The 144,179-nt window shown below is 33.3% G+C and overlaps 1 protein-coding gene across 1 annotated transcript; it reads left to right on the top strand.

Annotated features, from left to right (window-relative positions):
• The first annotated feature begins 26,828 nt into the window (after positions 1 to 26,828).
• LOC129234416 (protein lin-28 homolog) lies at positions 26,829 to 140,371 on the top strand. The gene is made up of 4 exons (XM_054868414.1): positions 26,829 to 27,017; positions 104,679 to 104,800; positions 137,646 to 137,818; positions 139,685 to 140,371. The coding sequence occupies exons 1-4, from the start codon at positions 26,882 to 26,884 to the stop codon at positions 139,920 to 139,922; spliced, it is 669 nt and encodes a 222-aa protein (XP_054724389.1). The 5' UTR covers positions 26,829 to 26,881; the 3' UTR covers positions 139,923 to 140,371.
• The last annotated feature ends 3,808 nt before the right edge of the window (positions 140,372 to 144,179 follow it).

Here is a 144,179-nt window from a genome sequence, read left to right as displayed (position 1 = left end):
AGTCTCCTCCCACTCCATCATCGACTCTTTCTCGACCACTCTATCCCCCCCCCCCCCACTCCCTCTTCGACGTACATCGCTATTTCGTGTCATTACTTTTTCAACTGGCGCTAACACGCGTCCCGGAGGAAATGAGGTTCTGCACCCCCCCCCCTCCCCCTTTCCGAAGATTCATGGAGAGAAATAATTGAAGAGATACAGTTAGTTAGCTGAAAGTTGAAAATTTCCACCAAATGGAGGATTTTTCATATTAGGTTCTTGAACTTCAAAATAAAAAGTGATTTTTGTATTAGTTCAAAACCTATATTTATTTATTATCAATTTTTACAAACACTTGAAAAACCCGCTTTGCTCTACCAGGGAGCCCAAAGCGGGTAAGTTTCACTAACTGTGGTTTGATACATTTCCCAATTAAATATGACGTTATAAATGATTGAAATAGTTGACTAGCTACCTGCCATTATGTAAAAAAATATAAAACAGCTGTACTTTTCCAATTTAAATTCAGCACATTTTTTTTATAAAGCATAAAGAAATAACTGATTAAACTTATAGACCAATTAATTGCCATCATAAAAAAAAACCTTTTTAAAGTTATACTTATCCTATTGAAATAGAAAGTCCAAGTCAGCACACGAGTCAAGAAATTATAAATAAATATGATTAAATCCTATAGACGCTTTGCCCGAATCTCTTTGCCTAAATGCACGTTTTTTATTTCAATAATTATAACCTTAAATTTAAAAAAAAAAAAAAAACGAAATGGCTATCGTAGTTTGTAGGTGGATAGTGTTAGAATAACGTAATATTATTGACAATCAAAAAAATAAACTGGTCTTCGACTAGTCCCAAGTTACAAAACTCATTTATATTTTAGAAATTTATCCCTTTTTTATTTTAAGCCTGGTTGGGCCTTGTCGCTTCACTGCTGCTTCGCTGGGACTGATAAAAACTTGGGAGTGTTCATGTAAACAAGACATACGTACGCATCGCCGCTTCACACCATGGGGAGGGGGGGGGGCATACGAAGGCCTTCCCGCTTTGGCCCACACTCCCCTATGTTACAACATCAAACTCTGTAACGAAACAAAGACAGTTCTATGGACGGAAATGGTTTGAAACGGGCTTGAAGCAATTAAAAATAATGAGTTTTCTAGAAATATAGCTCTAGTTGATGAAGTAACATACTAGAGAGCTTCATAGCTAAACAATAAAAGAAATTTAAAATATATATCATTTATTAATTATATTTTAACAGTCTAGGAGAGTGTACGGATAAGAGCATACAATTTAAATTCAACTAGTCATTTGAATTTTTAGAACTTTACTTTTCCAAAATGAAACTAGCTTACGCTACCAATTCGCATTAAGAAAAATTTGCAATCCAAAAAAAAAAAAAAAAAGGAAACAAAACAAAGTCAAGTGTTTTTTTTAAATCCGTAGGCATTTAAATAGCATGCATCGGTTTCGATAATTGTTTTCATAGGATATTTTAAAAGTCTGGTACACGCCTTTAAAGAACATTTTATCTGTAGTTTAAATGCATGAAAATAGTTATTGGCAGGGCTGTGGGATACAAATCGAACTGATTTGTGGTAAAGGAATCGGAATCGGGAGTCGGAGGCTCAACAATTCAAGAATTGGAGGTGGCGTTAGTCACTTTCACTTTGAGTCCGCAGATCTGTCAGGGCGATTAAGTCTGAGTCGAATCAATTTTGGGGTTAAGGAGTTGGAGACGGAGGCTTTAAAATTTTAGGATCTGGAGCCGTTCGTTTTCCCTCCGACTCGTAACCTTGGGTACTGGGATTTATTTGAATTTCTTTCATGAAATTCTTATTTTGAGAGAATTTTCCAGATGTTAACTAGATGGTTAACCGATTTAAAACCAACTTCATCCTCTCACATACCGCTGCGCACGCTGCGCTCCATTGCACGTTGAACTAACGCTCTCATATAAACTGAAAATGCACTCAAATTAAAAAATCATAGGGAAAGAAATGTGTGTTTAGGAAGGAAATCTCTTCTAACGCACTTGACTACATGTATCATTTTACATTAATTTTGTAGAATGTCCAGTCGTTCTCGCACATCGCTGTGCTTTACCATTTCGAAACCTGAAGCAAAATAAAAGAGTAGAAAGTAGGGAAACTTATAAGTATCGCCAGTGCAGCCGCAATGCTGAGTCAGCAGTTGTTTACCAAACAGTGAGAGGGCACGAGCGTGACCGTCGCTTTGAGTGGTGAGGAGCGCACGCGACTTCAGGTGTTCATAGCGGGGGTGGCCGGCAGGGAACCCCAGAAGGAGGAGGGAGATTTGTTAGACGGGCCTGTCATCTCAGAGGTAAACACATAACGCGCTGTCAAATGTTCTTCTTGATCGTGCTACAATTAGGCAGCCATTTTTGTTTTGGCTGAGGACTTGGTTACCGAAAGCGTAGTTTGAAAACTGAAACACGTACTTCAAGTTGTTTTTGAATGTTTATGACTTTGTGATGGAAAACATTTTGATTCATTCTATTTATTGATCTGATTAGCTCTCCGTCAAGCCATTTCTTAATAAGCTAATATCTGTCTTAAGATATGGAGACCAAAACGAAACAGCATATTCAAAATGAGGTCTTATCAAACTTCTATATGGAGGTAGAAATTTTTCCTTAGAATTATGTGAAATGATCTCGTGATAAAACCCAGCATTTTGTTGATTACTTGCTACGTTACTTTGTGTAGTGAGTAAAGTAACTTTGTGTATAAAGCTAAACTTAAAGTTCTCACGTGGTAAAATTAAATATCCTATATAGCACACCCTGATCAACAACTATTTCTTACTCGCTATGATGGTACATAATAGCTTGTATGCTTATTTAAGTTACTTGAATAAAGTACCAGACATTTTCCAACATTGAACGACTTACACCATCTAACTACTGAGTTAGAAATCTAATCAAAACTTCTTGATTATTTTCCACTGGTTCTTCATGGTCAACAATCCTTGTAACTTGGACATCATCAGAAAAAATATTGACCTTCCAAGAAAACTTTCTACTAATACTTTAGACAAAAATAATAAACAAGAATGGCCCTAAAACGGAACCCTGTAGAACACCGTAGAATGGCCCTAGTTCAGATAGGCAAACTTTCGGATAGTTGGGGAAACAACTTCAGGGATGCTTCTGACTCAATGAAAATGGTTAGAATGCACGCTTTCAATGTAGAAAAATATTTCAATGAGATCTTATAGTGTACAGAAATATTAAAGAAAATACAGAATGCGAAATTTTCCTTCGTACTTTACACAAGCTAGGTTTAGGCTGTTATAATTATATCATCTTGATCTCGATACCCCTCCTCTCAAACGTATATATTGGGGGAATGCTTTTGATTTTACCTGCTGAGTTGTGTAAATTATGAAGAATATTTTGTTCAAATAATTAGACATTTCAGTTAATTGAAATTCTCATTATCAACGTTCTGGTGTACTGAGGAAAGAGAAGAAGAAAACAGTATAGATTTAGCTATGTTGAAAAGGTTATAAAAAAACTTCAGAAGTCAAAAAATTTTCCGGTTTTAAAAGGCCTCTCAAGAAACGAACGATTAGTGGGTGATTGTGAAGTCTTAATTCTTGCAAAAATGTTATGCCAAAATGAAAACAATTTGATATATGCTTGCTGTTACTACTTTAGTTGGGTGAGAAAATAATTCTTAAATAAAGTTTTGAATTGCTGTAATAAAAATCTTAATGATGTTCGATTGATTCATATTTTTACTCTTACAAATATACAGCAGCATTGTAAAACAAAAATGAACTTGATATTGAACTTTTTTTATGCTTAAAATAACTAGAATCAAAGTGAACATTTAAGTGAACAAATTTATGCATTATTTAGATGCCGGCAGCTAAGTTGCGACACTATGGTGACAAGATCAACCAATCACAGAGCCTAACAACGTAAACAGGTTTCGTCTGGTAAGGTATTGCCACAAAATAGGCAATTAACACGCAAATAGGCAAAAGTCAATCAATGCGCTGCTATACAGTTTGCAACATAAAATTACTATACGTTGTAAAGTTACGATTTTTTAAAAAATTGCTTTTGACGGTATATTTCTATGAAAGTCCCCTTGGCAGCTCCGGAACGTCAAGGTAGTAGTTATTCCAATTCTCGCAAAAATACTGTTCAATATTTTATCTAATCATACCGATATTGTTCGAGATCATTTCTTCTTCTCTAGATTTCTACTTTGCAACACAAGAACTGAGAGTTTGCAACACGTTGAATAAATAACAGAACTTCAATCCAGGATCATACTAGATGTTGGGTCCATTGAAAATATAAAAACAAAAAATTAAAATAATTATTATTATGCATCAACTTTCTTCTCAATTCTTTTAAGTCATGCAGGTGGTGTCGGTAATATTTTGGCTGCTTTGAAGAGAATTCAACACATTAATATTTTTTCACGACTTTTGGAGAAGGGGAAGACTTGATTAATTGATACTTTACATTTATTTGTTGTTTGTTACTGTGCGCGCTGTTCATTAACCTTTTAATAACGATGAGGCAACTACAGCGATATACTCAATGGATTCTTCCAATGTCGTTAGAAACGAACTTAACACTAAGATATCATTATTTTCGTCTATTACATTCAATATCCTTCTCTGACGTCTCTTTTGCCATTTTACCTAACATCCAACATTGCAACATTCCTGCTCACCAAAACACCGAGGCTTATGATTTCGGACAATTATTCTAGCAGGGTGCCTGATCCAAATGGAATAAATCTTCGGAAGACTCCAAAGAAATCAGCTCCCTAGCACTCGTCCCCCCCCCACCCCCCAATGCGGGGCGTCAGAGAGTGAATCGTGTCCACACCTTTTGAATGCGTAGGCGTCCTGCTTATCCCTTGTTAGTTGTGTTTAGACTCTTTTAAATCGAGGCCTCTGCCATTCTTTTGTCACGGTTGTTTGCTTAAGAAGCTTTCTCGGTGACCTACAATTTTTTGTGTTTATTTGCCCGCCTCTTTCTTGACAATGTAACGGTATAACGCCCACGCGTCACCCCCCACAGTTATGAAAAGGTGTTATTCCGCAGTTCGGGCTCATTGTGCTAGCCGGGTCACCATTGTAATTATGTTTTTCCAACGAGTGTTGTTTTTTGAGGGATGGCAGGCAATCGGAAGTGATCCGTCTTGGGAGAAAAGTAATAGCTGAAAGTTATTTTGATGCATCGCTTGGGATTATTGCACGGATTCATGTTAGGACATCGAGCTGACTGATTTGTTTACAGCTTCATCGGTTAGCTAACGCCTTCATGAAAAATAATAAAACTTTTGAATCGACTTTTACTTGCTAGATCATTACTTGCCAGAAAATAAAAACTTCTTTTACCATTAGTTGCATCAACCAATGCCAGATTAGGGCAGCTTGGGGCCAGGGACTGACATTTTCATTTGAAACATTATGCATTATTTTTATAACTCGAAAAAAAAAAATGGAACCATTACAAGATTAAATTATGATCATTTTCTGTAAATATCTAGGCAGAAATATCACACTTTGAAGTAGTAAAGCAGTCTTCATTTATTTATTTAATGACTAGGACACATTTTTTTCTTCTTTTTTTTGTCTATCACTAACTTTTAAAACAATGTTGGCTAAAAAAAAAAATATTTCTGTGATGAACACATTCACTGTAAACAAAATCCGAAACGTCACTGATTACTTCTGGTTAGCGTTAAGAAATTCCAAGGGGACATACCAGCTTCCTAGCTTCCTATAGAAAAAAACATTTTTTTTCTGAAAAAGTTTCCTAAATTGCTAGAAGTTTCATGAATGCAGATTTTTCACTGGTGAAAGAAATTTTTAACTACTTGTGTAGAAAATATTTTAGGCTTCTTAATTAAACGTTTCATCTTCAGCTTAATTTCGACCCCTCCAGTTGGATTGAGCCCTAATCAAGGACGAAATGCAGTCTCCTGATACAGTGAAACCTCTCTGAGCGCCCCCCTCCCCGTTCCGTAAAATGTCGGCCGTTCAGAGGGTGGCCGCTTTAAAGGGCTTTCGTTACAATTGCCATATAATTTTTATAAAACAATAAATAAGCAAGTCTAACACATAAAATGAAGTGTGAGACCTTTCTAAAGGAGAAATAGTATAATTTTTAATAATTGTAAAAATCTTTCGAAGAAAAGATACAATTTGTGACTTAAGTTTATAGTTTTTTGCTCCTACAGTTGTTTTCAAATTTATTTTTCAATTCAAGTTTATATCTCTAGGCAATTTATTTGCCATTGCATCTGAATTTTCGATGACTTTATCGATTATCCCCTAAATCACTTTAGTCTGAAAGTTGAGTTTGTTGACGATTACAAAACGTATCAGTAAATTGATCGTCAAAGGCCGCACTAGGTCCTGAAAGGCATAAAAATGTTTTTGCTCAAAAAGTTTCGATAATGCATATAGCGAATTGATGAGTCAATTTAAACCCCCCAATCCCAAATTTCTATTTTGTTTGAATAAAAATGCTTATTTTTGCTGACTCGTTGAGCAGAAGACCTTTTTCTCAGTCAGCACTGTAATCAAAGCATTCTATTGCTGTTCCGCGCTGATAAGAATTCGAAACCGTACTCTCTATTAATTCCCTCGCAGATTTTCCGTGCTCGTATTACTCAGAATTTCAATGCGTTGTTCCAGATTCATAAAAACGATCTTCGGCAATGTTTTTTGCAACTCAGATTACACATACAACTGACCAACTAATAAACTTAGCATGAGTGAGATTTTTACTCCGAAATCATCAGAATTCGTTTCCAGCCAATACGACTTGAACTGAAGGCCTTATTTGCTGTAAGCCTCCTTAAACTGAATGGCTGTAGATAATAAACAGAAAGTGAATTAATTTTCCTGAAAAATTGGGATGGACGCATCTGCTCGAGGGCCATTTAGAAAGGTTGGGTGGCCATTGCTAGGGGCGTCTTTAACATTATGTATACGGGCTAAAAAATCCGTGCTACAAAAATTTGGCCGTTAAGAAGGGTGGCTACTTAAGACAGGTTTCCGCTCAGAGAGGTTTCACTACTGTAGCCTTAAAGGAACTAACTTGCGATACCTTCGTCACTACAGCCATGTTAGGTTTAGGAGCTTTAATGCTAAATCAGAAAGGTGCCAAGCTATTACTATGCGCATGTTTAAGTTTTCACTGAAAGTTCCTGAGTTATTCCAGTTGCATGACTGGCTTGGATCGGGAAAGTTTTTGAATGTTTTAGAAAGATTCCAGATCAATTTCAGAAAGATTACCAATTTTTCGAGAGAAACTTTCCTGGTTTGTTCCAGATATGTTGTTGGCAGAAATTAGACATATTAGATGCCCATTATTTTCCAGGAACAGTTCGGATTTTCTTCAATGTTATAAGGTTCTACAATTTTCTTGATTGTTTCGTAACTAATCATCTAATAAGGCCTACCTAAACCTAATATGGTTGTAGTTATAAAGGTATCGCAAGTAGATTATTATTAAAAAAAAAAAAATCTCTTCCCTATTTGACAGAGGGCTCTGGGCCTCACTTTCCCTTGCAGTAATCAAGCCCTTAAATAGAAGGAAAACAATTCAATGCTTGTTGAAGTTGCTAAAGTTGTGAAAATCTCTATCATTAGCATAACAACATGCGAATTGGTTCCATGAAATGAAATTTACTAAAACTCTCCTTCACCAGTAGCAATCGAGTTTATATTTAAAGAACAGATAATTTGTACCATTCTAAAATTTCTCGCTTTTCCACCATGAGCAAAAAAAAGGGGGAAAAAAAAACCTGCTTTATCTTTGGAAAGCTGATTTTTTTTTTTTTTTCAATTATTCCTGTCACTAGTTGCAATAAGTACAACGATTCAACATTTGGAGCACTGAAATTTGTAAGAGTTTTCTACTTCAACTCTAGTAGGAATAATATGTGTAAAAGGGCTCCATCTTTGGAGAACTGAAATTTGCTAAGATTGTCTCCATCACCAGAAGCAAAAAACACACGGGAAATTGAAATTTTTTCTGAAATATTCCACTTTTCTACTTGAAGTATGTGTGTGTGTTTATTCAGTCTATGCCTTAAGATTCGAACTTAGCTAAAGCTATCCAGTTCTACTCTAATTTTGAAAGGGCCTGAAGTCTTTGAGCAGTCGATGCAGTTATAAGTCATAACAAGTGCGTTGTTTCAATTATTCAGAAAAGTTCTTCGAGTAATTTTTATGCTTCCAGAATAATCTCTAACCACCATTTCGAAGACTGAAATCACTCAATTGAGATCAATTATCACTAGTTCTTACTACAAAGTACTTCTTTTTGCGAGAAATTTCAATTGATACTTTTTTTTTCTAAATGAAAATATAAAATTAAATTAAAAAAAATAGTTTTCTTAATATGTATCAATGTATTTTGACCTGAGAAAAAGTTATTTTTCCAAATAGCGGTATATGATGAAGCAGCTATTTGTATTGGCTAATCAAAATGTTTTGTCCCCATCTTCGGATGCAAGCTACAAGATATATCTAAAGTTCGGATTGCTATTCATCAAATTCTCAAGGCTTCCTTAAATGTATGAGATAAAATGCTCACGCTAAAGGTCACAATATATTTCATGCAATCCTAGCGCTAAGATAAATATATTATTCCGATTTCATGTAACAAATTTTGTGAGTTATCTAAATTTTCTGGTTCACGCAATAATTTTTAAAATAAGCAAAAAGAACTAGAAATTTCGTTTCATTGCTTATTAAATTACCAAATTCAGGACAATAAGCATCAATGAATAATTTGGATGATACCAATCCAAATCTTTAACGCTATATTTCAAGTATTCATGCTAAACGCTAAACCATGCATCAAAAATTCTAAATTGGCAACATTGGTCAATGCTGTTGATAGAGAACTAAACCCTTGCTTTAGTTCTACTAGTTAATGTAACTCTTTGGCTATGTTATATTGACATTGATAGAGAACTGAAAATTCTAGACAATATCAAATTTGTAATCATGGTACCTTTTTACATGTGTTGTTGCTTTTCGGGAGAACTTGATTTGAATTTTAGCAGGTTTCAATTTTATTCATGGAGTTGTTATCCTGCTTTAATGCTGCTGATGGAGAAGTAAACAGTTTTAACAAGCTTCATTCTAAATCCATAGTGCTGCTGGTGGAGAACTGGGAAAATTCTAGAAAATTTTGACTCTCCGATCCTGAAACCGTCTAACATGTGTTGTTCCTTCTGATGGAGAAGAGGACAATTATAGCAAGCAGCTATTCTATTTACATGAAGTTGTCTGCTAAAGTTATTAGTTGAGAAGGAAATATTATTTTTAGCAAGTGGTGACTGCAAATCGTTTCATCTGTTTGGAAAAAAATGCTTTTAGTTTCAGAAGATTCAAGAGATGTACCATTACAACGTACAAGCCAGTGATAAAGCATGATAATAATGAAACATATCATATTATAGTAGTAAAATTTATAGCCTTTTCCGTTACAACTACGTTAGTTGAATTCAACCAAGTGAGGATTTAACACTTACATATTTCATAACAAAAGTTTATTTTGTTCCTAAAATTGCAACTGGACAACCTCGTATAGTCAATAACCCACGAACTAAGGGTCGAATGACACCTGTTTAGAACCACTGCGTAATGAGCACAACTTATTTCAAAGCGTTGCTGATTACTTCCCCTCAACACCTTCCAAATTAATTCTGACGGTGCAGATGTCTGTTCAAATCGTTCGAAGTGCCTTTATTTATTTCCTAAGCATTATTTATAAACAAGTTCGACACAAAACAAAAGAGAGCGGCAAGACTCAGAGACGTACATAAGGAAGCGATTCATCACGTCAGGAAACGCAACTATTTTCAATTAGCCATTGGCGCATTTCCCCGTTCTGGCGACAGAAGAGGAAATAAATGCGTTGTTTACGAAACGGAGAAACCGAATCGCAAAGGTCCAGTAACGACGGTTGTGTTTACAGGATGTTCTCGACTGTAGTGGTCACTGGAGCCTGCAAAATAAGTCAATCATTTAGGGAAGGGGAGATTGAGGGGTCAGACCTACTACAGCTTCTGTTCCGAATATGACTTAAATGATGGTTGAGCCACTGCGTGGAACGACCTTTGCAATGTTTCATGTATAAGGGGCTATTCTTTAATAATGTCACTTTTTTCCAACATTTTTAATCACCTCTTCCCTTTGTCACAAAGTGTCACACTTTACCCTTCCCTTTGCCACAAGTCACATAATTTTTCACAACCATATTCTTATTGAAAAAATTCGAAACTTCACTCTTTGTTACCTTGTCCCTCTCCCTTGTTACAAACTGTCACAACTTCGCGACCCCCCCCCCCCTTTCAAAGGGTGACAGCATTTGTGGGCAGTAGTATTCTTATTAAAAAAAATCGAAATTTCTTTCTTTGTTACCTTGTCCCTCTCCCTTGTTACAAACTGTCACAACTTCACGACCCCCCCCCCTTCAAAGGGTGACAGCATTTGTGGGCAGTAGTTAAGGTTAGAGACGTACCGAGTAGCACTTTGGCCGAGTAGCCGAGTACCGAGTACTCGGCCTTTTACTACTCGGCCGAGTACCGAGTTACCGAGTAACTCGGCCTTTCACTACTCGGCCGAGTTTCCCAGTAGCAATTATGCTGAAAGAAGGACCACCGACACACACCGATGAATTTTGAACTTATTGAAATAGTAGTATAGACCTCCTTGTCCATATAATAGTTTTTAAACTAAATTCCTGCTGAAATTTAACTACAAATTTTTGCAAAAATAATGTTTTTTAAATTAAAAATGAATAAATAAAAGGTATGACTTATCAAGTTGGAATTAAAACAAATTATGCAAATTTATTCATTATAGGTCTAGTTCGCTAAACATAAATAATTTTTAAAAGCAAAAAAACCAATGCGCAGGAACATTGCAGACACGTTTTTCTGTGTTACAAGGATTGTCTTTTCAGTGCATAACATGTGAACTAAAGACTAAAGGCATACGACAAAAAATTGGACTTTTGCTGGATGCCTTTAAATCAACGAGCTCACATTTTGTGCATTGAAAAAGAAATTCCTCGTAACGCCAAAACACGTGTCTGCAGTGATCCTGCACTGTGCTTCTAACGTTGTTTTATTTCCTTTTATTTTTAAAGCTAAGGTATTTTTATATATCTTATAACTAATTTTAGTTTGTAGCAAAAATTCCATATTTGCACAATTTTCAACAAAAAAGTTTTATTAACTTTCGAGACATTCGAACCAAGATTTATTTCATTGAAGTATTTCAAACTTCATTATTCTCAAAATTTAAATTTGAATTGTAAATGGTTGCAGAAAATTATATATGCTTGAGCTTTTTTGTAAATTGTAATGTATTCAATTTTTTGCAACTACTCGGTATTGGCCGAGTATCTGATCAAAATTTGGCCGAGTACCGAGTACTCGGCATATTGGCCGAATAGGCCGAGTACCGAGTAGTTACCGAGTACTCGGTACGTCTCTAGTTAAGGTGTTTGTTATCCGCAATTAAGCATTTTTATCAGATGACAAAATTGATGAGTTCCTTCCTTTACTAAATTTGAACTTCAGATAAGGTTTTCTATTCCTTTTCCACGATCCATTTAGACGATACTGTTTCAGTATTAGCGCATGGAATTTTCTTGGGTGGATTGGAGAGATGGGTTATAAACCAACTACCAGATTAGAATAGACAATACCTGTTAAAAGGAAAAGCTCAGGGGGGATGTTTGACCCCCAAAATCCCTTCTTGCTGCTCCTCTGAGTTTCAGCGATCCATATTGATGAGAAATTTTGGACGATTATTTTTACCATACATAGGGTAATCTATTTTGACATTACGTTTTCCATAATCATTTTCTACCCATTTTGACGTCACAGTTTGGACACTTTTGAGGATACTCGTATTTTGCACAATCAAATTTTTATTTTTTATTTTTAATAATTTCGTTTCTATTGTGGGAATATGGAGGTAATTTCCCCCTTTCGAGTGACATCAACCAAAAACATTCGTATTCACCCAAAACCTGTCAATCACTCCAAATGATGCAGCTTATGGTTCCAAGATCGTGAAACGTGCTCTTTTATTTTATTTAGTTCATTTTATTAAATTGTCAAATTGATATCAACATATATTTGTTGAGCTAAAACGTATTAGTTTTGAAACTCATAAAATATACTTTCAAGTCAATAAATGTTTGGCGCCAACAGCACACGCGGAAATAAAACTTACATGCAGCTTCGGTTGCCAATAAATGCGTACCATGCCACCAAATATTGCTTCTTGCCAACTGCATTCAGGGAAATAAAACTGAAACTTTTTTTACGATTCCGATTGAATATTTTTTTTCTCATGAAAACTGATCGGCGCTAATGGCAGTCTCCAAAACACATCTTTCATATTCACATTTCACCTAATATTTTCATAAATATTTTTTCTCCAGCAATTATGTTCTTAAAGGAAAAATTAAAATAACAAGCATGATTCACAAGCATATTTGTAAAAGCGAACTTGAGTTGTATGCGGGCGAATGTGCAGGACAATTTTGGATAAGTCTGACGTTTGTAAAAGCAGTTAGCTTGAGCAAACTTGCAATGAATTAGCTCTAGTTTGCTTGAGAGTTTATGTCACCTTTACTTTGTGTGAGCTCAGTTCAAACCATGGAGTTAGGAGTTCAAACCATGGATGTCCTACATCCATGGTTCAAACGTGTTTGGGATTTAAACTAGAATTCGCGCTTTCTTAACTTGGCAGGTTAAACCACGGAGTTAATGCTTGCGTTCGATTTTTTTGTAACTAATTTATTTGTGTAGTTATGGAGCTGGATCAATATCATCTGGGTTGATATTAATGTAACAACAACACCTTGGATGATATTGGATTTGATTTGATTGATATCTATCTTGGATGATTGTAACAACAACATCTCGGTTGATATTAATGTTAGCGCCGTAGTGTTCTTTAAAATACTACTTAATTCTTTTTTTTTTTTTTGCTTTGGTCAGTTTCCAGTATCACTTTATTCATTTAATGTAGAGGGATAGGTTTTTCTCTCATATTATTGTAAAACGTACATAGAGCTGATTTCTTTTTTCAATACTATCATTGACAGACAAGGCCGAGTAAATTTTCTAGGGAGATGAGAAAATCCGAATATACAATTTTTTTGTTACATGCCTTTTCCGTTTTACATACCTCTTCCGTTAAATCCTTTGTACGAATTAAGCAAAACAAAATGAATAACTGTTTTGTTGGTACTATAGTCCAAAACATATATATCGTAAATTTATATCGAAGCATTGATGCTGTTCTGTCATACATTTTACTTTTAAATCTCGTTACCCTCCGGACAAAAGGAAGTAAAACTAGCTGATCTTTGAATTGAAGAGATGAAATCTCCAGCAAAATTAGCAAGAGTGATATGTTACCGTTCTTTGATATTGCCGCCAAAAATGAAGCCGAGATAACTTGATTTAAAGAGAAATTCATCAACGAGTGGAAAGCTATTCTGTTACCGCTCGAAAAGATGTTAAGTAAGGAGTGGGTTGCCTTGTTAAATTAACTTAGCTGCTTATGATTAAAAATTGTAAAAGGTACGTAATGTATTATGAACCTTAATGATGTTTTTAGGAATCAATAGCACGTTAATGTCGATTCTATCCAATATTGATTTCAATAGTAATGCATGAAATCAAGACAAAGATGAAAGTATCGCATGAAATCACGTCTTAATATTTCAAGTATTGAGACATAATACCTACCAGTTTGGAATTAAAGTCATTTCGATATAGTAACTATATCGGATATATGCAACAATAATTAACTGTTCTTTATTGTTCTCCCTTACAACAATACATGCGTCCCTCGTATAACACGGTACTACTACAACACGGTTTCTATATTGCACAGTATCAAATTTGCGATCATTATAACACGATTTCGATATTTCACGGTACAAAACTTGATTTAAATACTACACGGTTTTGATAAAACACGAAATTTAAAAGATGGAATTTTATTTTTGTTTAATACACTGTTAAAAATTGTATGATAATAACATTTACAAGTTCTACTTTGTTTTTATGAAGCTTTTGCAAAAAGTTGTGTCTTTGGTTCGAAAGTTTTGTTTCCCTGTATAAGACTAACTTTTAACTACTTTATTTTTGTTATCAATGTTCAAAACACAAAAAGATGAAAATTATTTTGTTTAAATAGCATTGTCAGAAAATAACATTAGGATTAAACAGAAGCTAAATTTGGCAAATAATAAATTAAATGTTAGCAAAAACTCGATTTTGTTTTATAAATTGTTTAGCTGCTGTTGCTCAGACGAACTTTATTGCTATAAAAAAGCTTAGATGTTTTTTCTGATAGAATGTTTTTGATTCTTAAGAGATGCGTTTGATTCTAGTTGGTAAAGGTTTTTCTTGCGGTGCATAACAGTTTTAATTTGAGGTATGTAAAATAATTAAGTTGTATCGTTTATAGCAACTATTAATTTCAGATCAGTGGGCCGTTATGTTGTCGTAGCCAATTTTTGGTTGTATGTTCTATTAAGTCGAAATCTCAACTACATTATTAAAGGGGCAGACCTTTAGACTTAGTTTCGATGTAAGACGGTACTTTGATTCACATTATTTCAAAGTCTCGTATAACAAGGTTTCGATACAACACGAAACATATTGACAAGTGATCAATTAATTCAAAAAATAGAAAAAAACCTATTTATAAAAAAAGTATCGTATAACACGGTTTCAATACTACACGGAACGAATTAACAGTGTTATACAAGGGATACCCCTGTATACATTTTCAATAAAAGAACTTACACCAGTTAAATATTCACCTACAGCAATTTTCTTTTACAGTTGAATGAACACAGTGTAATTAATTTAATTATTTAACCAATCCCGTTACCTTACTTTTCTTGTTAAAAATACAAATTAAGTGTTTCTTTGACTTGAATGTAATTCAATAGTTAACTTATAAGGACTAATGATGATATATTTCTGTTACTGTCAAATTCGTTACCAATCAAGTTCGTTACCACGTTTCTGGTAACGGATTTGACAGTTTTACAAATTAAGTTGCTTTTATTCAAATCGATTTCGAATTCAAACGATCATCTAGTTTTAAACGATTGCATTTTTTTTAACTAAAGCAACGCAATTTTGAACTTAATCTAAATGTTTAAAAACTTCCTATTTTTATTTCATCGAATAGTATGTATTTGCCATTTGATTCAGTCACATCATTGATAAAAATTATCCCTGAAGAAATATAAGTAGCAAAACAGTGCGCAATCGCCAAAAGAAACTTCTAGTCAATCAGTCGAATGCAGAATTTTGTTATCATTGTGTGTCTAAATAGTCATCTGATCGTACTGCGGTGCTCCTCCTCGTACATCAGTTTCAATTGGCGAAAAAAGTATACATAATAAGTGTACATAGTAACAGTCAATACTAAGAGTAGATATTGAAAGAACAGTATAGATTGAATTCGAAATTTATAAATAAACTAGCAAAAATACCCAGCGTTGCCTGGGTCAGTAATAATTATGAGAAACAATTGTTACTTGCATTTGTTTTCTGTTTTAAGTGGAAGAATTAAAGACACACATTTTTGACGTCATTAAAAATGTAGCTTCTTCCTTACTCATAAAACTAAAATAGCAATAAGTATAAAGAACAAAATGGTATTCATTTAGAAACGAAAGCACAGCAGTTAAGTACGTACAAATTTGAAGAATTCCAAAAATATGAAATTCAACATCACATGTTTAAAAAGATTTATCTGTTAATACTTTTTCTTTCTTTCTTTTTTTTTTAACATAAAGTCTAAAACTTTCTTTGTACAGCTATTAAAGTGCAAACCGTTTAAAAAAATTGTAGCCGCCCGTAATCCCCTTATACTTGCTTTAATTATTTTGGAAAATTTCAATTAGTGTGGGTTCTTGGTACGATTTAAAATGTTACCAAATTTGCGGCAATCGTTATGGGATACCTTCGATAATGTTCCCCCTCCTTACTTTGTAAAGCGGTATGTTACTAATTTTCGTTAAAGATATATTGTCGCCAGATGTTGAGATATTTTTGGTCACCACAAAATGGCGCTAAACAGTTTCATCCGAAATGCTTCCAAAATAAGTAGTAAAATTTGGCGATTGTTTGAAATTGTTTAAAAAGAAAAATTGAAGGAAGTTTTTGAGCTGTTAATGGATTTGACTAATTTACTCGTAGTTGGCGGATTACTATGCGTATTAAAAAAAGTTTGAAAGATTCTTTTAATGGCGATATTTAGTTTACATGATGAAAGCTGAGAAACATTATTACGTAGTCTTTGACTTCCAAAACAGCAACAGTTGAAAAAACTGCCAAATGCATCAGCTACTGAAATCTTACTGCAGAAATTTTGGTGGGGTTTTTGCTGGTAGATTGGATAATGATTAAGTGTCCAATCAGCACAAATAATTTTAAAAAGCCAATTAATTGCATTAAAGTTTAGTTTAAATCGGAGAGTAAAGAAATTACACCGAGAGGCTCCGCTATATTAAGAAGTTGAATCCGGAAGTTGCACCGCTGTATCCTAAGATACTTAGCTTCCTGCTAAACATCTTGAGACAGTGGCGGATCCAGCCGATTGTTTTGGGAGGGGCCATCCGAAATTTTTGAACAAACTCCCCAGAGCCGAATTTAGCTCCATGCCGCCCCTAGGCAAATTTGAAATCTGCCACCCCTCCCCCCCCTAAAAGAAGCAAAATATCCTTGACTCAAAAAAAGGTAAAAAAGTGTTCCCCAGATTCAAACTATCAAACTTATGAAAGAAATGATGACGTTTCACATTCTGAGGCGCCCCGATGAAATGATCACAGTGATCTCCCAAAAAAATTTTTATTCGGCAAATTTTGCTGACGATTCAGCAAAGACCATGATTGCAAAACATTTGACTTTCATAAGATGTGTGAAAGTAATCATTATTAAATTACAAGAAAAAAAATGTATCTGTAGAAAATGAAATGAATGTAGAGAATGCTAATATTTTACTTTCAAGAATAACAATTTAATTCAAAAAAATGTGTTTTATAATAGCAAATTTGCCACCCCTGAAAAGTGTGCCGCCCTAGGCAGCTGCCTACTCTGCCTATTGGGAAATTGGGCCCTGATAACTCCCCAGAAATTTTATTAAAATGAAGTTTTAAAAACTCAATTTTCGGGGTATCGAGACATTAGGTGACGGGATGAATTTTGGAATCTCCCTCAAAAATGTTTCAAAATTCAAATTTCCCAGTAATTTTTGAAAATTAGGAAACTAAAAACGCATTTTATCTATTTTTGATGATGTACGGAGAAAGATCAGGTTTCGGGCGCTGGCCTCAAAATATTTTTTAAAAATAATGCTTAGAAACCAAAATATTCTTTCATTATACATTGAGAAGTTAGAAGAGGAGGGGTGCTCTTCTAGCTCATCATCTGTATAGCCTAAAAATGCACCTCTAGTTAATGTTTGCTTACATTAAAGGAAGTGTAAAGGTGCTTAGAATCCTTCCTTCCTGGAAATATTTTGCCTTTGAGGCTCTAAAAATTAGATTTTTAACTATATTTATACATATTTTAGAAAGGATGGAAGATTCGTGAGCTCCTCCAAAAAACCTCCTTTTAAAGCTATCATTACGATATAAACTAGGGAGGGAGGGGGTCCTATCAAAACTCGTTTGTAATTGAAGACCCCAAAAAATTCATTTAAGTTGCTTTTAAGCAAGTTAAGTGATAAGGACTGGATAAGCTAGTTTCCGTTGACATTTTTTCCCAATAAAAGACTTAAAATGCAATTTTTTGCTACATATCAAGGCATTTGTGAAAGGACATGGGGAAAGGGGGTTCTCCTCCTAGTTTCGAAATTAAAGCCATAAAAATGAAAAGTTAGGCTCTCTTTGGTCTTGTAAACAATAGGTATACTCTGAGAACCGCAGCATTTCGAGATCGTCCAAGTGTCTGTAGTTGGAATCAACAAATGATGTAAAAGATGGAGAAAAATTTTGAAAATAAAAGTTTTGTTTTGAGGATAGGGATATAATTTATCTCCCAATTAAGGCCTATTCATCTTTTTCAGTAAAATACGTGTTAAATTTTGTTATCTTCTCATAATATTTTTTTCTTTTTTTTCCTTAAAAAAATTCCTACAATCACAAGGCTTTGGGAGGGGCCATGGCCCCTATGGCCCCCCTCTAGATCCGCCCCTGTCTTGAGATACATTTTGATTCAAAACATTCCATTACTGAAAACTCAATTGGTTATTAATTTAAACTTAGATATTGTTTCAAGTTTATGAAGCACGTTTTAGAAACTGCATTAAAACCTGAATCAAAATACAAACCACTCCACCAGCTACTGTATTCGGTCTCTTTGCGAGATTGGTGAAAACTATCCTTGCAAAGCGGTCATGTTATCATAACCCCGCTCATTATTGCACCACTGTATCCCGTAATTCCGGCTTTAACGTCATCTCCTTTTAACCATAGACGGAGCCTCTCTATGTAAATTTCTTTACTGTATGGTTTAAATGGAAAATAATCAGCCAAATCCAGTTATTATTTGCCAAATATGTGGGAAAACGTTACTTTAAGATTTGACTTGAGAAAAGCCTCAAACAGTCACACGAAACGCAAAAATATTGAACAGTACAACAATTCTAGCTATCAACTGAGAGTTGAGATGATACACTAAATAATGAATTGAGTTGATGAGAGCCTTCGAACATGTAACTAAAAAGCTCATAATTCGTTTTTTATACAACTTAGAACTTTCTAACAGATGTCATCTTCAGCAGAAAAATTAGCGCTTTCGATGGACACAATGTTAATATGTGCACGTTTTTTTCACCCCCATATTGGGGCATTTATGCGAAAATTGGGACTAAAATTGGAATAAAAAAGGAACTATCAATCGGATATTTTTCGAAAAGGTCTATAAACCTTCCCAGTACCAAAATGAACAAACGGTGAAAGTTTCAGCCAAATCTGCCAGGTAGTTTCTGAGATCTTAGGGAACAAATTTACCAAACTCCATTTTTATATATATAATAGATAATCAACCAAATCTATAGTTATTAGCCAATCTTGGGGGGGGGGGGAAACGTTACTTTAAGATTTGACTTGAGAAAAGCCTCAAACAGTCAGACGAAACACAAAAACATTCAACAATTCTAACTATGGACTGGGAGTTGAGATGATACACTAAATAATGAATCGGGTTGAGGAAAGCCTTCGAACATGGAACAAAAAAAGCCCATAACTCGTTTTTCATACAACTTAGAACTTTCTAGCAGATGCCATCTTCAGCAGAAAAATAAGCGCTTTCGATGGACACATAATTTTATATGTGCACGTATTTTTTAACCGTCATATTGGGGCATTTATGCGAAAATTTGGACAAATTGGAATAAAAAAGGAACTATCAATCGGATTTTTATCGAACTGGTCTACAAACCTCCCCAGTACCAAAAAGAACAAACGGTGAAAGTTTCAGCCAAATCTGCCGGGTAGTTTCTGAGATCTTAGGGAACAAATTTACCAAAGTCCATTTTTATATATATAGATAATCAACCAAATCTATAGTTATTAGCCAATCTTGGGGGGAAAAACGTTACTTTAAGATTTGACTTGAGAAAAGCCTCAAACAGTCAGACGAAACACAAAAACATTCAACAATTCTAACTATGAACTGGGAGTTGAGATGATACACTAAATAATGAATCGGGTTGAGGAAAGCCTTCGAACATGGAACAAAAAAAGCCCATAACTCGTTTTTCATACAACTTAGAACTTTCTAGCAGATGCCATCTTCAGCAGAAAAATAAGCGCTTTCGATGGACACATAATTTTAATATGTGCACGTATTTTTTAACCGTCATATTGGGGCATTTATGCGAAAATTTGGACAAATTAGAATAAAAAAGGAACTATCAATCGGATTTTTATCGAACTGGTCTACAAACCTCTCCAGTACCAAAAAGAACAAACGGTGAAAGTTTCAGCCAAATCTGCCGGGTAGTTTCTGAGATCTAAGGAACAAATTTACCAAAGTTCATTTTTATAAATATATAGATTGAACAATAAAAAAAAAAAGGAAGAAAAAAAAGAAACAAAATTTAAACGAAATAAAGTTTAAAAGATCTGAAATGCACTTCTTTTTATTTGTTTATTTAAATATGCTGTCAAGTTTCGATTTCGCACTCATCCGACAAAGAGCCCATTTCATTTAACAATTAAATATTGAACTAACATTGAGAATATATTTCCCACATAGTGCAAAAATGCAGCATCAATTTCATATCTCGCCGTCGTGAACATGTCAATTCGTGAGTTTCCTTAAGGCATTTTCAGTATAATTTTTGGGAAAAGGTTTGAAATTCTTCCGTAGACGTTAATGTCAGATTTTTGAATTGTTGAAAAATTCTCCTTAAAATAGCCATAATAATAATAATAATGTACACAAAATAAAAAAATAAATAGAATCTTTACTTCCTTTTCCAAAAAAGGAAGTATTGTATTCGCGAAAAAATTTTCACTCAAAATTCGGCCTTAATTTCCATTTTGCTCACCCCCGAATTAATGTTGAGTTTTTTTTTTTCGACCCTACCACACGTGGATATATGCCTAGAAACGTAGAGACACCCGAAATACCCATTTTGACGATCCCCGAGTTAATTGCAACGAATTTTCTCGTGACGTCCGTATGTACGTATGTATGTGCGTATGTGTGTATGTGTGTATGTATCTCGCATAACTCAAAAACGGTATGTCCTAGAAAGTTGAAATTTGGCACGTAGACTCCTAGTGGGGTCTAGTTGTGCACCTTCTCTTTTGGTTGCATTAGGATGTTCCTAAGGGAGTCTTTTGCCCCATTTTATGGGGAAATCATTGTTAATTTCGATGTAAACTCAAGTGGTGTTAAAATTTGTCGGACAATTGGCGATATATCGCCAGTCTTTTGGTCGCCAAGTTTTGTCGCCAACTTGGCGACAAATTTGGCGATTTTTTTTAAAATTTGGTTTCACTTTGAACCTGTTGGTGATATTTAGAGAGTAAACAATTGAATCACATTAAAATTGCCAAAAATGTGGAAATGACATTAAATTGGAGTAAAAGGAAGTCATGTGATGCACACATCAGCTCGTTTTTACACATGTTCTTCAAGATATCTTTCCAACAGAGCTAATTGAAGTGAATCCGACTTTCAGTTCCGAGATTTATTTTTTCTTTACTTTACTCATTGGGCGAAAATGTTGAGATTTTTCATCTTTCCAGTATTGATCGAAAACTTTTCCAATCAAAAAACGAAATTGAGATTTCATGGTTGAGATCTCTTGAAAACAAAAGAATATTCGATGCGGAGTATTCCCTCCAATGTCATGAGGGGGAAAGACAGACATATCGATATACGGACGGATAGACACACATTTTTGAAAAACCATACTTTCAGTAAATTTTTGAATATTTATTTATACATAGCTTTTTTTGAGCTGACCCATATTTTCCTGATAAAGCCTTTTTTCGTGATTTCATCACCCCCCCCCCCCTTTTTTCCCCCTTTTAAGGGAAAGTATTCTTAAAAGCAGAGCCAAATGCGCATGGTAATTAATCCCATGCAGTCAGGCTTAATGCCAGACCTGACATCTACAGAACTGGTCATATTATTCTAGTGGGTTAAGTCAAAAACTCGAACCGTATTTTTACCAAAGAGCATATTCTAAAATACCGATCGGATAGCGGGCACTCCTATTTTTTTAAAGATGAGTTAATGGTTGGACAATGTAACAATATGTACCTGTGAAAGATATTGTTAATATGCTTCTATAAACAAATCGATTAATAAACAATGCATAGAAAATCCACAAAGGATTTAAAAAAAAAAATACTAATCAAAATACATCTGAAAGTCAATAGGATTTTTGTCATTACATTGGCCATCGCTGGGGTAATTGGGAGGTATGATGGCATTTCTGCTAGCAAAGTAGCATTTCTAATGGAGTTCACTGAAAAGGAGAGGTACTTTTGGCATAAATTTAAATTGTGATACTTCCATAATGCACTGTGAAGGTAACTTAACTCATCGCAGGACCAATAACCCATCCCCCTTTTAATGAACTTCCGAAGAAGAAAAACGTTTCAAGCTCAGGCTTCATCTTTCACAACTGAAGTAGAAAGAAAGTTAGGGTAATTGAGGTTTGGCACGATAGGAAAAAGAGATCGGTCGTAGTCGGGCACAATGGTGCCCGCAGTAATAGGGATAGGAACCCCTGAGTTAAGTTATTGTCCAAAACTTGGATCAGTATACAGTGGCCGCTGCTTATATGAATCACATTTGTTCTAAGCAGTTTTGATTCCATAAATCGGCTAATTCAGTAAAGCTGGATTTTATTCTGTTATTGGCAATTCGATTCATTAAAGCGGCTGATTCAATTAACCACTGGTTATTGTCCAAAACTTGGATCAGTATACAGTGGCCGCCGCTTATATGAATCACATTTGTTCTAAGCAATTTTGATTCCATAAATCGACTAATTCAATAAAGCTGGATTTTATTCTGTTATCGACAATTTGATTCATTAAAGCGGCTGATTCAATTAACCACTGGTTATTGTCCAAAACTTGGATCAGTATACAGTGGCCGCCGTTTATATGAATCACATTTGTTCTAGGCAATTTTGATTCCATAAATCGGCTAATTCAGTAAAGCTGGATTTTATTCTGTTATTGACAATTTGATTCATTAAAGCGGCTGATTCAATTAACCACTGATTCAATTAACCGGCCTTCACTGTACCAGAAAAATCTTGTTGTCAGCGTAATTTGCAACCAGTCATTATACGGTGCTTGTGCTTTTTTTAAGTTATGAGTCCAAATACAGCACAGTTTACATTGTTTACTAGAATTTAAGAGATGTTCAAACCACTAGTCCAACCATCGAAACTATCCTACTTTCATAAATATGACCGTGCACCCTTCTCTACCCTGGAACATGACATGGTGCTGTCCTCTCTTTTCAAGCTTCCCCTTCCATGTGGCCTGTTTGAGTTTTGGAAAGGGGAATGAAACGAGAAGTTTTCTTCCCATGAAAATCCCCCTCGCGTGGTCAGCTGCATTGAATGTAATGGTCGATGGTCAACAGTAGCGTTTATGGAGTTCCCCTTTTGATACAGTCATACAGTCATACAGACAGTCAAGCTACTTCAGTGTTTATTTATATAACCGTCCTTTTAATTTCACTCGAGAACGATAGATACTTTTTTTATTTTTTCTTTCTTAGATGCAATCGTGTTAATATGCAAATAAATATATTTTAAAGGAAAATTCGCAAGTTTATATGGAAAAAAATCATATGACTCGAATGAAATTCAAAGATAGTGTAATTTGGTGAAAACTAGTTGTAATGTACCTTTAATAAAAGGTTCCGTCGCTTTTGACGTTCTCAGAGGTTATCTCCCCCCCCCCCCCCCCTTGAAATTCTGTGTAATGTAATGATTTACCAGGGTAACTGAACACCCCAAATACTTCAAAGTTGCTCTCTAGACGAGACCCCCAAATTAAAAAAAGACCCTTAAAAACAACCAATCAAATATTTTAATGGCACACTCTTTGCCAAGATCCCCCTTGGTGAGCACTCCTAACTTACAGTATATGCAAGCATTTTCATCACAGATTCCGACTGCGTCTTTGCAGATGAAACTGTATCTTGACCTAGACGGTTTTTTATTTTACGGTATTTGAATTTCGCGATTGCTCGAGCTCTTTTTCGAAGGGGAGGATTTAAGGAAAAGGGAACCAACCTTGAACTCTATTTCTTTATTTTCCTGTTATGTGAGCAAAAATCAGACATAATATATTTCTTTCCGTAACAATTAATGATTTTTAAGCGCTTTTGAGTAAAAAGAGCACAACACTGAGGACCACTGAAGCACGTTTTATATTAAATGATTGGATTTTTTAAGCTCTTTTGAGGACTAAGAGAAAAACACTGAGGACAAATGAAGCTTTTTTCATACACAGTGGAACTCCAGATATGAATCAATTGGGACCGGACCCCATTCGGATAATTAAAAAATCGGAAAATTGAATTTCTTCCTGCAAAAAGGGTGTATTTTTGTTTAATTACTGCATACAGGCTACATTAAAATGGGAGAGAAAAAAACTAAAAAAGAAGTTATAATTAATTACATGAAAGGCAACATTTTTACATGTTAAGCGTACTTACAAGAGTTGTAATTTAGAAGCAAATAATAGTACTGCCCTATGAAATGGTGACTCAAAGGACAAAGGACGAGTGAACAAAATCATTTTTCTGCGAATCTCAGAACGTTTTTGTCTTTTCCACCATCCCCCAGAAATTCTGAACGTGATTCGGATAATCAGCGATTCGAGCAGTCGGAGTTCGGATAATTGGAGTTCTACTGTAAAATGATAGTCGAGAAATTGATACTTTTGTTCGAAAGGGAAGATTTGCAAAAATTATACGATATTAATCAAATCGTCAGTTTTATGATGAGACAAGTTGAACGTATACACACTCCCATTCCATTGAAACTAAAGAAATACGAATGCAAAGAGCGGTTTCAGAAACTTAGAGTAATTTTTTTAATTTGTTTTGAATCACTATAATCTATAATCTTTTGCAATTAAACTTCTTTAACAAACATTTTGAGCATTAGTTTATTTGGACCACTTAGCATTGCAAAATATATTTTTCTCCTGTTATATGACAATTCAGTACATTCCACACAAATGTTATGGTTTCAAACCATTGAAATAATGCAATATACCGATACATTGAAACAATTTTCAAATAGAAACTATAAACTCATTAAATGAAATGTTAAAGGAATCTTTATTTTTCTTATTCATTCATTTTTTTACAATTAGTGATAATGTTAATGAATAACAGAGGGAGGGGGGATGGGCTAAATGCTTTACAACGGAAAAAACAAAACAAATTTGTATATGAATAAGTGCTACGTTTAAAATAATCACAACCGTGATAAAAAGATCAAATAACTCCAAAGGATCAACAGCAATTAAAGAATGAATAGAAAGTGTCAAGGGAAACCCTTTTTTGTCCTCCCTTATTTAACTATTCTTTACAATCATCCGTAATATTAATATAAATAAATGATTGACGAGAAAGAAATTAAGAAACTTAAATAGTCGTCCCCGCTTATAGCGAAGCTGTATATAGTGAAAGTATGACTCTAACGTAATAGCGTCAATTCTCCCTCAAGTTTTACTGAAAATTTTAACGTTACAATAAAAACAATTTAATATGTGCCTGAATAAACGTCCATTTAAAACAGTCCCAACTGTGATGAAAATATCACGCAATTCAAAAGGATCAAAACCAATTTTGAGACTAATTAAAGTACTTTATCTAGTAAAAGTAAATTAAACATTGCTATAATAGCAGACATTGTGCTTAAGGTGTTACAAAAGAAACCCTTTTCAACCTTTTTTTTCTTTTTTTTTTTAAAGAAGTGAACTATGATGTATGAGAACTGTATTGAGTAAAGCAAACTGTATGTAAACGTACTATAGTGAAATTGTTTTGTTGACTGTATTGAAATTGTTTAATCTTTTAAATTCAAATAAATACTAAGCTAATAAGTTTAAACTAAATTCAAAACTACTTGATAATGAAGTATCAACATATACTTAAAAAATATATTAGAAGTACCAAAGAGAGAGAGAGAGAGAGAGAGAGAGAGAGAGAGAGAGAGAGAGAGAGAGAGAGAGAGAGAGAGAGAGAGATTAAAATAAGGTGAAATTAGCTTATATAAAAATACGTGTTAGAAAGCTGAAAATAATTGGAACGTAAAACTTTTAGTTATACAATTTGACTAAAAGCAAACCGCGATATTTTCAGTCTTTATACAGCTGTTAAATTGAAGTAATTAATGGATTTAGTTAAAGTTCACAAATGAATATGACAGTTCAACTGATTCGTTAACCTGATTTGTTACATTAATGGAATTCATTTCATGCAATATAAAATTTAAAACAAAAGCGAAGAGCAATCTTGCGCCATTTTTCTTCGGTTTACCCATAGCTGTCGTCTTGTTTAACCTGTTACCAGAGCAATCTCCCAGGAAAAGGAAAAAAAAATCCCTTCTCTCTGCTCGATGAAAAAAGAAGCAGAAAAGAGGGATTGGGGAGAAAATAACGGGTCGTAGAATAAAAAAAGAGCGCTTCGAAATATAAAAAGAAAAACTTCAGCTAGTGGAATTTTTCACTTTCCCTATTTCAACCCGCCCGACAGCTGCTAACCAATCACAACCGAGCGGCACATCCACCACTCACAGGACCCTCGCTCCAATGACCTATAGGAAACGATCACCCCCCTACCCTTCAGGCCAATAGCGTCGCGACATCAATCCCCCCCTCTGCCGCTCGTATTTGCTCGTTGAATGTAGATATTTCGTTCTGGGGGACACTTCAAAACTGATCAAAAAAATCTCTTCCAGACTCCGTTTCTGGAACTCGGCCATTTGATTGAAGTTTAAACTCATCCTTGAAGTTGTTTATCGCGCGGAGCTAAAAAGCCCTCGGGGGCAGTCGGATATCGAGGAACGGCCTTGGACCCCCCAGACCCAGGCGAGGTCTGGAACACTCCAAAGGGGCAAAAGGCGCTTTATTTTATATCGAAATTGTTTGGTTCTTGTCTTTTTCTAGCTTTTAACTGGTTCAGTAGTTGGTTAGATGAAATTTTAAGTGTCTGGTGTGATCAACTCCGAAGTTTAAAAAAAAAAAAAAAAAAAAAAAATTAACTGACTGAATGGATTTTTAAAAAAATTTTAAGTCATGACTCGTATCACGGAAACTTCAAGTCCAGTTCATCTCAACGGTTGCGATGCTATCAAAGAAGCCGACATTCCAACGACAAATGGTAAGATCTTCAATGACACTGTTAAAGAAGAAGACATACGAACGACAAATGGTAAGCTTTTAAACAAATTTCTTAGGTCAAGGGCTCTTTAAAACCGTTTGAATTTGGTATTACAAATGTTCCGTCATATCAAAAGAATCAATTTGAAAAATTTTATCTCACTTTCAGTAACGATAACACATTCAAGGGGGGGGGGACAGTTGTTGGAAATTAAATTGATTTTTTTAATATCACGTATGGGAAAAGCTACGAGGATGGGTAGAGGAGACTGGGATACTTGATCCTCACTTCAGTTTTCAATTTTTTTATCTGCTGCAAATTATCAGTTTTCTTTTTTAAAAAAAGTCATTGAACAAAGGTAATTTTTTTCTTTTTTTTTTTTTTTTGAAATGAAACAAATAGTTCTGTTAAAAATTTTTTTTCAATAATTTTATAAAGGGATCCTGTATCCCCACATCAAGAGATACATGATCCCTTCATGAGGACATTTGATCCTACTAAGAAAATTACGGACTTTTCATGAGAGCAGAAATTTATTTATGGATTTTAGTTTTCTGTATAATGTTTCTAAAAAATAACAATATTTCTAATTTTCATTACTGGATTATAATAATGTGAACAAAAAATAACATTGTTTTAAATTCCACTAGGATATTTGTAAAAAAAATGTACTGAACTTTAATGAACTTATGATGCTTTTGATCAGTTACTTATTCTCCAATACAGTTATGAATAATATATTTTATAAAGAAAACTAACAATTTTTTAAAAATAGCGTAATGAAGCTAAAATTACAGCAAATAATAAAAAAATAGGATGACAAGCGCAAAACTCAACTAATTTGCTTCTTGTCTTATAATAATAAAATTAAGAGTTTATCGATTGAATTAATTTTAAAAAAAGAGGGGAAAAAGTGTTAGTTCAGTATACTAATTAAAATAAAAAGCCTAGCATATATTTTCAAAACCTAAAAAGTCAAAGACAAACAATTCGTTTGTTGTATAATTCTTAAAGTTAATCTCAATCCAACTGGATGTGTGCAACTTAACACATTCATTCTCATTTACTACACGTTTTGTCGATTTTTCAGAAAAAAAACTTGATTAAGCATATTATCTTTTCGCTTTAGGAAACTTTTTTCTAACTCTAGAAATCCAGTTTTGCATTCTATCCGCTAATGTGTCTACATACTGGGCAGCTCACTTTTTTGTTGTAAATCTAACTATAACAAAGTCATTTTTTTTTCATTCAAGCAAGGATTTGACATCTATTTTAACTTGTTCAAGCTTATTTAGCTGATCAGAACATATTTCATCAGTAGAGTTAGTTTATGTTTAGATGTTTGAGGTGTTATGTGGGTTATAAGTGCGAATTGATATTTTAATTATTTAGCATAGTTACTGCAGTGATTGTTTAAATCTATCACTTATACTATGATAAATTTTATCATTTTAACCTGGTTTTGAATGTTTAAAGTTAATGTCAACTAAGTAAACAACAGTTACATTGTTTTCATTGTGTTTATATTGTCACATGGATACTTGATCCCTGGGATCATGTATCCCTCAAAACGAAGGGATCAAATATTCCTAATATGCAATTTTTACACACATCCTTTTTCTATCAGTAAGTGTGCCAGCGTAGTAACAATCAGGGCTTTGGAGTCGGACTGATTTTGGGGTAAAGGATTCGGAGTCGTTCAAAAACATTCCGACTCCGACCTCGGGATTCTTTTTTCCTTTAATTTTCAGACTCTCCCTGCATTTTTTTTAAAAACTGACTACCAATTAATTTGATTACATCTATAAAGGCTTACTAATAAGAAAATAATCATTGTGGCAACCCGCTGGCTTGATTGTTTATCAAACTTTCTGTAACAGCTACCTACGCCATATCCTAGTTTGCTTATTTTTTTTTTTTTTTTTGAACTTTATTTAACTGATAGCAACTGTCAGCAAACAGTTATGTTGCCTAACATTTTCAAAGTAATCATTTACGAATAAAAATATTAACATATTTTTTTACCTCGATCTCAGTCATGAAATAGTAAAATGAATGTATGTATTGCTTGAGCAAGTCAGGAAACTTCTGAGGGTGCTTGATAAATTCAAATAAGTGCTGGCACGAAAGCACGAATCCAAAAGATCTGATAAAGTAAAAATGTATTTTTTTTTTAAATCTAAAGACTTTATCTAAGAAAGCTTGGTTATCCCTAAAAAGTACAAAATAAAATCAGTACATGATTTATAGGTTACAACACTCAATAATTGTAGATAATCCTAAAATCGTCATATTAAAGTTAATTCTAAAGCTTCTAATAAAACTACAATTAAAAATTGAGTCAAGAAATCTAGTTATAGTAAAAGTTATTCGTACAAAGCTGTATACCGTCGCATCTTGTGTAAAATTTGCTCCAGACGTACATGTACCCGACCTCTCCCCGCAATATAAAGCAATATTTTCGTTGAAATTTTAAGATGAAATTTAAGATTTATTATTGGGGATTTTTTTCAGAATTAAATCATTTCAATTTTTATTAACTCTGAGATTAAGTTGAGGTGGTACCCACCAGATGGCCAGATGGGTGTCTCCCAGGAGGGGGGAGGACCACCCCCTGTCAAGAAAAGTTTTTTGACCATAAACAAAAAACCCTCAAGTTACAGTTTTTAAAAATTGAAAGCACAGGATTTGATCAACATCTGTTAGTTAAGCATAAAAGGGTAGCAAATTAATCATTTTCACTTTCTTTTAAAAATGGGATTTTTAAGTAATCTCACTTTAGAAATCGCAACTATTGGATAATTTGATTTTCAAATTGAATTTCTAACGTTGTATGCATCTTAGGTTTACAATAAAATACAACGCGAAAATTTCATAAAAAGAAATTAATATTTCAATCTTTGTTTAGGGTTTTCCCCCCTTCCCATGAGGGGAGGGAGATTTGAAAAAAAAAGTAAATAAGCCGGAGTCGGAGTCGGACGTTTCAAAATCCAGGAGTTGGACTCGGAGTCGGTAATTTTTCCTCCGACTCCGCAGCCCTGGTAACAATCGGTGGCAATTTACTAAAAGTATGTTTCAATTATTAAAAACTGTCTATACTTTAACGTTACACTTCAGTATTTTTTAAAAGTTGTATTTAACAGATAATGTAAATTTCAAAATGCTTTCCTAAAATAAAGTTTCCCTTAACACATTCAGACAATCATTTCTTGAGCTAAAACAAAATGGCTGAAAAAAACAAAGTGTTGCCAGTTTTTATTTACATGTATAACTTTAACATAATTGTCAGCTTTCAAATCTCTACTTAATGATTTTGGTACTTTTTTGGCTGTGGGATCAGGTGTCCCCAGGGATCAAGTATCCCTAATCTCCCATTCTTTCAATCCAATCATTGATCCAATATTTAAAGGAAATAAAGCTAATGCATTAAAGTGACAGCATTTCAATTCTACTTCTTAATTTTTATTATTATTGTTTCTTCTCAGAACTAACAAAAATAAGTGAAACAGTGAAGAAGAAAATGTTGCTTTTCGTCTGCAATAGAGAGAAAAAGTATGCACAAGAAGAAGAAAAAATTAAAAAAAAAAAGAAAAACGTTTTTAATAATTCTTTTAATTTTCTCTAGAAAAATAATTGCTTCTAAAAATAGCAGTACTGATCTTTTTTTTTTTTTTTTTTTTTTTTGCATAAACCGAAATATTTCTTTCGCTGACACTGCATTTATATTTTATATTACCTCAAATTTTCCATTAAAATTAACTACTACAGTTACTAAGCGTTTCAGCTTCGTGATGTTTCACAAGGATAGATATCGTCTTTTTATTTTTAAAACTGCATGTAAAACGAAATAATGGATTTATTATAAAAAAATAAAAATGTTCACTGAATGTCATTGAAAAAAGCGCAAAAGAGGATCAATTTAAATCATTATAAAGTTTCGTCACCTGGGGCATGACATACTCTTAAATCGAGACCCCAGTAAAATACCTTAAATATTGCCCCACGAAAAATTTACCTAAAAACAGCTTTGAAAAGTACGAGTATAAACGTGTTCCTTAAAGATTTCATTCGTTAAAATAAGTTTAAAGTTCTTTAATTTCTCAATTAGTTTAACTATTAACTAAGCAATTCAAGCGCACTTAATCTTCTATGCGGTTTGGGGTTTAGGTTTTACAATCGTGAATTTCATGATTACGTTTCATGGATGTCAAAATGCTCCCAAGAGAAATACGTGGTTTAGGTGATTGCACTAGTCTGTGAATTTAAACTTTTTGTTTGTTGTCTTAAGTAAAATATATGATTGTATGTAAGGTCGATGTGCCGAATCTGAATTTTTAATCCATTCACACGAAATCACTTTACGTGCATTATATAATTACGTGAATTCATCATAAACACTTTCAAAATACTTTTTTATTTTTAAGAAAAGACAATATTTGATGCCTACAACTTGCTGAGCTTAGTTATGTAATTATTCTTTGGACAAACGGAAATTACGCTGTAAGGAAAATGAATTAAATTAAAGGTATCAGCAAAGTTAATTCGATACAAAAAAAGCGTACTTTTTTTAATTGGTTTTGACGCTACAATTAATATTTATTTATTTATATAGAAAAGTTTTGTTAAAGTAACATTTAAAAAATATTCTGTGAAATTTTCATTAATTTTTGGGAAGAAATAAACCATTGACAGTGTTTTTCCGCGGACGCCTCAAGGCAAAAAACCAATTGCTTCCTTGCAATGCCCCTCATAACTAATCATTGTAACATCTGAAATCAAGAAACTGAGTTAATTTTATTGGTTAATAAGTTAAGTTTCTGCAAGTCGGTGACGTCTATTACTATTATTTTTTTAAATTTAAAGTAACTTGAAAGTTTAGTTTTTTGATGAGAAACTGGTGTCTTGATTAATAAGTGCCGTGAAAAATTGGAAAATCAATTTAAAAAAAACAACAACAAATTCGACGTTGTTACTTGTAGAAACTTATTAACTGCTAAAATCATTATGGTTTCATAATTTCAGATAATCTAGTCATGAGTTATGATGAAGGACACCGCTTTTTTCTTTGAAACGTCTACGGAGAGTCGCAGTCAATGGCTCATTATAAAAACGAACGAAAAATTTAAAGAATATTCTTCATATGTTGCCTTATCATGAATCAATTACAGAAATATATATTTATTTACTGCTTTGTCTAAATAATTATTAAAAATGTGTGTTTTTTTTTTTTTTTTTTTTTTTTTTTTTTTTTTTTTTTTGTAGCGAAGTCACATTTCTCTCTCCTTTAAAAAAATAAACGGTACGTGTTTGGAATTTTCTAATTTCGAATTTGATTCCAGCACGTTAAAAATACCCTCAAAACAGTCAAGCTTCGGAGTTAACAATTTCATCGCAGACTAGTGAAAATCTTTGGTTTTCCCTTATGCTTACATTACAGACACATTTAATTTCCAAAACCTCATTTGATTGATACGTAAACGTACGAACAACGAACTCATTGTAAGCAGCGCAAAAGATAATTTGACGTAAAATCGATTAATTTTTTTCAGAAATACAATATGCATTTTCAATGTACCTAATGATGAAACAACTTTCAAAACTGGAAATAAAAATAATTTATACCAACCTACAAAGATAATTCAATTTTTTATTTTTGATAGCAAGTACTTAAAAATATTGTTCTGCTTACAGCTGAGTCAGTTGCGAATTAATAGCATCTTTATGTATTTTCTGCACATTTCTTAAAACAATTTTATAAAAAAATCGAAAAAGAAAAAAAGTAATTTTAAGCTAGGAGAAAAACAGTTTAGGGGTTAGGTTATTAGGATCGACAAAATGTAATTCGAGGTCGATTTGATCTAGGGGATCACTGAATACTAATGTTATCCAATCCCTAATTTATTGATAGCAAAAAAAAAAAAAAAAATAATAATAAATAAATAAAATAAATAATAATACGATTCTTAGTTTGAAAGCGTTTTTAGTTTTGTGCTCAAGAGCATAAGAGAATTGAATTTCAAATGATTTAACTATGATTAAAATTTGGAAGAAACTAAATATTGCGCAATAAAATCTAAGACCTTGTAATGCGATTTCTCCCTTTTTAAATGAACTCATTTCCAAGCTCGTAAGTAGTTGACTTTGACGTGAGTCGCGTAAATTCCATTTTGACAAAGCGGAGCAATAAATTGAACATAAATCTCCGACTTGACTTAGGACCGGAACTAACAAATTTCGAAACATACACTGTTTCAACAGTCATATCCTTCCTATTAATTTGTGTACTTAAAAAAAAAAAAAAAACAACAAAACATATAAGACAGGGTTTTTCCCTGGGGGTGGGGGAGGTAGGGGTTCGGTAAGAGAATTGACAAAATTTCTCGGAATCCATGATCAAGAAAATTTAACGTAGGCCGTCATCTCTCAAGTATTACTATTGCTCAGGAAAAAAATATGATAAAGAAAAATGCAGAATTGCAAAGAAAATTAAGCCTCACTTTTTGGGGTTATAAAGAATATCTTAGTCAGCTACTGTGTGCGTATGAGAAAAAAGGGGTTAGGGCAGCGGTAGGCAACCCGTCGATTGCGATCGACCGGTCGATCTCGAGTCCATTATGAGTCGATCGCGGCAATATTTTGAGTCCTGCTTTTCCTCAGACTAGAGTTTTTAACGTTAATTTCTGGGGAAAAAAATCGGTTTAACGTCTAAATTAAAAGTTATTTGAAAAATTTCCGAACTTTTTATAGTCATTGGAATTCTTTCAGTCACAATTTTATCAATTTTAAATAAAATATTATACTTGTTTCTGAAAATATTCTTATATCGGTTAACAAAACATTATTTTTGCAACTAAAAACAACTACTTAATAAGTATCAAAGTTTTTCTTTCTTTCTTTCTTTTTTTTTAAAATAAGAGTTGACCTACAATTTGGAGCCAGCATAGTCTCAACTTAACCCTGTATGCAAAACATCCGTTTTAGTCTCAAGTGTATGCATCACGCCCCCCTCTCACAAGTCGATCTTGTGCTCACATTAAACTTGGGAAAATAGATCTTCAGTCAATTTAGGTTGCCGATTGCTGGGTTCGAGTTTTCTTGGAAACGTCTTCCCTGGCAATCAGGGCTTAATTTGCAAGGTAGCTTGTTAGAGTTAAGCTCTTGCGTTTCTTTCCAATTTTAAGTGGATTTTTACAAATTAACTAGCATTTAGATTCGTGAGATATGAAATAGAGACCTTATGTATGAAATTAATCCTCGCTGCCATAGTAGTTTTTTTTACAACAATGAATGTTTTTACTGTAGTTATTTTACATCAATGAAGCCTTTTCTTGCAGTTTTTTTAACATAATGAATTTTTTTTTTTTTTGTGTTTTTTTTTTTTTTTTGCAACACTGAATTTTTTTAATGTATATATTTTTTAAAAACAATAAATTTTTTCTTTGTATTATTTTAAAGCAATGAATCGTTTTGTGTAAAAGACTGCATGAAGAATAAATTCACACTAAACTCTCATAACCCTTCTGTTAAAAATATAAAGAATAGCTGTGTGTGTTAAAGCAAAATACTGCCTGATTAAAATTAACAAAAGTTAACAGATACATACTGAAATTTTGTTATTTGATGCATATAATTTAGTTTTTCATAATTAAAATCTATATATTTTAGTTGTATTGTATATTTTAATTGTTAGATCTTCTAAATGTTCATCGTTAAGAACTTAAGGTGCGGCTAAGTCACATTAAAAACTTTGTGAGAGGAAATCCTGCAAACATTTTTGGAAAAACATCAAATCAAACAAAAAAATCATTATTTAAAAAAAAAATAATCGATTAAAACTAAAGAACTCAGTTGGACGTTCGAGCAAATTTTTGAAACACATAATTATACAATGCAAACTGCATAGACAGGGTGATTCCTAATGTTACGAAATAGTGGTAAAAGTCAAAGTATAACAGGGCAAAAGGGCTCTATATTTAGTATTGTAGAATCAACTAACTAAGCGTTGCAAAAGTATTGTTACTGGAATCATATTTCATTGTAATAAAAACCCATTTAAATATGGCAATGAGATTTTCAAAAATAAACATGAAATAAATATAGTTTGATTTTGCAGAGTCATGTGAACAGTAAAGAATACTTGCATTAAATCTTTCCCTTCTAAAATTGGATTGAAATGAAAAAACTAACGTAAATGAAGCACAAATTATCAAGAAAATGCAGCATATAGCTGTTTCAAGGCTCCAATGTGTTTCTTTTGATCATTTTTCTTCTAACTTCCAAAATGTGTTTCTTGAAATCTGGTGAATCATGTTGCCGTTGCCCTGTACACTATTGAATTAGTAAAAATAACCTGTTTGTCAATCAAATAGGGCACAATTCAACCTTTGAAAAAAAAAAAGTAAAAAGACACCACGTAGTTTTGTATTAGGCATCGCATTCGGAAAACCTCTTAACTTTCCAATCAAGTAGGGCCGAAATCAAAATTGGAATTGAAAAAAAGACTAAAAAATATCGTTATTAGGCAATTTTTACTTTTTTATGATTCAAGAACTTTCCAGTTTTGTCAATAAAATAAGGCAGCATTTAACTTTCGACAATACCGGAGACTAATAAAATTGTATTTGGCATCGCAGTTGCATAATAAGCCTGCAAACGTTTAAACGATGTGATGCACTTATCTTTGCTTAGATGTAGTTAATAATAAGCATACATAAAATATTTTCAAGAACAGTATATTGCATTGAGAATTCGCTACTATCTTCTATGAAAAAAAAAATCTTTGACAAGAATTAAATTTCGTAGTGATTCAGATAATTGACTTATAATCAAAAACGTTTTGACGCACAAAATTAGCAGATTACTGCATACACGTGTTTCAAGGTTTCAGGGAACCTCTTTTTCAATGCATATAGTGAGATTTTTTGGATGAAAAGACTTCCTGTCAAAATTCATCCAAACGTTCACTATTTGCATTGAAAAAGAGATTCTTTGAAACCTCGAAACACGTGTCAGCAGCAATCTGCTACTTTGTGCGTCAAAACGTTGTTGATTACCAGTTACATTTGCAAGCAAAGGTATTTGTTTATTTCTTAGATAATCGTCAGAAACAATGATACAATTAAATTGTTTTCAATGCATATTAATAATTTAAATTATTGTGATACGATGCAGTTATAGCGGTGCAGTAGAACAATAGTTTTGGAACCGAAGTGATTACCTTTACCCTAGTTAAATACATCGACAAATTCAACGCTGTGGGACCAAAATTGAGAATTGAATTGTAAATGCGTGTTTGGCATTTATAAAAAACCATTCTTGCGAGGATTTTCTTAAAACCGTCAAGTTTCGTTTTTTGCCCGACACTTCTGAAAGTTATGCGATCAATTTTCATTGGAAAATTGAGCCTAACAACTCTGATTTTGTCGATGAATTAACTTTGAGTTTTGATTGATAACAAATCATTTGACTTCCATAAAACTCATTAATTCTATCTTTAAATTTCCAAGATATTTGAGAAATGAGTATTTAATGTAGTCATTTAGTTTCACTCTTTCGTAAGGATAGGGTTTATAATTTAAGTAGCAGTATCCGCACGGCGATGCCCGTGCTAAGTGAAAGGAAGTCCGCTGAACAAAAAAAAATTCACGCCTCCCGCCTCCATTCTGCTGGGAAATGATCTTTTTCTTCAACTAAAATGCGTAAATACCTTTTCAAAAGACCTATTAAAGTCTTCGGAATTCAAAACTATTCGCCAAAACACATAAAAATATTAACAGCAGCTTTAAAACTGAAATAATTGCCAAGCAACCACGCTACCGTAATCTTGCCCTTTAGCAAGTGAAGCGGCCTATTAGTCATAGCGTGATGTTATGTAAGCTATAGCCTTCCTCAATGAATGGACTATTCAACACAAAGAGAATGTTTCAATTCAAACCAGCAGTTCCTGAGATTAGCACGTTCAAACAAAAAATCTACAGCTTTATATTATTAGTATAGATATATTTTTACAAACCATTTTTAGCATAGTAGGATTTTTCTCTGAAAAGTACCTTCAAGATTTGCCTCATAGCTGACCTACACTTACTGGATGGCGAAGCCCGCACTTTCAGGTCTAGCCACCGTGGGTATACGCATATTCTGCGTTCCAAGCATTTTATATTATAATATAAATTTTCCCGTTTTCTTACCATTTTTTATTGCTATTCCACTCCTATTAGTCATAGCATGATGTTATGTAGCTCATAGCCTTCCTCAATGAATGGAATATTCGTCGCAAAAGGAATGTTTCAATTCGAACCAGTAGTTCCTGATATTAGCACGTTCGAACAAACAAACTCTTCAGCTTTATAATATTAGCATAGATAACAAGAAATAAGTGGGACCTCGATTTTACATTGTCCGTTTCATACGTCATCCAGCTTCCGACGTCATTTTCTGCTATACCGATATATCTTTGAAATATTTCGGATTTTACGTTCAATATTTTCAACAAATCCGATCAATCCTACATATTTTTTAGAACGGATCAAAATCGTATTTCCTCTACAAGACTGACAAACATCCATTCTGGGTCTTTTCTCAAGATAAATTTGTTTCTTAGCTGCATGAAGTCATTATGGAGTTATTTCTGCTCCATCTTTCTGTCTTTACTGTAAAATCATAAAATATGTAACACTATTTAAAATGTCAGTAATCCAACGTTATTAAGCACAAAACTTGCAAATGATTGCAGACACGTGTTTCGGTGTTACAAGGAACACCTTTTTCAATGCAAAGAAGTGTGAGCTTTTGGATGAAAAGTCATCCGAGAAAAGCAACACGGTGGAACAGGAGGTAGTATAAATATCAAAAAATAGAAATTAAACAAAAACAAAAAAGATAAAATGACACACGGAGACAAATGGACTTTTTGCATTGTTTATGGGTTTTCTTTTAAAATTTATTACTTAACGGTTTTTTCCTGGTGGAATTATATAATAAATTTTGTCTCCGTGTGTCATTTTATCTTTTTTGTTTTTGTTTAATTTCTATTTTTTGATATTTATACTACCTCCTGTTCCACCGTGTTGCTTTTCTCGGATGACTTTTCATCCAAAAGCTCACACTTCTTTGCATTGAAAAAGGTGTTCCTTGTAACACCGAAACACCTGTCTGCAATCATTTGCAAGTTTTGTGCTTAATAACGTTGGATTACTGACATTTTAAATTTTTCAGCACAAAGGTATTTATTCTTTATTATGTAACACTATTTTTATTTGCAAATGCAGAATAAGAAGAAAATTTGTTTAAAAAAATGCGATAATAGAACGTGTCGTAAATGAAATTGCACATAAAAAGAAAATTAAAAAAAGAAAAAAAAAATGAATTCAGACTTCTTGGATTCAAATTATGTTTTTGCAATCACGAATGGCGATAGGACCTTACTCGATGAGTTTTTTGTTTCTTAAAATGGAATGGAACTGGTCAAGAATTGAGCGCCCTCATATTATGACTGGTGATTTTCTAGAACAGGTAATACGAGGCATATCCATTAAAAAAAAAAAATGGTGATTAGAACGCGGCAGTAAAGATAAAGATTTTGTGGCCGATATCCACCAGTATATATATTTATCATAAATATTATTTACCACGTATAACGTTCAGTATTTTTATTTCCTATCAATCTTAAATGGTGTGAGTTAGTAATCTGTTATTTTTGTATTTGGATGAAATTCTGCTGCTCTATTTCCTCCATATAGATGTTTTTTTCCTGAAAAAAAAAAAAGTAATTTTGCACAAAAAACATTTCCTTTAACGTTGAGTGTGCTTGAGTTAAGCCTCGAAAAAATATGAATAAAATTAAACCACAGACGATTTGTAACTGTGACGACTAAAATTTTGCTTTCTAAATAAATATTAAAGATAATTTGTGATGGTAATCTGAAAAATCAGAGCAATATCAACTTTGGTCAAGTGAGGATAAATAAACAATTCGTGATTGCTCAAAAAAAAAAAAAAAAAAAAAAAAAAAGATTACAGATTTCTTCCACAAGGCTATTAGAAAAGTATCAATTTTTCAATACTATTCCTAAATGTATATATATCCCCATCTCCAATTTTTACATTTTTCCCGCTTGTTGCGTTTTTTATCACTACACTGTAAAAACGATTCAGAAACGTTCCTGGAAAATAATAGGCAGCTGATGTGCCCAATTTCAACCAGTAACATTTCTTACAAAAACCAGGAACGTTTTCCGATACAAGTGAGTAACCTTCCTGAAATGCTGGGAAATATCCCCTGTTAAAGCCAATCGTGAACCTTCTACAAAAATTAAATAGGTTTAATGTATTTGATTAGAACCTTCCTGGTTTACCAAGAAAGGTCCAGAAGCATTACCGCGACCATGGCCAAAGCTGCGCGAATAATTGCAAGCAAGAACCAACCATATTTCTTGCCTGCAATTCCTGCCTCGCAAGGCTGTAGCTAGCCAGTGACTTATTTGCTCCCATTAGGAGTTCAGTCGATCTGGACGGGCCGTGATCAATTTGAAGCCGATACACCTTATAAACATTCTCAGTCATTCTTTAAACTGGTAGCAAAAAATATCTTTCACACCAGTGAAATGTCTGCATTCGTGCATCTTTCAGCAAATTCAGGAAACTTTTTTGCGAAGATACTTGATTTTGCGGGGAAATAGGTGAAAACTTCTGAAATCCCGAAACGTTCCACGGAGATAACCAGTAACGTTTCGGAATTTTTTTACAGTGTAGATCGACGGAATACGTAAAATCGGAGTTCCACTGTCATCTAACGCTCACGCGTTTTCTATTTATTTACATTAGTTAGGCTGCAACGAAATGATTTCAATAATAAAACGTTTGTTTCCCCGAAATGTGTTCAGTAAAATTTAACCGTACCAACAACTTCGATACGAGATACAACAAAATCATAAAGAAATAAATTCCAAAGGGGTTTTGAACCTCTCGCTATTCAGAACTATTACACCACAGAAATACTTATTGTTTTCCATCTTCATGCACCACTGTAAAATTTAAAAAGCATGAACTTAGTTTTCAAAAAATATTTTGAGCAACTTACTAAGTTTTTTCAAAAAGATGAATATTTTATTCGACGCTCCACTAAATAAATATCCAGGAATTTTAAATTGACCTTCCCCTCTCCTCTACCAAAAAGAGAAAGCAAAAGAAGAAAGACTGAACAGTTGACAAAAGAATGTTTTGGTTAATGGGCTTATAAAGGGTGTCCCAAAATCAACGCAAGATTTGAATTTGCCGCCATTTTTGCAGTAAATTGTTGGCAACCCAGAAAAAAGAACAATTTGGCAGCTGAAAGTTTAGGGTTATTAAAAATGGAGCGTTATACGATGCAATAACGCGTTTTCATTATTGAACAATTATTTCAGAAATAATGAAAGTTGAGGCTGGTCAAGCAGTTACTTATTTGCGCTCGATATCGCAGCACGATAATGCATGGGTGGTTGTGGGCTGATTATATAGACCTTTGACTTCAAATAACCCCATAAGAAGAAATATATTGTTAAATCCCACGATCTAAAATGCCAATTCTGATCACCGAAACGAGAGATTCCATGACCAGGAAATGTCTCATGCAGTAACTGAATTGTTTCACTATCTGTTAGCATAACACACTCCCTGTTTAGTAACCCTAAACTTTCAGCTGTCAAATTTTTCTTTTTTCATGGCTGCTAACAATTAACGACAAAAATGGTGGAAAATTCAAATCTTGTTTTAATCTTGCACTGTAAAAAAACTCCGAGACGTTACTGGGTATTTCGTGTTACGTTTCAGGATTTTAACGGTCTTTATCCACTTTCTTCAAAAAAACCAAGTATCAGTGTAAAAAGGTTTCCTGAATTGCTACACGTTGCATGAATGCAGACTTTTCTCTGCGGTAAAAAATATTTTTAGCTCCCAGTTTAAAGTTTAACTGTGCGTGTTTATAAAGCGTATCGGCTTCAGTTCACTTACGGCTCGTTTATGCTAATTAAGCTCCCCAAAAAAGCGAATAAGTGTGAACTACGTTGCTTTGCAAGATTTGCAGGCGAGTAAAATTCTCGTTACTTGCCAGCAATTCTGGCTTAGTGTTGGCCATGAATGTAATTGGAACTTCCTTGGAAAATCAGGAAGATGCCAAGCTTTTATATGATACCTTTCTAAGTTTACTCTAACTTTCCAGACACTCAACTGGGCTTTAACGGGTAGATTTTTGAATTTTTCAGGAGGCTTCCAGGATAGTATCAGGAAGGTTACTAATTTTTTATAGGAAAACGTTCCTGGATTTTGCACGATACGTTACTGGCTGAAATTGGTCACGTCAGCTGCCCATTATTTTCCTGGAACGTTTCTGAATCGTTTTTACAGTGTGTAAAAACGATAATGCATGGGTGGTTAAGGGCTGTTTATGTAGACCTTTGACTTCAAACTCCATAAAGAAGAAATATATTGTTAAATCTCACGACCTAAAATGCCAATTCTGATCACCAAAAAGAGAGATTTCATGACCAGGAAATGTCAATGTCAGCCCTTTCAAAAATTAATTAGTTTGTGCTATCTGAGACAGATGAGAAACTGCAGTTTTAGCATACAGAATTTTAAAAAGAAAGTTCATGGAACCATTAGATTTCAACACTTTATCATGAGTATCGGAACTTCTAAACACCTTACAGCAAGATACTTCCTGGTAAGGAGAAAGGAATGAGGATCTCTCCCTCCCTTTTTTTCTCCCCTGAAAGGGAAAGTTACATTAGGGACGGGTCAATGCCCAGTGCCAATTCTGAACTAGCAAGGAATCGAAAGTGGTCGAGAGTCAGCCCACTCACCAGCTGCTCTGTACTGTGCACTGCTCCAAGCTAAATTCCACAACTGCAGATGCTATTCCTCTTGTAAGTCGCACATTTGAAATAGATTTAAGATATTCTGCAGCATCTCTACATAGTATAAAATGAAGTCTCCAAAAAGCGTCTGTGTGTTTGAACTCGCAAAACTCGAGAACTACCCGGCCCATTTGAGCTGAAATTTTCACAGTTTGTTCCTTTAAGTCCTGAGAAGGTTTGCAGACCAGTTCGAAAACAATTCGATGAATAGTTCTTTTTCTATTCCAATTTAGGTCCAATTTTCACATAAATTCCCGAATATGGGGGTGAAAAATTACTCGCAAATATCAATATTATATATCGTTGGAAAGGGAAGAATTTTCCGCGTTCTACGCAATTTGTTCCAATGCTCTAACTTAATTGCGGCGGGAGTTTTTTACGTTTTTAGCTCGAATTTTTTTAGGCTTAGCTGAAATTTAGGCACTACTTTCTTTATTAAATCCATCAATAAAAAGTGAAGTCAGGGCCGTATCCAGAGGGGGGGGGCCTGACGGGCTCGCCCCTCCCCCCCGAAACCCGAAATGTTTTGCACCGTAAAAGTTTTTTTTTTTTAAATTCCTAATGTCAGAAAAGGAAAGTAACAATGTTTTTTTTTTAATTCTTAATTTTGCTACTATTCAAAATTTATAATATTTTGAAGAAGTACAGAAAAAGCAGTTCTAGTTCTCATTAGCTGCAAGGCACACTTGAAATTTAGACCTTTAATTAGGACTTCCTGCTCTCTTTCAAATTCAATTCAGGGCAGTCCAGGGTTAAGGTCGGCCATTTGTCAGTTCGGTAGATTTTTCAAGTCTATCAAACTGACTTCTATGCACTTCCTCCTCCAGGGGCGTGCACAGAAATTTTGGGGCTGTCACAAATGCTTCTTTTGGGCCCCCGCCATATTGCTTACCTATATTTTCAACCCCAGGTTTAAAAATATTGGGCCCCATTTAAGCTCGAGCCCGGGCCAACAGGTGTCCCTTCTCCCCTCTGTGCACGACCCTGCCCTCCTCTTCCTAAAACTCTTATAAAACTTACACTGTACTGATTTCGAGCCGGGGACTCCCCAAAGGCTGGGCCCCTAGTTTCCGATTAGGCGAGTATCTTGTTACTAAGATGTGATAAATTCAGCTCCTTGATACATCCTGAGTAAAAAATGCAAAAATCACGATTCTCGCGTTTTTGTAGCAAAACTTTCAAGATCATTTTTGTGACTGATATGTTTCTTGTCTTGCATTTATTTAATGCCGAATTCAGTATCATGGAAGTTCTTTTGTTATTGCTTGTTTTTTTTTCTTACTTCTACTGCATATACTGTTAATATCTTTAGTATGAGAAAAAAAAAAAAACCCTTACACTACTTTCTTTTTCTGCACTACTTGTGATTGAAAAAAAAAAGTTTGTTTCGAGAAATATTTTGTTGCACTTATTTTTAACTTAAAACGGGTGTGTCTTACAAAGTTATAATCATTTTGTAAGACTGCAATCAACTTCTGAAAAGTGTAAATAAAGAGCTTCAAATAATTTCAACTGTTCGAGAGTCTGAAAATTATTTAAGTTTTTGAAATTCCTTGAAAAGTTCTTCAATTTTGTATCTTATCAAGAAAATAAAGTATAAATTGTCTAAATGGCCAGAATATTACTCTTCCGTTCTTATTTTCTGAATGTCTACACCATTTTTTTAAACTATTTTGTACAATTTTCATACTATAGGGCATTTAATGAAAAAAAGGGGGGGGGGGTAGGAGGAGTGATCAAAAACAAACTTCACTAAAAGCCGATATGAGCAGATGACGAAGTGCTTCTCTTTTCTCCTCTCTCGTTTTTCCCCTTTGTCCATTAAGTTCCATGATTTGTCGAGCAAGCAGTTTTTATTTTGTTTGATTTTGATTTGCAAAAGAATGTATAACTTTTAAAAAACTTTGATTGCCTATTTTTTTTTCATATTTTTGTATTCACAATTATCTAATATAAGGCCTCAAAATACAGCTTTTTTTTCCGAAAATTTCTCGGGGGAAAACCCCCGACCCCCTGAAATTATGGATGTTCTATATCCGACTTAAAGGGACACTCTCCTGTTATCCTTACCAGTACAAGGTGAATAAGAAAAATAATAAGAAATTAAAATAACAACAGTTCAAACAGTGGAATCACTAAAAATCGAGACAAAAAGTCTTCTATGTTAACATTTTTATGCGTTTGGTGTGTCTATATATACTATGTGTGTGTGTTAGGGGAGGGCAATGTGCTAATCCGGGCCCCTCCCGAAAAAAATTTCTGGATACGGCCTTGGAAGGAATTGTCCCACAGTTTTCTTTTTGAGAGCATTGGAAAGAGCTGCTTCTTTTAAAGATCTAACTCGACCTAAGGTCGAAAGTTTAGCCCTCTATCTCCATTAGAAAAAAAGTTACAAGCGAAATAAATGAAGTTCAAAAATCTGTTCTCTATTCAAGTTTTTAACCATTTTATTTTGCGTGTCCACGGTAACGCTTTTTGAATCCATTGTGTATTTCCATCTTTCTCATTTTCAATTCTTAAACTTATTTTATTTTGTGTTTCCATGGTTACGCCTTTTAAATCCATCTTTCTCATTTTATTTTAATTTCTTAAAAGTATTTTAGTATCTGTCGTCATTGTTTGGCGAGAAAATTTTGCATGATGGTTTTTTTTTTCTTTCATTTAATCCTGGTTATTGAAGATACTTCACTTGACGCAATGTTTTTTTTTTTTTTTTTGTTTTTTTTTCAAAGTAAACCGGGCAAAGCCGGGCAACGCAGCTAGTTACTAAAATAAAGTGTTGCTGTTAACCTTGGAATTTTCCAATCGTCGACACGGGACGGAGCGTTCTCTTAATTTAGGATTCCGTAATTAATGTAATGTACTACAGACAAATGCCCATACTTGGGACAAGTACCCTAACTTGGGACATTTTGCCGAATTTAGTTTCAAGGGCTGGTACACCTGTCAGTATTTTACCAGTAGGAAATAAATGGTGTTACAAAATAAATGAATAGTTATCTTTTGAGGATATGTGAGCTAAGCTTTGATGTTTTAGCTTTATAGGTTAGTTTAATAATTTTGAAAATTTCGAAAAAATATGCGATTTTTAAGAATGGAAGTAATTTTGGTTCCCTACGCTAACTGAGCAGCATTAGTTTGAATTTGTTTCCCACTTCATCTCGGCTATGTTCCTGTGCCTTATTTAGGTAAATTCATTTCCACTTAACAAATTCAATTCAACTAATTTATTCATAAATTTGAGAAAATGCAAATGGGCTCCAAACTTGGGACACTGTTCCAAGCTAGGTACTAAGGTGTAAAAAGCGTGTGTAAGGAATATTGAGGAAATAAAGTGCATAATTGTATTAGGAAAAAAGTATAGATACAAAATTTTAAAAAATGATGGCTATTCTGATGACGACAAATGCGTCATACCGTAACAGGTCAGTAAAGTAGTCATTGTTAAAAAAATCGGAATCGGTTAATGAGCAAAGACGTTTTGTCAAAACATTGCACAATAGTTCTACTAATGACTTTCAAAGTATAGATGCGACTAATTTATTTGTTGTGAATTTCACTTATTATGAAGGAATCAAAATGAATGTGAAAAGATGTGAAATGAGGAACAGGTAGAGCTAAAATTCAGCTGCTTTAAGAATTATTTGGGTTCACCAATTATTTTCATTGTTCCAAATATAGAGGGGAACGTGGAAACGTTACATTCAAAAGAATTGAGAAGGTTGGGGAGACATTCAATACTTTCAGCAGCGGGTACACATTCTGCAATCTTTGAACATTTTCAAGATGATATTATTTCTATCTAATGATAATTTTTTCTTTATTGAGTTATAAAATTAACTTTTTTTTAAAATGATAGTTGGTGTCCCGAACTATTGTCTATTGCTGAATACATAAAAGAAAGATCAAAATGTTAAGTGTCCCAATTTCGGGAGGGGGTCCTTAACTTGGAACAAGGAACATTTTTTTTTAAAGGCTACATATCTATACCTTGTCCTTGGCCTATACCTGGGTGAAGTACTATGGCACATCCTAAAAATTAGAATACTTCGGTCAAATAGGAAACATATGATTATTATGGCTACTAAAGAAAAAAGTCAAATCTGTCCCAGCAAGTACGAGCACTTGATTGTACTCTGTTTTTTCCTGGCGTTGTACCTGACACGTTTGTCTGCGGTGTTTTACATGTGACTTGACACAGATAAGCTAAAGAATTTTCCTTCAATAAACTCTGTATATCTTAACAACATCTGAACGCAAAATTATAAGCATATAAATAAAAAAGTTTGAAAAAACTTCAATGTTAAATCGATATATTATTGAAACAATATCATGGACGTAGGAGCTTGGGAGGGAAGGGGGGGGGGCGGCGGTTGGACCCCCTCAACAATTTAGAATCGCTCCCATACAGTATTTGAGAAGATAATATCCATTATTTTGGTCTGAACTTAATACTGCTTAAGTTCCAATATCTTTTAATTTTTTATGTATTCAAAATATCTAAATCAAGAGCTTTCAGGTGACACTAAATTCGTGTTTCGATGTAGATTAAATGTAACTGAATTTAAATATTAATAGGCAGGAATGTATTGAAATATACAACGCGATTTTCTCCATACGTCCGTTTAAAAAAATCATATTCCTTTTTTCCAAAAAACTACTTTACATATAACTTTCAAACTTTAACCACATTTTATTTATATGTTCATAATTTTACTGAAGTGGAATTTTTTGCTTTTAGATTCGCACTTTTTCCTAAACTGTTACTTCTGTGTTCAAAAACGATCTTCTTTCTGATTAAAAAAAATAACTATCGGTGAAAATTTAATAAATTATGAAATAAGCAGAATTGCCTTAAAGTTTCACTTCAGTAGACTCATTGACATCTCTTGCCATGTATAATATTAGCAAAAAAAAATCAATTTAAAATTTGATTTAGTTTCACTAATTATACATTTATTATATTTAAATACAAATGTAATTCCTGATATATTTACACTGCTAAATGTATGTATTTCTATAACATGGTATGTATTTTACTGTGCATATGCAAATTTATATATTTATACTTTTCCTGTGGCAACGCCTCTGAGATTGCAGTTTCATACTGCGGTCTCTGGGACGAGAGCGAGAAACTGTAAGACTGCGGTGGCGTAATGTATACAATATAATTATTCTTCAATAAACCCAGCCTAACTGAAATTGTGTCAGCCTCAGCTATTTCTCAAAATAAGTTATACAGTCCACTAACCAGCGATCAACATGGTGTAAACATATAGTAGCAGTAACCATAGATGAATAAGTATTCGGTTTTTGCTTATCTGTTTACAGCTGTCTGTGTGATTGAACTTGTCTTAAGTAACGTGTTGGACAACATGCCTTCGTGCCAAACTTTCATTAATTGCAACGAATTTCAAGCTAATATCACGTCTTTCAGGTATAGAAAAACACGCTCCTGCAATAGGAAATGTAGGAAGAGTTTTTTAATTAGCGCTGATGATTTTTGTATTCAAACATCTGCCTAAACATGCGAAACCAATTTTGTTATGTGTTTTAGGGGGCATTTTTTTCGATTTCGAACACGCTTCTCAATTTGCTCGAAAGAAAGATATCAAAGCAATTAATTTCATTAAGCATTAGATAGCATATTCCATTAATGTGCACTTCCGGTTCGTCGACATATTTGCTCGTTTGAAAAAAAAAAAAAAAAGTTTACAATTAAATTGCAAAGAGAGCAGGTTTTAGATTTTGCAACTTTTTCTTTAACGTTTGTAGTTGACTACTATTTTTCTAGAAAATCACCCGTCATGGCATGACGAGTGCAATTGTTTCTTTATTTGTGACTGGTGGTACCCGCACGGCTTTGCCCGTAGTAGAATATTAAAAGGTCATTTGATTCGCCTGTATTGTTTGATTCGCCTGTATATACAGTTAACGTCTACTATTATTTTCAAGATCCCTTTATATTTTTGGCAGCTTTGAAAACTTAGCATTCAGCTTAGCAGAAACCAGCAGAAGCCTTAGACATATTTTAAAAGAGGAAGAAAGTTTCCCTTCCCTGTTTAAAACTCAAAATACCACATTTTTTCAAAATTAAACACTATAGAAAGAACGTTGTAATAGCAATATTTTAATAACTTACTGAAAATAATTCCATAAAAACTAAAAATATAAAAGGAGACGAATTTTTCTTAACAGTTAAAATATTTGAATTTAAACCTTTTTCAATAAAAGCAAAGAATTTTGATAACAAAAATAACTACGTTTTTAAAAATGTTTTAAAACAAAATTCCAAAAAAAAAAAAAAAAAATAATAATAATAATGAACCAATTAAAGCGAATAAAAGACGTAACCATGTTAACATTCGCAACTCCAGTAAATTATAGGGGGCGTTGCAGTCACTGTCTAATGGTGGATGAAAAAGGTAAAACAAACAAATGCCGTAACTTATAACTTGCTTTGACGCTTAGTGAATGACAGTAATTTTTCATTATGTTTGTAGGAAGCTTTCTTTTCCATTCTTCTGAAATTACATTACACCACAAACTGTCTGAAGCCTGTAATTTACCCAAAAGAAAACACGTGGAATGGAATGTTTTACCTTTTTTTTTAGTATTGTTAATCACCACAAGGTAGCGTATTCGAGCTCTGGAATTGCAAATACAAAAGTTAATTTCCGTTTCCAAAATAATTTCCATTTATTTTTATTATTTTATTTTTTTCACTATCTTAACCAATTAGAATCGATTGGCTTGCTGAAGGTAAGCCTTGAACTTTGGTTTTCTTTAAACGATTCCTACAGCTCTTCTAATGCTCGTAGAAACTTTGAACAAACTTCTTCCTATGCAAAAAAATTCCAAGCTTTTGATTTTGGACATTACTAACGAATAAAAATGTCATAATAATAAGGTAAGGACTAAATGTAATTATTATATTAGGTGTAAGGATGCAAATTGGCCATAATAGCCCTATCTTTATTATCGCATAAACCAATTTTTTGAGCTGAAATTCTACACATTTCATCTAAAGAGTCGAAAAAAATCGCCCCTTTACATTATATGTTATTAGAAAAAGCTTCATTTTCTGCACGAAAAGAAGTTTGTTGCATTTCTCTCAGGTAGTACAGAAGATATAAGCGCTTTTAATTTAGCCAACATTCTTTGAATATCAAACTACAACTTAAACGAAACCCCGAACCTGATTGCCGACCTCATTACTAAGATGAGCCTTGTGGATCGGACCGCATATAAGATTTAAATACGTTCCAATTCTTCTAGATGACATGATAAACACATAGAAGGAAAAATAATCAAATAATCACAACTATTAACATTTGCTAGTGGCTAATAAAAGGGAAAATTGAAAATCCTTTCCTACATACGAACATGAATTTTAAGTATTTTACTTGATGACAAATAGAAATTGGCATCAGGTAACGACTTTGCCTCCTTCTGTTTTCTTTCCTTGTCAAGCAACAATGAAATAGTTACCAATCGCGAGAATACAGTCTTAAATGTGTACTTAAAATCTGCTAAAATAGGCTTTCACTCGAGTTCCATGTAACTTGATGGAAGTTCCAAATAAATTCCATCAGATGAAGAAAAAATCTCTCTTTCGATTGGTCTTGATATTTTTATGTACGAGTGTATGTTTTCACTACCAAAATTGGAAAGAATAATATTTTTCGTGATTTTTCTTTGTTTCGCGTCGGATGTTAAAATTATTGGTGGGGATTTAAAAATGGAGGAAATGAGGATTGAAGTAATTCTGAATGACTGGATTGAAGCTCTCATCTACTTCGAATTTATCGTCGTTGTACTTTTTATTTTGATTAATTTCGTCCCTTTACTTTTGGCAGCGTGCCTGTGTCAAATTGTGAAGCCTACGAATGATTATACTGGTGTGAAAATGGTTACTACGAATGATTCATTCGTTTATTCGACCCTCGTTTATCCGAATCGAATATGTTGCCTTTAATAAATTTTATGTTCACTTCGATATTTTGAAATTATGACAGCAATAACATAACTATAAGTACATGGATGGGGTTTTGAATCGTGCAGGATTTCGGGATTGTAAGGAGCAAATCCCGTGGGGTTCTTCAAAAAGTTCGATTTTAATGTCAAATTCAAAAAAGTTGTGCCTTTTAACAGGCACAACTTTATTAATTATTTTTTTTATATTTAATTAATTATTTATTTTTCTCAAATTCCGAACACAAGTTGCTGAATGCTACAAAGTCTCTTCCCAATTAGAAATCTATCGCTTGAAATGCAAAAGTATGTCTTCAAGAAACCCAATGCGTTCTAACAAACCATCGCTCGTATTGGATTAGAAGCGATTTTTGCGTAAAAACAGTGCGCTTGATGAAAACGCGAGCTGTGGTTCCATGCAATTGGCATTACTGAGCGTAAACACATGTGAAAATTTAGCAAAGTATCTCCAAAATCTTTACAACCTTCTAAAACACAATTTTCTTCTATTTTGAAAATTTGGATTTTGCTCAAGGACTGCAAGTTTCGGACTAAAACTGTCTAGTTGATTTGTGAAATCTAATGTCTAACTTAAGTTGCATTGAGAATTCCCTTGTTGCTTCATCAACGTTATCCCATTGTATCAATGCATTTGATCAGTGCAGTACTGCAGGTGACGAGGGTGGATGCTGATGGTTCCATCAAGTTAAGTTTTTGGATACTTCCCTAATTTTGCCTCTTACTCAAAAGAAACTTGAATAGTTAAAAGTACCGCATTTGTCATGCGAGCAGGGCCCAATTAACCTTTGAAATTAGGGGAAGCTCGGCCTCATTTTGGGGCCCTCCACTTTTTGTTTGGGGAAATGTTTCTAAACATTCTATGCACATTGACTAATGCTAAGTAACCCAGCTGAATTCAAACTTAAGTTTATTACACCTTACGCTGTTAAAACTACAGGTTGCATTTGGCACCTTTCAAGAGTGAAAAGTTTGTTGACCAGCGGCACCCTATACGGTGCTGAAATTGCACCCTTAATATGGGTGAAAAACTGGCACCCTCAACCTAGCGTGTACCGCGGTGGAACCTTATGGCAGAACATTGGCACCCTTTCTGTTTCCTGTTGTTGACCCCCTCCCCCCCCCCGCCGGTGTTGAATGCATTTTTGGATACAATTGTGTACATTATTATTTATTGTTTTGAGTAAATGATTAAAACTTGTTCTTTGAGGCATTTGATCACATTTCAACTTTCGAACATAGTTTAGAAGTTTTCGTGATTTTAATTTGTCTGTTCGTGCACTAATTTTCGCACATCCACCTGGATTGCTCAGTAATTTTAATATGTTATTGACATTTACTGCAGCACGATTGTACGGAAAAGGAAGAGCGTATGTACTATTTGCAAATCATTTACACGAACAATAAATGCTCAATTATATTGCAATCATAAAAAAAAAATAATAAAGTAAAATCGTTTCATAAACGTTCAAAATTTTAATCAAGAGCAACATATTAATACGTACGTATATATGCTTCGACATTTCAATATCCGTATGGACTATAAATAAGCACTTTTTTTCAATGTGAAGTCTTTCGACAAATTAAAAGCCGAAACAAATTCTAACGATCCATTCATTCTTACTATTACTACAGTGACGAAAAAAGCTCAGTCATTAGCTTCAAGCAATAACGCTGATATGAGATAATAAATAAAAAAAATAGAGACAGAGAAGGAATTTCTTTTTCAAACCGGTTTTTTTTTTTGCTCTACTATTTTATTTATACGCAGCAGCGTTAGAATTTCCGCTCACTTACTGATAGCATCACATTGTTAACAATATATCTCTTTGTTAAAAATCCACAAGATCCCTGGCAGTACAAGCAAGTTAAACCACATATTCAAAATTAATAGTTGAATTAACTTTTCAAATATCATCTAATTTAATCGTTTCTTATTAAATGTTACTAATACAGTGCTGATAGCTATTTTTAGGTAAAATCTATGCATGACAGAAATAGCAAATGTACATATCGGCAAACTGAAGAATCAAATTTCAAACACTTTTAAATATGTTCGGAAGCTTTCAAAGCTGCACTATGATCAAATGCCTGTACTTACGCGAAATTTGGAAGAGTAAATTGCAGAAACCTTTAGTTTTAATACAATTTCGTACTTCATTTAATGTGGAAGTGCATCTATGTTCCGTTGTTACTTTGTTCATCCGCCATCGATTATGGTTGAACGATGTCAGAGCGCATGCGCTAACGTGTCACCCCTTAACGTGATTTAGGAGGTCCGTCTTCACATTTATTAGCGTCATTCACCTTGTTCACAATTCCTAGTCTACATTGCACCCTGAGGCACCGTGTTTTCGTCCCAGGGAGCCAAATAGCTTATCAGAGGCACCCGTAGTTTTGACAGTGTACCGACTGACAGAAGTTTTGTTTATTACATATGTTACACCTAAACTTTCAGTTAGTTTGGGCAATAACATTTTGAATCATATTTGACACTTCACAAAGGAAATTATATGCCATAAAAGTACAATGTAATAGTTGAATCAAATCCCACATTTAAAAACCAAGCTTGTAGCTAAATTTTATCAAATGTGTCCCCACTTCCAATAATTTAATTTTTTCAAACATTTTTGTCAAACAAAGTTACAATGTTTGTAATCTCTTTAAAAAACAGTGAAAAGTAGAAACTGGAATTGTTAAGCAGTATTACAGTTATATTTGGGCCCCCTAAAAATTCTGAGGGGAAGCTCAAGTTTCCCGAGCTTTTGAGTAATCAGGTCGAATATTGCATATCGCTCAGCTAATTTATCAAACATAATATTCAAGGTACCGACGTTACGGTGACCAAGACATCGGCAGGGATTTTCTACAACTTAGAGAACATAGGTTTTTCATTGATTTCTTCTTCGGCGAAAAATATTGTGCACTTTTAGTAATTTAAATCTTTCAAGTGCATTCCTTAAACTTACAGAAGCGTTCTAACAGTACGTTTAGGCTACTACTCCAGTTTGTTTTGCAACCTATAGTATACTTTCTCAATTTTTTCTAACGCGCAATTTTTTGAGTTTCAAATTTTAGTGATGGTTTTCGAAAACGTTTATAATTTTAACACATTTCTTCAATTAATGAAAATATGAAAACTGAAACCTCGAATGAGAATATGAATTCATTCTCAGAAAAATATACTGCACTTATATTGTGTTCCTAAATGGTAAATAAGGGAGAGTGGGGCACAGTGGGACAGTTTTCTTTTCATTTGTTGCAATTTCTCTAATGGGGTGGTTTCCTTCAGTCAAAAGTACTAGTTTCAGTCATTGAAATGGATAGAATGAGCAAAATAATAATAATAATAATAATAATAAAATGGACACAGAAAAATATTTTCATTTCCTCAACAGTTTTTTTAAAAATAATTTTTTAAAATGTACGATTTTTCAAACAAGGCGTGGTCTTGATGACGTCACAAATGATGCACTTTGCCGCATCTTTCTACTACGTTTCCACGTTATGATAATCAAGCAGCGAATTAAAATTGCGCTCTACGCTTGCTATCAACCGTATCGTTGCCAATACACGTGAGTAAAGATGCGAATTAAATATTTTGTTCTGTGAATAGCAACATGGAATAGCATTTCATCATTTGTGATGTCACACGACAGAAGTATAAGTATAAACGATGAAAGTGCACCGATTTAAGTATTTTTTTTAAATGTTAAACTTAAATAAATTATTTAAAAAATTGACAGATCCTATGTTTTAAGCATGCTCTTTCAGAAAAGAAATACTTTTAAAATTTTGGAAATGACCCTATTCTAGTTTTAAAAAAAAATAATTGCAGGACATGATTGCATAACTCTTCAGCTTTCACTGATTTTTTTCATAATTTATCCTCATTATTTTCTATTTGAAAAAATAAAATTGCGCTCTACGCTTGCTATCAACCGTATCGTTGCCAATACACGTGAGTAAAGATGCGAATTAAATATTTTGTTCTGTGAATGGCAACATGGAATGGCATTTCATCATTTGTGATGTCCCACGACAGAAGTCTAAGTATAAACAATGAAAGTGCACCGATTTAAGTTTTTTTTTTTTTAAAATGTTAAACTTAAATGAATTTTTTAAAAAATTGACAGATCCTATGTTTTAAGCATGTTTTTTCAGAAAAAAATACTTTTAAAGTTTTGGAAATGACCCTATTCTAGTTTTAAAAAAAATTTAATTCCAGGACATGATTGCATAACTCTTTAGCTTTCACTGATTTTTTTCATAATTTATCCTCATTATTTTCTATTTGAAAAAATAAAATTACGAAATGCTGTCAAAATGTCCCCCTGTGTCCCATGTGGGGGCACAATGGTAACGTTATGTATTTTTATTTTTTTAATAATCTTAAATGATGGGAAGTGGTAATCTAGTATTTATGTATTTAGATGAAGTTTTGCTGTTTAAGTTCCTTATATAGTTTTACGTTTTTCCTGAAAAAACGTAATTTTACATAAGAACACCTTTTTTTTCCTTTAATGTAAAGGCTGCTTAAGTTAGACCTAAAAAATACGAATAAAATCAAACCACAGACGATTTGTAACTATGACAACTAAAATTTTGCTCTCTTTGAAAAATAAAAGCAACATCAACTTTGGTTAAGTGAGTATAGTAAACAATTCGTGATTGCTCAAAAAAATATGCATAAAGCTATAAGCAGACGAGTTTACATACACCTCATTAAGATTCCGTGAAGACCTTATTTTTAAATATTTTATGCAGCAAGACATTATTTAAAGATTCTTTTCGTGGGAAAAATGCCTAAAACTAAGTTAAAATATTGTTTTAATCAGTAGTGTAACGTCAGTAATTTCATATTTAAATGTTTGTTTACAGCCAGGGGCGGATACAGAAAAATCTTTTGGAGGGGGCACGGGAAATCGAATCCCCCTCCCCGCCCTTCGATGTTTCATAACAAAGTTTTAACGACTTTATTTTTAAATGTGTTTTTTTTTAAAGGATTCCTTAAGGTTAATGAATCTACTTCTAAGTACATGAATATTATGCACTAATATACTTTGAATGTGGACGGAATACATCCTTAACGTTTCAAGCCATTTAAATACTAAACCCAATATAATGTCACCAAGATGCTAGACAATGAGCGGCTTTACCTAGGAACATTGTCATAATGATTATAACACGAGGGCAAGGTTATTAAATAAACCCATACCTCTCTTGAGTTTTTTAAAATTAATTTAATCATGACTTCATAACATATATAAGTTTCACTGAAGAATTCAGAAACTATTTCTGTGTGAATTTCAAAACAATTGCTGATTTGTTCTTAAAGCCATGATACAGTTGAGATAACATATTGATACTACATGCCGTTTCTATTGAAAATCATGGTTTTTCTATAAGAAACTACCACATGATTTTTTTCATTTTGCATCTTTTATTAGCTGAAAAAGAAATCTATTATTTCGCAAATAGATTCCTAGATCAAAATGACTCTTTTAGGTGCGCCTACACATTAAAAAAAATGTTAGTAATTGATTCCATCATTCCATCAAAGAAGAATTAATGGACGAATCGCGATAATGCGGTCTCTTGAATTTGAAGCCAAGGAGTTAAATGTATTCTGCAACTCTGGGCCTCTGACTCCAGTAATACTTCTTTAGTAAACAAAAATGCTTTTATTCAAAATATGCTGCGTGTGTGTGTGTGTGTGTGTTTTGAGTTCTTTTTAATTTGCTACGTAAAAAAAGTGCAAAGGAAAGGTCAGTTAAAAAGTAATAATTAAAATAGTGAAATTAATTAATCCTTTTGGGGGGCACGTGCCCCCTGTGCCCCCCCCCCCCTAAAATCCGCTACTGTTTACAGCATTTTCTCTTACGAAATTAGTCGCATAAAGATAAAGGATTTCAGTCATCTCTGCATCCCGGAAGTTGAAAATTAAAAAGAATTGGAAAGAAGCAGGTAAAATAGTATTGCCATCTAGCGACAAAAAGCGAAGTCAAACCACAATTTTTAGTTGCTGATGAAGCTAATACGTAAATAAATAAACTAAATTAAATACATGAAAATAAATAAATAAATAAATAAAAGTACGGACATATGAAGGGTGTTCATTTTAATGTTGTGGAATACCATCCGTCTTTTAAGGACTTACATATTGAAATGCGACATGACTTTTGTTCGGTTCTATTGTTTTTTATTGAACATGAGTTACAATACGCTAACTGTGGCAAACGAGTTATAAAACGGTGAAATGGTGAAAACTCAGCTTTTGATTTTAAGGATTTAGTTCTATTGATGGAAGTTTGAGGACTATTTTTTCCTTTTACAGAAATAATAATTTACATTTAACATTCATACACTGTATGCTTCAAAGAAAAAAAAAGAAAGATCATTTATATATTTTAATATATTATTTGAATAAGCCAAATTCAATGCAGTTTTTAATGAGTGAATTGGAAGTAGCTTAAGGAATTGTTAGCTCATGTTAAACCAAAACTTCTTTCATATAAGCACATTACACATACAATTTATATCTATATATTCATCTAAAAGACAATGAGTAGTAAACTGCCTGGTCGTCAGAGAGTAAGAGGCTGTGGCTATATATTTTAAGTCTTCTAAAGAGGTCAGCTGCAGACAAGTCAGAAAAATTTATTTAAAAAATTGAACTATTAATGAAACAACCTGCATACAAATACCAATGTAAATATTTGATCGAGTTTTATAAGGTAAGTACAGGAATATGCGTACAAAACAGGTTGTCGTCATCCTATGTGCATAATTTACTAAACTAGTTTTAAGTACCATTTAAACTTGTCAATATGCGCAAAGAATGCATAAACAATGAAAAAAAATGCTGACTGATATAAAAGTTTGTTTTTATTGTTTCTTAAAACAACCTCCCTAAAATTTCCAAAGCGCAGTATGCTATGACTCTTTTTGTGGACAACTTTATTTTTAGTGATTCAGGGGGAATTTTCCCCATTTAGTTACATCTCACTGGTTTAGTGAAAAAGTTTTATAAAATTTTAGAGGTTCAAAATAATTTTCGTAGCAATTTATAGTGACAGATGGCGCCACAGACAATTACTTTCCGCAATGAAATCTATTTTTAGTACAGTAAAATTAGGCCAAAAAATGGCCAAACCCAAACATCCAAAAAAAAAGAAAAAAAAAAAAAAATGAAACCTGTTGCAAATTACTTCTTACCCTTCCAGCAAGAAGGGGTAAAAAGTCCCAGAACTTTGCGCGTCGGGTTTTGGGGGGAAGGGGGGGGGGCCGAAATAATCCTCTATTTAAATAAAAATAATTTCTATTACTTAAAAAAATACTCAAAAGTCGCAGAAATCACACTCTATAATAGTAAAATAATAAACTCTCCCGTTAAAAAATTCTAATTAACAGAGGGGTGCACAAGCGGGGGGGGGGGGGGGGGCTCATGGATCAGCTTTGCGTCATTGAAATTTTTAAGGCAGTTTTTTCAAGGGGTATTTCTTTCTTTTTTGAGGGCTTTTATTCTGGATGGATACTCCGTCACAATTAAGGGGTGCGCCATCGCTTTTTTTTTGGGAGGGGACCCTGAATTTAAATTCTAAAATGAACTGTTGCAGTGAAGTTCACGAAAAAATTTCCCCGATTCAAATTTTTCAGAAGTACAAAATGCCACACAATGATATGGTAATGTCAGAATAATAATTCTAAAAGATCTAAGCGAGCTCAGTAACCAAATTATTTGTGATTGGAGTTATTAAACTGTTTAGAGCGCTGGAAAACAAAATTCCTGTGCAGCTTAAAAAAAGTCCAAATTGACCAATGTTTCCCTACTTCTTGATTAACTTACTTCAACTTTTCTACAATCTTTTGCCATCACCGTAAGGGGGGACAAATCAAAATTGCCAATAGTGAGACGGGCAATGTTGCAATTCTGCACCCTCTAAGTCGGTGGGGGTTCTCATTGACAAACACCGAGCTACCTCTCTTTTACGCAGCTGGTTATGTGAATTATGCTAAATATGCAGACATATACTTGCAACACTATCTTAAACTTTAGAGTACATTATGCGATAAAAAAAAAAAAATTTGATCACATCAAACATCAGCTAAAACATCAGCTATCCAACGATCTAACGCTTTGACAAATTCAGGTGGTCTAGAACCTGTAGTGATTCAACGATAGAACAAGTCTTGATGAGAGCAATGAGCAATACAACAATAGAATGCTAAATATTTACACCTTTTTGTCTCTCATTTTGGAAATCACAATCCGTTTCAAAAGCCCCCAGAAGTTTCTTCCCTCTCAAGTTGGTAGTGGTATTGCTCGCTGATGATAAGATGAGTTGCGATGAGACCTTTAACGTACGGGTACAAAGGATATTGAAGGCAAACAATTTTGTGGCATTTCTTTGCAAAGGAGGTAAACAGTTATGTCTTTAGCTTCTGTTGCGAGAGTAGTTACTATCTGTAAAGATGTGTAAGCCCAAACCATTTTTTACACCGAATGGTATGAACAATAAAGATGGAATAACAAATTGCTAAAAACTTCTGGTACGAGTTATGCGCTGATCCTCCATCAGTATTCGATGAATCTGGTTTCAGAAGGAAAGAAATCTTCTATTGTTAAAGTGCTATTATCTGAAGCAAAAGGTTCATCCACCATCACAGAACGAACAGCTGGTGTCATGTATGAGGCAGTGAGAAGCAAAGGGATGCAAGTGGACATTTTCAAGTTTTGAATAAAACTCGTTTAAAGATAACATCCTTGGTAGGCTTTCACTGATTTTCTTTTCTAAATCATGCTGTATAGAAGCAATTACCAGGTCTACTAGTACCATCTCTTGCCTCAAGATAGAGGAGAGGTTCACCAACCATTTGTACTGGTTATCTCCAAATTTTTAATTTTGCCACTTACATCCCTTTGCTTCTCACTGTCTCATATGTAATAAATGGAAGATATCTGCTTGGTCATATTTTTGGTAATGATCTGTAAACTTCAAGGAAATATTCCAGCAATGCAATGTATAGGTAACTTGTAAGTATGAGAAAGCTTGTGTCAGTTTTGATGGGTGCAAAGAAAGCAACACAGAAATATAATCTGCGTCCTGTTACAACAGTCAAGCCTTCTGCTCTAGAAGACTTTCTGCGTCTCAAATCTTGTGCTTGCTCTGAAGGGTTCATTGGATATAGTGAATGTTTGAAAAGTCTGAAAATGGACTGAAATGCTCAATTATATGCTCAAACTGTGTTAGACATAGCTGCAACAATAACGATTTTGCTGAGGATTTAGATTCCAAAAAACATCTTGACTTTTTGTTACAAGATTAGGAGAAATCATTTGAAAGCAAAAAACAGGTCAGCGTAATTTTCTGGTTATTTAATCGAATGTGCACCATCAGAGAGGGGGGGGGGAGGATAATATTTTAGTATATAATTTTGTTTTGGGAGATGAGCTATGTTCTTATGGGGTGGACAGTCCTGATTTAATGCATTTTAGATTTGCATGGAATAATACTTCTACTTGAAATAAAAGGGGGGGGGTGAGGATTTATTTTATTTGACGGAGGGGGGGGGGTGCTGTAGCTTTGAGGTGCACCATCGATCTTGGAGGATGGACGCACTCGATTTCTAACTTTAACTTAGCATAAAATAATGTTTCCATATGAAATGTATGGAGGGGGGTTCGGGGGTACTGCTTCGTTTTACGGGGATAGGGGGGCTCTGTAGCATTGGTGGGTTATGTCATCCCTCTTGGGGGTCAAACACCTTTAATTTCATGCTTTTAAATTTAGTATAACATAATATTCTCACTTTAAATTTACTCTAAAAATTCTGGAAAAATACCCAAAACGGCAATTTTTAGATGCCCCCCATTCAAAAACCCGACGCACAATGGGGTGGGACTTTTTACCTGTTCTTATTGGGAGGGTAATAAACAATTTGCACCAGGTTTAGCTTTTTTTTTTGGATGTTTGGGTCCGACCCCTATTTTTACTGTACTATTTGGGTTTTCTTTTGGTTTTTCTTACATGACGCAGGAGATGTGGCGAAAAGAGGCGAAGCAAAATAAGTGAGATAAAAAGCATTTTCCAAAATGAACAAATTGAAAATTGATGTTGAAAATCACGCTACAAAAAGATAAATGTTGCATTTATTGTAGAACTTGTTTGGATTGTTATTTATCATTTTTGGGATTACGCTAGCCTTGGGATTAAGTTACTGCCTTGAAAAAAAAGTGCAAAATGATCACTTTCCCTCATCGTCATACATGACACATAGGCAAATGAAAAAAAAAGCAAAAATACCGGATGAAAATTTTTTTATTAAAAAAATATCTTTAATTAAAAAAATATTTTTCTTTGAATGAACAGATAAACGAACGATTAAATTAATGAAAAATGAAGTGCATGAAATAGTTAAGGAATGAATAAATACGTAATAAAATTATTAATTAATAAATAACCCAACGAATATGAGATTGAATTAACAACTAACCCCACGTGTATTTGACAAACTGCACTTGTTAAAAATCGAAATATGTCTAATATTAGAGAAGTATATACTTCACTGAACACCAGTCGGTCCCAATTAATATTTGAAATAATAATAAAAACTTTATCATTTTATGATAACAAAAATTTATTTTTGATATACCATAATACAAAATGATCAGAATGATGCGAGCATCAACGTTTGGTAATGGCTTATAATATCAATTCCTTGATCTTTAAAGGAGCTATTTTCTGACTGGAATCGACTACGCGTTTGTTGTTGTTGTCGATTCCAAAGAAGTGCAGAGTGCGAAAGGTTTAAATGGCTCCAAAAGTCTTAAAAACAAGATCCGCTAATTCTGTAGCCCGATGACTGTAAAGGATTTCATGTGGTGGTGCTCCAAGTTGGAGGAGGGAGCGAATAATGGCCTGGCAATTAAAGACATGGTCCGGGGTTAGTTGTGAAAAGGGACAGTGCTTGCAGATGGGATAGGATTTAATATTATTTGGTAATATCTTCATGATCTTGAAATGTCCAGTGCGTACACTGCAAAAAATAAACTGTTGTTTTTACAGTATAATACAGGTTCGGAACCCGTCTTCAGCAATTTTCCGATATTGAAATTCCAGAAACGCAATTTTAGATGACTAGCTGACCCGCGCGAAGCTTTCGCGCTTAAAGGGAGGATTTTCTGATTCCAATGCAACCTCGAGATGATATAAACTAAAGCAATGCGTAGTAAAGCAGCAAAATAAATTGAAATTTATGCTTCTACAAAGTTAAACTGAGATTTATACTGTTAAAATCAGTATTTTGTTTTTGAATTTTAACAGCAACTTATATACAGCTTAGAATTCTGCTATGAGTATAGTTTTGCATATTAATGGAAAATTCTGCTGAAAAAAAAACACCATTAAACCAATATTTTTCAGCTCAGATTTAAACTCCCATTAAAACTATATTTTTTCAAATGCTTTACATGGTCTGGAAACTGTAAAAACATATCTCTGTAAATGGCACAGTATTTTCTTCTCTCCATGAAGTCCAAAGAGAACTATTTCGAGTCAAGTATCAAGGAAATTGCCAAAAATCTATAACCCAGGAGCTTAAGATTTTAATTAACTAGTGGATTAGTCGCGGATTGCTGAATAAACGAGCTGATGTGCGCATCACATGACTTCCTTTTACTCCAATTTCCCCATCATTGGCAATTTTGATGTGATTCAATTGTTTGCTCTCTAAATATCACCAACAGTGGACAAATAGAAACCAAATTTAAATTTAAGAAGAAATCGCCAAATTTGTCGCCAAGTTGGCGACAAAGCTTGGCGACGTAAAGACTGGCGATATACCGCCAAGTGTCCGACAAATTATAACAGCACTTGAGTTTACATCGAAATTAACAATGATTTCCCCCCAAAAAGGAGAAAAAGATCTCCTTAGAAGTATCCGAATGCAACCAAAATTGAAGGTGCACAACTAGGTCTACGTACCAAATTTCAACTTTCTAGGACATACCGTTTTTGAGTTATGCGAGATACATACACACATACGCACATACATACGTACATACGGACGTCACGAGAAAATTCGTTGTAATTAACTCGGGAGTCGTCAAAATGGATATTTTGGGTGTCTTTGGGTTCCTAGGCATATATCCACGTGTGGTCGGGTCGAAAAATCAAATAAAACTCAACATTCATTTGGGGGTGAGAAAAATGGAAATGAAGGACGATTTTTGAGTGAAAATTTTTTCGCGAATACAAAACTTCCTTTTTTGTAAAAGTAAGTAAAAATGTGCACTTTCTAACTATGGATATTTTTGCGCAGTTGCCAACTAAGGGTTTTAAGTCAGGTAAGTATTTTTTTTTTTTAACTTTCACACCCCAATTTCACGAATAAACCTGATTTAACGTATATAAAATTTTTGGTCCTGGTGAATTCGTTAAATCAGGGTTCGAGTGTATAACTTACTTTTTTCAAAACGAACAAGCTGGAAAATTTCTCTTAAAATTACGTTTCATAAAGAAATAACAATATATTTTCTAATAAGACTTGCATTGAAACATTTAAAAAAAAATGTCAGTAAATTTATAACGCCAAAAGAAGGTGTAAATTTTTCTCTTCTTTTTTACGCGGGGCAAAGCGAAAAATAAAATATTTTCCTAACAAAATATTTCGATTACTAAAGGTATTTTTGATCAAAAAATGAATAAATAAAAGAATGAATTAATGAATGAAAAGGAAATGAAACAATAAACGAATAAATAAATAAATAAATAAATAAATTAATTAATTAATGAGAAAAAATAAATCAGTTGATAAAACAGTGAATGAATAAGAAAATAAGTGAATGAATGGATAAGTTAGGAAAATACTAACTAAAGGAATGAAAATGAAATAAATCGTAAATGAATGCGTAACTTATCTAATTATAGATTGAATAAAAAAAAGAAATGAATTGTTTCACTTTGCCCCATCTACTTTATCCCGCATGTACTTAACTAACTGTACAAAGCATTCAAAATACAAATAATCTCAATATTAATCAAATAAGTACTGCGCTGAATATTAGTAAGTCTCAATTAATGCTTAAAATGTTAATAAGATTAATTTTATCATTTTTGACAGTGACAAAAATAATTTTTGATTTACAGCGAAATGTTACAATATGAGTATCAATTTTTGAATACTGCTTGTATTCCGTATTCTTTGATTTTCAGAGTTAATTTATTTCTTGACTGGAATAGACTACATGTGTCACACTAAGTTAAAATAATACTAGATAGATGGTGTTAAAATCAGAGTAAATATTTCACCCAGAGCCGTGTCCAAGGGGAGGGTTTTAGGGGTTAAACCCCTCCCATTGAAAAAAAAAGTACGTCAAATGAAGAAAACGATCGACTTAAATTAACTTTAATTTGAATCCTTTATAACTTAAAAAAAATTGCATAACATTCAAATGTTATGTAATTTACAACTGTTGAAGCTTTGCCGACTAAAATAATAATTTGGAAAAACTGTGGTGGTAGAACCGTTGAATTATCTACCAATACAAAGCACTAATATTGCTTGTTGTAAGGAGGTAATGATGACTTTGGCATATGTTGCAGCTATGAAGATGTATTAGTGATAGTGTTTAGTAATGTAATTTGCATCTACAATACACTCGTTCTTAGCCTTATTTCAGAACATAAAATCTGATATGCATTCTCTTACACAAAAAGAATTCGTGGAGAGTTTTAAATACTTGTTGCAATAAACCGCATAGGTAAGAGATTTCATTAAAAAGAAACAAACAAGGTTTGATAAAAGTGAACCTGTAAAATGAAGGAATACTTTGGTCACTTGAGTAGCCAGAATTATTCTTCTAGGGGAAGGGGGGGGGGGGGGGTACAGCAGTACTTACAGGTGCATAAACGCCATACTGGGATCGATAATTTGTAGTTCAACTAAAGGTTGTGAGGGATTGATTCCCCCCTCCCTCAGGTAAGATTAAAACCCCTCCCTTTATGAAAATCTGGACACGGGCCTGATTTCACCATTTCATTTTACCGCACCACTCCCCTACATCCAGGGCCGAATTTAGCTCCATACCACCCCTTACCAGATTTGAAATCTCCCGCCATTTTTCCCGCTTAAAGAAGCAATATTTCCTTGTCTCAAAAACATGCAAAAAAGTGTTCCCGAAATTTAAACTATATATCAAGTTTATGAAGAAATGATGACGTTTCACAATCAGTGGCGCCCCGATGGGAGGTCACACTGATCTCCCAGAAAAAAAATTCCTTATTCGGTAAATTTTGCTGACGATTCGGCAAGTTTGGAGATAATATTGCAACATATAGAGATTCTTTTTTTTTTTTTTAAATTGTTTCTTAACAAACGTTCCTTCTCATTAGATGTTATGTACGTGTGTATGATATGCGTGTAAGCTCATTTTTTTATCATTCGCTAAAATTAGAATTTTCCTCCTCCGAAACATTTTAGTTCGATGCACCTCTGTTTGTATTATTTAATTTTGTTCATCGGGGGGGGGGGGGGGTTCATGGCTCAAGCACTACTCTTGGCAGGTTATTAAACGATTCACATGGGAACAATTTAAATAATATTTACAATATGGTATTTATTTACAATTACCATTTCATAGAGAGCGTAGTTATTATTTTTTAATGGCCCTATCTTAATATATAAAAATCTTCTGTGCGGACGTTTGTCACCATAAGGCTTTTAAACGGCTGGACCGATTTTCATCAAATTTTTTGTGTGTAATTAAGTTGTGGCAAGCATGGTTTCGAAGCGCGATGGATCGAATCGGAAACGTTTTTGTTAATTAATTAATTAATTAAAACATTGGATGGTTATATCTCCTAAATGTTTAATATTTATTTTAACCTATTGTTGAGCGAGAACTGAAATAAATATTTAACCTGTTGCCAAAGGACAATAAGAAAGCCAGCTCTGCTTTTTGTAATGAAATCTCCTACTATGATATGTCAATTGAGAATAGATAAAACGTAGAGTGAAGCCTTCATTTTCTGAAAGCAACGACTTTAGACCGCGTGATACATTTTAAAGTAAAGTACTGGAAGGTTCACGCAAAACGTGTGTTCTGTCGTCGTAGTTGAAAGATAATGGAATTTGAAAACGAAGCAATTTTTATTTTTTTCCAGATAAATTACAACAGGGCAGTTCTGTACACAAAAGATCAGTGCAGTGGAAGATCTTTATCTTTGGTGGAAAGAACAAATTAGGAAATATATGACGTTTTAAAAGTTTTCGTTTAAAAGATCGGACCGCTAATCGGTCGGAGTTGGCTTCACTCACTGATCGGCGGGATTACAGTACCGTGGTGGCTTGGCGACTTTGACTATAAACAATAGAGTTGTTCGATCATTTGTTTACATCTTAAAGCTATTGTTAATGTAATTTATTGTATTTTTTCTTTATGTGGCGAAGTATTTCAAATTGCAAAGAATTGTTTATGGTTTTTAAAGAGTTTTTAGTCATTTTAGTTAAAGAATGTGTTTATTTTACATCGGGACCGGGGGGGGGGGGGGGAGTGGTTTTCGCTTATTCAGGCAACTGTTTTTACCTTTAGCATTTTTTTAAACGACATCCTTTCGATTGTTTTATTCTTTTTCACATGGGAGATGTTGCAGCAGGATTTCCTGTTTGTTCTAGATGGGTAGTTAGTTTTTTACACTTAATACCTGAGGACGCTTTTTATATGCCTTTGACTCCTTTGAGTATGGCTGAAGGAACAAACCATCAAGTACGGGAGAAACAATAATTAAAACAACTGCTCAGTGGGCATTAGATAAATCAAGTAATAAATATACGCATTCTGACAGCAAGCAGTTTAAAACATTTTCTTTTTACTTATTTTTTTTAACAAAACTGTTCAAAAACTTGATAGTTTATTGAAATTTTTTAACTATTTAATTTACAAAGTTTGAACAGAACAACGTCTGTCGGGTCCTCTAGTAGTTTTATAAAACATGTTCTCTTCCATTCTTTGAAGTTTTATAACATTTCTTATAATGACAACGCAAATGAATTACTGAGAAAAGATATAGGCATGAGTTAGACTCTATAAGGGAAAATATGATGATAGAAAATGGGGAGATAAACAGTAACCGAGATTTGTCTGAAATGCTAAGCACAGGTTAGTATGTTTCGCAAAAAAGACAGCATCTCAATTTTCAGAATGAATTAACCAACTTCTTTGTTGTTTCATGATTTGTAACCGTTTGCTCCAAAAGACATTTTGATTTTAGAACTCTCCCCCCCCCGCCCCGATTACATTCCAAATTAATTCTGTTACGTTTTTAAAAAAAAGTTACGTATTAGTGCTCTATGATCCAAGTCGTGTTTTGAAATCGAAACTCTAGCTTACTTATTTAATGCCTACATAGCTGAATATTTGATGAGCACTGAACTTTAATGTCTTGTGCGTTAACAATTTTATCAGTTGTTATCGTAATTTAAAGCTTACTTTTTTATCATCTTGTTTTTCCATCATCAAATCAACGATTTGAATAATTTCCTCTGTTATTTTGTTCACTCACTTGAGTTCTTACCACACCTGTAGATGATATTTCATTAGCAAATTGTAACTTGATTACTTTGCAAAGAGTCTAAAGTTTCCGCTTTTGAAAACTGCACATTTGAAAAAACTTATGTTTAAAAATTTTTTGTGACTCTTTTTTTTTTGTTCTTCGCGGTTTTTAATTTAACATGTTTCCTTTATTTAAAATCATTCAGCCTTTTTCGCTCGTCACTCATTTTTATTTGCCTCTGAATCTTAATATTAGCAGAAAACAATTTTTAAACATTAATAATATAAAAAAAGAAAATAAACGTCAATCACTCAAGAAACCAGTATTGAATAAACTTTAGTATTGTACTAAAAATCTTACTACCGAACGGCACGACCTTGAGGGTCACGGATCTGGACGAAACAATTGATTTACTTTAATTCCCACTAGATATGAGCTCAGGTAAAGCGGTTTGACTGCATAGGTCCTAGTTCGGCAGTAATGGGGGTCCAAAGTTTCTAATTTAGCTCCAGAACGCAATGGCTTTTCCTTTGAAAACAACCATTTTTTACTCTTTTCTAGATATTGCATGGCAGTATTACCCAACTGAATGCATTAATAGTATAGAACAAATTCCACCGACCCTACGCTGTACTAACAAGAGACACAACAAATGTTAGGAAAGCAAATATTGCGCAAAAATTTCAAATTCCAAAGAAAACGCTTTTGCTGTTCTGGGGCCAAATCAGCAAAGTTAGACCCTCTTTGCAGGCTATTATATATAGTATGAGAATGAGTAACAAAATCAAGGACTCCATTTTAAAAAGTTTTTTACTTTGCCCTCCTTAAATGTTTCTATATTCCGTTATCTAGGAGCTTAAGAATGTTTTTTCACATTTAGAAGTATCTGATTACAAATATTTTGGTTATTTTGGATTTAGGAACTCCTTACACTTGATCACAAAATTTTTTAGTAAAAAATAAAATGATGAATAACAAATAACTGCCGAGATGGAGGCCAAAATTCCACGTTGCGCAGCGTGTCCATCCAATAAATCAGGTTGCGAACAGGAGGTATTTCAGTAACAAATTGTAAATGGCGGGTGGGGGGGGGGATAGAAAAAAAAAAAAAAACGCGTATCCCAGACGGGTGTGGAGGCGAGAAGAAAAGAGCACTTTTCAGATTTCACTTTCAATATTTTTTTTCTTTGCACCAGACGCGGGTCCCGTCTCCACGAGCATTCCCGGTACCCCCACTTGACTATACACTTTTCCGTGGCCCACCCCCTGTTGGATTAAAAGACACCCCTCCCACGGAGAGGCACGCGACTCGATGACATCATTTGTGACGTCACGAGTAGGTCAACGAACTCCTGATTTTTTTTAAAAAAAGGGGGTTGTTTGGGAAGCTGTGGAGCCCCCTTTTCCACTTTGCAAACGGGAGTGGGAATCTTTGGATTATTTCGATGACATCTGTTTTGAATTTGTTTAATTTTATAACGCGTTACTGCGATGTCTTTACTTTATAAATAAAAACACGCACAATGCATTCAAATAAATAAATAAATGTGTTTAAATAAATGAATAAATGCATTTAACTAAATAAATGTATTTAAATAAACAAATGCATTTAAATAAATAAATGTATTTAAATAAATGAATGCATTTAAATAAATACATTTATTTTAATAAATTATTGTATTTAAATAAATAATAAAAAATTAATGTTTTTATCGAAATAAATAAATTTAAATAAATGACAAGTAAGCAATAAATTAAAATTTAAGAGAAAAACTAAATTTTACAGAAACATTAGCTTTCTTAAGTTTAAATAATAGAAAAATAGCTTCCTTAAGTTTAATAGAAACAAATGATTCTGCAGTATTATTTCATTATCTGTATTTTCTGTATATATTTATTTAAAAGTTCATGATAACTTTTGATTTATATTTATCTCGAAATTAACATCTTTACGCATTGAAGAAACTGTTCTTTGCTAACCCGAACAAGGTAATGCAATTTGATTCATACGTTTTTGCCATAAAACGGTGCTTTACCAGCATTCAGTTTCAGCACAAAATAAAATATTTTCGGTTGCAAAAATAAAGGGCTTGCAGGTTAAACACTGATACGCTGTTTATTGTAGTAGGTTTCTGATAAACAGTTTTGTCGTTTTGTATTTGATGTTTTTATGGTGTCGTGTATTTGCGAGTAAAAGGTTTCCTCATAAAAAAAAGTGATGATTACACTTACGTGAATTCAGTAATAATGAAAATTATTTAGACAGTAATCAATGATGGCGTCATCCGCCACTTTGGAAATTTTTTTATTCCATCCAGAGCTTTTTATAGTGAGTGAAGAAAGGAGTCTTTGCTGGGAAAAAAATTAATTAATAGTAAAATGTATTTTATATATTTTTGGAAGTAGTTAATTACGTTAATGTTTCGTCAGCTTTCTGCTTGCGTGATTCGTATTTTTATGCAACGGAAGGAACGATATAATAATAGTTTTAATTAAATTGTTACTTTTGCTGCAAATGAGTGATTTGTTAATAAAAACTGGTTATTGTTTCAAAATCAATGAGGTTCTCGGCAAAATTCAATTTTTTAAGTCAAAAAATAGGATTGAGTTTCCAATTAGTTTTTACATGAAATTCCTGTTTGTGTGGTCATTTTTGGAATAGATATTCAGTGAAAAGAGCCATGTGACTGGTTGGACCAATCAAAAAGACGCTAGAAGTCAAGTTGTGCTGAAATGAGATCAATAAACAATTTTCCCGATTGCCCGAAAAGCGCTATGAACACATAAAACATTGAATATTTTATATTGATTTATAAAAAAAAAAAACGAGTTCATTGTCGACCCAAAACTGCATCTGCATACCAAATTTTATGCTTCTTGTCTCTTGCGTGTGTGGCACACGCGCGAACACACACATACGCACAAATTCACGCTCACACACACAAACACACACACACACAAGCGCGCACACACACACAAACACGCACACACACACAAACACACACACACAAGCGCGCACACACACAAACACGCACACACACACACACACAAACATCCTGTTTTGTTGCATGTCTACAGTACAATAAAGAACACTCTGAAATTTTCAACAAAAAAAAATAATAATAGCGAACTGTTTTCCTGTCATAAAAACATTTTACTAACCCTTTTTTCATTCCCAATTTCATCTTCTTTTACTTACAACTACAAACCTTACTTAAGCAACTTCAAAGGAAAAACAATATCATCAAAACTTTCGGAAAAATTGAAAGAACTCCACCAAAAAGCGTCACCATCATTGTCATTCATTAAAACTTTTCCCATGCTGAGTTTCATATTATAAAACGCAGTTGAATGGAACATCGACAATCCTAATTCAAAATCTCCAGTAATCACTTTACAGAACTCATGGTGGGGTGTGCTGGGGTCTAAAAAAAACTCGGGTCAACGTCCTACGGGGGTGGATGGCCCCTCGAATACAGATGATCGCCTGTTCACTACTGCAACATGTCGCTTGCAAACGCCCGATCTGACCCCGTTTCTGAGTTGACACAAAAGGGTAGACCCATGGACGGATAACAGGATCGAAGGGTGTGCGTTGATGGGTTAAAACGAAATTTTCTGGAAAGCACGGATTGAAAGGAGAATGTTACAGCGAACGGATTTCATACATTAAGTGAACACAGTCACAGAATATATAGCGTGGTTATCTGCCGTGGCTTTTACATAAGTGTGAATTTATTTTATCAAAGTAAAATTATTTAAAAATTTTTAAGTATAAATTTTTATTGAAATGTCGAATCAGTAAATTTTGGTAGAAAAATTTACTGTAAGTGCAAAATTTATTCATTTAAAGGTAAAACTCTTATATACTACAAGATAGATTCTTGATGAAATAATAAATATCAAATAATTTTTGAATCGGTAAATTTGTGTTCAAAAAATAAAATTCGCAGTCTAAAACCGTTTTTTGAAAATTGTTGAGATTTATTTGTGCTGTGCATAGAGATATAAAAATGTCCTTAAATTTTGAAGTGGTGGAAAAAAGCAAATTTTCTTCGAGTTTTTTCTGAAAAATTTGGAAAAAAAAATGGAAAAATTGATTTTTTTTATGAATAAAAATAGGTTTTTTTTGTTTTTTTTTAAAAAGCTCTGTTTTTTCATAGAACGTATAAAAGGTTAAGCAGTAAAAAGATATGCAATCTAGACATCTTCCTTTTATACTTGACAAAAATACACTTAAAGGTAAATTTAATTATAAAAAAAACAGCCTTTTTGTTTTGTGAATGAGAGCTTTCTTGGTCAAACACCAGAAATAAGTCAAATCGTCGTTCAACTAATAATATTAGGTAAGAAATGTCTAATCATAACAATTACATTTTCTATTTTAGATTGCCTTTGAAACTTGAAGTAATAAAATTAATTATTCACTTTCAAACATGATTGATATTATTTGAAAGAAAATATAAGTATTATTTCCCTTCCTTGCAATGTAACTTGACTCTCTGTAAATGAAAGCTATCGAGTTTTGAGTTTTTACAATCCAGTCTAGTTCAAATACTGCTTGTATGTGAATGTATAATAATAAAAATTCTGTATTTTTTCAAAACTTTTTATTTAAGTTCAAGTTTTGTTCAATACTATGTGAAAAAATAATAAAATACATTCAAAGTAATATCAACTGGTATTGTGTTTAAGATTTGTTTGTGATAAAATTGCCAAATACGTTTTTTCGTTGTCTAAACAAACTTAAATATATCCATATCCATGTATGAGGGAAAAAACTCTTTTAGTGCCTATAATTCTTCCAATAAAGCAAACAAACGTTCCCTGGGGCTATACTGTATCCTTGAGAACTAAAGTAAGTTTTGGTTAAAATCTTGATGAATTGAAATGACTTTTATATTGATTACTAAAGAATTCTAAGCTGAAAAAATGCTTTATATAATTTGAACAGCTTCAACTCGTGCCTTGGGCCTGAAAGTGTGAACCAACACTGTGCTAGACTGGATTGAAAAAAATTTTTTTTTGGAAGTTTGAAACTTTATGTTGATAAAAACTTGCCTCTATAGCCCCACATGTACCAAAAAAATATTTATCCAAATCAAAAACTATTTAGATGTTTAGCAGGAGGCCTAAAATTTAATTTTCTGCAAAACATTGATTTGTTCCTATATAATTTTCTTTTTAATGTAAGGAAAATTTTAAGAAGTTATCAAGTTCAAAAATATAAACAGTAGAGTCGATAATTAGCGTTAAAGAGCAATTTCAGTTCTCCTGTAATATTTAAGTCTCCCCCAAGGTACTCAAAATATGGATTTTTTTCAATTTAAAGTTAATTTTTCATTTTAAATACATTATAATTTTATAATATTTGAACTTGATGTTTTTTTTTATGTATTTCTATTTTTTTAAAAGGGAAAACAAAAAAATAAATTTTTTTGAAGAAAATTATAAATTTTAAGCCTCCTGATGGACACCTAAATATTTTTTTTAATTTGGTTAAATATTTCTGTGGTACAAGTGAGGCTATAGGGGCAACGTTTTATCAACATGAAATTTCGAACTTCTAAAAAAACTTTTTTTTTTTATTTGGCCTAGTGCACAGGGCTGGCTTACACTTTCAGTCGCAAGCAGCACGGGTTGATGTTGTTTAAATTATATAATATTTTTTTTAGTTGTTTTGACATAAAAGGAAAAATATAAGAAAGTGTGAGACTTGATAAATCGACTTTCGTTTTTTTTTTTGGGGGGGGGGGGGGAGGGCAACCTAATACACTATATACACTCTCACTCTCTGACCTCTAACAGTTCCCTAATTGATATTATTAAGATAATTTTGTGAACAAAATTTTATTTTTTGTGAAAAAAATATGAAATGTTTTTTGATCGATATGAAATTATATTATCATACAACAACTTGCATTATCAAAGATAGACCGTATTTTAACATATAAGGAGTATGTGGGGGGAGAATAAAATAGCATCAGAACTTAAGTCTGAGAAGTTTCTAATTTTATCACTTTTTCCTGAAATTTTCAATTAAAACTACCTGAAAAGTTGAAAAAATTCAATTTTTCACTTTTTCCGGATCGGAAATAAATCCTTTCGAAAAAAAAAAACGGTTTTTTCCGTTTTTTTCCGAAAATTTTCTGTTTTTTTCGGACTGTTTTCATCTTTAGTTGTACATTAGGTGAACATGATCACAGAATACACATTACTTCCGTGCTAAACGCAAAAGTCGTATCTGCACTTTATTAAAATTGAGTTTCGGTCACCAAATGGTTCCAATGTCACATATTTCACATAAATACAACGTTCTATGATCTGGTCATTTGTTAAAATGAATTTTTTTTCATAAAATTTCTAGAAAATTAGCAACCGAATCAAATAAATTCAGGCGCAACGCTTTTAACGTCAAATTCTCATTTTGAATTCGGCTGCAGATACGACTTATGCGCTTAGCACGGAAGTGTGTATCTGCTGCGATTTTAACGTAAATGCGAACTTATTTCATGAATGTAAAATTAGTTACTTCAGACATAGTTTTTTACTATAAATGTAAAATTGATAAATTTAATATAAATTTTTACTTGTAATAATAAACTAGTATATTTAAATATGATTTTTTATTATAAATGTGAAATTAATTCCTTTAAAGGTAAAATAAATCTATTGGTTTAGGTAGATTCTCCATGTATATTAAATGGCATTTTAATTTGCAATTGTTTTGTTATGCAAATGTAAGAAATAAAAAGTAATAAAATATTGAATGTCTGTTTAGTAATACTTCAATGAATACTTCAATGAGAAAGCATAATACAGATCCATTGACATTGTTTAGCTGAAGAAAAAAGAAGAGCCTATGTTTGAATTATTTAGTAACTTTAGTGACAAAGTGAGAAATCTAAAATATACAAATAATTAAATAATTAAAAAAAAACTTCAATAAACAAAGTACTATTCTTTAAAAATTTCGCGAAGCAAAACTGAAAAATAAAGAAATAAATAAAAAGATTAATAACGCAGCTAGAAAGAAAGCGAAAAGGAATACTTTTTGGTTCTCCTATAAATGTCTTCATTTTCTTTTTAAAGCTTTGCAGCAGTTCCTCCATTTTTCGATGCCGAAATTACGAGAACGGCATTTCAATCACACTGAATAAGTAGCATAACAATCGCTCATTCTATTTTCCTTCAAATGATCTCTGTAATTAAAATCCACAACCGTCATAAAATAAGAAACATTGTATTTCTCAGCGACAGAGCACCTCAGCAATTGTTTTTCCGGGTAAATAAAGACTTTACGAGCTTCTAACCAACCATTTTTTTTTCACATTAGTTCCGCCTCAGCAGATATTCATTTTGTTTGCTTTGAATCGCGCATTCGCTTTCTGGAGCTACCTTTTGGAATTTTAACAAGACCCAAGTGAGTTGGATGCTCACACCTCCTGTCGCGGAGAGAGCTGAAAAAGATAGATCGGGCGCAGTTGTTGCAAGTAAACAATCTTCGGTGATAAGTCGAGAGGGAATGGCCTAATGACAGATACATTATCTTAGCAGAAGAATTGTGAGTGTAATTGTGAAAATTGCTAATTGAAAGAAAAGAGTATCCGGAAGATAACACAAGTTTGTGAAAATTTATATCATTTCTGTAATCGGAAGAATAATTGACTTGATCCTTTTTAAAAATGATTTCTGTATTTTTAATTAGTATAGCGTTTAACTGAGGAAACAGTTTTTCTTACTCTGCGTTTGTTTAATGTTTCATTTTCAGTTTGAATTTTTTAAGCTCTGTTTATTTCTTTTATGGATTTACTAATCTTTTTTATTTACTGTGTGATATTAGAGTTGCCCCATTTGCTTTCATATTTATTTTTCGGATTACTGTTTACACAAACTATCTCAAAGATTTTGTATTTCTTTAAATATTGGGTACACACGTTTTAATATGTCCTCGGGTAGAACTATAGTTGGGGAAAATTTAACATGGCAGCATTCGCATTGTGCTATTAGGAGCTGCGCAGACTTCACAATGCTGTCTGAGTGATTGCACTATCGGTCCCAAAATGCAATACCGGTATTCAGTATTTTAAAAATGTGATACTGCAATACCAGTATTAATACCGGTATTAGAAAATTCTCAGAAAGGGATTTAAAACATAATTTTAGGTAAAGTGCGTTAATAGTGAAAATTTATCGTAAACAAACAGAAAAAGAAACGAAAAGTGCTGTCATAAAAAAACAGTAACAATAAGAAGAATAATGCATCTATTGATCTATTGAAGACTGAAATTCATTTTAGTGCACAAAATTCCTGTGAATTTTCAAATACAATTCTTCATATTTTGTGTTTCATCATGAATTGTCCCAACAGTGACAACTATGCGAATATTCAAAATGACTCTGTTGCTATCATTGGACCACTAGGTATTTGCATGAATGACCCACCTAGCAAAGACGTTCATTCACGGAATTTCACAATTATTCTTCCCGATTTAAGCTCAATTATCTTTAATAATTGAACAATTTTTCAAAAAATAAGTGGGATAATGATGGAAAAACATTTTAAAATAATTTCCGGAAACTCTCTCAGTTATTATATGTTCAACTTAAAGCTTTCATAAACGATTTAGTTTTTTTAAATAAATTTTAATGCAGTTTAAAGTACGTTTGCTCTTCCAGAAAAATACCAAAAAAAGTGATATATAGTCAGTGGATAACTGAGAGCATGGAACGTGCTATTGTGGCCTACAGGAACGGTAACATGGGCTTTATCAAAGTATGCCTACAATATGGAATAGAAGGCAATTTTAAAAAGACACATGTAAGATAAAAAAGAGACATAAGTAAGATTTTTTGTTGATGGGAAGCAACTTGTTAGAAGTTTGGGCGACATCCACTCCCCCCCCTCCCCCGAAACAGAAAAGAATTTAGTGAATCATGCTTCGAAACTGGATGAGATTTCTTTTGGAATCGTTTTCAAAGATTTGCGGGAATTTGTTGAGAGAAATAATGTATCTCACAGATTTAGTTATAACAAAAGAATTGCTGGAAAAAAATAGTATTATAATTTCATGCGATGGCACCCTGAATTAAATCTCTGTAATTGCTCGAGCCTCTGGTTCCACTAAGCAGATGGTAAAACGTTCTTTAAAATGTTAGCGAGTCTTGTCGTCAAGTAGGGGTCAACATTTTTCAGCATGGACGAAACTGGATTCCCAACTGTTCAAAAAGAGCGCCAAAATATTTTAGCTAAGAAGAGTAATTTAAGTGTTGGAAAATATCAAGTGGTGAACGAGGTGCGATGAAAACAGCTGTGTTGTGTGAGTGCTAAGGAATTTTCATGTTCCTCCTATGCTAAAAAATAATTTAAACACACACACACACACACACACACACACACACAATTTTCCCTTTTTTGAACACTTAAGTATTATTTGTGTTGTTTATTGACCTCTTTCAATAATAATTAATTTAATTCTCGGCTTAATTTTCTAATTTGAGAATGTGGTCCATCGGTGGAAATTCAATGGCCTTTCCATAGCAACCGGTTCCCATGGATGAACTACGTGATAACATTTCTTTTCAATTTTAGCTCTTTATTGAATATAGTTGTCATAAAAGCGAGTATTCTTATTGAAGGAGACATATATTAAAGGAATTATTCCTATAGCCAATACAAAAGTTGAGTCTGAACTACTTTCTGAAAGAGGTCAAAACTGCTATGTGGTCTATTGACGGCAACCTTCCCTTATGCTTGTCGGTCTGTTGGGAGACCAAACCAATTTTTATTTTAGATCTCAATTTTCAAAAGTAACAAACTGTAGAAAAGTTTGTTTGCCTATATATCACTCAACTCAAGCTCGGTAACTTAAGTAATCATAATTAAATGTTACTTTCTCTTTTTCACGTTACGGCTTTTTTTTTTTTTTTTTGATTCATTAATATTTTTTAAAAAAATCAATAAATTCTGTTATCAATTAAATTGCCTTTGCTAGAAAATTCACTATAACTTAATTTTTTTTGAAGAACTCTAAACAACAGCATAAAAATATATGCATAAGCACACATGATAAAATTCGGCAATAAAGTAAAACTTAAATATATTACAGAAAAGGGGTAAAGGTATTAAGGTAAAAATATTAAGTCAGGCTCAAGAAAAGTTTTGAGATGATTTTGCTGCCTTTAAATTTTTGTAAATGGATAAAAGAGAGATTTTACGGACGAGAACTTTAAATCGATATCACTAATATGCTGAACTTTGTGCTAAGTTTGATAATGGTTGATCTCACAAAATGTAGGAGATGGGTGAGGCAAAAAATACTTTACTAAATTTAGTACTGCATCCAATAAAACTTTTCTAAGGGAAGTCACTCGTATATTCAATTCATAGTATTATGCTTGTTACCCGTTTAAAAGTAGCCAAGTGGCAGCGATTCAATGTTGTTGAAATATCATTCGTCGTATTCAGATTTATCTTCCTCTTTTGTGTTTATCAAATGATTTACTAATTCTACACTTGGTGAATTCGAAGCTTGTCTAGCGTTGTAAGGGGGAAAAAATTAAATATAAGTTTACTTGATCAAGCTATTGTGTTATGATGATGCTTTTTGATTGCTTAGTCTTTAAACTCTAGAGCAGAATGCATTATATGTACTCTAAAACATTTTATACATGATTGCATAGTGAAACAACGAAAAAATCGGATAAATGAAAGTTTTGCAGCACATTGCACTAATTTATGCTTGATTTCTCAGTTAATAGTCAAAGTAAAAGTAGAACGTCAAATAATAATAATAATAATAATAATAAAACCCGCACAATATTAATCATCAAATTAAAAAATGTTTAAAATAAAAAACCCATCAATTATTTCACATAGCTAATTCCTGTTGAACAGGTTTTCTCTTTTAAATACAAAGATTTAAAAAAAATGAAACATTTTTCTTCTTATGATGAAAAATATTTGTAACAAACTTTTATTTCAATAAAGGAACATATCATCGAGCTTACAAGGCAGAAATTTCAAGGAAAGGAGAATTTTAAAGTGATCCAAGTAATAATAAAAAGGAATATTTTCCAAAAATGGTAACATTTGATTCCGCAATCGCATCCGAAACCGAGTGTGCCTAACGTGACGTTCTTATGTGCCCGTAAAACTGTTTTCACGGTGTGACGTACGGCACTGCAGCAGAAAAAGCGGACAGGACATGGAGATTTCTTCTATGACTTTCGTTATTAGAAGCATAAAAAAAGATTTCGTTAGTTTTTTAGTTTGAAAAAAATGCCGAAATAGGTAGAGTAAATTCATATAAAAATTGTTATTGTGCAATACAGGATTGCATGTTAAACAGAAGGTTTTGGAGGAATATTAAAGACTAATTTTAGCAGGATAAAATATGAAGTTATGAATCTCGTCTAAAGCAGATATTCTGCCATGGATAAATGATGACATACACCTTAAATTTGCTGGAAAATTTGTGCGAATAGAATCTGTGCAAAAGGAAAAAAAATCTACGATCTCTGAAATTTGATTTTGTTAGAGTACTTAGCTATTGAGAATTGATTGAAATTTGACTAGAACTTTTTATTTAGATAATTGTAGTTGAAGAGTCGGTAACTTTTCAGTGATAGAAAAAAATACTTTCCACAGAAATTTTAGCGTTCTTAGATTCAATTTTTTTAAATAAATTTTAAGCGTTCATGTTGTAATTGCTAGTTTTTTCTATCAGTCGATTGCTCAAAGGTTAAATTTATTCCATTAGAGATATTGATTCATAAATCAAAGCCACAAACAAATTTCTGAATTACTTAACTGTTTTATTTTGGCAGAGTAAATTACATAATTAACATAATTAACATAATGCTTGTTCTTTAAATGTATCAGCAAATAATTTCCATTGGCGCTTAAAAATACTCATTTTCTGGCACTTTTGTGATTGCTTTTGTGCATCGTAACTTAAAAATTTAGAATTAAATTTTTAAAAAGTACAATCATGAGTCGTGAATAAAATCAACACAGGGAAATCCCGTTAAAACAAACACCAATTAAACGAAATATCCTCTTTAGCGACAAAATTTTTTGCTACCGATTTACAGAGGTGTGAAAATTATTAGAATGATTGTGATTTTTTCAGTTTTTCTTTAACACTTTTGTATATACTTGCAATAATTCATGAAGGATGATTTGTTTTGTTATTCTAATCATACTTTCACTCCTTTAGAGTAGTTTTGGGGACACTACTTTGTCAAATGTTGGCATTTATAAAATAGAGAACCTGATATAAAGTAATGAAATTGTTCTCGTTGCATAAAGCATGTGTTTGATTAACAATGGAATTTAAAATAAGATTTTAAAATTATCTGCTTCCTGTGCTGGTCTTTCCATGGGTTGACATCAGTATTATTTTTAATGCAATTTTTTTCGCAGCTTTAATTAGTTTATAATCGGCAGCTTTTTCTCTCTTTTATTAAAAAACTATTGCGTGATCATGAGCGAAAAAAATGATATTTTTTCTGGAAAACTAGCAGCAATAAAGTGTCTCATCCATGAAAATCACTATATGTGACCAAAATGTGTGGCTCCTAGATGTTAACGGGATTTCCGTAACTGTTATATATTTATTTCCATACATATACACATAACTAGAAACCATCTCAACATTTTTCAAATACTCCATTCAAAGTCGAAATTGAATTAACAGAAGTATTAAGATGAAATAAAACCCCAAACGCTCAATGTTGAATATATTTCACTACAACGCAGAAAAAAAATCACGAAAATCACGGGAAAGTAAAGAAAATGAGCATGAACGCGATGCCTGTTTTGCGAACTGAAATTCGTTTAATAATTAGAAAGCGCTAATTTAAACATCCTTTACATTCCAAGATCTAAAGTCGAGCATGCATGCTCGTAATCCTTCTGGCTCTGTTGGCTGCTCTCTCGCCGCTCTGGCGGTCGCCAATCGGCGCCGTTCCCTCACTATCGGGATTGAGCCCGGAGCCCGAGAGAGAAGCAGGCTCTAGTGCCATGAGCCGCGTGTCATGACACCGGGATGCCCATGAGCCGGGCCTTGGATATCAGGCGTATGAGAAGCGACCCCCACACTGGAGCAGCCCGATGCTCGTCCAACAGCGCCGACCGGCCCAGATAACCTACTCTTGAGATCAGGTGAGATATATGTTTACGTTTCGGCCATTTGCTTTCCCATGATTCTAGGGCAGTTGCATCAGCGGGCAAAGTTATCCGGGAAACATTTCACGCAATAAATTGTCATCAAGGGAGTGATTTTGGAACTTTATACAAGAGAGCCCAATCACATGGTCTTACAATGCGCCAACCCTTAAACTTAAAGAGTTTAAAATTTTAGAAGTTTTAAATTTTTAGGTTTGTTAATTTTTATAATATTACTTATCTAATTTTTTAGAATTTTTAAGTTTTTAATTTTTGGATTTTTATTTTGTTTTTTTGTAGTTTATGTTTTCAATTTTGTGATTCTTATCATGTACATATTTGAGATTTTGAAAATGATCGTGCTTGGCGAGTGGAATGATACATACTATGAATTAAGTTTCAAATTGCTGTTTGAAGCAATAACAGCTCACGGATCGTTCGCCTGGTGCATTGGTAAATGAACAGCGATGAGATTTTTGATTTTTTCGCAATGAAAGAAATGTTTCAAAATTTACACAGTAAGATACTAATACAAACTTTAATATTTACTTTATGTTTTTTTTCCCCACTTTATTTTGAATTTTTAGAACACAAGCGAAACATCTCACATACCATTCTCAAGAAGCTTCATCAAACGGACAGTTATTAAATTTTAATTATTTTTGCTCAGTGAAAGAGTTGTCATAAAATTTGCACAGTTAAGGTACTTTTCTCCGCACACACCCCACCTCTTAGCCGTAGGCCTTAGGTTCCATCTCACGGGGGGTCCGCGTAGCGGGCCCCCCGCGGGACTGAGTGCGGCGGTCGATAGTCGTCTGTGCTACGGACGGGCTTGGTGCTTATTGCGCCGGGGAAGGTCACCATACTGAGCTTCCGCTCAGCTGGGTGTTTACCCCTTAATGTGTGGGTCTTGCTCACCGTGAGATACGGTATATCTCCCCGTACACAGTTAAGGTACTAATCGAGATTTTCGTTTATTTATTTTTTTACATTTATTTTGAATTTTTACCGTGCAAGAAAGGTAAATTTCTCACGGATCGTTCTCCCGAAGTATCGGTAAATGAAGAGCGCTATTATTTTTAAATATTTTTGAGCAATGAAAGAGTTGTTTTAAAATTTGAATAGTAAGATCCAAATAAAAACATTTCCTTACTTTTTTTATTACTTACTTTCTATTTTAGAAGCTTAGAATATAAGATAAAATTATCACTATTTTAAAAACTAAATACTTTGAAAAGGTCATAATTTTTTATCCCTTTTAAAACTTAAGATATTATTAATTAATTCTGTTTCCTTGCACGTAAAATTTCCTTATTGCTTTGAGTTGAAATGCTGAATTTTTTAAATTAGTTATTTCTGCATAAAAAGCTTAAGAGGTTTACCCTTTCAAATACATTTTTTAAATTATGACAACATGAATTTTAATTCTTATATCGATGATTTAATATGATAGTTTGATAATATATCTCGACGTGTTATTCGGTTATTGCATAAAAATAATTCAATCTGTGTAAACTTATTGACATTGACTTTTGCTTAATGTACGAATGTAAGAATCTTTTGAAACATATTCATACAGTTCAAGAAGCAAGTCATTTTAACATTAAAGCAAGAAACTTAATATTAAGGAATGCATTAAGGAAAAACAAATGCTATAAATTGTCCAAAGAATTGAAAGAAAAATGATTAAAAATATTTTGTACTAAAATATGGTTAAAATGATTGAACAACGTGAATAAAGGACAAATTGTAAAGAACAGAAAAGGAAAATGTAATTTTCTTGGAAATGTAATATGAACATTGTCAAACTTTTCTTGACAGTTTGTGTTTTATTCATGATAAATGCTACTTTTTGTAAATTTATCTTCTGCTTTGCTTTTTCCCTCTTCACTTTTCATACAAATCTGATATATTAATAGAATAAAAATCTTATTTCACCTTGGTAAATCCGAAAAAGTTTCTTCGTTTTGACTTCTCAGGAATTTTAATAAATGAATGAACTTCTGCACTTTAGTACGCAAATCAAACTCGTCACTTTTTTTGAAAAAGGAAATTTTAATTACATAATTATGTAAAATATCAGTTATATTCATTGCTAAAACAGATGAGAAAAACTACATTCATATTCCATCAAAATATTTCATTTCTTTTGTTGTTGCCACTATAAAAAACAATAGATAGCGCAGGCGATAAATAAATTAAATGACACAAAAAATCCTAAATATTGCAGACGATAATAAATAGATAAATATTAAAAGAAAAACACAGTAGACGATAAACTTACAAAAAGCAGTTCCACATGTTGTTTATTTTAATAATGCTCAAAGAATGTTTGAAATTCTAAAAGAATATTTTTTTCACTAAAATTTAATTTTGAGTGCAAAATATTTTATTGAAACTAACTTAGAAGAATGAAAGAAATTCCACTTGATAGATTAATGTTAGAACACTAATAAAATGCCCATCTTTTTGTTTTAGCTTATAATGCAAAACATTAATAGCTTAGATGTGTTATGTTATAACTATAATTTATGCATCAAACATAGAGTATTATTATTTTGATAATTTTAAATGTTGTTTACTAACGGCCTGTAACGCGGGTAGCGTTTTTAGTATAGTAGTTGTTCAAATCCAATCTATTAATTATGCCCATTTTAGTGTTAATATTGCGATAGCTTAATATTCTACAATAAAAATCGTTTATTGAACATTACTGCGCTTAAACGTTTTTTATGTGTCGTTATAAAAGGGGTGGATGTAACGAAAATTTGCAATAACTCCTTTTGCGTCAAATAAATAGTATTCTCATGCGTTACATTGCTGATAACACATTAGTGTAACGGCTATTGTACTTCCAGAAACTAAAACTTTTCAAAGGTAATATTGATATGATTCAGAAATTAATTTATTTTTTACATTTCATTGCAATTTAAAACTATATGAATATCATTCCAGTAAGTTACCGCCCTACAGCCAGCGTTAAAGCAGAAATACTTGAAATATACCGCCAGCTCAGTCATGCTATAGGGTTAGTGCTGAAATTACCATGCCTTACCTTCAATCTTCGTGTTGAACCGAACCATTGCTTCGGTCACTCGTCTGGTCAGTGTTAATTCTATACTAGCTACCAGTTTGTTTGGCACTCTTGGCTTCCTTAAGAGTTTTCCACCTCCAGCTCAGCCACTTCCTAAGCCGGGCTGATGAGTGCTAATAAGCACGAAACTGCAGTCATCGGTTGGAATTGACTGAGCTGGCGGTGTATTTCAAGTACATGAATATCAGTTTCAGTTTTTTTCCTCAATCCCATTTTGAAGTCGGTTTTACTTTTACTTAAAAAAAAAAATGTTGTCCGTTTCAACGCAAAATGCACTTCAAACAGAGTACAAAACTTTCTAAAACTGAATAAGAAGTTCATCCAGAACCAAGCGGACTTACCTTCCCCTGTATCTGCATCGAATAGTGACAATAGCTATATCTTTTCTTGTCTTACTTTCATTGAGCTGAAGTTTGAAATTCTTTCAAATCTGTAACCACCTTACACAAAAGCAAAAGATATCTTTTAATAATAAGTTATATAATCGTTATGAAAAGTAAAAACTTTTATATGAATCATATGAAATTCGTTTTCTGAAGCCGTTGCCGTAATTTCTAGTTATAATTCCATAATGAGCATTTTTGTCTTCTTTTTTCCTACAGAATCCGTCATAACTTAATTGATTGTACAGATATTGTCTATTGCACCCAACTTGCTGTCCTTAATAAGAATCTAAGAAATAATTTATGTTTTAGAAGTACTTTTACTTAATTTAATTATGTTGATAGCGTTTGACCACTTATTTTTTTTTTTAATTGCCACGATTTAGATATTTCCAATATGCTTATGTATGAATTTGAGTCTAGATGTTTAAACGTTTTAAAAGTAATATTTGATTTAATCGTTTTAGCCATGTTTCTGGTCTTATTTAAATTGGCACTGTAAATGAATTCTTTTTCTGTTGTGTGCAATATTTTTAAATAAAGAAATAAATAAATAAAAGAAAAAAAAATACATTTCACAATTCTTCTAACCATGAATGTTCTTAACAGAAACATTTTAAGTTCAAGCAGATGTTTTCAATTCATCTCTCTAAAAAAACGTAGAACCGAATCTCAACGAAAATTCCTCCCAATATAAAACTTCAGAAATGCAAACAAATTAATAAATATACCAATAAATAAAGTAAAAAACTTTTTATTCAATAATGTGAAAAGGCTTTTAATTTAAGCCGAATGTATGAAGCTTATAACTGTTTCCTTGAAATAGAAAAAAAGTAACGTTCTTGTACCGTTGCTAAATAAAGTCTAAATTATTAAGATTAAAAGAATGAAAATAAAATACATTTCAGAGTTCATTTGTTTATGTATATGAAAAATATGTTTTCAGCTATCTATTTTTGTGTGTAAAATAAAGTACTTCAAATTTACTCTATTAAAACTGCCAGTCAAACAATACTCTTTATCAACGTTATATCTAAACAAAATCTTATTTCGTTTTTTTTTTTAGTTACGATGTAAAAAATAAATAAATAAAATAACAAACTTTAGAAAGTAAAACATTTTTCTATTCAATAATAGTAGATATAAATAATAGATTTATTTACAGTTTTTTTTTCTTTTCAAACCCGCTTTAAATTCACTTGACTATGATTTGGTCAACCAAACTTACAGTCAATATTAAATTTACGGATAAATGTAGTTCTCTTTTATTTGATAACTTTTTTTCATTCGTTAAAGAAAAAAATAAATAAATAAAAATAAAATAAAAATAAACTGCTGAAAGATATTTTTGTGTAATTCCTCTTTTAGGGCAAGGGGCATTAAATGTTTGAATTTCTCCCATAGACGTTAATATTAAGAAATATTCAATTGTGAAAAAAAAATCCTGTTGAAGAACCAAATTGGAAAAATCTTTCTGTGGACATGTTGTACGTGAACAACAGCTTTTTTCTAATAGACAGTGTTCAAATTTCCCCGTGTATTTTAAATTGCTCAAAGTGTAACTAAAAAACTTCAAATAAAAAAAAGAAACATGAAAAGGATATTCCCTGCCTAGGGCTGCCACAAATTAAAATGACAGTATAAATAAAAATATAAATTAATTTTTAATAATGAATGCTGCAGAGGATATATATTAGTTGATTCCTACGAAGCATTGAAATGTAAAATAATGTTTATTCTCATATTTAAAACGAATAAAAATGTGAAAAGGTAAACTGAAATTTGTGTAACATGACAATTTTTATAAATATAACCCAAATTCAAAATAATAGAATATCAGAACTGTTTGAACAAAACTTGTCCCTGTGCCAGGAAAAATGAACGCACTCAAATTAAAAAGAGTAAAATACGTAATTCATGAATGGATAAATTAATTTCAACAACTTTGCACATATTATTTTAACAACTTTTGAATCATTAGCACGTTGGAAAATTATATCGTTTTTTTATATAAGTCAAAATATTAGAATAATCTATTCATTCAATGCAAATTATAAAAAGTATCGAAAATATTTGCATACCTTGCTAACCGATAGTTTGTCACAAGTATGAAGTTTGAAACTCGGGTAATTTTACGTACATTTAAAAGCCCTGTATTGCTCAAAATGGGTCGTCAACGTGATAAATAGGAAAAAAAAAAACGAAGTTACGTATTAAATCATTACTTAAAGTTAGGAGAAAAAAAACAATCCAACTCAATTCAAATGAACGTTTTATAATCTACGATATGTAAGATTTGAAAGGAATATAGAAAGCTTGACCAACTACAGTAAATGAGGTAGAAAAATTGTAACACCTGGCAGAGATGAATCCAAATTAAAGTAAATCGTCCAAAATAATTGTTGAAAAATGTTTCTTACGTCCATAAGTGTTTGACGGAATGTATAGTTATCTTGTTAACGTCAACCACACTTGGAAGGTTGCATAAACTGCAGTTGCAACTACGGATCTACGAAGTAAGAATAAGGATAAAAATGAAGCAGACACGTGCGCATGACTCTGCTGGAGCAAAGAGAACTCATACAGCGGCATCATGGTTTGAAAAGTATTATAATCAGTAATGAATCTTTTTTTGAAATAGCTGTGAACAAAAAGAGGTGTTCGGGTTTGGCGTTTAAAATGTAAAGCGTATGAGAAATCTACTGTAAGACGTTCTCTCAAATTTGAGACACCCTTTATAATACGTGGGTGCATGAGGGCTGCTGGAATTAGACAAATGTATGTATCTCAAAATAAAACAGTGTGTGACTTCCACCATTTATCAATAATACCACGTGATACTTCATCTGAGGCACAACAGTACCACATTCAGTGAGATATTTTATCTTTCAGCAAGATTCTACTCCGTGTCACATCTCTAAATCGACTCGTGGATTTTAAACAGAAAAATTTCGGTATTAAACTGGTCAAGCTTCTCTACCGATCTCAATACGATCAAGAATTTGTGGCACTGTTAAATCTAAAGAAAGCGGTTCTAGGACCTAGTGCCCGCCAACAAAACTAAACTCGTTGCCTTATTGAAGAGGGTATGGAAACAGTATCAGAGTAGCCTTGAATGTAAACAGCTGGTTACATCTATGTGTAAAAAGAAAAAAAGCTGCGTTCCTAGCAAAAATGATGCATTCAAGTATTGATATTGTTTCTTTTAGAAATGTTTTTCCCCCTTGAATGTTCTAATTTTTTGACTCAATGTAAACCCTCATCACTAGAAACTTTTGGATTATTCTAGCTAAGATTACTTTGAATTCAGTATATTTAAAATGCAATGTACACTTTAACGTCTAAGAAAGACAGAACGTTCATTTAAATACCTAATTTGCGCATATATTTGGTTAGAATAAACTTTTTCTCAAAAAGTGTAAAGTACTCTATTATTTTGAATTCGGGTTGTATAGAGTGAACAGCTGACTTCTATTCTTGATTGCAAAAACTTTTAATTTGTCAAAAACGAATTTAAGTGTTTTTTTTTTCTCTTTTTTTGTAGACGGTAGAAGACGAATTGGATTAAAATACTAGCGGGTCATTCCATAGTGACTAACGTAACATTCGCAGCTGATTTTCTTACTCTTTTTACTTACACCGGGAGTAAAAATAAATGTTTTTTGATTTAATATGCAGATTTAAAATGTACAAAGTGACTATTTTTCATTTCTACCAAGAATTTGAAGCAAAATAAGCGCTGGTAGGTATTGTTTTGCGAAAAAAGCCATCGTGACTAACGTAACATTTTTGCAACCCTGAGAAACAATGCTTATGTTACGAAGCAAATTTTTCTGAAAGTTACGCAGGCATTTAACATTGGCCGATATATTTGTAAGAGGTAAACAGTCTATTTTTAAAAATATACTACAGATTTATTACACATAAATCTTTTTTCGCAATTAATGGTGCGTTTACGAAAAACTGTGTGTGACTAACGTAACGTGACTAACGTAACCATCGGATAACAAGCAATGAATGCATATAAAAAACTTTTTGTAATTAATCTTTTGCTCTTATATTACATTTACACTTTTTAGGAACCTCCTTTGCGTTGCATTTGGTTCTTTCTTTACTTTTTTTTTTCTACAATAGTGTAAAAAATTGAATGGAAGGATTCAGTTCTATTAATTTAATTTGAATGTGCGAAAAAAAATAAATAAATAAATAAAAACTGCTTTTACAAACTGAATAACATTATTTTGGGCTAATTAAATCTTATATATATATATCTCTTTTAAAAAATTAACTTTATTCAAGTTGATAGTTTCGCCGAATTCTAGTATTCTGCAGATATACTAGTTATCGTCATAAGAAACTCCTAGTACTTTTCAATGGCATGTTATTTTTTAAGGTTTACTGATTTATCGAACGAATAGAGTTGTGCATCCTGAATCAAAATGTAACATTGAAAAAAAAAATTCAAAAATTTTTGCAGAATGAATTTATATCCGGATATCACCGCAAATGATTGAATTTCTAAATGATCATTCTTGCATTTTCTGAAATATATGGCAGCAGTGCTTATTCTCACTGTATCATGTAACATCTTCAAATGTTTTCCAACGAGCTGCCATTACTTCATTTTAATAATAGGTGGAGATGTATTTTCTAAAAAATAGACGTTCTTCTTTGTTAAAACTATCTTTCTATTTTCTTAATTATTTAGCTTGGATTCTTGTGTTGAATGCAAGCACATTCAGCAGAGTACTCATTTTGCTTTACTCACCCTTTTTTTTAATAATAATTCTTTAAATTGAAAGTATATTTTTAAAGACCTTTAAAAAAGTATTTTTCTAAATAGACAGAAGGTCTACAATGTAATATTACTTGTATTTTTATCCCTTTATATTTTTTATCAATATAGAATGCCTACTTATTCAAAATTGTTCATGAAAATTTACATTAAATTAAATAAGTTTTAAATATTAGTAGTCATTTTTAAAATGTTACGTTAGTCACATGCAAACTGTTACGTTAGTCACATCTCAAATGTTACGTTAGTCACACTAATTATTTTATATCTACTGATACAAAAATAAATATTTTGCACTTTTTAAGTAGATATGACATAGATGTAAGAAAATAAAAAGTGATGTTTGGTTCAATCATCTGGTTTAGTTTTTATGCAGAAAATAGTTCATTTTCGTGACTAACGTAACGTAAATATTTTCAGTGAAATAACCAAACTAATTAAAATACTTATCTTATAATGTATGCAAAAAGAACAGTCAATTTTATTGGGCCAACATCTAATCTTTTAGAATAAAAATAGTTCTTTTAAAAATTTGCAAAAACTTTTATGTTACATAAGAAAACTTAGACGCACGTTTTTAGCGTATTTTAAGCCTTTTCTACAACCTCGCACGTTTAGAGCCAGAAGAAAAATACCGAATGAAATTTTTGCAAACTGTTACTGGGTTAATGTGCTAGAAAGTATGCTAAATGAAATGATAAGTCACAAATAGGGCTTTGTTGAAAAAAAAATTCTGAGGTTGAGGTTGACATTTCTATGGAATGACCCTAGCTGAAAGCATAAAAAGACAAAAACCTGATCACTGAAAGCAATTAATTGGCGATATAGAGAAACTTTTACATATTTCACTCCTTCAAATTTCTGTTTCGATCGGGCTCTAAGAATTTTAAGAAAAAAAATTTAGATTGTGCTGCAAATATGTTGCCACAAATGTGCACTGTATTTTTTTAAAACTGATTTCAGACTAAGAACCTATGAGCATATTTTTGTAAATTAATACATTAATCTGTTTCTTAGCGTACTTTAGTCCTTAGTGGAAAATGGAATTACTTTTAAAAGAGGCTATCGCAAGGAAGGTCTTCTTTTAGCATTAAATAAATAAATAGTTGCACTTACAATTTTGTGCTTTAGCGGCAATTGTACTGTCAGTTCGGATTTCGTAGCTACAATCTACGAAAATCAGTTCAAAAATTACAAAGGATGTTGTTATGATGCCTAAAATGAATGACATGTTAAAATAAAAAGCATTCCTTATTTCGTATTTTTTAAAAAAGTATATACCTATTTTTTAACTTTTTCATAACTGAGTCTAAAAAGTCAATATAAATACTTTTTCCTGCATATGTAAAGACAAGGCAGAGAAACTAAGTGCTGAGGAAGAAAAATATTCATATGTAATCAATATGTTTAGGAGCTAGTGATTTGAACCTACATGTTAGACTTCGAAACCCCATAAATCAATACACAGCTCTTTAACTCAAACAATCAAAACTTCAATTTATTTAAATAAATTAACAGCTTACATATGATAAAACTATTTTCATCAGCATCCAGTTGGATTTTGCCGTCTCAATAGACATCTGAACATATATACATTTCTATTGACATCATCTTAAAGCTACGTTTTCACCTTTCTAGAAGTGAGATGACTTTTTTCTTATTTTAATGAACGATTTAAGTTTTGTGAAGCAACGAAGGTAAACCTAGGTAATTTGAACCCCAGGAAAAAAGAAGTTAAAAAGTCAAAACCGTCTAGTGTGAATTTATTTAAAATACTTCTAGATGGAAATAGTCAAAGGAGAGTTTTGATTTAAGCAAATCATTTTTTTATATGATGTATTTATTTTAATGAGCTTATTAGTTTTAATTATTATTTTTTCGTTTTGAAATCGGTTAAAGAAATTTTTTTAATGGACAAAAGTGTATTAGCTGCTTTATTTAAAAGGTGCTGCTATTTTATTTGTTCGTTTATTATTTATTTATTTTTTTACGCATCTAATTTTTTAGATGAGTGAGGCATATTTTATTTCCAGAAATCAAATTAAAATATTAAAAAATTATGTTTGAAACAATTTGCGATTTTAGCTATTTTTGAGATTATTGATCAGGTACTAGAAAGTAGATATGGGTATACAGGAAAGTAGGCTCGTTTAGTTCTAGACGAAACTTCTTGTTCAAAATGAAAAAATTCGGAAATTTGTTTTGAAAGTTACAGTGCACAAAGATAGAGTAATGCATTTCGTAATGAAACTTGTGTTGAAACATTGTTTTTTATATTTAGTAGTAAATTTGTACCTTTAAATAAAATTTTTATTCACTTTTTTTCTTAGTGAAAAATGAAATATTTTCCCCATGAATTATTTTCTACTGGATTAGAAAAAATATTTTTGTTCAAATGAATGAGTAAATAAAGAAATGAATAAATAACTGAATAGATAATGAAACAATAAACAAATAAATAATTTACTTAATGTATGAGAAAAAATAAACGAATGAATAAAATTGTGCATGAATAAAAAATAAGTGAAAGAGTGAATAAGAAATAAATTATGAAAAGAAAAAATACAAATGAATTAAATAACAAATGGATACGTAAGTGATTTGATAAATGATTAATTAACTAATTGTACAAAACATTTGAAATAAAAATGAGCATAATATTAACTAAATAAATACGGCACCGACTAATATTAGGTCTTGATTAATGATTTACAAATAATTTATGTGCAATTTTTTCCCAAGCAAGTCTCCCTGCCATAGCAAATGTGATTTTAGCCCTCTTTACGAGAACAACAAGCACCGAGTTAAACTGAATTGAGCTTTCTATGAATAAAAGAATCACATTCATTTACTCTATAAGCTTGCAGAGAGATTTTTAGTTCATGATCAGTTGTTTTTCTGTTAGTTTTAGCAATATAAATTAATTTCCTTTTTGTTTTTGCAATAAATTTACTTTCCTACTGTGTTTCCCTTCTCTGGATTTTACATTTGAATTTTAAAGATCTTTTTATTCTACTCACAGATGCTTGCAAAATTTTTAATTTTTTAGTAATTTCTTGTTGTGCATAGTGATTTTCTAGAATGAGATACTTTATAGCAGCTAGTTTTCTGGGGAAAATATTACTTGCCTCGAGAAAAAAAAAGCTTCTGATTATAAACTAATTAAAACTGCGAAAAGAAATTCTTTAAGAATAAAATAATACTGATGCCAACCCAAGGAAAGAATATAAAATGCTAGCACAGTAAGCAGACAGTTTTTAAATTTTATTTTAATTTCAATTGATAATCAAACACATTCTTTACGCAATGCGAACAATTTCATCACTTAGATCAAATGTTTTTCTGCTTTACAAATACCAACATTTAACAAAATAATGTCGCCAAAAGTACTCTAAAGGAGTAAAAAAATAATTGAAATAACAAAACAAACTTTTCTTCATGAATATTGCAAGTATATACAAAATTAATCAAGAAAACTGATAAAATCACAATTATTTTAATAATTTTCACCCTCTGTATATGATAATTTCGATGTTTATTTAAGTTTAACTATGGCATTAATAATATTTGAGTGAGACTGGGGACAGTTCAGATCCTTTTTTTTTTTCTTGGAGGTTATAACTTTTGTTTGAGTCAATGAAGCATCTATCGTTACATTATTAGAACAGTCTTTTTCCCGTCAAAAAAGCTAAGCCGTTTTTAAAATGTATATATTAGAAAAAAAATATTTTAAAGAAAATCCAAAGCTTGGTAAAAGAATCAAAGTCTTCTTTGTACAAGGAGAGTTGATCCCAACCTGCATAAGACTTGATCCTGGGAGCAAAAGTGTCCTTATTTGTTTTTAAATGCAAGTCAAACATTTATTATGGTTATTATTTACTCATAAAAAAATAATGTATCATGTCAAATTAAAAACTAGAAGAACAAAAAACAGCAGACAATAAATTAAAAACAAAAAAAAAAATTAATTAAACAAACAAAACCAACTCTGTAATAGGAAATACTTGCTGATGGATCTAGTAATTTAATTTTGTCATACGTATATCTTGATCAAGTAAAGTGAAAACTAAAAAATAATACTTAAACTTTAACGAATATACTATTAGTGACTAGGAAAATTAGTGTTTTAACGTCGTAAACTAAAAAAAAAATGTTTCAAAATCGTTAAAAATATTTTAAACCCCCAACAATTAGCTGAAATTTGTGGTTCGATTGAAAATGAAAAAGAATTTTCGAAATTCAAGAATTATTTTGGAAAATTAAAGCGACTATTGAGCTTAGTAGTAGATGTAACAGTTGATTAGGGCATTTTTATTTTATAAATTTCGATATATTCTTAATCAGGATTGATGAAGAAATATTAGTTTCTTTAGCGATGTCAGTTATTTCCTATAGACAGTTTTGTTTATTAAGTTTTATTAGTTACTGTTTTTGTTATGTTTCCGTTTTAATTTGACATGATCAACTTTGTTCGTTTTTCCAATGAGTAAATAATAACCATATCGCAATAATAATTGTCTGACTTGCATTTAAAATACATGTAAGGACTCTTTCTCCCCCAGGATCAAGGTTCATGCAAACTGGGGTCAAGTCTCTTTGCACAAAAAATACTTGACTCTTTTACCAAGTTTTGTCTTTTCTTAGAAATATTTTAATTCAATATATACATTTTAAAAACGACATAGCATTTCGACGCGGAAAAGACTTCTAAATATGTAACGTTAGATGCTTCATTGAATCAAACAAAAGTAATAAGCTCCAAGAAAAAAGGGGATCTCAACTGTTCCCAGTCTCACTTAAATGTCATAAATGCCATATGTAAAATTAAGTAAATATCGAAATATGTGTCACAGAGCATTGAAATATCCCTTTATATTGCAAATGATTATACATTTTATGATTAACATAACAGTCGGGGCAAGTATTATCAAAAAGCAAAAAAAAAAAAAAAAAAAGCTGAAAAAAAATTTAAAATTTTTAAAGCATTTCGCTGTAGTAGAATATAATAATGGCAAAAAATTATTTCAATACGTTGTTTGCGTAAGACGTTACGACAGTTTGTCGGTAAATTTCGGTAAAATATGGCATTTTCCATATTTCGGTTTGATATAACTGAAAGCACATTGAATGTGCCACAAAAATTTATACAATTTTTAAAAAGTGCTTATACTTGTCTTTCAAACGACACTATTTTTGCCGCTGTCTTCAGATCTCAAAATGCTAAAAAACATCGAAAATGCCACTTTTTTGTGACCACCATTGACCTTGGGGCAACTAGTTGCTCCAAATTTATCGTTTGTTATATTAAGTTAAACCCTTCTATATTTCATACATAAAAAGAATTTGTAGGTAAACTTTTTTTTTTGACAAGAGTTGTGGCACATAGCAATTTCTAAGTGTCAAAAATCAGCTTATTTTTTAATACCGCACGTAAGCCTTTAGGGCCCGTAGAAACTAAGCAACTCTACTTTAGATTTAAAAATTATGGATTTGGTCTTTTAATAATATGAATAACAGTTATAATTTTTTGAAAAAAATCTAAGATGTCATGAATCACAAGCGGTACACATTTTCAGATTATTGCTCTTAATTCAATACTGGTATTTCCACCAGTAGTGCAGCAAGACGGTATCTCCCAGAGCTCTTGGTTTTAACACGGATTTTCCAATCTCAATACGGTACATCACATATGCAGGAAAATGGGTGATGGTCACCCCCCCCCCCCCTCAGTAGTTAAGTTCTGGCTGCGATAGTGATTTCAACTTCCATATATTGAACACTGATTACAATAGCGTGCTGGGAAAGTTATTAGTCTCATTTTACGAATAATAAAGATGAAAGTCTCTCTGTCTGGATGTCTGGAGGATGTCTGGATGTCTGGATCTCTGTGACGCGAATAGCACCTAGACCGTTCGGCCGATTTTCATGAAATTTGGCACAAAGTTAGTTTTTAGCATGGGGGTGTGCACCTCGAAGCGATTTTCCGAAAATTCGATGTGGTTCTTTTTCTATTCCAATTTTAGTAACAAAACCATCATAAGATGGACGAGTAAATTACGAAATTATCATAACGTAAAACCGTAACATGAGCACAAGCCAATTGGCGAGGTACGAAATTGTCATAACGTGGAACCGTTACATGTGTACAAACCAATTGGCGAGAAAATTCACCATACATTATTTGTAAATATACAATCGAACCAAAAGACCTTTTAATTTTTCTATTACGGGAAGCCGTGCATGTACCACTAGTAAAAAATAAAATTAAAACAAAATCAGCTTCACAATAAATTAAAAAAAAACTCTTTGTGGTGTATCATCTTAATCCCATTACATATTTTTCACTATTATTAATGTTAAAACAAAGAAACTTTATTTTAGTTAAAAGTAATTCAATAATTTTGCAACACTGTATATTGAATTTAATGTATATACATTTAATATACATTTACATAAAATATACAATATTAATCCCAAGTTAGAACTTGACCTGTTTTGAAAAATTTTTAATGGTTTATCAAAAATCCTTTCTGTAAGCTACAATTCACGGGATATGTCCCGAGAAGCAAGTGTCGATGTAGATCACGCACTGCCGCGAGTTTAGAAGCCAGTGGCTCTGTTCTGCATCATTCACGTATTGAGGAAAAGCGTTTTAAAAGTGAAAGTTGATTTTTTTTTATTCCTTTTTCAATTTTAGGGGGTGGTTCAACATCCCTCTATTCACACGGGTCGTTCACCTCTTCCCAGCACGTGCAGCAGACGTTGTGGGGGTGGGACAATAGGAAATGTCTGCCCCGTTCGGAGCCCCACTTGGAAAATTCGGGGTTTCGAATGATCTCTCGACCCTCCATTTTCCGAATCTACTCGCCTGGTTTGTACTATGTACGACCCCCGGCTGAATTTATCAGGCTTTGTGAATGCATTTCCGAAACTCTTATAAAACTAAAAGCAGTAGTAGAAATTCTATTGTAATTTTTTTTCTCTTAATCTTTCACACTTTTTTTTTTGCCTTTTTTAAGAAATGCAATTGGTAATAAGTTTTTCGCTGCTGCATGCGTCGTATGTACTCGGTGCAACTGGCAAAATATTTCTGTAACTTGGACCAAAAAGAAAAACAACTAATGTCACATTAAACTGAATTTATGATGGAAATCTGACACGAATCTGTCCACGAAATATCAAACTTTTAGGTGGAACAACATTAAATGTGATACATCGCTCTAGCATTGAGTTATAGTAACCCACTGACCTAAATCCTTAAAATATCTGTTTTTACAGCAATCAGTACTTTTGCTTGGTTTAAAGAATCAACAGCGAATTGGGGCGGGGGGGGGGAGGGGCTCATAGTGCAGACTGCGCTATGAGCCCCCCGCCCCCACTTTTGGTGGATGTTTTTTTGGGGCATTTTCTCTTTTTTGGGGGGGGATACCTCGTGCTTGGGGGTCTTCGCGGTATTTGGGAGTGCACCCTTTCTCTTTGGAGATTGCTGCCTAACTTAGCATGAGACAGTAATGCCTTTTAATGTTAAACATTTCGTTGTGCTCGGATCTGAAAGTTAGTCAGAAAAATTAAGAAAACACGGTGACCGGTTTTTGCGAAACTGATAGTTTTGACGTTGGTTGTTCCAAAGTGCAGAACTGTATTAGACACGCGCGAAATCTAAAGGGGTAAAACGTAAAATAGGTTCGGTAGGAATTTATCCTCAGAATGAACCTATTTCTGAACTACCGCCATTGTTAAACTGTTACCTCTAATATATGAATTAATTACGTTACTCTACACCCCTGTCCCCATGCTTGTTTTTCATAACAAGCATTCCATTTAAGGCTGTATTTAAAGCATTATATTATAGAACATCGGGAACACATACGCTAATCAACATTTTCTTACATAATTGAAAAATGATTCTTCTACGCTTCTTGTGTGTGATCTGTATTTTATAGAACTTAGTTTCAAACTATTAAACTACAGAATTTTGAAAACTTAAATTTATATCATCATTGCTAATTCAAACCATATATGGTTTTATTTTTTAGGATTTCATGCATAATATTTAACTACAAACTTCGAGAGTTGTAAAAGTATAGAAGTTTGTCTTTTCTTATGTCAGAGCAAGTATTCAAAAAATCATAATATCTTCTCATTTCCAATCTAAATTTCATTTAAAAATCATTTTCCTAAACCATTTCGATTGAAAATCATCAACCTGCAAAGCAATATTTATGAGAGAGAGGCTTTTGATAAAAGCATTGACATGAATGCACCGAGCTTAAATGTTTTGTATCTGAACTAGCTGCACTGCCCGGCGTTGCACGGGCTATCTCAAATATAAGAGCTGTGACATGTGACACATGTTCAGCAATCAGACAAAAAAAATGGTAAAATTTCCCTTCAATGTAGAAAAGAGCAATTTTTTAACTCCAAATTTAAATTTAGATTTTATTGGAGTTAAAAAAATCCCAATATTCAGTTATTTTTATACATTAGCCAGCAGGAGGCGTGATCTTTCCATGATAACGTGGCTGTTAGATTGATGATTGTTAGTGAGATGAATTCGCATGTATTAATAAAAATGTTCTGAAAATTTCAGAAAAATATTTAAGACCTTAGACTAAAATTAACTTATATAAACTTCCTAGAATTTTGACAATACATTGTGCTCCACAAAAGCTTTTAAACTTGCAGAAAGAGCTGTCGATATTGTAAAAAAAACATAAAAGCTACTGTCTGACCACGGATTGCATGGAAAGACAAACATCCGTTTTACAGCCGGAAATGGACAAATCTATTATTTTTTACCGATACCAGCTTTTGCAGAAGCAGAGTCTCATTCAAATGAGCGGATTACCGGCATCAAATTTTTACTTTCCCCCTCACTCAGATAGATTCTTCTAATCTGGACGTTTGAAAATTCCATACAATCCAATCCGTGGTTGGATAGTAATTCATAAATCTATCTGAATATATATATATATATATATATATATATATATATATATATATATATATATATATATATATATATATATATATATATATATAAATTTTAAAAGAGCGAAAAAATGAAAGAATCCCAAAATACCCTGGGGCCTCATCGGGGAAAAACCATGGGATGTTTCGTGAGTGCTGCTGGCGAAATTGCCTAAAAAAGCAGCACTAGTCCCCGACATCTCACAAAACTAGCCAAAGGTGTAATGAAAGTCCAGAATATCAGCATGACAAGAAATAAGAACATTGAACCTTTTACAAACCAAAAATACAAGTTTTATATAAAGAACAATATTTAAACTACAAGAGAACAAAATTCATACCTGAACTCAAAATCAAAAGAAAGTACGTATAACAATCAAATTCAAGGAACAGAAAATTGACCTACTGCTAATTCTCCACAAGCTTGCAAATGAAATGTTTCGTAAGATGCTCCGGATATTGGTTTTCAGTTAGGGTTGCAGTTAAAATTCGAATCTCTGTTTTCAGATTTGTTTTATTATTGCATATTTTTTTATGCAAATGTTTGTTTTTTATGCAATGACCGAATGTTTCTTGACGCCTGCCTTTCCTGCACCCCCCCCCCTTTTTTAAGAAGCGTTTAGTACGTTTTTATGAGCGCGGATGAGTCTTATAAAAAAGCAACAGCCTTTACCTACTTTTTTTAAATGTCCGGAAATTAAGTTGACTATATTTATTATCCTTCCTTATTTTCATATCTTTTTGCGCACTTTCAAACGCGGTTTTCCCGAGCTTATGAAAACAGAACTTAATCCCTTCCACATGTTTTCATCACCATCTCGCACAGGGGAGAATTGCAGAATTGCCTTCTTATTGGAGAAGAAAAAAGCGGAAAGTGCAACATTGAGGAAAAAAAAGAAAAAAAAAAAACTTTTCTGCTGCACTTGAGGGTTTTTTTTTTTTTTTTTTTGCTTCACTTATTTTAGTTATATCGTAAAAAATAAAGATTTCATGTTATGGTGCGAAGGTTTTTTTTTTTTTTCCCAGCGTTATTGGTTTTTACAGAATGAGAATTTGAGATCATTCCGAAGACGATGCTGGTGGTGTATTTTAAGTGGTGGTGGCTGAGCTTAAGTGGTGGTGGCTGAGCTTATGGTGGTGGCTGAGCTGGTGGTGTATTTTAAGTATTTCCCTGGCTTTAGGGCGGTAACTTACTACAAAATACCATGCTTTGCCATCAATCTTTGAGTTGAACCGCACCATTGCTGCGGTCGTTCATCTGGTTTGCTAATTCTGCAGTATCAACCAGTTTGTTTGGCTCTCTTTGCTCCCTTAAGAGGTTTTTCGCCTCCAGCTCATGTGATTCCTATTTCGGGCTTATGAGTGCTAAAAAGCACGAAACTGCAGTCCTCGGATGAAATAAGTGAGCTGGTAGTGTATTTTAAGTATTTCTGCTTTAGCCCTGGCTTTAGGGCGGTAACTTACTAGAAAATACATAGCATGTTCTTGTTTCAAGATTTGATCTTTTGTGGGAAATTATCGAAACAATTACCAGAGTTTTATCTGGTGTAATCAACCTTAGATCTAACGGTTCCGTTTATTACTTAAAATATATTTTATCTATTCCTATCTGACGACTTAACTTAAATATAACTTATTTACATAATCAGCATAACAACATATTCAACTCACAAAAACTAACCACTTCTCTCACACAGTTGTCTGCTTGAATACTATTCCAAGCTACATAAATGTGCATACAGTTAAACAAATAAAGAAGTTTGTACTTTCTTTATGACAGACTAGTGGTACCCGCATGGCTTTGCCCGTAATAGAAAAATTAAAAGGTCTTTTGATTCGCCTGTACATTTACAAATAGTTTATGGTGAATTTTCTCGCCAATTGGCTTGTACCCATGTTACGGTTCCACGTTATGATAATTTCGTTATCTACTCGTCCATCTTATGATAGTTTTGTTCTTAAAATTGGAATAAAAAAAGAACCACATCGAATTTTCGAAAAATTGCTTCGAGGTGCACACCCCTATGCTACAAACTAACTTTGTGCCAAATTTAATGAAAATCGGCCGAATGGTCTACGCGCTATGTGCGTCACAGAGATCCAGACATCCAGACATCCTCCAGACATCCAGACAAATAGACTTTCAGCTTTATTATTAATAAAGAAAATTAATTAAAATTCCAATAGAAATTCAATGAACCAATTTACTCCAATTAAAATCTTACCATCTTGATGAGAAAGCATTGACATTCATACCAAGAATTACGTAAAGAAACAGCATGAACAGTGATAAATTATTCTTGAAACAGTGAATAGATTAACATGAAAATGCACAGTAAAAATAAAATGAGGTAACCAGGCAAACATTGCGTCATAATATCGCATATAATTTTGTATGCGCTATATCTCCCGTTTGATGCTCTGCTATAATTTATAAGAGAAATAGTCGTCTTGGAGCAGATTATTTTTTTAAAAACGTAATTTCCCGCTAATGTGAAAAGAACACAATGTTATGATTAAAAATTAAGTTTTAGAATTTTTGAAAACTCCAAACATTCACTCATTGTTATTAATAAGCTTAAACATTTCGAAGGAGGTAAAAAGCTCCATATGCGAGTTCCTGAGCATCAAAGGACCTCTGAGCCGAATGTGGCAAAAGTCAAACATAAACTGGATTTGTATAAGGAACATGCAGATATACACATACACACACATACAGCCATCTGCATACTATATAGTTTTCAGTTAACTCATGTTATTTTGCTGCTAACTAGCTATAATCCCACCGATAATCATAACTCACAGCAAGCGCATTTATTTTGTGTTACTCCATCATGTGCTCCAAACAAAAGAATTTAAAAATTCGATCACGGTTGTAAGTCTATCAAAGTGAAGTGAAGTGAGCACTTTTCGTTCAGCACGTGTCGTGAAACGTCAACATCTCTTTTTAAACACAAGAGTTGAATAAGAAGTTGGAGAAGTGACTATACATACAAAACGCGAAAATAAAGTTGGGGTATTTTTTCAATAACATCGAACGTGGAAAAGTTTGTTGCCGATGAATAAATAAGTAGAGGAATGATTTTGCTCTCTCTCTCTCTCTTTATAGTTCAATGTTTAATTTCAACTTCCTCGCTTTACAGGACGACAAGAAATAACTTAAACACACATAATACACTACAACTTTAATGCTAATGAAAATATTACGACCAAACTTCAAAATAAATATAAATGCATTATTTCGTCTAATATATTTACAAATTTTCAAAGTGGCTACCTTTATTAATAACTAGTGCTACCGGCACGGCTTTGCCCGTAGTAGAAAAATTTAAAAATCCTTTGGTTCGCCTGTATATTTACAAAAAAAGTATGGTGAATTTATCGCCAATTAGCTTTCCCATGATGCGGTTCCACGTTATGATAACTTGGTAATTTACTCGTACATCTTATGATACTCTTGCTCGGGAAAATGTTCTTAAAATGGGAATAGAAAAAGAACAAAATCGAATTTTTGAAAAATCGCTTCGAGGTGCACACCCTATGCTACAAAATAACTTTGTGCCAAATTTCATAAAAATCGGCCGAACGGTCTAGGCGCTATGCACGTCACAGAGATCCAGATTTTTTTGGGATGCTAAAGTTTTATCAGGTTTAGCACGCATTCTTATCTCCACGGTGGATCAAACAGAATAATCCATTGGGTTCAAATCTGGGGACTACGGTGGCCATTCTTGAGCTCCAATGAAGTCCGGAAAATGTGCCTTGCACCAGTCTTGAGTGCCTTTAGCTCTGTGTGCAGGTGTGGAATCCTATTGGAAGGTCCATCTTTTGTTTCCAAAGAACTTTTTCACCCAAGGTAAGACAACATCCAAAGACTTCCAAAATGCGTTTGTAATGTGTTTCTTGACTAATTGTATCCCCTGATCAACAAGAACAAATGATATTTTCCCTCTAGCATATATATCCCACCCCAAACCATCAGATTGGGGTCGTTGATGTCGTTCAACACTGCAAGAAGGTCTTGGAGACAAGGTTGTGTGCTAAACTTCATAAAACTTTCGCATCCCTAAAGAAATCCTTATGCAAGAGACGAGATAAAATATCAATCGTTGCGGCCCAGGGCCGAAAATTTTGTGACACGTTTAAAGCTCTGTATTAATCCTAAAGGTAGCTACTGTAAAAATTTGTAAATATATAAGACGAAATAATGTATTCATATTTCTTTTTGAAGTTTGGTCGTAAAATTTTCATTAGCATTAAAGTTATGGAGTATTATGTGTGGCTAAGTTATTTCTTGTCACCCTGTATTTATTTGTTCATTTGTGTGTGTGTGTGTATTTTTTTTTATAATTTTAGTTACAAATTCTCAGACTGTTTGGACTAAAAACCTTTGAAATAAGCACTAAAATGACTAAAATATGCACTTGATATATTGTTTCCGCAAAATAGTATTCATCGGTCTTCTGATATTTCACTCTTTGTGCAGACAGCAAAATCTTTATTTTTAGTCTTTCTTTCAAGTTCTCGTACAATACCGGAACAGGAAAGAAAGACCTGAATGATGTTCCGGTACTAATTTTCATCGAAAATATTTTCCTTTTGTACAATATTTTTTACATTTTTTTTCTACCTATTTTTTTCCCTTATCAAAATTCATGGTCTTTTGGTGTTTAGGTCTTTTTTTTGACCCCTTTCAAATTTGTTTCTTGTGCATCTAATGTGTTTTTTTGGGAATTTTTCGACAACAGTTTGCGACTTTGTTTGGATACTCATTGTAAATATAGTTTTGTGCAGTTTTTAAAAAATATGTTAGTTTTTTTATAGTTAAAATTGTAGCACATAAGTTGTTCGGGTCATTTTAGATCCACGTCGAATTTGAATGCATAAGAAAATAAAGTAACACGATTTTCAATACAATTTTCAATTGCTACTGCTTTGGCAGCATATTCATGTTTGTATTCTAATCTTTTATGCAATTTTCGTACCCCTAGCAACCTCACCGAATTGCCGACTTCTCGTCAGTTGTTTTTACTTCCTTGCAAAAAAGCAAGTATTGTATTCGCGAAAACATTTTCACTCAAAATTCGCATCCTCGAATTAATGTTGAGTTTTTCCCCGAGTCAACCCGACCATACGCGGATAAGTGCCTAAGAACGTAGAAGCACCTGAAGTATCCATTTTGACATTCTTCGAGTTAATTACAACGACTTTTCTCGTAACGTTCGTAAGTGCGTATGTGCGGATGTATGTCGCATAACTCAAGAACGGTATGTCCTAGAAAGTTGAAATTTAGTACGTAGACTCCTAGTGGGGTTTAGTTGTGCACCTTCTCTTTTGGTTGCATTCAGGTGTTTCTAAAGAGGTCTTTTGCCCATTTAGGGAGGGGGGGGATCATTGTTAATTTCGATACTCAAGTGGTGTTATAATTTGGCGGACACTTGGGCGATATATCGCCAGTCTTTTGGTTGCCAAGTTTTGTCGCCGAATTGGCGACAAATTTGGCGATTTTTTTTTTTAAATCTGGTTTCAATTTAGCCATTGTTGGTGATATTTAGAGAGTAAACTATTGAATCACATTAAAATTGCCAATAATGCGAAAATGACATTAAATTGGAGTGAAAGGAAGTCATGTGATGCACACATCAGCTCGTTTCTTTCTTTCTTTTTTTTTCGCTTTCATAGAGTTGCCTTTCACGGGGTTAGTATTTTACGTGTACAGTTAGAAACTCTTCGAAGTTAAGTTTACGATATGACATATAGCAGCCACGGACTTACTAAAGATGTAATCGAGGAATTGTTGCTAACAGTCTTGGACAAAGAAGAATTAAAGTCAGAAATTGAGGCATGTTTTTGAAAGCGGTGACCAATCGACAAGTCAGACGGCAAGCCTTATTAGCGAAGTTGATAAAATTGAGTGGAATTCAGAACCACCGGTGTCACTCGGGAGGCGTCAGGCAGAAAATTCTGTGAACATGACTACAGGGCCCACAAGATTCGCTACGTCAAAAATTGAGGACGAATACGTTTATGTTGTTTATCCCTCCAACTATTGTCTGGAAAATAGTAACAAAGAAGGAAATAAAATGCTCGGTGACAGTCGGAAGGATTTGAATCTCCCTCACCTCGAAGCATTTATTGAGTTGTTGCTGCTGTCAAACCGGAAAAAAAAAAAAAAAAGAACAACGTACTGGGACTGAAACACTTACGAGTGCTCCATACTATTACCAGTATGGTATAATTTCTGTGTGAGCTCAACCTGTACTTTACTTTTTCTTTCTTTCCTTCTTTTTTTTTCTGTCAGAAATCAAATTATTTGCGTATTTTTCTGCAAATATATATTCTGTAGAATACAGCGCTCCCGCGATTTTTATTTATTTATTTATTTATTTATTTATTGTTAGAAATTAAACTTTGGCCAGACTATATCCTACAGATCAAACACAAATATCACAAATGAAAAATTGAAAAAATCCAACATAATTAAAAACTTGTTACATGTTTCCCTTTTAAACAATGCTAGCCTGCGTTTTCCCCTTGGGACTCCAAACTAGTCTGTTTTCGAATAAAAATAATAGCGTATAAAATATTCCATAAAGGAAAGTTAAAACATCCATGTTATATTAACGTGTTTATGTCACGAACGAAATTACTCACTTTTGCTCATATAACACGTAATTGCCTCTTTTCTAACGTTTAAAATGTTTATCAAAATGAGAAATTTGCAGAATGAAGAATTTATCGCCGATATTTTAAGTGGTTTTAGAACCGGATATCTGCAATGTGTTTAAGGCAGCGCGCTCAACCTTTCACTAATTGCAACCTAGTTTTCAATCATAATTTTCCTCGCTCCCCCCTTGCCCTCCCCATAAATTAACGTAAATAATAATGTAAGGCCCAACCACCAGTAGTTGACACTTAGGAAAAAAACATAAATTAACAAATGAATCACTGGCGCCAAAATATTAGAATGTGTCTTTCTATGTAACGAAGGCAATGCAAACTATCGTGCCACCAAGTATAGCACCGAGGTTACTGCGATCGTCTGATGACAACAGTGTATGCTTTTTAAGTATTCAATGTATTTTTATAGGGGAATTTATAATAATAAACTGAAAGGTAAGCCATTGCAAACGTAAACACCATTTTCTAAATTTGCATGAAAACGAATACAGTTTTTTCCTTTGGACCCAAAAGTGTGTATTTAAAGCAAAAAGTGTAAAACAAAACTGCCTCTGTTAGGCATCGTGTCAACTGGTGAGACTTTGAATGACATAATATGATGTAGTAGGTATTTGATGTCAACATATGGGTAGAAATATAGCTTGATACTACTGCTCTATTCAGCTGCTTACGGAACGAAACCTTCTATTATAGTCTCTACAACATTTTAGAACTTGTATATTTAAAACCTAATAAATGCAAATTCTATTACATGTAATGTAACTTGTAAAGCCTTGGTTTCCTAGGAGCGAACATGCCTAGCGTCGGCCTCGCTCCTCGCCGAGGCGAAAACTTGATTCTTCTGCGCATGCGCTCCCGAGCTAAATCGACGTCGTGAATGGCCACGCCGGAATCCACTTGACTTTGATTTCAGCGTCACGGCGAGGAGCGACGTCGAAGATCGGCGATTCGCTCCTAGGAAACCAAGGCTTAAAATAAATAGGACTCCAAAACCTTGGGGCCCCTGAACCTGGGTCAAGTTGGGCCATGCATAAATCAAGGCCTGCATAAGTGTACATGATCATTTCAATTTATGATGCAGCATGAATTAATTCTAGTATACAAATATAACTTTTGAAATTTAACCATCCGGAGTGGTTCCGGATCACTCACTTAAGTTCCTTCTTCCTCTCCCAGGTGGCTCGTCGGAAGGGGCATCGGCGTGTCGTCGACGAGGGAAGTGCAAGTGGTTCAATGTGGCCAAGGGCTGGGGGTTCATCACGCCCACCGATGGGGGCCCAGACGTCTTCGTTCACCAGGTGAGACGAATCCTTCTGTTTTTTAAATCTTGATTCCTTCTGATAAGAAGCTTCTGCTGCTTGATATTGCTTTAAACCACTTCGATATCTGAGCTCGAGTAGGCAGTGCTGCTACACGGTTCACGGCAGAAAGGCACGGTTTCCGTTGACAGAGCATCACTGAGGTAGAAGTCCCATTTATCCCAGAAAGCTCACGATAGATAGAAGCACCACTTATCAACATTTCTATAATTTTGAATCAAACCAAAACTTCCATTTTTTTTTCTCATCAGATTGGTCAATTTACAGTTTAAAATTGATTTAGTATCATCTCCAACGAATATTTTCTTGGTTATTGGAAACTACAGAGTTTCAATTTTTTCTTTTAGTAATTTGAAAGACTAAATTGGATAAGCTGTCAAATGGTACCCCGATGCATTTAAGGATTAAATGCTTGCATTTGTTATGGTATTATAGACTATATTTTATTGGTTATATTGCTAATAACATACAGATTTCCTGGCCGCATGAGAGTCCGTAGCAACAAACATCAACTCTACATTCGTTATAGCCAATGACTCAAATCAGTGGTGCCCAACCTACGATTCACGAAGCTGACCCATGTGGCCCGTTGTTTTGTTCCATGTAGCAAGCAGAAAAGCATGATTAGTAAAAATGTCACAAATTTGGAGCCAAGTGTTCAATTATTGGTTTCTGAAAAAAAAACGGAATTAATAAAATAAGCATCAAGTAATGATACCGTCAATCTTTGTGGTTGTAATCTTCTTCCCTTTTTCCTATTTTCTCACATTATTTAGAAAAGAAAAAAAATATTTTCAACTTGTGTTCTGTCCCGTGGAAATCATTTTATTACGAGGTGCGGCTCTCAGGCCAAAAGAGGTTGGGCACCACTGATATAAGTGAATATCGGCATACAAAATGACTAATTTTAACTCGACGGAATCGACTTTAACATTAGTTTAATCTCCATTCGGCGATACTTCAACGATGAAGTCACCTAGTCGATAGATTATAGATGCAAACCTCACCTCGTCAATTCTATTGTTAAGCTATCAGCTGCGGCAAATATTTTCAGCAGACCTGTTGAAGGTCAAACGCCTTCGAACTTGATGATCCCCACCTCTTAGAAATTGCGTTAAGGCCCCCTAAGTACCTGCTTTTGCGGCCGATCAATCAGACAGAAGATTACGATGAAAATGCTGTAGTAATTATAGCCTCTGTGGGTGATGTGGTTACGGGGAAGGTGGCAAACATCGTGCGGAAATTAATCAGATGCTTACAGCCATTAAGGGTGACTGATTCGCCATCTCTCTACGTTCGTTCAACTTCTTCACTCATACCTTGGTTCTGCCTCTATGTGCATAAAAATGAAGAAAAGCTCCCATGCATTGCCCAGCTATCCAATATGAAGGACTTTCTCACTTAGACTATGATTCCAGGCTTAGAAGGCTAAAAATGTACAGTCTTGAGCAAAGAAGAGACCGAGGGGACATGATTCAGTAGTTTAAATTTATTAAAATGAAAAATGTTACGGGGCTGAAGTTTAGCACGGAAAACAGGACAAGGGGTCATTGTTTTAAGCTATTTAAATCTCAGGCTAACATGGATACTAGGAAAAATTATTATTATAGCAGGGTAGTGGAACCTTGGAACAGCTTACCGGAAGAGGTGGTAATAAGCACGGGAGTAGATAGTTTTAAGAGGGCCATTGATCTTCACTGGGGATTGTAAATTGACTAGGACCAGTCTAGCTGGGCCCAGAGCCTGTTGCTGGTCGCCACTATCACTTTTGTATTTGTATATAATAGCTAATTCACTGATCGAGTAACGCTCCTGACGTCACCGACAATGAAACGCTCCATAGCATGATAATTTGATAATATTTTTTGGTAATGTTTGACATGCAGGGAAATGCTTTTTTGTGACAAGGCTGAACTGGTCCGGTAACTTAACTGTTTTACTGGTAAGACTGTCATTTTCGTAGAATGAAGAAAAGTGGTCAACAATGAACGCTATCTACTGGAGTTTAGGGTTAATCCACTGGAGTTAGGATTAAAATTTCAACGATCCAAATTCACCAAACAGGCAATTGCTTGGTTCAAATGAAGGAGCAATTTTCACCCTTCATACTTTGACGCGCGATTTTCTAATAATAGTTATAATAAGCTATTTAAAAGAACTTTTAAAGCTCGAATTCTTAGTGCATCATGTCGAATACATCTTTTCGAAGCCATGATGCCATGATTTTGCAAGTTTTAATGTATTAATGTGAATGAAAAAATTTTAGCGGAATCAATTTGTACCCTTTTACAGATCATTTTGATATTGACGGCTTATTGCGATTAGCAAAGTTTGACAACAGCTTATATGTTTATTTATCGTACACTAATTAGTTTTACCTTTTTATAATGAATACGTATTGTAGCATAAGCTACCGCAAAATTTAGGATGACTGTGTTAATATGTAAGTGTCAAAATATTTTATTGCTTCACTATGTAGAATAATCAAAATAGGGGGCGGGGGAGGCACCAAAAAAAAAAAAAAAAATTCGTACTCAGTGTCTTCAATTATCATTGCCAGGTCTTGAACAGAATTTTTTCACTAGTCAGTATTGCTAGATTAAGGCACGGTCGGGGGGGGGGGGGGCATCAAATGTGCAGCAAAAATTGTTTTAAAATGGAGTAATTCCATGTCACACTAAAGCAAAATGTAAACATTTAAACTCAAAAAAAAAAAAAAAAAAAAACATGTTTCCTTAAAATTTTAAGTCTTCCTAAAATTACAAAATCACTCCAAGATTTACACGATATTTACATCAGGACGAATTACCACTATTCAGGATTTATTTTTTTTATAATTGCCACTTCGGTAGTGAAAACATTTATGAATTCACCCCTGATTTACAGTATTATTTTATTTATCAGTTACAAAATAGAATCTTTAGATGTTTACGTCTTATTGCGAAGAGGTAAATTGATGCATCTTATACAATTTATAATGTATTTTTTTCTCACATATACATTGCTTCTAGCATATTATTGCTACTTGTGACAATATACATATTAGCACCATCAAATTTGACCTAGTGGCGGTAATACGTAAGTATCAAAATATTTTGTGTTACTTCACTGTATAGTATAAGAGTAGAGGCGGCATCAAATAAAGTTAGTGCTCAGTATCTTCAAAAGTCATAGTTGGGTCATTCCATACGAAATGAGCAAAATTCGCAAAAAAGTGGTGGCCGCATGGTAACAGATTTTTATGAAATTTGGTATACAGGTTCCTTTTATGCCTATATAAAAATATCTAAAATATTTTTGCTTAAAATTTTTTATTTAAATAGTTACATGCGATTGAAAATTGGCATTCTCATAAATGCTAAATGTTGCACTTTAAAATCTTTTATCTTATAAACTATTTAATGAAAGCATAAAAATTATATGTTGTTTCAATCTATGGAGTAGGGTAATTAATCTGATATCAGTAAAATTTTCAAAATTATTATAGTTAACTTTTAACCGAGTTTCAAAAACGGAAAACATTTCAATTTTCTAATCTCAATTTTATTTTTTAATCTCAATCTTTAAGGAATACATTAGCTTTGATGAAATTAAAACCCAATAATGTGCTAAGTATCATAAAAGAAATACCTTACTTTTGAAGTTGTATTTTAAGTCCTTAATATTCAAAATCAGTTTTAAACTTAGTGACATTTTTTAAAATGATGATTTTCCCCTTCACATACACACAAAAATTCAAATGAGGGAGAATTCAGACAACTTTAAAATTTTACAAGAATATAGAGCTGTGTTTCTACTATTTTCTTGAAGAAACTTGAAATTGGTTATTGATTTCCAAACGTAAAATAAAATTCAGAAAAATAGCATTTTCTTTCTGTTTTATGGGTCAATCCATACAGGTTCGACGGATGGGTGCGCTCGACGATTTTTAATTTTTTTGAAAATCATATCCCTAAAAGCTGCATATGAAAGATGTTTAAAACCGATTTTATTTTTTCTCTCAACTGGAACTTTGATTTTTTTAGAGGTCATCAAAAGTGATTTTCTTAGTCAAAAATAGGACTTTTAGGCCTTTTCGTTTTGGCCAAAATCTATTAGAATTACATTTATGACAGTTAATTTAACGCTCTGATGTTAAAGTGCATAAGTTGATAGTCTTACATGCTGAGTTACGTAGCTGTAAGTTAATAATTAAAATAATGGCAACAGGTTAAAGTTCAAGGCCAAATGTAAAAATTTTATTTATTTCAAAGGGGAATAACTCACGTAGGGGACGGAAACACAAAATGAAATACGGAAAAAACTAATCACTGGAACCATGATAAAAAGAATATGTAACTGCTGCTGTGTGTTTGCATACCCTTTATAGATTACAGCTCCTCAAACATCGGAAAAATGAAAAAATGAAAAAATGACATTTTTAGACCCCTATAAGCCAAAGGGGGATGGGATTAAAAATAAAATTTCCTGGCCAATTGAATATTCCATTGAATTAACTATACATGTTATACATATTGTTTTTTGTATTTTGTTTGTAAAAAGATACAGGTCTTTGAAATTAAGCAATTTTGCTAGTCAATTCACACACAAACAGAAATAAAGAGTGTGAAAACTTCATGGTACCTTCTTAAATTACGTATGTTGTGCCCGATATAATACATTATACTGAAAAAACATATCGTAATTTTCAAAATAATTATTTTAATTTGATAACTTAGAAATATTTGGACATGAATGAGTAAGATAAATAAATACCTTCGTGCTGAACAGTAAAGTAAGAAAAACAACGTTAAAAAAAAAGCACAAATTTGCCGATTACAGCTGTAATTGTCAAATTTATGAATGAGTAGTTCATACTGTATGGAACCTGTATGGATTGACCCTTATGTGAAATTACGAGAATTCAAAGAACTAGATAAACGACTAAATGATGCAAAAGTGAGTAAAACTAACATTTATTTCAATTAAAAATAATGTACATTTCAGCATGAACTTCATAAACATGCTTTTGAGAAAATGAAACACGAAAGAAATGATTAGTTTTGCTAAACTTACAAAATAAAAAGAAGTAACGAATGAAATTTTACCTTAGTTCAAGTTACTCTAGTAACAAAAATATGCTGATACCAGTGATTAAAATTTAGTAGCATCTAAAAGACACTTCAATATGTTATGTAAAAAAAAAAAAATGAGTAAATTTAGAGCTTTCCCTCATCTTCAAAAAAACATCTAAAATAGAGGAAAAATAAAATTTTTGGAAGTTTTCGATTTTTTAAAGTACAATTTCGTCATTAAGAAATTCATAAACAGTTACTAAATTAGAGCAAATAGTTAGTTATAGATAGTTTTTCAATCTGAATCATTTTTACTCTTATTTTTTCATTAAAAGAGCTAGAAGAGTGATTTAAAGTCCGAAGTAAATTGGCAAAATTTCAATCTCTGTTAATATCTCAGATTCAAAAGAAGATCCGAATAAATTTTACTTTGCTCTTTCCCAATAGAGATTTGTTTAAAGAATGAGGAAATATTTATTTTTTAAGTGTACGTTTGTAACTTATAAAGTAATGGAGTCGTAAACTGGCAGCAATGAACTCTGAAAATTTAGGCTTAATGTAAGCATCAACTTCTAATTTCAATAACAAAGCAACAAACAGTTTTTAAACTTCCATACTTTGAATTCCCTCATAGATATGCATGGTTTACCTAAATAAAAATTTTCATTGAAATCTGTGACATGTCAGCCACAGCTGATTTGCTCATTTCGCATGGAATGACCCAGTTGTGTCCTGCTTGTCAGTAATAAATAACAGCAAAATTTTCAACTTTGAGTGCAAAAAAGAACTTTCTTGATTTGGAATGACTAAATCAACTTCTAAAAGATTTATGTTACAGTTAAAGTGGTGCCAGCGCCTCGTAACTTTTCGCCACGTTGTGTGGGACAAATTGTATCTTGCCAAACTTGCGTCAGACGAAAAAAAACGCATCATATAGTGAAGAGGTGTTTTATAGCTAGATAAAAACAAATCATCGTTGACACAAGACAAAAAAAAGTAGTGATAAACATTCGCTGTGTGGTTTTTTGCCGTTGACTCCAATTTAGGTCCTGATGCCAATTACAGTGCTCGGACACCTAATTGGAAGTACCCGAATCCCACGATTACCCACCTTTTGTCTTGCATTAATAATGTCCGGTGGGCACACGAATGGATGACCGGATCGTGATGGATATGACGGGTCGAAATAAATTACGCCTTCTGAGTTATAACGGAGTGTAATTTACAACTGCGCGGAATGGCATCGGATTTGTTTGGCAAACGGAAAGAATGGGGCGTGGCTTCACGCACCATCATCCAAGCGAGAGACACACGGGACATGGCACTTTTGGATTACGAACACTCGCGATGGATTCTAAATGATACTTGGAATGCTGCTTATTGTACTTTGGCCAGTGGTATATGGATCAAGTAATGACACGAGGTAACTTTGAGCTGATTTGCAGGCGGTGCCACACGTCTTTTGAGCGTTTCATACCTGTAAAAAAAAGAATATCCTTCCATATCCTCAGTCATAATGAGATCGAAACTGGAATCAGGGAAAGCTTATTATTCAGTGTATTGTTATTAAATATTGCACTATCCATTTGCAAGGGTGTGACATTTCTGCGCATATATTTGCACTTTACTCCCAGAATTTTAAAGCTTTAGAAATTATGATATATTCAAATGTAAGGAGTCATTTTGTATAAAATTAATTAATTAATTAATCATTTGTATGTGTTTCGAGCTTGACCGTATACCACGCCCGCAACAAGTGCAATCATCATTTTAAATGCACAAGACAACTTTTGAGAAAGTTGATAGAGTAAGTCACTGTATCCAATTCCACCAAATCCGAAACCTTTTTCAAAAAACTTATTGTTAAAAAAGAATAAACAGAGGCGGCGAGTGGGGCTTATAAGCGCGGGGACAAATATTTGTAGTTGAAGACTATTTTAGGCTCTCTTAAGTGATGCGGGGGGGGGGGAGGTGGAGGCTTCTGATGTTATCTAGCGTAAATGTTTAGGAATTGAAGTTTTAAAAACGCTGTTTTAGTAGAGTTTTGTCAACGTTTCGGGAATGGAGAGGAGTTTCCAGGGTTGTACTCGTAATGTTCTTTTTTCAAATTCAAGTCTAATTAAGAATAATAAGAATAAAAACGAAGAAGTGTAGACTGTTTATGGTAATGTAAGGGTGAGGAAGGCTCTTCCCGGAAAAAAATCTTAAAATGATGTCTTAAAGAGTCAAACTGAAGCCATCTTTAGCAGAGCAAGGGGTTTGGAGTTCTCTCACAGAATTTTTTGCAAAGTTTAAAACAGTTTTTAAATGTCATTTAAAATGTTATTTCAAACTTCTCTTTTATTGACTTAAGGGGGAACGAAAGAATTCGGAGGTTTTCCCAGTACATATTTTTTTTTTTTTTTAACTGATGAAATCCTAAGAACTTAGTCTTGAACTTCCTTTGGGGCCTTCAGAAAAAAAATCTCCGGATTTTCTTTTTCCAAATAGGAGTTTTAAAAAAAGCAGTTTTACGCTATCTAGGGAGATTCTCTTAGTTAATTTGTTTCCTCAAACAGGAGTCTTTATAACGAAAATTTAGGTCATCTTTGAATTTAAAAGAAGGAGGAAGTGCACTCGGGGATCTAGACAATTTATTCCAGAAAATTTTTTTAATTGAAGTTTTAAAACTGAAATTTTAAACAATAAACAATATAATTGGTGAAATCAATGTTCAGATAATCTCACCCAGAATGTTTTGAAATTGAAATCTTAACGATAAGGCAATCTTTGATGATGAAAAAAGTGCGGGGGCGGTCGCCCCCCCCCCGAATAGCCGCCACTAAAAATAAAAGATAACACCTCCTGCCTTTCTTAATGACGATCCTAATGCTGGTAAAACCTATCATGACTAAATAGTAGGAATTAAATTTTTATTGAGAAAATACAGAATTGCAGCTTTGGGGCATATTACTTCGAAAGTCAAGCAATTCGCCACACTCAATCAGGTTAAATGCCCCACTCGAAGTAACATAACCAAACTTGTTATAATAAGCTAAGCGTATCTGAAATAAACCATAATAATGCGACTCAATACAAATCATAATATGAGTAACGAAGTGAAGATAAAAATGAAAATATAGGAAAATAAAAATGTGAAATACTTTAAAGTGCGTTAAAAGGTGTTACTCTTACCTTTCACTTTGCTATATAACTCTAATTACCTCTAAAAAGTATCTCAAAATGACTGTAATATATGCGTAAAACTAAAAGGCTTTTGAAACAGTCGACGGAGGTGCACTCTGTTGCTGAAACCGTGAAATACAGTTACTGGGGCGTTTTACCTGCCGGGAAGTAATACCTCGACCTACTATACTTCATATTACGTTATACAATGCTTCTTACATTCGAATATGTGACAATTAAAACCCAAAGTTTAAAATTCCCTGAAAAAAGTGAAAATATAGGGGAAGGTGACCCAAAGCGGGTATATCGCCCAAAGTGGGTCGGCATTCATGTGCCGCCACATGGTGTGCAAGCGGCGAGGCATACGTCTGTCGTGTTTACCCGAATGCCCCCCGAGTTTCCATCAGTCCCAGCGAAGCAGCAGTAAAGCGGCATAGCCTAACCAGGCTTTAAAAAAAAATGATGCATTTCGTAAATAAACCATAGGCTGTATCTTGTGATTAGTCGAAGACCAGGTTACTTTTTTATTGACAATAATATTACGTTATTTTGACACCATGAACCGATAACGTTGATGTTCATTCTGTTTGTTCTTATTTCAAATGTAAAGATTTTTAATGATGGGAATTAGCTAGTCTATTGATTAAATCAATTATTTCTTTATGTTTTATAAAAAAAAATGCTCACACACACTTTGCCAATTTAAATTAAAAATCTTATTATTTTTTTATAATGGTATTTAGCTAGTCAGTTGATTTAATCATTTATTACTTTATATTTGATTGACAAATGTACCAAATCACACTTAGTTAAACTTACCCGCTTTAGGTCCTCAGGTAGGGCAAAGCGGGTTTTTCAAGTGTTTGCAATGTTTGTTAATAAATATTTGGTTTGAAATAATGCAAGAATCACGTTTTATTTTGAAGTTCAGGATCCCTTCTAAGAAATGAAACCGAAATTGTAACGATAAAAAGCCAAAAACTACAATTTTCGATCGTTGTTCGTTAACCTACCATATGCGCTAAACTGTAAAGTCCATTCAAATGGATTTAACAATACATAAGTAAGTCTCGTAATGGACACAGAATTAAAAAAAAAAATCATTTCTTACGCTGAAAACGATCAACTGTTGAAGACTGTTGACAGACAAAACATTTGAGAAGTTTTTTCAGAGAGAAAATTAGAGCTCTGACTAGAATTCTACCTGTTACCCGGCAGGCAGCGGAAAGTAGTTTTGAAAGTCATGTAATCCTTTCACACGGAAATTAACAGCAGAAAATAAATTTAATTCTTACAATAGAACTGCTTCGTTATTAAATCGTTGTTTTGAAATCTTTCTGGAAGAAACTACCGTTAATTAATGGCGATGTTTCAGTGTGACCCGGTGGAACTTAGCTTTTTGTCTAATCGTGAAACAATCAAGTTCCCACCTTTTTCTCATCTCAAAAGTTATGACCGCAGATAAACCGGCTGACCTCATAAACACATCAGCTTCTTTTGTTTCAAGTTTTAGTTTATACCTTAGAACTCTCTCTCTCTTCAGAATCCAAGTTCAGATGTCTTCCTTTTTAAAACTCACATGTCGTGGTATTCATTACGTGGATTCGTAACCATTTTTCAGCAGATTAAAGTACTTCAACAATTCGCAATGCTTCCTTTTGATCCCAGACACGGGTTTTTAACCTTTTAACTGTCGTGCCCGAAATAATCTCGGTCACAGCACTGATGATCTAAAATATACAGCCCGAGTATTACTCGAAGTATTTTTTTTTTTTTTCAGTGCATCATATTGTTATACCCAAACATATATTTTGAGTGAAGTTTATTTCAGCTTCATCTCTTCGTCAAACCCAAACCTATCTCTGGAAAAGTTGAATTGCTCTAAATTCAATTGGTTACAGCTTTTTTCTGAATGTTTCAAAGGACGGAGGTGTATGTTTAAAGGGTGAGGCATTTTATTTCAATTCATTTATCTTTATTTATGTATTTTTTTAGAAAGTAATCAAATTATTTTTATTATTTAATTTTTAGAAAATAATGCTCAACTCGAAGCGATCTTTCCCACTGTCACTGGCAACCGCCTCAGACGAATAAGCAGCACAAAACCTTGACATTTTTATGCATGTTATTCAAAAAAACCAATTTTTAACTACTAAGTATATTTAGTTTTGCACCAAACATCTGGTTTTTTCATAAAAAATTGACAATTTATGTACCCAAATTATCAAAATAACTTGACAGTTAAAAGCTTAAAGTTACACAGAAAATAAACTGTTTTGTATGTTACTGTTATAATCCGAGCTTGAAGCTTAGTATTGAATTGTAGGGGAATGTCAGGCAAAGTGAAATAGCGGGGTAAAGTGAAATGGCGAAATATTTATTTTGCTTTTAGCGCCACCTATCTAGCAGTATTTTCAATTGACGCAACCTGGAGACGGCTTTCACCAGAGGAGCAGCATCATGAGGCGGCCAGTCGACGGTGATGCTGCAGAGGGTGCTTGCGGGAAAATAAAATCAGCGTAACGGCAAAAACAGTCAAATGAGAACAATAAGCAATCGTGATTGCTCAAAAAAAAATAAATAAATAAAATAATAATAAGAAGGAGAAGAAGAAACGAACAAGATCAAATACATCGTAAATTTCAAATTATTAACAGCACCACCCCGGCCTGCATGAATTCAATAAGAATATTTTAAACTGCAGGAATTTTCTTTACTCAAATGAGTTCCAGGCTTAGTGACAATTATGTTTCTTGTTATTATTGATTTTTAGTATGGTATTTGTTCCTTCATTTCATATTTGTTCACAATAAGTAAATAAAAAAATTTTGAAAAAAAAATAGAACCGACTTTAAAATTGCTCTAAAAAGTGAAAAATAATTTTATTCTTTAAACACCATCGATAATACTTTTAAACATAATTTTTGAAGTTGGCGCAAAAACGATCGATAAAATCATTCACAGCCATAACTCAACTACAAGTATAAATTTAACCAGGTCCAGTTTCTTAACTACCACATGCATTACGCATTGATGACAGCATATTTGAGTAACGATATAAATGTTTCGTTCCTAACTTTGGATGATTTTTTGATAAAAATATGAACGAATCATGGTTACAATGGATTTTACTTTTTGTTTTTGCGCCAACTTCAAAAATTATGTTTAAAAGTATTATCGATGGTGTTTAAAGAATAAAATTATTTTTCACTTTTTAGAGCAATTTTGAAGTCGGTTCTATTTTTTTTTTCCAAAATTTTTTTATTTCATTCTTTTTAGTGTAAATGTGGATATTTCAGTAAAAGTAAGAAGTTACCTCGTAAGAAGTTCGGCTCTATATCACTGTATTGCTTTAGAAAAGCCTTTATTCAAAATTATCATTACAATTACTATTAATGCTACTGTTATATGGCACCAAACTTTTATAACAATGAGTTTCATATTGTCGCGTAGATGAAGATAGCGAAGACAATGTGAAAGTCAAATGAAGCGAATACTCGTTAGTCTCAACTCGAGATCTTTATTCAGAACCACGAATGAACGTTACATCTCCTTATATACAACTTGAGAAAGTGCTGGAACTTTCCAGACTTGGAAAGATACAGAAATTAATGGAACATTCGAGAAAATACGGGAAACAGTAGAAACGAAATTTTAGTAAAATTCACTTTGTCCTAGTCGGGATTTGAACCCGGGTCGCTCGTGTGGGAGGCGATAATTCTACCACTGAGCCACCGTTATCCGCGGATGAAAAGTGCGAACTTCGCTACAATATCATTTAATAGGGAAATTGCATAAAAATTACTGTTTTTTGCCCATAACTTTTTTCTAAAGAACAAATATGGTCAAACAAAGTAATGGGACCTAAGTTGAGCCATCCCCTATCCATTAAAAAAAGAATCATCAAAATCGGTTCACTAGGTGAGACGCTATGAGTGGACAAACAAACAAAAAAAAAAAAAAAACATACATACGGTATGAACTGATAACCGCCTCCTTTTTGAAGTCGGTTAATAAAGTACTTTTTGTGCAAATTAAAAAATACGGCAACGAAACATTATGCTTTTGTATGATTTTTGGGAAACTTCCAATACCGGTATTCCGGTATGACGTTAAAAAAAAAAATTAAAAAAACGAATGTCGATATTGCATTTTTGGTACGATATTGCAATCCCTACATGTAATAATTACAATTTTTATGCTCAGAAATGTGTGTGTCATTAAAACTTAGTTTAAACTTAAAAATAACTTTTGATATAGGATCAATAGCGTCGTGCTTTGTTTCTGAACTGCAAGTGTATGTTCATGTAATAAAGCAAGATATGTGACAGGGTGAGGGAATGATGCATTGTAAAACGTGACACTTTGAGTCAAAAATGCATAAAATAGTGTTGCAACACCAGTTGCGAACAGCCCCCAGATTTTTTGACCATTTTTTCTTTTTTTTGCCACTTTGTTTTTTTGGGAGTTTTATAAGAATAAAAGAAAAATATGTTATACATTCATTGTATATTTGTTTCCAATTATATTAAGACGTAAGAAAAAATATACTTTATAATTATTACATACTTTTACGATCAAAGTACTAAATCTAGTTTCAAAATATAATTTTTTAAAAAGTTATTTTTTCATTAAAAAAATACAATTCTTCATTTTCATTCTGAAGTTTGATCCCAAACCCAGGGTTGCCCCCGAAGGGGGGGGGATTCCATGGCGAAAATGGCATCGAAACTTATCACCGGGGGGGGGGGGAGTAATGTTAGAGGGCTTTGATCTGAATTTTAAAGGTATCTCGTTCTTGGGGTGGGGGTGTTCCATAGTATTTAAAGAGGTGAAATTTCTCTTGGGCAGGGGGGGGGGTGAGCACACCTGCCTGGCCAATATGGTACTTTTTCAGATTCAAAATGGCCAATTTTCTGTTAGTAGCTGCCATATTTTCCTCGAACCGCTGCATCAAATCATCCGTCTCGCCCGGTTGAAAAGGAGCATTCAAAAATTTAAAGACGACTCGCCGCGCTGTGAGAGCAACTTCTATCGATCAGAGGAAATGAGTTCGTTGCAGCAGTGTGGAATGCACGGCGGAGTTCCCTGTTCCGCACGCGGAAACTGCAATGCGTTCTCCGATTCCCAATCGCACCACCATTGTTGTTCGTCGAAACAAATTGAATTTAAAAAAAAAATCTCGCCAGTTTTCTCGCCAATGGATTGCTTGCTTTCTGTCGGAAAAATTTATCGGACTGTTCATTTTTAAGTCTTTTCTCTATAAAAAACAGAAGAGCGTATTGAATTTGGTTAAATTTTTCAATCTTCGAATTTTGGCAGGTTTGCGCGCTTTAAGGTGCTCCGACTTTTTGGAAAATGTCTGCTCGTCGATTTTTTTGTGGTGGCTTTAACTCAAAACGTAATGTTTGAAATTCAATATTTATTACTCTCGGCGGGTGAATCAATCAATATGCGCTCGGAAATGGTTAAAACTAAATCTTTCAAGTTTTCTGTGAGCCAAATAAAATGCTTTCGCCTAAAAGTGAGAATAAAATACTTAAAAATGACTTAAAAAGCAAACTGAGAATGCTGTTTGAAATTTGTTATTAAACGAGAACACCAACCTACAAATAATGCTCTTTCTTAAACTGAATTTGTATTAGAATATGTTAAGAGAAATTGATAAAATTCATTTTCATTATAGTTTAAAATAAATGTTAACCGCATAAGTAATAGAAAAGAAACTGAAGAAGAAAGGAAAGTAATAAGTTATACTTGACATGTTAATATGTTTCTTTTTAATTTTTACATTATTTCAAAAATTAGTTTACAAAAAATAATCTTACAAAAGTTAATAAAGTTAATAAGGAAAAAGTTGTTAAATAGTTACCGCTTTTGCCACCCGAAATAAAAAGAGCACCTTTCTCACTTGTTTCTTCAGAACAAAATTTAAAAATCAATTCATAGAAACTATTTTTATAATCTCAAGCTAAAATGTGTGAAAAAAAAAAAATAAGTGCATGATTTCTCGATGACAACACTCAAAAGTTGTAGTTAATCTTAATAACTATACATTTAAGTTAATTCCAAAGCAATCGATAAAATTTCAATTAAAAATTGAGGGAAGAAGACGTTTTAGAAAAAGCTATTTGCACAAAGAGTATACCACCTTTCTCTATATTGACCTATTTCTCAAACTTTTAATTTAACTTTTATTGGCTGTTTCGAATTAACCTAAATATAACGATTGTTTGGTTGAGCCATTTGCGACTCGAAAAAAAAAAAATAGAACCTGCACTTGATTTTTAGAAAGAACAAAATAGAGAAAAAAAAGGGAGGATATTTAAATCAAATCTAGATTCTGAACTTAAAGGCGAAATTGCTTGGCACCAACTTTGTTGGAAAAAGCTTTTCACAAAGAACAAAAACAAACGTTCAAAAAAAGCAACGAAAAAGAAATGAGAAAAGTGGCCAAATTCTGAATACATTCTTTAATTTTGGTTTCAAGGTGTGCAGAAAAAGTTATAGATAAAAGTCGAAATACAATTTTTTCTAGACTTAACATTGACAAAAGTTGGAAATTGAGTGACTGAGTCCAAATCAATTGAATTCGAAACGCAATTGACGTTAATGAAAAAAAAAATACTTGACCTTATTTTTCCATTTATAAGTTCCAATTCGACATTTTTATTTTTGGCAACTGGAAACTCGCAACTCCAATAAACTATAGGGGGCATTGCAGCCACCGTCTAATGGCGGATGAAAAAGGTGAAACAAACGCTGCTGTAGCGCGTAAAATGCTAATAAGTCTAGTAATTTTTGTTTGTAGTATGATTTTTTTGCTTTAATCTTTTATTTTTTTTTAAAAAAAGTACTATGGATATTCTGGCTCAGGTAGAAAGAAATGAGAAACCAAGAAGCATTAAAACGTTAGAAATTAATACAAATCACGTAGTTCGTAGCTCTGAAGCAGCCATTTCCACTATCTTGAATTCATTATTTATCAATTCTTGATGGAACTACAGTTTCATTGTGGCCATAAGACTGACAAGAACAACATTTAAATAAAGATAATTTAATTATATGACAATATAATTGATTATCAATAAAGGAAGACGATATATCTTTGTTTTGTTTGGCAAGTGCTAATTGTTTTACATTTGTAGCTGAGTTATTTCTCAAATTGCCGAATCAGTAAATTTTAGTTTTTCTGTTTCGTAAGTTTCTAATTTCACTATTAAATGATTTAATTCTGTCATGCTATGCAAATCATCAGCAAAATTCTCACGGATATATGGTGGTAGTTTTCTTTTTAATTGATGCTCCATTATTTCTTTACACTTAAATAATAGCAAGCGAAATCTCGCAAAGGGTTCTTTCCCCCCCTTGCACAATATTAAAACTATAACCCTAAACAAATATTTTGGCCAAACCAGGACTGATTACTGCACAGGCCTACTAGGCCTGGGGCCCCCTCTTCCTAAGGGGCTCCAAATTACTTAAAGAATTATGCATAGCATTACAACTATACCAAAAAATACACACATTTTTAAAATAATAGCCTTTAGGGGGCCTCAAAATTATTGTGGGCCTTGGGCCTCACTTTTAGTTAGTCGGCCCTTGGGCGAAACTGTTCAGCCGATAATATGAGTAATAACGTAAATTTGACGCACTATTTTAGCGATGAAAATTCTCAGCTTTTGTTTTTGTTAGATTAAATTCTAAACGTTCTTTCTCGGTTAAACAGTTTTCATTTTATTTTCAAGAATATTTTTTTGCATACTGTCCATTCCAACGAAATGTTGCAGTGAAATAAGGTTAGTCAAATTAATTAGTTTTAAATAAGACGGAGATGAAAGCCTAATTCTTCAACTAATGTTATCAAATTGAGCTTTAGTTTAAAAAATAAATAAATCATACGAATACAAATTCACACAAAGTAATTTAAAAAAAATTTACCTTAGTAAAATGTTATCCTCTTTCAGAAAAAAAAAAGTGCTTCGAACAGACGAGCGTATTCGTTGTTATTTTCATGCCAATGCGAAGTCGGTTAATCCAGAGTTTTCTTCTGTTTACACTTTCGTTATTTACGGCAATCAACTCACTTTTTAGGGGGAAATAATGGAAACTAACATTATTTTGAGAAGCTCGAGAATACCATTTAGGGACAAAACAATTTCTGTTCCTGAAAGCAATCTAAGACACATCGAATGCGAGAATGCGTTAATAAATACTGATAACGAACTGCCTATGTTTACCTCAACAGACACACGTGGAACGGAATGTTTTACCTTTTTCTTCAATTTTACAAATCACCGCGAGGTAGAGTATTGGAGCGCTGGAGTTGCAAATAAAAGAAAAATGAGTGCTTTATTTTTTCCCCTGAAAGAAAGATCTGCAGACGATTTTATTTTTTGATTAAAAATTGCTTATCTAATTTTTTTAATTTAATTCTCTTTTTAAATTGTAATTTCTTTTAAAGTTTTGGCAACGAAAAAATGGAGGGGAAAAAAACCGTCCCGAGGCATGTGTCTTTTTACCCAAAGGAAATAGCTGAGAACGATTGTTTTTGACAGAAAACAATTATTTTGGTGCGCTATCAATTTTCATTCACTTATATTATTATTATTTTAATTTTGAATTCGACTAAAAAAATTTTTTATTAAAAAACTAATCTATTGGCTGTTTTTTTATTGTGTAAAAGTTGCTGGTTCTTGATTTGTATGTTTATTTTTTTTTATGCATTCAGATTTGAAATTATATATGTTGAGAGAAATATTTTTTAAATAATTTCTGTTCTCCAATTTACTTCTCGCATATGCGCTTAAATATCGGACGAAATAGTTTATATCAAAATGTTCTTAATAGATGACTTACTAGCGGTTGAAATTTACAGCAAAATAACCCTTACAGTTTGAGAAACTGAATTTGATATAAATTCCTCATTATTATTTTTTATTTACTTATATTTTCTTTTTACAGCCGAAGAAAGGCATATTTTGTTGTTTGAAATCAGTGTTAAATTATAAAAATGTATCTTTGACATAACTTGCAACCTTAACTTATTGAGGAAGCACCAATCTTATGCTAGAGAAATGAAGTCGGGATGCGGGAAGAAGTAGGCTCATAGAGCTCCAGATTGAACTTCGTGTTTAAACATATTCTTTGCAAAAAGATTTTTGCAATTAACTTGGTTCCAAAAAAATCTACTTGTTAAAAAAAGATTTATTTGTGTCTTAAATTTACACAAAAGCGTTTTTATTTTTATTTGTTTAATCATTGTATTTCATTTATTTAATTATTTCTTTTATTTTTTTTTATTTATTTATTTTTTTTTTTTTTAATTTAATTTTATTTTTTTTTTTTTTTTGCGCAATCTGTAAGATTGTTTAATGTTTATTGATCTCCCTTCGACCTAACCCGACCTTTATATTTTATTCCGCGTCTTTTTCTTGTAATTGGTCTCAACAGGTCACCAGGTCATGACTCGTTCAATTTCGTTGAATAACAAATACGGAAATACAATCACGCAACTTTGATTTTTGTACAAAAATTAATCAGAAAGTTTGCCCTACTTATTGACAGGAAAAAATCTGAAGAGCTTTAATGTTTTTGAAAAATTGACATGAAAAAAATGCTGGTTAAATATATATATATATATATATATATATATATATATATATATATATATATATATATATATATATATATATATATATATATATATTGAATCACAGGATTTCATACCGAAGTTCGCTTCGTTATTCTCATTGCTAAAGAAGTTCTTTGCAATCCCGAAACGCATGTGTGCATTTTATTGCAAATCTGTGTTTCAATCACATTTTCATCTTCTATTTCTTACTGTCTCCCACTAGCGCAGCCAGAAATACCTTCCGGAGTGGGTTTTTTGATCAAAAATACCTCTAAAGGGGGCTTTAGATGTAAAATACCTTCTGAAGGTTTTCTTTTAAATCAAAAATTCCTTTTGTAGGGTTTTTTGATCAAAAACACCTTCCAAAGGGATTTTTGATCAAAAATACCTTCTGAAGGGAGTTCTATGATCAAAACAGCCCTTTCATATGCATAAAATGCTGTATTAGAAATTGCATTTATGTTAAAAACAATGGCTCTGAGTGGTGTTTTAACCCCCCCCCCCCCCCCTTCGCTGCGCCACTGCTGTCTCCGTACATTTTTTTAAAAAACGTTTTGGCACGTGATCAAATTGCAAGATATCATAAAGATACCATAGTGTTTTTTAACATTCTAATATTAATTTAGTCAAATTACTTTATTTATTTACTGATTTAGTTTGATTTTTATTTAATTGCTTTTGTTCTCATATGTAGGCAATTATAGTTATAGTACATTTCTACTGTCTTTGATATGCGGTAGAATCTTGTTCACCCGGACTAACTGGGATCAAAGGCAATCCGGATACACACAAAATCCGGATAATCCGAGGAAAAGTTAAACACGTTCGTAAATAAGCAAGCTTATCTTTTACAGCAGCGAAAATCGATACTTAGTAAAAAAAATTAAGTAGCATTCTTACTGTCAAACACTTTATCATTTACAGACATGATGTGCATGAAATTTCAAAAAAAAAAAAAAGACCCCTTTAAACGATGCTCTATTTTGGAGTTATTAATTTCAGATTTTATAGTGGAATATCCTCTACATAATTATACTTCAGTTTAGAAATAAAATGAGTACTCTGTTGTCATAATCTCTGTACCTCTGAACCAGAAGGACGTAAGCCAAATTATAGTAATTTTACATGAGAGAGGGAAAACTTTTTTCTGACGCAAGCAAAGGATGGGACACGCGCTCTTTTTACTCTGGTAAAAAAAATTAAAAAGTTTTTTTTTTTTTTTTTTTTTTTTTTTTTTAAGGAATTACATTCACGTGGCTCGATGCGGAATTGACTTCTGCATACAATGCATTTATTAACGGAAAATCGCAATTTTTGGACTTACGTCAGTCTGGTTCTGATGTACAAATTTAAGAGGCGTAAAAGTTTGATTTATTATTATCCATCATCGATTTGCGATCTGTTGAGCTGTTCTTTCTTCGATGGCGGTTTGGATAATGTTTCAACTAGTTTCCCTACTTGTTTTCATCTTCAATGCCCTCAAGTCCAAACCTAGAGAGCACCTTGTCATTGAGGTGTCGTTTATTACACGATTTGAAAAGTAAAATTCTGTAATCACATTGCGCTAGCGCGCAACGGTTCTGATGTATCCGAAGACAATGAAAACGTCCCTGAGTCATTCCAGTTCTCCAATAAAGTTTAACATGAACATAATTCATTAAACTCGCCGAAAAAGCACACAGCTGAATTGTTTAATATGTTACAACTATGGGTTCGTTCCTTCAGACTCTCTCTTTTACTTTCATCAGAACCAGTTCATTCATTACACAAGTATGCTCACAAAAACTAGGCGAAAATTTATTGATTCGCAAAACCGGGAAGTTTCTTCCAGTGTATGCAAAAATCCTTTGAATTCATTCCGTTTTCTTGTCTCTTGTAAATAAAGGCGAGCATTTTTTGCGTAGGAATTGAGAGATGCTAAGTGAAAAAGTGGAAGCATTTTGATTAATGTTTCTAGGAGCATCCCTATTTTCCATACTTCCTGCTTCAATGATTTTTCAATCAGTAGTACAGTCATTCAAATCAAAGTACAGCCATTCGATAATATTACACCTAAAGTGTACAGGGAGGCACTTTTCATTCTTGGTGTACCGCGAAAGCTTTACCTTTGATATGATGAACCTGGACAGTTTCATTTGCTTTTGCAAAAGAGAGAACTTTCATTTTCATTTATTCTTTGTTTCTCTGCTCGTCTGTTTTAGGATAATTAAATCTCATTAAGAATTCGTCTGATACCAAAATTATTTTCCATCTTTACTAAAAATAAAGCTGGAAGTCTCTCTGTCTGTCAGGATCTCTCTCTGTCCGGATCTCTGTCTGTCTGTCAGGATCTCTCTCTGTCCGGATCTCTATGACGCGCATAGCGCCTACACCGTTCGGCCGATTTTCATGAAATTTGGCGCAAAGTTAGTTTGTAGCATGGGGATGTGCACTCGAAGCGATTTTTCAAAAATTCGATGTGGTTCTTTTTCTATTCCAATTTTAAGAACAAAATTATCATAAGATGGACGAGTAAATTACGAAATTATCATAACGTGGAACCGTAACATGGGCACAAGCCAATTGGCGAGAAAATTCACCATACATTATTTGTAAATATACAGGCGAACCAAAAGACCTTTTTATTTTCTATTACGGGCAAAGCCGTGCGGGTACCACTAGTCCAAAATAAAACTCGATAGATTAACTTTCCAGTTGAAAAATGAAATACGGCCGAAAATTCATCAATGTGAAAGGCATAGATAAGTATTAGAGGAAGGAATGTTTGCGTTACCTGCACAGTTACCTGCATAGGATTTTCAACTATTGGCCTTTTTTTTTTTTTTTTTTTTTTTTTGCCAGAAAACATAACTTATATAAACACTCATTTGAGTCTTATATCATTCGTTGGCCCTTTTTTACTTTCTTCTATATCTAATATATAGAAGAAAGTATTGGATTCGTGCAAATTTTCGAATTTCGAATTTTGACGGATTCGAACGTTTTGAGGTGTGCTGAGTCCATTTCGACCATTTTTGGAAAATGTCTGTCTGTCTGTGTGTGTGTATGTATGTGTGTGTGTGTGTGTATGTATGTGTGTCACGTCTGTGTGTGACCAGTTTTTTGTGGCCGCTCTACAACAAAAACTACCGCATGAAATCGAACGAAATTTAGTACACATATGTGCCCCTATGTGAACTTGTGCCCATTAGTTTTTGGCGCAAATTCCTCCAAGGGGGGTGGAGCAATGGGACGTTTTTCGAGTTACGCGTGCTTGCTATTCCTCAGGAAGTTACTGGCGGAATCAAACAAAATTTGGTCCATATGTTGGTATTAACAGGAACAGGTGCTGATTCAATTTGGTGTCAATAACTCAAACGGGGGTTGAGCTATAGAACGTTTTTTGTCGTCAATTGTGACTGCTGTATCTCAAGAAATAATGAACGGAATGAAAGAAAAATTTATTGGCAAGTAGCCCTTAGTGGGTATAAGAACTGATTTTATTTTTGTGTCAACAGCTAAAAAGGGGGTAGCGCAATCACCCGTTCTTTTTTTCCATTTTGAGTGCCCTATCTCAAGAAGTAATGCTACGTTCTGGTTGAAATTTGGAATATATGTGAATCCATATGTAAACAGGCTTTGGTTCTATTTTGACGCCGATCGCTCCAAGAGGTGTTGATTTTTTTTTTTTTTTTTGCGAATAAAAATATTTTTATTAATGCAACAATAAGAAAGATAAATCGTAATAGATTGTCGTCTGCGTATTTCTCGTGATTTTAATTGTATGGATATGATAGGAAATATTATCTCAATGATTTAAAATTTTTAACTGTTGCCATCTTATGTTTGTTAACAAATAAAATATTTGTAATTCATTCAAGCAAGGCTTTTAAAATAACTTTCAATTTTCGCTCTTTGCTTTGCTTTTGCAATAATTCAGACATTGGGTCAAGTTTTTGCATGTGTAATTTTGTTTTTGTTGGGAATATTGCTTCCTCGTCAAGCATGGGGGGGGGGGATCAGAAAAAAAAAAAGAAAAAGAAAAATATAGAAGAAAGTTTCGTGATGGCCACAACATACTAGTTTAGAATAGGATCTTCCATATTGTCTTGAAAAGTGTTTTGTCTCATTTCTTCAAAAGTCGAATTTTCCGATTATTTGTTTGTTTTACGATTGCAAAAGAACTATTAAATCTACAGACTTCGTTTTTGGCTTAAATGAAAGCCAATTAAATGTACTGTAACAATATGTCCAGTTTTTTTTTGTTTCAAATAAAGTGCGAACTCATGTCCATATTTGGCGAGAAATGTGATCAAAGCATATTTTTTTTTATTTTTCGCCAAAAATGTCCGACGTTTGAAATACGATATCTCCTAAACTATTGGTCGTACAGAACGCCATTTGAGCTTAAATTGTTTAAAAATTTATTGTGCTTTAAAATGGGTATTCACATTTAGTATCATATAGTTTAGGGGAGTTATTAAAGAAAAACTAAAAAAAGTCCAAAATTTTTGCAGTTTTTCGCGAATTACGCAGCAAGCACAGGGTTTTGAAAACAGCAAACTTAGATTTTCACTACCCTAACTGACCCAAACAACATATTGAAAAACCAGAACTACATCTCGTTTTGCGATTTTAGCCCCTTTTTTTGTATAATATGACTGAACTGCACTGTTTTCTAAATAAATTAAATGCCGAACGTATTTGCTCTCACGTTATATTTGTCTACAGAACCTCACTCCACTATATTTTCCCCGAACACTACTGCATGAAGGCGCTCAAAAGAAATGAGCTCGACGGTGCTGGGCGGTCATTCCAAGCTCGTCAGCTTGCGAGATCGAGATTTTCGCTCACGTGATCAGTTCTGACCTAGAAATGTCGCAAAGTAGAATTTTAATCTACTCGAACTGAGCTTGCGGCTAGGTTCGAGTAAATTAGAATACTACTTTGCGACATTTCTACGTCACAACCGATCACGTGAGAAAAAATCTCGATCTCGCAAGCTGACGAGCTTGGAATGACCGCCCAGATCAGGTTTGGTGCGGGCTGCTGTCCATGGGCGGTCCCCGTCAGAGCTTGTTACTGGTGGACATTACCATTAATTCCTGCACTAAGGGCATTACCATTAATTTCTGCACTAAGGGCATTTCTGAAACCACAATTTTTGTCTGTAATCATTACAATTATTCTTTCTCGTAAACAACATATTTAACTAGAATATGAACCTAATTATGATCAAAGAAGTTGAAAATTGCACGTTTTTGAGGTGTTTGATTACAATGTTATGTTTTTATACCATTTTCTTTTCACATTTCTTGCATTAAAAAATATTTTAATTGATAATATCATCAAAAAGAGGTTCATATAGAGTATAATTGAATAAAGAAAATTCACACACATTTTCAGAACAATTGGTCAAAAACTCTTTGAACTAGAATGCCCACCAGTGGAAAAAAGTTTTTTCGAGAAAAAAGCGTTTGAAAAAAAATGCTGTGAAGGTTTTTGAATTTCCACAGTCAATTTAAGTGTTCATAGCATCGGAACTAATTGGAATTTTCCCCTGAAATTTTGGAAACTTATTCTTGAATAGTTTCACCAACATTTTATGACATAAAATAATGGATTTTTTGACCGGTCTAAACTAGTTTCTCTTCGTAAAATGGTATGTAGAAGAAGAAAGATATGAACTTCTTTTTTAAAAAACGATTATAGATGAAAACAATTTAGATGAAACTGGGAAATTTGAATCAGATGAAACCGGCTTTTATATAGTCCAAAAATCAATCATTTAATATTATAATAATTTATCATAATTCATATTAATGGCGTTTTTGAAGCAGACAAAGAAATTAAAAATATGCTTACAAGTCAGCCGAAAACTTTACAAAATACGTGGCATTGAAATATTTTATAAAGACATGATTGAATGCATGAAATCACCATACTGCGCCAAAGGATTATCAAAGCGAAAATAAATAAATAAATACTTGCAAACTCCGTAAAATAACTATCAAGTTTGATATCAAATTTTTCAGACATTTCCTGTTTTGGTCCAATTTAAGAAGTTCATGATCCAATTTAGGGACATATACTCATAATTTGTGCTATGTTGCATTATTTAAAAAATATTTTTATATTTAAAGCAACGCTGTCGACTTAAACCTGTTCTTTATACAATTTGGCGTATGACATCCTAGTTTTTATTTCTGTTTTGTTTCCCATTTAGTTACACAGCCCTCTTGTTCTTAAAGGGTCTAATATATAGACGGTCTTCCCCTACTTTTTTTCTACTTTTCATGACAATGAACGCTGTTGCTGTATTGCTGAAACTCATTTCCTAAGAATGCTTTTGAATAACTGTTAAATTTGTTATGTTTTTGAAGAATTCAAAGAAAACATGTCTTTGTGTACTGTTTTTTTTTTCAGCAATCACGATTGCTTATTGCTTTTATTTGACTGTTTTTGATGTCCTATTATTTTTCCCACAGCCACCCTCCACAGCATCACCGTCGACCGGGTCCTCACGATGCTGCACCTCTAGCGAAAACCGTCTCCAGGTTTCGTCAATATCCTACACTTACACGCATACATACACGCACCTACACACATATACATATATACACCTACACACATATACATATATACACCTACACACATATACATATATACACCTACACACATACACAAAAACATACACACACAAACACACACACACACTCACATACACACAACTACCCACACACTCATGCCTGCACACAGACACAAACACATATGTCTACACACACATACACATACCCCCCCACACACACAACTACCCACACACTCATGCCTGCACACAGACACAAACACATACACACACAAACACACACACACACACTCACATACACACAACTACCCACACACTCATGCCTGCACACAGACACAAACACATATGCCTACACACACACACATACCCTCCACACACAAACACACACGCTTACAGATACACACACACTCGTGATTGCGAAAAACATAGTTTGAATTCAAGATGACAAAATTCAAATTAATTTTTTTCAATTTTTTTTTTCATATTATTTGATATCCTAGAAAAGTAAATTGTATCCTAATAAGCCATCTGATGAATATGAATTTAGTCATAAATGAGCATGATATTTGGTTATCAACATTAGGTTGGCCTTTTTTAGAGTATTTACCTTATATAATTGAGATGGACTGGGGTGCCGAGAGAAAAGTATTTTGTCAAAGGGTGCCATGAGTCGAAAAAGTTTGAAAACCCCTGCTTTAATTGAAATTTGTTGCGTGAAGAAAGTCATTAAGAAGAAAGATGCGTTGTGATTTTTTTTCTCGAATATGAAGAAATAAAATTCTGGCTTTTGTTTTGAGGCTTTTCCTGTAATCGGGGATTTTGTTTCCTTTTTGGTTATTTTCCCGCAATCTGCTGCAAAATTTTGCTGATTTTTTTTTCTTTTCGTTCAAGCCTGATTGTTGAATACGCGCCACTTGACATAATGACACATTATCGAGGTAGACCGTGCAAAGTTGGGCGACACAGCTAGATACCATTATAATTTTTGAGTAATCCAAACTCTTTTGATCTGCAAAGTTTCTTTCCAGGAGGGGGACGGTGAACATAACAAAACACAATTTTCTTTTGGAAGATGCTTTTGGTCGTGTTAGTGCGAGCCCTGTTTTACAGGCATGGGCGCCCATATGCAAAATTGTAAGGGGGGGAGGAGGCTCAGATATTTTAACCATGGTTTAGGAGGATATTTTTCCCATGGAAACAGATTTCGGGACAGATTAGAATCATTAAAATTTGACATTTTTAATAACTTATTCATTAATGGCTGGAGAAGAAATATTTTTACATTTTTGCAAAGAAAAAAGTACTAAAAGCAAGGAAATCCTCATTTCTAAGGGGGGCTCGAGCCCTCCTTGCCTCCCTATATGGGCGCTCTTGTTTACAGGCTTACATAAACACTTAATTACGTACCGGGATCGGTAGTAAAAGTTGAGGTTCAAAACGGAAGGGTGGGAGGATACCCAAACCCCTTTCCTCACTGCGCCCCTGCTTCCAATGTAAAACGAGATAACGCTGCTCATCGGACGCATAAATCATAGCCGAATCTTCTCTTAAACCTAGTGCTACGAGCGGAAATACAATATCTCACTTTTCGCTGGCAGATATTTTATTCCAGGGACAGTTTTATCGTCGGTACGGCACATTCTTTCTGACAAGGACATAATGTATTCCGGAGCGACAGGAGCGCCATTGTTTCCGGCTCATTCGTGCGGAGGTGGAGGCGTCGCCATGACAACGAGGCGTGTCCGATGCCTGGTGACGCCCTTCTCCTTGTTTTGGTCCGCGGAGCTTCCGTAGATTTACTTCGCGCGTTTCATGAAATATGTAACGTACCAAACGGGGCAGATAATTTATGAAACTTTCCGCTGAAATTTAAAGCTAAAAAGTTTAAGCTCTTCGAAGCTAACTTTGAGAAGTTTGAAACTTTTTAGTTTAGGGCAGAAACCATCCCAACCGACCTGTCATTTAAAGGGGCAATACGGGGGTAGGGGGGGGAGGAATCCGGGGGAGCCCGGCTTTGGGAAATTAATGCATTTTGATAAATGTGGGCGTGGTTCTTGTTTTTAGACATAATATGTGCGAAGTGAGCTCCCACCCCTTCTGTAAACATTTGAAATAAGAGACCTGCGCAGCAAGAAGAATATTGATTTTCCTTTTAAAATAAGAGCTTTTTTTTCAGATTTTTCTGATTAAATTCGCGTAGTTATGAAATTAATGTAAATTAGCCTGGCGTGACAGTGGAGTTGAAAATTCGAATTCAACAACATCGAAATTAAAAAAAAAAAAAAAAAAAAAAAACACGTTAAAAACTTAAGTTTAATAACCAAAAAGTTCAATATCGCAGTCTTGTGCTACTTATCTTTTAATGCTCTGAATTCAAGGGCATAACTTGGTATTAATTCCCTCCAATATTGTGTCTTATATTTAGCGTGCTTGTGCATAAAAATTTAGTAATCAGAATCGAATTTTTGATTTTTTTGAACGTTATCCGCAGGGAAAAATTAGAGGAAAATATACAAAACATTTAATTTTGAACAAAGATTTGGGGAAAGTATTCGAACCTCAAAACATGAGTTTTGCAATCCAATTGCCCTTCCCCCTCTCCCTCCTCTCAAAGAAGTCTTCTTTTATTTGCCTATTATCTGCTTCCCTCCCCTCCCCACTACTTCCTTATGGTACTTTATCAAAATTCATGCGTAAGGCATCATTTTAAAGACTTTTTTACCGCTATCCGTTAAAAATAAAGAAAAAATTCCCATTGCGGCTACTTCTCGAAAAATTACACTTAAAACTGGACTTTGAATGAATTCATTTTTTGGGTTACAGATATCCGCTTGTGTTGTTAAAATGCAGACCTTTGCCGCCATCTTTAGAGAAGCATTAGCGGTAAAAATAATATCACTGTGGAAAAGTTTATTAATTTTAAAAAATAAAAGTATTTTCAATTAATATTTGGCTTAAACCTTTTACTACGAGCAGTGTTAATTCAAGAGCATACGTCGTGTTGATATCTTAATTGGTTAGTTTTTTAATTTTTAACACCTTTTGCATCAGGATTTTCTCGCTTCCAAGTTGACTTACGGAAATGAAATAATTAATAGGTTTTTTTAAGAATGCAGATAACTTCTGTCTGAACACAGAACTAAGAAAAATCACGCATCAGCTAAAATAAATCATCTCAATGAAGACATCATCTCAATGAAGACATCATCTCAATGAAAACATCATCTTAATAATATGTTCATCATTTCAATTAAGTCATCATTTTAATTAGTTCATGAGTTATTCTGGTAATGTTCTACCTGGCGAATCTGTTTTAATTTTTACACTTGGTGTTTTCACATGGCATTTTTACAGTAGGGCTATAAATCTCAAGCGCGAATACCTCGCACATATAATTGACCTTCACTGCTACCTGCATAACACGCGCCTCACAACGTAGGATTTTTTCTTAACTTAATTTTTTAACAGCATTGGTAACTTAACACATAAGTTTTTTTTTCTTGAGCAATCACGATTGCTTGTTGCTTTCATTTGAATGTTTTGAAGTCCTATCATTTTATTTTCCCGCAAGCACCCTCTGCTGCATCACCATCGACCGGCCGCCGCATGATGCTGCTCCTATAGCGAAAGCCGTCTCCAGGTTGCATCCATATGCTACACACACGCGCATACACACACACACACATATATACATACATACACTTACACACACACACGCATACGTACAGACACCTACACATACACACACATGCATACAGACACACAAACACATACACACACCCACAAATACCCCCCACACACAAAAAAACATACACACAACTACCCATACTCATGGCTGGAAACAAACACACATGCCTACATACACACACACACACTCGTGATTGCGAAAAAAAAAATTTGAATTCAAGATGTCAAAATTCAAATTAATTTTTTTTAAATGTTACTTTTGCATTTATATAGAAATGTTTCGATCTCTCGGCGGAAGCGAACCTCTCGCCTTGATTGTTTTCAAGAAAGATACTTAAGAAATGTTGTTCATCCAAAAGCTCACCATTTGCATTGAAAAACAGGTTCCCTGAAACCTCGAAACACGTGTATGCAGTAATCTGCTAATTTTGTACTTCAAAACGCTGTTGATCACCTTTTAATTTCCTGCTCCTATTTGCTTGCGAATAATCGGTAACACTTACCAAAGAAAATAAGAGAAAAAAAAAAAAAACACATATAGCAATCCGGACAAGGAGAGTGACACAGCTCAAAATATTGAGAAAACGTACTAACTTTTGATTTAAAATCTATATTTAATGCTTTTTCTTGCTACAAAGCTCGCACAAAGTAAACTTCCATAAGAGGTATTTATTAGGAGGTTATTATATTGGTTTTAACAAGGAGAAGATATTTTAAGGATGCATTATCATTTGGACAGCAAAAGTTTACCAGTGAACAAAACATCATACAGTAAAATCTCGTTATGTCGTCACTTAAGGAAGCAAAAAGTTTTGACCACTTATGCGGAGTGACTACTTATGTGAAGTGGGAAATTAAGGAAGGAAAAAATAAGTGCCTTAAAAATACTTCCATGAATGACTGTAGAATTCCACGAGAAAAGCAATAGCTTATGTAATCAATGTCTATAAATTAGTGGAAACTTAAAAAGGAATAAAAAAGGGAGAAAAAAAATCGTTCTAAATACCTTGTTTTATTTTCTCTTTCTTATACATTATTTAATAATAATAACTTAATTTAATGCACTTATGATACATTAACACATTCCTATCAATGTTGATTGATGAAATTGTTGCTTGTTTTAACTTCTGTATCCGTTGTACCTTAAACGGATGTTAAATAGTGACAAACTTTCTCCAGGTATTATATTTTGTCTGTCTTGCTGGGTGGAGTTTGATTCATATTCTCGGCACGCTGCAGAGTCACGGCAAGAAACATTCTATGAATGACGAGAAGTAAGGAGCGATATTTCAAAAAAAAAAAAAAAAAATGACTACATATACATACAGCATTTCAACTAAGTCCGACGCTATTTTGTAAGATTTGATAAGAAAAGGGAATTTTAGAAAAAAACGCGCTGATGTGTGCATTACATGACTTCCTTTTGCACCAATTTAAAGTTATTTCCCCATTATTGGCAATTTAAATGTGATTCAATAGTTAACTCTTTAAATATCATCAACAATGGCCAAATAGAAACCAGATTTTTAAAAAAAATGGCCAAATTTGTCGCTAAGTTGGCGACAAAACTTGGTGACCAAAAGCTTGGCGATATGTTGCCTAGTGTTTGCATAAATTATAAAACCACTTGAGTTTGCATTAAAATTAACATTGATTTCCCACCAAAAAGTGTAAAAGACCCCCTTTGAGACATTCGAATGCAACCAAAAAGAAAGGTGCACAACTAGACCCTACTAGGAATCTACGTACCAAATTTCAACTTTCTAGGACTTACTGTTCTTGCATTATGATACATACATACGCACATACGCACATACATACGTCACGAGAAAAGTCGTTGTAATTAACTTGGGGAATGTCAAAATGGATATATCGGGTGCCTATCCATTCTTAGGCACTTATCCGCGCGTGGTAGGGTTGAAAAAAAAACTCAACATTAATTCGGGGGTGAGCAAAATGGAAATTAAGCCGAATTTTGAGTGAAATTTCTTTTGCGAATACAATACTTCCTTTTTTGTAAAATGAAGTAAAAATTGAGTGACTACTTTAAGCGGGGTAAAATTAAATTTGGTGACCAGTAAAAGAAAATCATTTTACATTGCTATGAAGTGAATGAGACCTTACTTAACCGGCTGACTACTTGGTTGCATTCGACGAAACTCACCGGTCAACCGGTAAGTAACTGGTTACTAACCGAAGCGTTCTATAATCAACCAGTTACCACAGCGGTTACCATTCTAAGCAGTTTATTGGTCGATTGGAGCACGTGATCATTAGTTGTCACGTGATTAACTAACCGGTCGCTCTCGGTCGAGCTCGTCGAACGCAACCTTTGTCTACCGTTACTACTAACCGGTTGAGGTTTTACTGCAACTTGTTCGCGTCCTTTGAGACTAAATCTCTTAGAACTAATTTTGCATAAAACCTTGGTTTTCTCGAATGCCGTTCTTTTGAGTTGTGTCACTCTCTTTCCCGGGACGCGAAAATGTAGAACAAATTTGAAAATTATGGCTGCACCAGTAACTGGACCGTGCAATACATATATGAAACAAACTGTATACGAGAAGAAAAAAATCATATTCTGATCATTCTACATGTTAAAAAAGCCGTGGAATTGAAACAACCGTATCGATGCTAGAATGACGATCTTCGCACCGACGAGCTCCCAAACGAGCCCTTACATGCTATTATCTTGATTGAGAACTACTTCTGGAAATAAATCACTTCCCCATTTCGTCCCATCTGCTATTCCAGGAGCCCCCGCCCTATAGCTGCTCAAACAATGCAGCTACTAATGTGCGATCTCTTCACCCGCAATCACGGAGTCACTTTTGAAGTTTGTTATTATGGAGTGAATCGCCATTTTTTTTCACAGGTGAGGTAGTCCATCGTTTTCGATTGTTTTTCAATTAAATGCTCGCGTGAGGGAAGCGTGCGCGGCGCACTTAGATCGTCTGTCCAAAAAATCGCGTAAGTTCTATGTTTTCTACCTTTTCCCTCTTAATTCTCCCTTCACCCTCTTAAAGCATAGTTTTTGAGTGCCACTTTTATTTTTATGAATTCCTTTAACTCTCAGAAAGGGCCTTGAACTCAGAGTTGTACATCTGATCTAAAAGTGACACGCGTTAAAATCAATTTTCCCTTTCGCGTGGTTTTTATGAACACTAAAACGTTACAAGTTGTGATGAAATTTCACAAAATAAATGAAGTCTATTGCACCCCCCCCCCCCTGCAACGCAGATGCTCCAACAGACGCAGAATTACATTTATAAAACCAAATCTCAAATACTTGTGAACTCTATCATTCACAAGACTTATTACTGTTAATGCTAACAAACTAAGTTGAGCTTTCGCAACATAACTGAGATCTATATCGTTAATATATAACACACAAGAGGGAAATGTTTAAAGAATCAGTAAAAAATCACTTGTAAAAAATTGAAACTGATGGTGTGCAGGGCCCGATCAAGCCAAACTGGTGCCCAGGTCCGTAGTAGAAGTTGGTGCCCCCCCCCATGAGAAAATCCGCACAATTTTAAATTTAATGTGTTATACTAGAAACCTTATATGAATAGAAACTACATTGAAAAGGAAACCTGGGATTTGAATACCAAACACTTGATAGTCTAGTTACCTTACTAATAAGAGTTCTGACGCGATTTTTTTTTTTTAATTTTACGAGTTTTTGAGCTGATTTTTAAAAAATGTTGAGCCTCCTCTCCCTTAAAGTTGAGAAAAAGTAAAAGGAGCTTATAAAAAGGAAGTAAGTAAGTTAATTTAGACTAAGCTATTTTGGTGCCCCTAAATTTGTGGTGCCCAGGTCCACGTACCAGCCGGACCGTGCGTTAATCAGACCCTGACGGTGAGTCTTCTAGTTTTGCCTCTTCTGACCCTTTCCCATAATGAATATGACATGACCCTTTACACATGAATATGAAATGCAAAAGAACTGCGTTGGTTTACATCCAAAAGCTCACTATTTTACACTGAAAAAGAGATTCCTTGAAACCCTGAAACACTGCGATAATCTGTAATTTTGTGCTATAGAGTGGTCGCCTCTTACATGAATCACGTTTGTTCTAAATACAGTGAAGCACCGTTTATACGTTTCTCTTTTATACGTTTTTATCAATTATACGTTTTTTAGATTGGTCCCTGGAGAGTCTAATATACATTAACCTATACCAATTATACGTTTTTTCATGTGTACGCCTTTTTCATACAGTCCCTTTAAAAACGTATAAACGGTGCTTCACTGTATTTTGATTCCATAAAGCGGCTGATTCAATAAAGCGGCAAAATCAATAAAGCTGGATTTCGTTGTTTTTGCTAATTTGATTCAATAAAGCGGTTGATTCAATCGACCACTGATTAAATTACCCGGCGTCCACTACAACGTTGGCTATTCCCTTATACTTATCTAAACAAAAACACTGTTAAAAATTTTCCGGGAAATTTACGGTAATTGTTACTGGCATCCATGTTGCCAGTAACTATTACCGTAAAAATCAAATGCTACTGTAAAATTATACGGTTTCTTCGGTAGGCCACAGCAACCAATTGGAGGTGGGATCGCTTATTTCTCCGGTATAAATTACCGTAAAAATCAGCGATGCTGTAAGTCTGCCTTTTTACAGTAACAATTACCAGAAAATCCTTCTGAATTTTTAACAGTGAAGGTATTTATTTATTTCTCAACTGTGTCTCGTTCTCTTGCAGTCCGTCATCCAGATGTCAGGATTCCGGAGTCTGGGGGACGAGGAGGAGGTGGAATTCGACTGCAAGGTGTCGGACAAGGGCCTCGAGGCCACCCTGGTCACGGGACCCGAGAACCAGGACTGCAAAGGCTCACACAGGCGGCCCGCATCCAAGAAGAAGTTCCGGAAAATCAGGTGAGAGGCCGCAAGCGGAGAAACAAGCTCATTGGAACCTTGTTTTTCCGGACCCCGCTTATCCGGATTTCTAAATCAAATCTGTAGGGTTTTCAAAAGCTCTATAGTCACTCAAATAATAGTACAGTGAAACCTGTGTAAGTTGACCACTCGCGGTGCAGTACTTTGGCGGTCAACTTAGACAGGTGGTCAACTTATAAAGGGTGCTAATTTTTTTTTTAAATATATTTTGTTATTTCTTACACCATGTATTATTATTATTATTATTTATTTATTTATTTATTTTTTTTTTTTTGAGGAATTCACCCTTACTCTTTCTGTTCAACTCCACTTTCATTGTTTAACATTATTGAAAGTAACAATAATTAAAAATACTATTCAAATACTTTTGTCATTTTTCCCTTGTTTTTAACTATATTAGACACTGTAGTTTTAGAAATTCCATATATGCCAGCAAGTTTTCTGTGGCTTTCTCCATTTTTAATTACTTTTAATATTTCATACTTTTAATTAATCTCAAGTTCCACTAACTTTCTTTTTGAAGCCTTTTTATATAAAACTTATAGCACAAAAAGCAACAAGCTCGACTCTCCCAGTTCATAAAGGCAAAATTAAAATGTCCTATCTCTTAATCCCTTGCACCAGAAACATGTAACTTTACTCATTACTCATTAGCAGGCCCAAATCTGCGTACTCGCAGTGCCTGTATAGATCCGGGCCTGCTCTTTTTAGCAGAATTCCTGTGTTGCCACAACGTGTTGCAACTGAAAGAAAAGACTGAACTTTTCTACTGACACCTATTTTCATTGAACGGAGTACAAAAAGCTATCTCAAATAGAACAACAAATGAAAAACAATTTTGGAGAATAAAGAGCAGTATTAGCTTTATGCTGCTGTTTAGTTAGAAAAATTCTAGTACTTCATTAAAACATTAAAAACATTTTTTGAAAGCTATCAAAAAAAAAAATATTATTATAATAAATAAATTAATAATAAAATAATATGCTGAAGAAAGTTAAAAAAAAAATAAACCAAGTGGTCAACTTACAAAGGGTTTTTTGCAATACTCCAGACCAAATTTGGCGTACATTAGTGGTCAAGATAGACAGGTGGTCAAGATAGAGAGGTGGTCAAGTTACAGAGGTTTTCCTACATTATATGAGATAGGGCTAATTCCGTTCCTTAGAAAAGCGGTCAACATAGACAGGTGGTCAACTTACAAGGGTGGTCAACTTTACAGGTTTTACTGTATTCAATTATGATAGCTGAATTATCAGTATCAGTGCGCCACACATTTTCTCTTTATTTTGATTAAATATACAACTCCAGCATAGATCATGCAATAAATTATGGTAATCTAACAAGCATGACGTGCTTGGAGCGACAATTCGTCATCACTGCAGCTGAACAGTAAACGATAAATGTGTTTGATTGAACAATATAAATGTCAACACATGCATGTGCATATTCCACATACAAAGCCACAGCTTACGTCCAATCTTTTGCCAAATTTGGCCAAGAGTTCCTGCAATGCTTAGGGTAGAATATCCGTGAATAGGAATGTTTACGCCAATTAATAACAATAAATGAATATTTGGGATTTAAAAAAAAATCCAAGGAATTCAAAGTTTAAGGTTTGAGTCATAAAATTGCTGTTTTCTACATGCTGACAAGACATTTTATGCTATTTTATTTTCTTTTATTTAAGCATGAGTGTTGAACATGAGTCACTTTTCAACTCTTATTTTGAGGTAGACCGTGCAACGCCGGTCAGTGCAGCTAGCGCTCAATGTTTCGCTTCTTCTGGACTTTGTCTCTTTTTTCAAAATTGACCACTTTTTCAGCGAAGAATATTCTTTCCCACAGGTGCTACAACTGCGGCGAGTTCGCCAACCACATTGCGGCCAAGTGCAGCCTGGGTCCTCAGCCGAAACGCTGCCACCACTGCAAATCGTCTGACCACCTGATCGCCGACTGCCCGCAGCGGGAATCCAAGACCCCTCCCAAGACGAATGGCGAGCCCCGGACCGAATCGCCCAACTCCACATCCACATCCTCTTCGTCCTGTTCCGGAAAAGAAGAGGAACAGAACGGCAAAGACTGACGCGATTCCGTCGAAAAAAGTGCAACAAACTCTAGTCCTCCATTGGGGGTGCTGCTGCTCCATGGACTCGCCACATTGCAGAAAAGAAGACGAGCCTCAGAGCAGATTGGACACCCTATCTAATATCAAGATGTAAAAAGAAAGAAAAAGCGCGTTTACAAACGAAATAGCTTTGAAAGCGTTCACCAAAAGAGCTAATCCACAGAAAAGCAGCTATTTTCTCCCGCACATGGCAGCTAATATACCTAACTAAAATGATCGTTTCTTTTTAAATTATAAAATAATTTAAATTGAGCATTACCTTTTAAAACTATCACCAGGCGCCCCGTCGTTGGAGAACGATGTTTTAATAAATCTCTCCGCTAATTAAAGTCGTAAAAAAGCCAAACCTGCCTAAACATGATGTCCGAAAAATTGCAAATCTATCGATGCCTGGTTCGATAGTGAAAATTCGCGTGAGGTACAAGCATTTATACATTGATAGTTACACTCGAATCTTAATATTTAAGATTTTTACTGTCACGTGCGGGACAAAATGGCGGTTCTTTTCTTGGAATGTCCCAAGGGGTGGGGGGAGTGAAATTTCATATATTTTATCTCAATCATTACAAGGAAATTCATCTTCTTCTGTCCACTAAAACGTGCGTTTTTTTTTTTTTTGAAGAAGTATTTTTAAACAATGTACCAATTGAATTGATTTGACTGTACCGCGAGCTATTAGCATTTTAGTAAATGATTCTTTTTTTTTTTCTAAATCGAAAATGTAATGCAAAAGTGAAACTTGTCTGAACAAAGAATAATGAACAAAATCTATGCAAGTTCAAGTTAATGAGCAATTAAGAAGCATTTTCTTTCTCATCATAGAATTTAACATCGATTTTTATGAAAAAAAAGAAAAAATACTAACAATAAAATCGAACATCTGGAAGTAATGTTCTGTCCCATTTTTGATTCATACTTTGGAAAATTTTGTCTTAAACCAAAAACTAATTCACGGAATTTGAAGTCAGTGTCCCATTTTTCAGTGAAATTCAAAAAAGCAACTTTAACACATAAATTTTGAAAAAAAAATAATAATAAAGTCATCCAATGCAATGATAGATATGAATTGTAGAAATTGTTCTTATAATTTATGCCTATCTTTTAAGAAAATTAAAAGAAATGGCTTTCGGCACACAAATTATGATTTTATGTAAAACAAATTTCGCAATTTGAAAAAAAAAAAAAAAAAGGATTGTAAAACAGTCAGAGCAGAGTTTTCCTACAACAATATGATCTACAGTACAGTGTATTCTTCTCAGAAGTGCAAACAATGCTAGTCTCATTTATCGCTTCATTACGATGCGCTGGATATTTTATGATTCCTTAAGTTTTAGTTTGTTATTTGAAAAATGTTTTGAAATTGTGTTTCCACACCTTATGTGTCAAAATTGTTACATATTTTAAAAGAGTTAGTACTTGTTTTTTTACAGCTAACATGGTCTACCTACACAGGGCCGGATTTGAAAGTTTGGAGGCTCCGGGGCAACGAAGGAGTGGAGATCCCTAATCAGGGTTCGAAAAGATCATCATAATTTCGAAAATATCCGATACTTTGATATATATTCAAATAATTTGGATATATATGTATATATATCCGATATTTTCGATCAGCACTTTGATAGTAAATACATCCTGAAGTTACTGATATTTATTTTTTTATTTAGGATATTTTGTAAAAATTTTATTGTGTGTAGGGGGGGGGGGGGGCTTTGTTGTGGAGGCCCCGGGGCAGTAGCCCCGACCTGCCCTTCCCTAAATCCGGCCCTGTACCAGCACTTAACATGAGTATAATGGAAGGCAATGTTTGAAACTTTAGTTGCAAGCTCTTCAACCGAATATGTGAAAACAAATCATGAAGATTAAGCGAGGAAGTTTTAAAATTAAAAAAAGCTTTACAGAAGAAATGCTTTATCTAACTAAAAATGAAGCAAAATTATTTCCACTGCATTAATGGAAAACACATTTAAATACATAGAAATACACATGTTAAGAAGTCGAATTTGAAAATAATGGCAGTGTAATTTTGAACGGCGATTTAAGAAATTCTTCAACACGCAGTAGAACTTTGTTTATCCGGACTCCGTTTATCCACAAGGTTAATCTGGAGCAAATTCGCAGTTAAATATAACCAATAGCACTGCGTACTTTGGAGTGTCAGTCCGATACCACAGCAGCTGAACTATAAATGATTAAGTGTTTGCACGAAACGATCTGTAATTTTGTCGCAAAGCATTTTTTTTTTTGGGGGGGGGGGAGTTCTTAATGTTAATTAAATTCATTGTACAGCTTAATCAATGTCCCTTAGTTGCAAAAACAGAAACAATGCTATTAATTCAGAGTAATATATTTTTACTCGGTATAACGAGTGATTAGAACAGTAGAACTTCATTAATCCAGGCCAGTAGGGGATCCAAGGTCGCCCGAATTAATGAAAGTGCGGATAAAACAAAAAATATAATTGAGTCAAGGTACATAAAATACTGTACGCAGCAAAAATAGCATTTTGTCTTCAAGAAAATTGGATTAAGCGAAGTCCGGTGTTAATAGGGTCCGGATAAATGAGAATTAACGGAACGGTCTACCAACTATGACACTGAGTTTATAGATTAATGCTTAACAGTTTAAAATAGTGCTGCCATCTATTGGCCAAATCAGAAACTGGCCAATTATGGCAGTTTATATAATGTTTAGAAAAGTATTTCCAAGAAAAAAAATGAATGAATGATTCAATGCTATATTGCATTGTACTGATAAGGTCGCATAACTTATAATTTTATAAAATATGAATATAATTTCGCAATAATACAGTTTTTTCTTTTATTCTTTCAAATCAAAGAATATGCTGGAATAAAAAATAAATTTATCTACAGCGCTTAAACTATGCAAAATAACTATCAAGTAAGTTCATGCTTCTGATACAGAAAAGTTAATCATATGTGGGAAGAGGATCCAATAGTGTTTTTTACCCTAAAGCATGAAAATCAACTTTTCCATTTACTTCAGCACTTTAACCTGAAAACACACGACAGGTATTGCATCGAACTCCCAAGACATATCTCAATCGAAAACTGTTCACTGGCTGCAAGCCACAGCAACTCAAACTGCAAAAATTTGACAATATAACATCGCAAAACATGAAATGTTGAACCGCAGGTACTCCATTCTGGACCTCACTTTTGTGTTCATTCGAATGCTAAATGATGGGAGCGTTCTTAGAATCTTCTCCCGTGGTTGGAAACAATTTTTGTGGAACTATTTTAGCGAAAAACTCGGTTTTAAGATGTGTGTTTCATTGCTGTTAATGAAACATGTTTGAAACTTTTTAAGAAAAAAAATGATATAAATATGCTAGATATGAATATAAAGGTGATTGAACTGTAGTTTTGTGTTTTATTGCGTTTGTGTGCTTTATTTGCTTGAATGCGTGCAGTTTTCTTCATTTTATTTCGTTTTGGAAGTTGCTACCGGGTCAATCCATGTGAAATCATACAGGTCATTTGCTCACTATTTTTGATTTAAAAAAAAAAATTGCCTGTTAATTAACTATCATATTGAGAGTCTGAAACGGTGGTTTAAAATTTTTTAAACCTTCAGAATTTTTTTTAGCAACCACTTTTCAGTAGCTGCGGAGTCGACTTTTCATGAAAATAGTTCTTACAAAAAATGAAAATAAATGTGATTTTTATGACAACTTCGAGGCTCAATATAACTAAAACTATTAAGTGATCAAATATATAATTTTTTGCCACATATTTACTGTATATGTAGGTCATACAGCTAAATTTTCATAGATTTTCGTTTAGTCCATTTTCGGATACTGAATCTTAAATTTAGCATTTTTTTCCGTAAGAAGACAAGTTAGACTAACTATATAAAAAAAATTGACTTGCTTCAGACGTTTCATACTGCTTCTGAGAATAGTTCTATATGATATCTATTCAAAGGGGGAAAAGTAAGAGTAATTCTTACTTCCTTCTAATAATATTTTAATGCTAAAAATGTAAAATTTCACACGGAAAATCTTATTTTTAAGCCAATGTTACCCACATTTGTTAAAACTTATCAGAAAAAATAACTATCATAGAAATTTAGGCAACTTTTTACTCTATCTAAAGGTTTTTAAATTATTTTGATACATTCATAAATGAAAAAGTTCTAAGAGTTTTTGTAAAGTGCTATTTTCATGAAAAGTCGACTCCGCAGGTAATGAACAGT

Source organism: Uloborus diversus, chromosome 1, assembly GCF_026930045.1.
Source record: "Uloborus diversus isolate 005 chromosome 1, Udiv.v.3.1, whole genome shotgun sequence".
NCBI lineage: Eukaryota > Metazoa > Arthropoda > Arachnida > Araneae > Uloboridae > Uloborus > Uloborus diversus.
The sequence above is the reverse complement of the archived record's forward strand: the minus strand, read 5'-3'. Positions and strand labels throughout refer to the sequence as shown.

Excerpts from the sequence above, each read along its gene's own strand:
- LOC129234416 (XM_054868414.1), top strand. The coding sequence starts at position 26,882 with ATGACTCGTATCACGGAAACTTCAAGTCCAGTTCATCTCAACGGTTGC. Across the intron at positions 27,018-104,678 it reads AGACATACGAACGACAAATG|GTGGCTCGTCGGAAGGGGCA; the intron begins GTAAGCTTTTAA and ends TTCCTCTCCCAG. Across the intron at positions 137,819-139,684 it reads AAGAAGTTCCGGAAAATCAG|GTGCTACAACTGCGGCGAGT; the intron begins GTGAGAGGCCGC and ends TCTTTCCCACAG.